The following is a 144,179-nucleotide window of genomic DNA, read 5'->3' on the forward strand; positions in this document are numbered from 1 at the left end:
AGCGTTCCGACTTTGGATTCTCTGTTTATACCTTCTGTTTATGCATCGAATAACTTTTCAAGAACATAAATGACATTCTGTATTATAAATGTTGAGGATTACCCTCTATATGACAAATAGCTGCAAATAAATACACTACATGATTTATTTATTGCTATTGAACGAGTTTCTTAACTTGCATTTACATCCTCATATATAATACCGACCTACTGTGAAAATTATCTCAGATGTTATATTTAAAACATAATAATTACTATGTTCTGCAATGATTATGTTATATATACACAACTTATGTATTCTAATGTAATTATTTTATATAATTTTTCATGCATTGCGGAAAATATAATTTAAAAAAAAGGATTAGCCTAGACGGGATTCGAACCCTCAACCTTATGATTTGAAATCCGACAGCTTACCAATGAGCTAACACAACCTTCTAGCGAGGCATAACGGATCTCAAGATAATTATGACATTCATATCCATTACAAACGCTTTTTCTGTTCTACTTTGACTTTTATTTTAGTACTCAGGCGATAATTATGTTCTATTTCTTAACTTTGAGCATTCTTTTACATATGGAAAGATTCCTTAACGTATTTAAATGTTCCATTACGTATGGAGAGCTAAATGACAAACAAGCATGTGCTAACATTAAAAAAAAAAAGGTTTCGAAATATTGTATCATTAAGTATTTCAATCAATGTTGCTTTTTTAAACACTTGGTAACAAGTCTTATTATATTTAAAAGAAGAAAAACACATCTGCAAACTTTTTCCAGATTGCAAAGGCTGGCTTGGAGGTTCGAACCTGGCTTACTTTTTCACGAAGATACCCGAAGCTGGACTTAGAAAATTATTGCCTCAAAACACCAGTAAAGAATGCGCTCAACCTTTTTGAGACAAGGTGTACATTGACTCTTAACATTTTTCTTGTTTGATGTATACTTCGCGAGATATTGGCTTGTAACACGTATTTTGATTCACCCTATATATATAAGAAAGTGAAGGTAAAAACAAAACTAGCATGTATACTCGCAAGTTTCGTACCTTTTATAATGTTCGAGTATATACGCCCATTGGTAATGATGTTTTATTTATAAAATAATAATGTGTAAACAATAAAATTTATCGTGTTATTTCCAAAATGAATTTTAATTATTTTCTTAATTACACGAAGTGCATGTTGGTTTCACAATTTTGGGGGAATTGCAAATATAAATAGTGTGGTTGGTTAGTTCCGAAATACTATTAAGTAATGTGTTTGCAATCAATTATAGATTTAGGTTTTTGAATTCATCAAATGCCAATAATAAATAATGTCGAGAAAACTGTATAGTTTAATTGATAATACATAGTTTGGTCATAAGTCTTGTAGTATTTACATAATGGAAAGAGCAGGCGCGTGTGTATACCGTGATCGAGAGTAAGTTCAAATTGGTTAAAGATGTAGTGTTTAAAACGGACCATTTGAAACGGAGGTCATCACTTCGTCAGTATCTTCAGTCAGCTTTTATGCCAGCAACGATGAGTGCTCTACAACGTCTGATACGGAAGCTTTTACTGTATCAGTTCGAACTCTTGCATAACGCAGCAGCAGCAACCCAAAACATTTGTCACTCGATAGAGGAAGGTGCAGTGAAACACAGCAAAACAACTTGTTGGTTCCAGAAATTTCGTGCAGGTTGTAATAACGTTGAAGATCAGCCAATGTTCGGCCGGCCCATGGGTAACAGATTCCGAGGTTATATGACACGCCATTGAGCAAAATCCATCCAACAGCAAACGACGATTCACAAACGAATTCTGCATGTCCCAATCTACTGTATTTCATCACCTTCATGAACTTGGGAAAACATTAGGAACTGCCGCATTGTGCCACATGAATTGGCTCCAGCTCAGACTCAAAGGAGTGTGCGTATATGCCGACAACTGCTGCCTAATCCACGTAATGTGTGTTTTCTGAATTGGATTGTCATAAGCGACGAAAAGCGCGTGCTTTTTTGAAATTCGAACATACAGAAACCGTGGTTGAGCAAGATCCAACTTTCAGGACCGGTCGTCAAACAGGGTCATCTGTGTGGTGGAACTACGAGGGTAATTCACCTGAAGTTCACTCCTAACAGTTGTACCATCAGTTGGCACCAAACACTTTGCTGAAACAGGACAACGGAAAATCATACTCGACTCGAGAAACTTCAGGAGCTTGATGGCATTTAACTGTTGCATCTCAGAGTATAGTCCTGATCTTACCTCTTCAGATGATTACCTGTTTCGATCCATGATGCACTTCTTACAACACGATGCTTCACAAACATCAGGTAATGGCAACAGCAATGAGTGTCTTCTTACCTTTAAGGAGAAGACGTAGAATCGAGGAACTGGCAGAAAAGTGGCTGCAGATAGTCCAGCACGAGGCGCTATACGTTCAATGTTAATCTGCTTCCATTATACTATGACATATGCAGGTGCGTTGTGTGACTACATATTGAAAGACTTATGACAAAACCCTGAGCATAAGAAAAGCGCTTCTCAATTAGAACGCATACTGCAGCTGCGTGCCGATTTCTTTCTCTAGATATACGGCGTTGAAAACTTTAGAATTGTTGTGTAAACCCATTGCAGTTTGTATTCATAGATCGCTAAACGAACAAATAATGTTTTATTATCACGAAGCCTCATTCAAATGAACTAAATCAACAAATTAGTACTGGTGCTGAAAGATGAATGTGACGCGTCGTATAGTATATAGTAGACATTTTTGTGTGCAAAAATATAGTAGAGATTTTTTGTGTCAGTCTTCCACACTTTAACCCTTTGGGGATTTTAGGGAATTTTAAAGTAATTTTTTGACTTTCAGTCAGGCAGTTACTGCATCATCACTATTTACCCTAGGATTTCGGTTCATACCTCTTTCTCTTCAGCATAACGCAGGATACAAAACGGTATCATTTGCATGTTTGTATCATGTACGTATCTGAAAAATGAATTTTGGGATTTTTTTCTAAAAAAAAAAAAAAACTTCTTTGAAAGTTTTGACTTCTGTGGACTGGTCCAGTGTTAAAGTATAGATCTCAAACCCACTTAAAAACTACTAACAAAGGGACTTACGGAAGTGTCACTCACCGATTTGAATGAAACTTTTCACACTTGTAGAACATAGAAAATAATCGATACGTATTTTTTTATTTCGGCAATGGCGAGGGTTTAAGGGTAGAAACCACCCTTTGAACGGTAGGGGTGGTCTCCAAGCATAGACATAAAACAGTCATTTAATGTAGAAGAAACCATACTGCCAATGGAGTTTTAGAACAGCTGATGCAGAATCTGACGTCAAAATTACAAAATTCAAAATGGCGGATCCAATATGGCGGATTCAAAAGTATCTGGTTTCAAATGCTCTGCAGTTAGGCAAGAACAATCATAGTTAACAGGGATTAGTGTGAGAGGGTTGCTGACCGATTTGAAATCCCTTTCTATACGTATTTTAACTTGATGTTTGATGAAATTGCGTCTCTGCCCCTCTCACTATTAGGGATGCTTAGTTAAAGTCAGTCATGTCGCCTCCCATTATCCGGGGAGTTTACTGAAAGTAAGTCCTCTCGCTTCTCACTATAGTCCAAAACAACCTCTTTAAATCTGAAAATGTCCTTGTGAAAGCATCAAATTAGGGAAAAGTAACAAGTCTTGTGAGATCATCGTGAGGGTTTTCGCTCAGCGTCTAATGCAAAATCCATTTTGTTATTTGATTCGTAGACTGATCACAATTCATCAACTTTTGAACATACAGGGAGTCCATAAAGTCCTGCAGGAAAGTAAAACTCTATAACTTGGAAACCGTTAGGTTTAAGTGTATTAATTTTTGGGTTGGAAGAAGGGAAGTTTAAAGTTTTATTCTGGACACAATGCTCGATGACGTTTGCGCTGGTAATCACGTGACTTAAGATGGTGTCTATTAAAGAAAAGGCACAATGTGTTTTGTGATTTGCGGAATTAAAATCTTGCGTTTCAGTGCGGAGAAAGTTCCAAACAATCAATGGGAAAACACCCCAGCAGAAACAAGTATTAAGAGGTGGTACGAGAAGTTCAAAGAAACGGGAAGTGTGTCAGATTTACCACGCAGTGGAAGGCCAGGAACGAGTGACGATGTGATTCACACGTTGCAGGACAGCGTAGCCAGGAGTCCAATGAAGTCGCTTGAACGTAGGTCATTGGAACTGAGAATACCGAAGCAACGTTACACAAGATCGTACGCAAGAATTTGAAGGTCCGGCCCTATAAGTTAAAATTTGTGCACGAGCTAATAGATTAAGACTGTTACATGAGAATGGAATTCTGTGAGGCAATGCTTACCCGCTTACAAGGAGTTGATGACCTTCTGTCTCGATTTCTGTTTGCAGACGAAGCCACATTTCATGTGTCGGGAAAGTGAACAGGCACAACTGCCGAATTTGGAGGGTGGAAAACCTACGTGAATTTGAGGAGCACAAGCGGGGTAGTCCCGAAGTCAATGTGTGGTGTGCTGTTTCAATGGACCATATTATCGGCCAATTTTTCTTCGAGGAAGAGACGGTAAATGGTAACAATTATCTGAACATGCTACAGACATTGTTTTTACAGAACCTACTAGGTTAGGCATCCTTAATGAGGTCCACATGCAACAGGATGGGGCACCGCCTAGTGATGGGTAAATTCCCGGGAAGATATTATTCGGGAATATTCCCGGGAAGATTCCCAAAAATGGGAATTTTCCGGGAATTTATGCACAATCACAAACAAAATTGCATTCTATTACTATATTATAATTTCAAAATTAAATTCATTTTTATATCACAGTATATTATTGCTGTTGTCCCAATTGGAGCCTTTAAAATGTATATTCTGAACGATGTTATGTTATTTTATTAATATTTTATTATATTTAGAGAGTACGCATAAATGGATATTTATTTACAATATGTTCTATGAAAGTAAATATGTTTCAAAAATGGTATAGTAAGTCCACATACTTTTAAACTGCTAAACAGTTTAAATTTACATGTAAGTGGATTTTCTAAACTTGACTCCACTACTGATATTATAAATATATTAAATTTTTAAATGTTAAAAACAAATCAGGTTGGGTAACTGCCAGAAGACACATGTCCCACCATTTTGTCAACATTTGCGCATAAATATCTATGTTCACACTATGTACAAAATACTGTGTGTTCTTTATAATTTTGCATGTAACATTGCCACACACGACCTTTCTTCCTGCCCATTTCTCGAAATTTCATGCGTTAATTCACATGTAAAAGAAGTCCGAGTACCTCTTCAGAAATTCGAGTCAAAGAGAAGAGATAGACCGACGTCTATTACTAACGGTGGCTAAAGGGTTATTAACAGTAGTTCATCTCTGTTTCTACATAATTTTACATTACTTTACACAATGGATCCTTTCCATCATTTTAAATTAGTACTTTGCTACTTTTGGCTATTGTTTAGCTTTGGGGGTTCCAGATTTTGCACCTACTTTTTTGCGATATTCTATTTCGATGCGGTTGTTTTATGGTTTCATACTGTACGTTAAATTACGTTACCATCATTAAATTCAGACAGCATTGCCGAGCAAGCGTAAGCGAGTGAAGGCGGGTTAGAGCCCCGCAGGGCACGTTGTTTTAAACCTTTGTTACCAACAATTCACTTTCTTTTCTCACATAAATCACTTCCACTTACCTTTACGGTTTGTACAAATTCCCTACTGCCCTAAAACAAATTGTTTTCGATATTTTCTTGACTACTTGAGCACCACTATCAACTCATTTCTTCCGTAAATCATCCTACTTTTTACCAGTTTTGGCCCCCCAATACTAAACAATTACATTACTTTTTAGTGCAAATGGAAATGGAACTTAAATATCATATTATTAGTTATATAAAGTACAGTCAAAAGATTTTAAATTTTTTAACCTCCAAATTCTTTAAAAACTACAAGTAAATCATAATATGTTAAAATAAAGTAATTAGTCATATGGTTCTTATAATTTGGAAGATAAAGTAAAGAAATGGAAATAAATTTCTTCCCAGAAATATATAGGCCAGGGAAAAACCCATTTCCATTCCCATTTTTAAAATTCCTTTCCACCGGTAGTATTCCCACTGCCCATCACTATCACCGCCGCACTAAGCCTTTCAAGTTCGACAATTTCTTAACGAGGAATTTAAGGAGAAATGGATTGCCCAAAGAGGGCCCACACCTTGGCCTGCAAATCACCAGAGTTGTTGCCTTGTGATTACTGGCTGTGGGGACACGTGAAGACCAAGGTGTATTTGCAGAAACCAGTTAATCTGCATGATCTCAAGAACAAAATAACTGATGTGATTTTGAACATTCCAGACGAGCACCGCCAACACGCAATTCTTGGTTTCCCAAAAAGACTGCAAGAGTATTTGGACGTGAATGGTGCACAATTGGAGGTTTGGCGATGAACCTTAACTAGCTGAAACAAAACTTTCAACCTTTCTGCAAGTACACCAAAAAGTATTTGTTAATACATTACGTAGTTTCCAAGTTATAGAGTTTTACTTTCCTGCAGGACTTTGTGGACTCCCTGTATTTTAAGAACAAAAGAGTACCTCAAAATAGAAACCCTTCCTGCAGAAACAACTCGTAGGATTCAACTTCTTGATTTGTTCTTCTTTGGGCTGTGGAAAAACTTCTTGAGACATTTTCCTGACATTATTCTTCTCTACAACTGTAACAGAAATTTACATCTCGTAATAGTATAATAAAGATTCAAGCCCTGATTCATGATCAGTTTTTTTCTCCAAGATTTGCAAATCATATTAGGTATGAGTGGTACAAAAGCGGTTATTAGGAAGAAAAACCACCTGCGTTTGAAAATCCCGTAACATTTTGTTTCAAGGATTCTGCAGCATTTTGCGATTTGTTTACAGCTATTTCCTTAATAAATGTACGTGGTGTAAACGATATTTATACATCACACACTTTTTGCGGGATATCATTATTGTAGAACGTTTCATCGATAAATTCATAATTATAATAATTGAGAATATATGAAATCCTGACGTAGTGAGAGACGAGGGGCTCACTTTAATAAACACACCGACTAGTGATACGAGAAAGGACTCACTTTCAATAAGCACCCCGAATAGTCAGAGACGAGGGATTCACTATAAATAAGGACCTCTAATAGTGAGAGGTGGAGAGACACACTTTAATCAAGCATCCCGTTAAAATAAGGATTTGAAGGAGTTTCAAATCGGTCAGCAATCTTCTCGCAGTAACCCCTGCCAACTATGATTGTTCTTCAATGACTACAGAGCATTTCAAACCAGAGGACATTTTGTAATTGTAATCACTATACTGGATCCACCATTTTGAATTTTGTAATTTTGAGGTCAGATTTTGCATCAGCTTTTCTAAAACTCCAGTGGCAGTATGGTTTCTTCTACATTAAATGACTGTTTTCTGTCTATGCTTGGAGACCAACCCTACCGTTCATAGGGTGGTTTCTACCCTTAAACCCGCGCCATTACAGAAACAAAAAATGCATGTCGATTATTTTTCTATGTTCTACAAGCGTGAAAAGTTTAATTCAAATCAGTGAGTGCACTTCCCTAAGTCTCCTTGTACAGATGGTGATTAGAAAAATGGAAACACCTGAACGAAATTGCAACGTACCAGATTAATATGGTGTCGGGCCACCTTTCTCCTTCTCAACAGCCTTGATGCGACGTGGTATGGAGGCATAGAGGTCAAGAATGGTAGCAAGTGGAGTTTTACACCATTCCTCGTGCAGGGCATCGGCCAGTTCTGTGAGAGAGGATGGAGGTGGAAATCGTCGCCGGAGTCGTGTTTTCAAGACGGACCGCAGATGTTCAATTATGTTGAGATCTGGGAATTGGGCGGGCCAGGGGAGGTGTTGAATTTCATCCCGATGTTCCTCAAACCACGCTGCAACAACGCAGCTGTGTGAATGGGTGCATTATCATCCTGGAAGATGGCTTCATTGTCCGGGAACAACATCCGGACCATAGGATGCAAGCGGTCTCCTAAAATTGCGACATAATCGTTGGCAGGGATTCGTCCGCTAAGTGTGACCACAGGACCCAATGAAAACCATGATATGGCAGCCCACAGCATCACCGATCCGCCGCCATGTTTCACAGTTGGGCGGAGACAATGCAGATCATAAGCTTCTTTGGGCGTTCTCCACACATAAACACGGCCCGTGGTTGGGAATAGGGTGAAGGATGACTCATCCGACCATATCACACGATTCCGGTCCTCAACGGTCCAAGTTGCATGGTTGCGGCACCATTTGCGGCGTGCGAAAGCGTTATGGTCCCTGATGAGCGGTTTGGCCCGTGCAACACGACCCCGTAAGTTCATGTCATGTAATTCGCGGCGGACTGTAATTGTCGAAACAGGGTAGGGGAGGTGCTGATTGAGTTGCTCCGTCACTTGCTCCGCAGTGGCACGACGGTTCTGCGTGACAATGCGCTTTAATACCCGGCGTGACCTGTCACTCATGATTTTCTTCCGCCCGATGTGGTTTCCCCGTGTGTTGTGTAGGCCGTCATCACCTTCGACACTGTCCTACGCGACACACCTAACACAGTAGCCACTGCCGTCACACTCACTCCACATAACCGCGCACCAACAATTTGACCTCTTTGAAAATCTGAGAGGTCTCCCATTTTACACTACCTCCGTCTGCTGCAGCCACTGCTGTTGCACTGCGCCTGACGTAGTATGGAGACCGATTTAACACACCACCACCAGCGGTCCGGAGCTGCGGGCGCCACGACACCACTGCCAACCCATACATCTGGCGTGTTGCCAACTACAGGTGTTTCCATTTTTCTGATCACCATCTGTAAGTTGTGCACGCAACGCATGTGCAAAATATTAGTTTGATATGTTGAAAGCTAAGGACGGGTAAATACTTCCGTTAGACATAACAAAAAGAACATTAGATAATGCAGAAAAGTAATGAGGGAAAATATTTCGTTTTTAAATAGAACATTAGATACAGCAGAAACTTACTTTAATATGATATTGTGTGCAGCTCCTGCCACAAGACCCGGTCATGTGACAATCATGCAGAGGCTCGGCATTCGTTGCACATGTATTTTGTATCAAAATATCCTTTTGATACTTCTGTTCTGTTCGCATTCCGAGCAACATCAGGGATATGATCACCTCCCTTGGATCTCTCCGATCGCCAACCTAGATCCGTCCCTGATACAATTGTGACAGAACAGCACTACCAGCCTTCCTAAATTTCAAAAGCTGTTGCACTAGAAGTTCCTGAAACTTATCATGGATAGCGTCTTCGTCTTCATCACATTGCTCATTAGGAAGCAGTTGACGATCACCACGTCGAGCAACTGAAAGAGAAATTTGGTTGTCCATTTGACTGTTCTCCTCTTCATACCAAATGTTGCCACCATTTGATCAGTTTTGTCAATATATCCAATACATCTATTATAGTCAAATATTATCTTGGGTTTGGGACATTTTCCGTGCTGATCACGAAAATCCCTATAAGCTGGTAGAGCATGAAGACAGCATGTAAACTTTTCCCTTACTCTTCCAGCACATGGTGGTCAGGATTTGAGGATTTAGATTTTTGAGCTTTCGGCATCCATGACCATGTTAGCATGTCACGTTTGAGGGATGACGTTTCTCTGTAGACACACTATCAGGGGAAAGGGAAGGAAAATAGGAGTGGGGATGGAAGAACGCTGCTTGGGACCTACATGCCAGATGCTAATCTGGCATTTGCCTGGTGTGAATGAGAAAAACACAGGAAAACCTCAATCAGTATGGGTGGCCTGAAAAAACTGTTTACACTTTTACGACCGAGTGCCTCCACCGGGAATAGAACTCGGTACCGCTCGCACCGAAGGCGAGAGCCACATGGTGGTCAGTTAACCTCTCTGGAACGATAGAATGTCACCTCTCTTTAGTCGCAATTTCTTGCGACTAAAGTTAGGTAGATTCAATTCTCTCTCGTAATCACTGTGCTATAGCTGGGATTCCAAAGGACGCAAGGTCCAAGAGATTTCAGTTTAGGAAGCAGATTCAAGTTATAGATGCGAAGTCGAGCGAATAAGATATATTTGGCAACAGCTAAAATCTGCATTAAGTCTCTTGTATCACTACTATCTGTGGTGCGTCTACCTATGCCTCGTTGAGGTATCAGTGTACTGTCTATTCTTTTCCCTTGTGAGGACGTTTCTCAGTTGTATTTTTGATTCCTAGTATTAAGGCGGGACAAATAACCTCAAACCTTCAATCAATCCGTTTCGTAGAAGAACTCATTAATAGGTCTGCATTTTTAAACGGAAGTTTTTGGTTACGACTCATTTCCTGTATCAGATCATTAAAGAGATGATATTTGTTTAAATATCTTGTGGACGGAGAACCGTTGAGTTTCCATTTTCTAAGCTTTAATCCGGGACCGAATTGGTGAATCCAGGTCTCACCCCCCGATTAACAAACTCTTGATGATTCGCTGGACATAGAGCTAAAAATATCCTCCCATTTCGTCTAGTGTCATCATTTAAGATATCTGGATTCCATGGAGTTTGTTCATCTGCAGGAAATTAGTCTAAGCGCAGAGAACGAAACAGCGATAAAGTTCATCGTTTCTCCAGTGTATTTGGTGTTCAGGTATCTCTCTTCCAATGGTTTTCACTTGATGGTCAACGCTATGCGTCGTTGTTAATGAGAGGAGTCATTACTAAATATGTTGATCATGTCTTCTTATTTCTTTGCGAGTTATGACTTTTTCTGTACGTAGCTTATTATTACGCCATTTTTTTATTTCTGTTCCCTTTCTGAGGTCACTCAGACCATCATATGTGAAGATATGAACACAAATTTTCCAGTACAAGATTTTATACTATATAAACATAACACAACGTGATAGTCATAGCGTTCGTTTGCAGGTAAGGCCTATGGGGTTCTAAATTTTATTCTCATTTATTGTAGTACTTAATAATAACTCATATTTATTGTGACGATTAACTGTTAATATTTGTGTGTCTGTTTCTTTCAGTCGAAATTCCAACCGGCTCCTTTCAGCGACGAGCCCGCAGCAGTGGCTGAGCGAGAACGATGTGACTATTCTACGCGTATCACTTACCAGATGGCTAAATCTGGAAAAGGTACAGTACGTTTACGTTCATATTTATCTCATGAATTTATAACAAAGCATTCCATTTCGTTCATATTTATTATAACGATTGTTGGTTTACGTCCCTAGGGATCAACTAATTAGCCTAAAATTATCATAACATGCTTGCATCTACGCAAGTGGCCCTTGTTTGATCATTACTGAAGTCATTTATGCATTCATGCCACATTAAACGTAAGTGGGACACCGTGGCTCAGTGGTAGAGTACTTACATCTGGTGTGTGGGGTCCCTGGTTCAGTTCCAGTCAAGTAGGTTTGTGGTGGACAACATCGTGTCCGTGGGTATTCTCGTTATACCCCCGTTTCCTCCCACATTGTCATTTCATCGATTATTCCCTCATAATTTACTTGCCTTAATCATCGTCTTCTTTTGCCTAAATGAAATATTCGTCGTACCTTAAACTGAAAGATTTCATTTCATTCTATTATATATATGGTGTATATGAAAACTGTATATTATATATATGAAAACTCTGACAGAAATAAAATTATAGTTCAACTTTCTGTATAGTTTTTCTTTCTAATTTAGAACAGTTTATCGCGTATTGGGTTCAGTAAGATTTTAGAAAGTAAAAGTTTCTTCCCCGGGGAAAGAGACTTCTTTAAGTACTATTTTAGCAATGCAATGCGTCCACGGTTCGAATTGTTAAAATATTGTAGCACAATCCAAATAAAAATAATTGCAACTTGCTACTAACATTATTAATAGGATCGCACACTTATTTTAACTAGTGTGTGAAATACACTATAATTCGGATTATTGCAAATTACTTTACAATTGTAAGACATTCATCTGTATTACAGGACGTCTTGATTAGTTATATATTGGTAACTAACTATGGATATATACATGAAAACATAACTGTTTCCCTAGTAACCGGATCAATATCAACCCATTGCCAAAACAACGAATAAATAAACACTTCCACATGGCAACGGAAAAATAACCATTACAAAATTATCATTTTTTACGGCATTAATTATTACATTTTATTCTCTTTCTTCTAGTGCTTGTGCGTGTCAATGTAGCACTTTTGTCGTAAATAATAAATAAAATGAACAGAACCAATACGGGTTATACACATTATCGCTGTGTATGACTCCCGAACTAAGGGACTTCTTAAATCGTTTAAACAAAAGAAAAAAATCTTTGGCCCGTCATGCAGTTTACATATCATATAAATGGTCACCTTGTTTTTTCAAATTTCCCTCATATATTAAAATTACAATTTATGAATGAAATACATTATATATTTTTAAATCTTATTTCAATATCATATTTCTAGGTTTCACTTTCTAATAATCAATAACATCTTCATTAACCTTTAAAAAAAAAAAAAAGAAAAGAAAGAAAGAAAGAAAAGAAAAGAAAAAAAGAATTCAAAATTTGACGATTCAATTATTTAATTATACCCATAAGTTGGTTCTTTTCATAATAATAAATTATATTTTTTATGGTTAGGTCAATATAAATCAAAAATACAACGTAACAGTGTTCCTCTGTTCGAGCGCAGCTAACATAAAATTGTAAAATGTGATTCGCATTGTCATGATACAGAATAAAGAGCACAATACATTTTAACAATAATTAAACGAAAACGAAACAAACAACGATTAATATCACATTAAAATTATAAGACGAAAAAATACTATGCTAAGAATTAACCTGAAGAATCAGCGTAACAGATTGAAGTATTATCTCTAATTTTTGAGCTCGTAATTTTGTAACTGTGAATTTCAGTTGCTGACATGGTTTCAATCCCTTCTCCGCCCACAGGGGTCAGTTTAATATATTACCGCACGCCGCATCAATTAGATCACATTGAATCTCACACACATGTATAGAATTATGAGGAAACCTAAATTCCTTTATTGTTTTTTTTTTTCTATTGAAAAAATTCCTGCCAACAATCCGATTCAAGATATCTACAAACGTTGACTGTTAGGCTGGAGTGTATCTATTAGGCTGTAAAGACTCTATTACCTTTAGAATTAGGTTCGGCTACATTACTAATAAATGTAGAATTGCTGATCTAATTACAGCTATTCTGTATTGTATTTATGTTATGTACAGGTACTTGACTATATTCTTTACTACTAACACTATTCCGTATATTCAGGTTTGCACTAGGTGCAAGAGTAAAAATTAGAAAGTAAACGGAACGGAAAAGTAAACATTAAAAGTCAAAATTTTTGACGACATTAGTTATTACATTTTGTTCTTTTTCTTCTAGCGTGTAGCTTGTGAGTGTTAATATAGCACTTTTGCACTAAATAATAAATAAAATTAACATAATAAATACGGGTTACAGTTTTACTATCACTCCAGATCTCTTTGCTAAGGCAGAAGAAAAAATCTAGAATCGATGCTAACATCTGACAAGTCTTCTTCAGAAGTGCACAGGGATACGCACTATATTGCTATGTATTAGTATGGTAATATTTATTTTGGTAATATATTGTACTATTAGAACGTGTGCTTTCTATTGAGAACACTGTTTTTATTTGTTTCAGCACACCGTCCAATCCGAGTATATGCTGATGGAATTTATGACCTTTTCCATCAGGGTCATGCTCGGCAGCTCATGCAGGCCAAGAATTTGTTTCCCAATGTTTATTTGATTGTCGGTGGTAAGTACTAAGATTTATATTTTACACGATGCTTTCAATTTCATGTTTCGCAGCCGACAAATTCCACGACAGTACTTTTAATGCATAGCCCTGGTTGTTTTGCTTCCGAAGCATATTTGTCTCTTCTTGCTTTCGTTGTTAATATTGCAATATAAAATGGCCTTTTGTTTATATCTAAAACGTTGCTAATGTGCAACTAATTATTAAAGCGTACAATCATTAATACGAGTAAAATAAAGTAGTATTGATTTCGTGCTAAGGTTAAGACTCTTCTTGACATGATATATGAATAGCATTGTCCGTAACGCCGTCCGACTGCAAAAATTAAATATTTCGTGAGAAATTGACCTAAATTAATTAGCATGCTCTGTTCTGAATATTATCTTCGCTGATGATATCGTCTATATGCGCACTACATAGAGCAGCATCAATGTAATAGGCTTGCATTTTGTGTCAGATAAACACCTTAGTCAAGTTTTCAGACATACACGAAATTTCTTTTCTTAAAAAGAAAGTACTTTTAGTATAAAGAAACTTTGTAGTCCAGGGTTTTTCAACCTGGGGATCGCAAACGGAGGTGAAATGAGAAATATAATTAGGACCTGGTAGCGGAAGATATTTTTAAAAGTATATCGGGTGTTGCAAAATAAGTGTTACAACTCTTGGGAGGTGAATCCTACCACTCAGACAAGAAAAAAAGTTCTCTTGAACTTTCGGCTATCGGGCATAGTTTCAGATCTACAAGGTGCCGAAAGCGTGGGAAAATGACTTTCGGACGCCAATAGTTCGGAAACTATCCAACGTAAAGAGGGCGGGTAAAAAAATCACTGAAGAAGTCATACCTGCTGTATTGAATTTTGCATGTTTCACAATCCTACCATGCACGCGCAAGGGATTCCCCAAAGGAACGTAGGGAGTCCCGGATAATGTTCTAAATGAAAGTTGGTCTAAATGGATATGAATTGATGGGGTTTCTACCAGGTAACAATAATTCGTTTGTATTAAGTCGATATCTGGAACAAATACAAAATGGCGGACACTTTCATGCTCGTTGTGTGTGGTTGCATAATCGCCAGGTACGGATGCTGGCCAACAGTGAAGTTCTGGGTATTAAGTGTTGCGAACTTGTACTCAAATGCTCTAGAAAGACATCTGGAGTGTCGGTAGAGCACAAAAGATGGAGCAGGGTGATTCACATGTGTGGAACACGTAACGAAAAATACCCAGAAATGCACTCATACTCAGTAAACGTGAGTTCAAAGCGTCGGAAATGTAAGGATTAGCGTCAAGAACATGAAAACCAATTCACCAATAATATTCCCTCAAACCGACGCAATATGATGTGCACGGTTGCATACCAATAAGGATGCAACAACTGAGGCCAAGTTGAAATTGTGCAAGGGGATTTACTAAGAAAGTGGGTAAACAAAATGAATGTCTCTAGTGAGATTACATAATCGATATTGAAATGCGGACAATTTGTGTGTTGATATCGATATGTAGCTAGTGGAGAAATGTTAACATGTGTCATTATTGATGGGACACCGTCCCACGTGGGGAAAATAGGAAAATAACTACTCGGGTCTTGAATCTGAGGCCGTGGGCTCTCAGTAGGATTGGAAACTGCGACCACACGAGCGAAAGCAAGCGCTGTAGCCCTGAGGCTCGAGAAGCCTCACTTTCTCTGTATACATTTCTTTGAGGAGTACCCACTTTGTTTGGCAAGCGCTCTTGTACAGTCTCCTGACATGCTTGTGTGTTACATTTTGTTACTCCTACTGCACAGTTGTAAACAATCAGAGCTTTAAGACGTTTCTTCCTATTTCTCATGTCGTTTTATTTTCCATATGCATGGTGTTCCAGCTGTAGTGTTACATGTGCCAAATTGGTTCATTTTCGTCTTTCTCTTGGCATGTGTACTGTGTGTAAGATACATATTTCTGGAGGTATTTTGATATCGAGTACGTCATATATCCCAGAAGACGTGAGACATGATACAAGTTTGTTATTTTCACGCTCTATCACAATTTGAACCATGGATTAAGATATTTATTTCCATATGTGTCGACTGTGGGACAATGTCCCAAAGAAAGTGGGACATTGATACAATCTTGTTCTAGTTACGTTCTACCAAAAAGTGCACCAGTTGTAATAGCAGAATGTACAACGTTATTTTCCTAGTTTTCGCATGTGAGACGGTGTCCCAGCGGTAGTGGCACATGTTGACATTTGTCCATTAGCTATATGTCGATATCAACACACACATTGGCCACATTTCGATATCAATCATGCGATCCCACTAGAGACATTCATTTAGTTTACCCACTTTCTTAGTAAATCCCCTTGCACAATTTCAACTTGGCCTCAGTTGTTGCATCCTTATTGGTATGCAACCGTGCACATCATATTGCGTCGGTTTGAGGGAATATTATTGGTGAATTGGTTTTCATGTTCTTGACGCTAATCCTTACATTTCCGACGCTTTGAACTCACGTTTACTGGGTATGAGTGCATTTCTGGGTATTTTTCGTTACGTGTTCCACACATGTGAATCACCCTGCTCCATCTTTTGTGCTCTACCGACACTCCAGATGTCTTTCTAGAGCATTTGAGTACAAATTCGCAACACTTAATACCCAGAACTTCACTGTTGGCCAGCATCCGTACCTGGCGATTATGCAACCACACACAACGAGCATGAAAGTGTCCGCCATTTTGTATTTGTTCCAGATATCGACTTAATACAAACGAATTATTGTTATCTGGTAGAATCCCTATCAATTCATATCCATTAGACCAACTTTCATTTAGCACATTATCCGGGACTCCCTACGTTCCTTTGGGGAATCCCTTGCGCGTGCATGGTAGGGTTGTGAAACATGCAAAATTCAACACAGCAGGCATGACTTCTTCAGTAAATTTTTTACCCGCCCTCTTTACGTTGGATAGTTTCCGAACTATTGGCGTCCGAAAGTCATTTTCCCACGCTTTCGGCACCTTGTAGATCTGAAACTATGCCCGATAGCCGAAAGTTCAAGAGAACTTTTTTTCTTGTCTGAGTGGTAGGATTCACCTCCCAAGAGTTGTAACACTTATTTTGCAACACCCGATATAACTTGTAATTTCTTATTGTTCATACATGTCAAATACAGCCAAACATAAAATCCACGAGTGGGCGCACTTGCGCATAAAGTGCATAAAAGAAAGTTATGTTCAGTATATTCTTTGTTGTTATTTCTCAGTTTCAGTTGTTATCAATGTGTTGCAAACAGAGTTTGAGAAAAGGTTATATACTACAGTATTTAGCTGCTGAGTGACTTACTAGTATATGGCATTGAGGGCACTATCAACTGTAAATTTTCTATAGAATATAGACTTTTTACTTTTATCATCCCTAAATATACAACCTATTGCCTGTATATTTCCCGCAAATTGTTTTCTGCTGCAAAATTGTTTTCTGAAGGATGAACAAGCATATTCGATGTAGATCGGCCTGGTGGCCGTCTCTCGTCAGTAATGTAACATTGGTTGATAAAGTGAACTCACTGGTGTGTCCACCCGGAGAATCAAGGTTCGCGAAGAAGTTATTTTAATATTTCCGTCCGGACTGCATACAGAATCATCCACGAAACAATGTAATACGCGAAGGTTGGATCCCACAAAACTCACGGAACAACATCGCACCACACGTATAGCTTGTTGCTTGGATTCTCTGACCTGTAGCGTAAGGAAGAGACCAAATTTGTCCGCCGTGTTGTGACTCGGGATGAGATCTTCGTTCATTACTATACTCCAGAATTCAAGTGAAGTTCGATGGAAGAGAAACATCCCACGCTCCCTTTGAGGATAATTTCAAGGTTCAACTATATGCAGCTAAAGTTCTTGTGGCTGTCTCTTGGGATTCCAAAGGAAGAGTATTCACAGAGTTCTTGAATAAAAAGGAAACAGTCACTGCTGCATATTATTACCAAACAATGGAGAAAGTAAAAGATTCATTTCTGTAAAGTGCGATAAAAGTTCAATGGATTTCTATGGTTTTAGCCTGTTGAAAACCGTCTGCAATATCGGCGTCCACGCAACCGTGCTGGTTTCTGAAAACCTTACAGGGAGGAGTGGTACCGAATTCCTTTTGTCGTGCTGAGTTTGCATCAATGAACATTTCGGTGTTGGGTGATATTCCAGCAAAACACCATCGGTAGTGGTGGCGAGGCTTGTCGTAAGGTGAATATCCTTCAAAACTGACCCGATAGAAACCGAACGCCATTATGTATTTATATGGTATGCTGAATGTCTGGTTCGATGTTCGAATGTGCAACTAATTCTTGATTATATTTCACAAAAGTTCATGGTGTTAACAATGGTCATCATCAGTTTACTGTTGAAATAATTACTGTGAAGTGTTACCGCTCATACTGTAAATTTCTGAATTCTGCTCTATTGAATAACTTCTTGCAGATTGATGAACTCATGATACCGTACCGTTAGTTGTTAGAGAAGAAAGGTCTTTATGTCAGCGTTCTTTCAGAACTACAAAAATAGAAGTATCATCATCATCATCATCATCATCATCATAGGTATTCTGACTTTATTGGAAGGTCACTTGCCGCAGCTGAGAAGCTTGCATGCTCCACGGTCCTCCGCTAACCTCTTCGTCTTCGCGTATGATCTTTCTGTTTTTATATCATCCATTAATTGTAGTCTCCTTCGCCCCCTTCCTCTCTTTTCCGCCACCATACCCTCTAGGACGTCTTTCATGATACAATCTCTTCTTAGGCAATGTCCCAACCAGTTTCTCTTCCTAATAATATCTAAAAGTGTTCTTTTCTCACACGCCATTTCTAACACTCTCTCATTCGCTTTCCGCTCGACCCAAATAATTTTTTCCATTCTTCTTCACACCCACATTTCAAAGGCTTCCAGCCGATTTTCATCACCTTTACGTAATGTCCAAGTTTCCGCCTCATACAGTAAAACACTCCACACGAAGCATTTTATGAGTCTTTTTCTCAACTCTTTATTCAAGGTCCCACAAAACAGACTTTTCTTCCTCCTAAAGGCTTCTTTCGCCATTCCTATCCTTGCTTTTATTTCACGTTCGCACTTCATGTTATTACTAAGAATACCACCCAGATATCGAAAGCTATTCACTTGTTCAATTTTCTCACCTCCTACTTTTATATTTGACACAGACCCCTTCGTTCCAATCACCATGGCTTTTGTCTTTCTAACATTTATTTTCATCCCATATTCTTCAAACCCCTTTCTCATTTTTTCTAACATTTTATTGATTTTCTTTTCAGATTCTGCAATAAGCGCCATATCATATGCAAATCTTATGCATCTAATCATTCTGCCTCCTACCGAAATGTCATCATCATGTAAACTCTTTTTCCCTACCTCTTCTAGGTAGACATTAAATAGTGTTGGCGAGAGGCAGCATCCTTGTCGAACTCCCCTTCCAATTGCACTCTCTTCTGTCAGTTCTTCCCCTATCCTAACACTTACTTCTTGGTTCATGTATAAGTTTCTTAAAAGTCTTATATCTTTCAATTCCAATCCTATCTTCGTTGGAACTCCCAACAACAATTCTTAATTCACGCGGTCAAAAGCCTTTTCTAGATCAATAAATATAACATACACCTCTTTCCCTTTTTCTATAAATCTTTCACCGATCGCCCTTAATAATCCAATTGCATCTCTTGTACCCTTGCCTCTTCTGAACCCGAACTGCTCCTCCACAACTTCTTTATTTGTTCTTTCATATAACCTTCTGTTTAGTATTCGGAGCAGAATATTAGCTGCATGAGATATGAGACTAATAGTTCTATAATCCTCCCATATCTTTGGGGCGAGATAGTCCCAAAAAAGTAATTCATGGACAAAAATATATGATAATTCCTCGGATCAGGGTCTGGTCGGTAGTCTCGATGTGTCGTTAACTTCTTCAAACTTAAGCGTGCTCTGCATGCAATATTATCGATAAGGAGGACAATGGGTACCATGTTAGTCAAAATTGATGATCCTATCAATTCCTTCGTGACCTGAAATCAATTTTCTCAAGAAATCCAAATTTTGACGACAAGAGTAATTGACTCTAAGGCTGAGTACGTAATAAATTTTGCAGAACAACTTGGCAGCTTTTCTCTAAGTATTTTTGAACCGACGGAAGTTTGTAGGTTCGTTGGATGTTGATGTTCCAAATACCAAAACCAATCTTTCAGTGCTGCTTAGATTGTCCAATCCAATCCATTGTCTGCTTAGGACTTCTGCATTTGTGTTCAGAGGCCGCGGTGGCTCAGTGGTAGAGCATTCACCTCTAGTGCATGGGATCCCGGGTTGAATCCTAGCTCCCGCCAAGTAAACGTTGTGGTGGACAAACATCGTATTCGTGGGTTTCCTCGGGCTTCTTCCGTTTCCTCCCACTTTCTTCACTCCACCACTTTATTTATTTCTCATCATCACCTCCTTTAGCCTAGCCGGCATAACCGTGGGACGTAAAACTCAAAGATTTTGTTTCATTACATTTGTGTTCGTTGATATTCTGGGTGTATTTCGTTTTCATCTTCTAGTTCATCAGCTTTGAATGTAGCCAACAATGTCCAACTTCACGCTGCACTTCAAGGATGAAGATGTCATAAATGTTTAGGATCGGGAGGCCAGCTTTCGGGTTCAATTTGTTTTGAGGTCAATAATTGAACAAAATTATAAGTGGTTTACGACTGAAGTTACAAGATTTTTTAGGGCAAAAGAAAAGGAAGTATACAGATGGTGATCAGAAAAATGGAAACACCTGAACGAAATTGCAACTTACCAGATCAACATGGTGTCGGGCCACCTTTCGCCTTCAGAACAGCCTTGATGCGATGCGGGATGGAGGCATAGAGGTCGTGAATGAAAGCAAGTGGAATTTTACACCATTCCTCGTGCAGGGCATCGGCCAGTTCTGTGAGAGAGGATGGAGGTGGAAATCGTCGCCGGAATCGTGTTTCCAAGACGGACCACAGATGTAGAATTATGTTGAGATCTGGGGATTGGGCGGGCCAGGGGAGGTGTTGAATTTCATCCCGATGTTCCTCAAACCACGCTGCAACAACACCAGCTGCGTGAATGGGTGCATTATCATCCTGGAATATGGCGTCATTGTCCGGGAACAACATCCGGACCATAGGATGAAAGTGGTCTCCTAAAATTGCGACATAATCGTTGTCAGTGATTCGTCCGCTAAGTGTGACTACAGGACCAAATGAAAACCATGATATGGCGGCCCACAGCATCACCGAGCCGCCGCCATGTTTCACAGTTGGGCGGAGACACTGCAGATCATAAGCTTCTTTGGGCGTTCTCCACACAGAAATACGGCTCGTGGTTGGGAATAGGGTGAAGGATGACTCATCCGACCATATCACACGTTTCCAGTCCTCAACGGTCCAAGTTGCATGGACGCGGCACCATTTGCGGCGTACGAAAGCGTTATGGTCCCTGATGAGCGGTTTGGCCCGTGCAACACGACCCCGTAAATTCATGTTATTTAATTCAGGGCGGACTGTGATTGTCGAAACAGGGTGGGGGAGGTGCTGATTGAGTTCCTCCGCCACTTGCTCCGCAGCGGTACGACGGTTCTGCGTGACAATGCGCTTTAATAACCGGCGTGACCTGTCACTCATGATTTTCTTCCGCTCACTGTTCCGCTTCCCCGATGTGGTTTTCCCGTGTGTTGTGTAGGCCGTCATCACCTTCGACACTGTCCCACGCGACACACCTAACACAGTAGCCACTGTCGTCGCACTCACTCCACATAACCGCGCACCAACAATTTGCCCTCTTTGAAAATCTGAGAGGTCTCCCATTTTACACTACCTCCGTCTGCTGCAGCCACTGGACACTGCTGTTCCACTGCGCCTGACGTAGTATGGAGACCGACTTAACACACCACCACCAGCGGTCCGGCGCTGCGGGCGCCACGACACCACTGCCAACCCATACATTTGACGTGTTGCCAACTACAGGTGTTTTCATTTTCCTGATCACCATCTGTATATATATATATAGCGTCAATGGATTATACCGACAAACTGTAAGAGATGATTTCTCACTTGAAAATAAGAAAAAAAAGTTCATATGAGCATTTGGAAAAAAGTGCATAGTTTCAGATCTACGGTTATACAAAATAATCAAAAAGCTAAATTACAAAACTGTACCATTTTGTATTCGAGAAACCGTTCAGCCACTCATGTCCAACCAATGAAGTATATTACAAAATTGTTACATTTCAACTGTGTTAATGAAGACTTTGCTTCTCTTACAGTATCCTACAAACCTCTTTCTGCATTTTAAAAAGATCCATACATAACATATTAAATTTCACAACCAATTGGTGTACTGTTTCTTATTAGTTCACAATATTTTTGTTCTGTAAGTTTGTATACCACGATCGATCGAAAGTGCGATATGACTGAGACAGTGTTGACAGATGAAGGCTAAGATGCTAAGACCAAATTATTCTTTAACATGAGATTGTTTTGCCAGTTTGATATTAGATAGTGGGTCTAAGTCTGAGTGAGACAGTTAGCTTGAGATAAAGTTAGTCTCGTAGAGAAAAATCTGAAATAAATTTAGCCACATTGAAAAACTGCAATTAAATTTTTGAGTTTTACGTCCAACGTTATGCCGGCTAGGCTAAAGGAGGCCGCGGTGGTCCGTATGCAGGCTAGGCCACGGTGATGATGAGAAACGAATGAAATAGTGGAATGAAGAAAGTGGGAGGAAACGCGAGAACCCGAGTAACTCACGCACACGGTGTTTGTCTACCACAAAGTCCATTTGGCGGGAACAGAGTTTGAACGCGTGACCCCATGCACCAGAGGTGAACGCTGTACCACTCAGACACCGTTGTCCCTTTTTAATGACATTGATAATAGTAAGTCAGTGGTAGTGTGAGTCTCATGGAGAATAGTTAGCCTCAAATAATGTTATCCTTATTCAGAAGAGCCTGAAATAAATTTAGCCTCACGGAGAATAGCAAGTCTAAGATAATGTGAATCTCTCTGAGAATAGTTAGCGTGAGATAAAGTTAGCCTCAGTGAGAATAGTAGGTTTGAGATAGCGTGAGCCTTATTGAGGATAGTTAGCCTCAGATGTAGTTAACCTCAGATAAATTTAGTCTCATTTAACATATTGAGTTTCCGGTGTGCGAGCCTCGATGAGAATAGTTAGCCTCAGATAAAGTTATCGTCATTGAAAATAGTGAGTTTGAGATAGCGCGTCTCATTTAGAATAGTTAGCCGGAGATAAAGCTAGTCTCAGTGAGAATAGTGAGTCTGAGATAGCGTTGGCTCATTAAAAGATACTGAGCCCCGATTACAAAATAGCCTTCCTTGGAGATTGCTTCGACTGTATTACAACACTACCGAAACGCGAAAAAAAAAAGAGTTGTATATTCAATTCAGTAAGTTCCTCGAAATAAAATACTTAATGACGCCAGAACATTTTATTACTACGTTAGTTTTCTTCATACAAGAAGCTGCTGTAAAAAATCGTAGCCCGACTCGTTATGAGTGCAGGAAAAATTTATGAAATTGCACACTTTTAAGTAATATCTCTGAATCTACAAATACAAAATTTCATACTGATAACAAAATACATATTGTACTTTCCAGGTCTCTTAAATGATCATGTGTACTCAAGCAGCAAATTGCAGAGCACGGACATCAGGGTTGTCATCAAACTTTTGTTTGATGTTTGGAAGTCACTGATGCAAATTCACGATGAAATCATTGAAACAATACGGGACTCTTCTCCGTCATTTGCATTGGTCAAGAAGCGTGTGACGCATATTAAACGTGGCGATTTCTTAACAGATGATGCTCCATGTGCAAGGAAACTAGAGATAATCACTGTCGTAAATGAAATTCGTGACATTATTCTGGGGAATCACAGAATCTTAGCAAAACGTGTGACAGAGGTTATAGGCATTTCAGGGGAATGCGTCGGTAGTTTAATTCATAATGATTTCAGCTCTCGGTAAAATTGGTTCCCAAAGATTGTTAATATATCAAAAGAGTGAAAGAGTGAGGACATCGATTGAAATTATCTCCCGATTTGAGCACAATGGCGACCAATTTCTCTTACAAATAGTAAACATGGATGAAACACGGTTTAATAACTACGATCCTGAAACGAAACGACAGTCAGGAGAGTGGCGGCACTCGAGTTCCTTCGTCCCAGGAGACTCAAGACACAGAAGCCGGCTGGGAGAAAGTTTGCAACATTCTTCTGAGGTAACTATGTAGTCTTATTCAGGGACAACCTGCTCAGGATCAAACATTTAATGCAGAATGTTATTTTGTATCACTCACAAAACTGAAAGACAAATCAAAAATGCAACATCGCCGAAAATTAAAGAAAAATATGTTCCTTGAAGACAATGCCTCTGTCCATAGAGAACTGGAAACACAACTGATATTACATGATCAAGGGTTTCAGTATCTAAATCACCCACTGATTCTTGAATTATAGCTTCATCAAACTATTGCGTATTCCCGAAACTAAAAAAAGAGGAAAAAAGAAAAAAAGAAAACCTTGAAAGGAAGTCATTTTGGAACTAATAAGGAGGTGAATAGTACAAAGGAAGAGTGATACAAGGAACATTCTTCAGAATTTTCTTTTAGAACTGGTCTGCAAAAGTTGGAGTACCGCAGAAGAAAGTGTAATGGATTTCTAGGAGTGTATGTAGAACAATTGTAAAATTTCATCATTCCGCATGTACTCCTTCTGAGGTGCGCCACGAACTTTTCAGCAGCTCATCGTACATCTCTTTCTGCACCGCGGGATACGTCGTTAAGGCTCTTGAACGTCCTAGGAAAGTCATCTACTGGAATGCTGTTCAGCCCGCCGTAGCAGTATTCGTTGTTCTTCTTTATTCGTAGACACTGTTGAGAGAATGCAGTAATGTTCCGCAATCAAATTGTGTTAAATACTGTAAAACTGCAACTAAAAAGTACAGAATGATGCAGAACGAGTTCTGCCATAAGTGTCTTAGGCGAAGTAAAATTCGCCGGCCCACACCAGATTTTTTTTGTGCTCAGATTTTGTCAAAAAGAAGAATCAGAGTCCTTGAACAATCTCATACTCACATAATTTAGCACCAATCGATTTATGCTCTTTCATAAGCTCAAATCTACTCTTAAGAACAATGTTGCATTGTTTCAAGAGAATGTGATGTGGTGGTGAACAGTATTCCAATGAATGTTTTTTTTCTAGGTCGTTTCATAGATTCTACGACTGTTTCCGGGAGTATGTAGCGCAGGAATGAATGTATGTAGAAAGTTAACGAGGTACCACATTTTTCTGGCTATGTTGTTTGTGCTTTAGTGACACACATATATACACTAAGATCTTGAAATTATCAATAAGATCTTGTATAAAGAGGATGATTCGGTAATATTAAGCTAAAATCACTGTGCACGTATGCACAACCCAAAGCCATGAGGTTGTCATGATGGAAGCAACAGTATCTCGTTAGTGACGTAGTAGAATAGAGTGGTCGGTCATAGCCTAATGCCGCCGAAATTGAACAGATTCTGGGAGGGGGGTCATTGTGGGTCTTTCCGACGCTAAGTTCACGGCGCAGCGTCGCGCATCGTATAAATATATCAAGTGCGTAATTTTCGTGTACGGTGTGCCACTGTCAGTCGTATTATATGCAAATATCTCACACAGATTCCTGGGTCCACAACACCAACGTGAGCACCTAGAAACCAGCTTTCCATGTGGAATACCCGCCGCCATTACATCCCCCACACATAGTGCGATAGCCAGCAGACGCATCGCATCGTAGGCGACAATCAACAACGTCATTCACAGAAATTCTCCTTACGATTGTTTGCAGGAGCTATGTGGTCGCCCTGAAATCGTGTGGCATGGCTCAGTGTAAAATGAATTGCAGGAATTCTATCACCGAACAGAACAGGAAACTGGAATTTGGTCAGTATCCTTCTCTGACATCCCTGTCAAGGATCCAGGTGCCAACTCAATTTGTTATTGTGTTTCCGGCTCCTCAACTGGCACCTGTCTCATCGTCGAGTTCGGACATTCTCTGTGATTCAATACCCGTGGTCAACTGCAAGGTAGCTTTCTACAATGGGAACTTCAAAGTCGTGCAATAGTCAATAGTGGTAGCCTACAGATCGAACATAAACAGTGGTGGAAACATATTATTTCCTAGGTAAATGGCACTTTGAAATTGAGCCCAATATAAATAAATCAATTCCTATAGCAGTAACTAAATATACAATCAGATATCGGTTTTCAATTAAAAGTTCTGAAGAGGTGTAAAAACCACCAATTTTAGGAACCTATGTGTGTAAATATCGAACAACATATTTTTATAATTTCAAATATTATTTTGGTGTGAAAGAGATAAAGTTATTATTTCCCAATTTCAGTTTGCGGTGATGAAATAACTCACAAGAACAAAGGTCGGACTGTGATGAACGACAACGAAAGATATGAAGCAGTGCGCCACTGTCGTTACGTTGACGAAATAGTTCGTGATGCTCCATGGGCATTGGATGAAGAGTTCCTCTGTTATCATAAGGTAAGAGAACTTTCTTAGTAGCCAACGTCAACACAAGTAGTCGAGTACCAACATTTAATTTATTTTGTTATATATATATATACTGTATGTACAGGGTAGTAGGTAACTCCACCGACAAACTTTGGGAGGTGATTCCTTATATGAAATGAAAGAAAAAAAGTTCTGATAAACGTAGGTCGAAAAACGTCTCCTTTCAGAGTTATGAACCGCCGAAAATAAGAAAAATCATGTTTCGAAACGCTTTGCCTTACAAACTATAGGACCTATTCCAAGAGGCTTAAGGAATTACACAGGAACTAGTATGCGATCTATCTAAATATCCATGTTTTAACAGCCTCCGTTATCGGTGAAACGAATGCGCCATTAATACTTAAAGGAGTATCCTTATACATCAACTTGCTTTTACAGCTCGTTTCGCCGATAACGGACCACGGTAGAACATGGATATTTAGATAGAGAGCATACTAGTTCCTTTGTAATTCCTTAAACCACTTGGGATCGGTCCTCCCAGCGCGCATTTTCGGTCCGTAAAATGATGTCGTAAATTTCGGTCCGTAAGTTGGCCCATACACCTAGCGTAAAAATAGGCGCGTAAAAGAAGAAGAAAAAGAAGCGGTCATTTTTCGCTCTTCCTCTTGCCTGTTGTTTGAGCACGTGGTCGTTTTCCAGTTTACTCAAGTTGCTTGAACAAGATGGATCTATCTGAGGCCATGGTTTTAAGTGCAGGTGCTATAAACATTGTGTTGTTAAGTATAAAAAAAAAGCATAGAAGAAACAGACCGGGAGCCACGTCGAAGAGGATTAAAAATTCACATTTATCTATTACGTCCAAGCAGCTCAATCCATTTTTGGTACAATCTTAGATCATGGTACTTACTGATCTGAGATCACTAAATATTTATATAAATCGTACCTCGAAGGAGGAGGACACGGGACGGGAAAAAGTTATATTCAATTTTTTACGTTGTAGATTGCAAACATTTAAATTTCTAAACAGACACAATGATGATTTAATACAATCTGAACGAGCTTGTTGTGTGGTTTCCCCTTACCTTCCGAAATAAGCCTATTGTTTGGAACTGCAGTTTACAAAGAATAAGGGAGTAAAGGAGTGTTCCGATAGTTGAATAATTGATTGATTTTTTTGTTATACAATGTTTTAGACTGTTGACTTTGGTCGTTAAAAAGTGGGCCACTGAATGATAAAATCAATTTAAAGAAAATATGATTTATTAATGGTTGCAGCTTTCGTTTTTTTTTCTTTCTTACAAAATTAACGAAGAATATAGTAGTAACAAATATAATAAATTATCCCCTCACGGGATACCAATTTTTACTACCTTATCCACAGCTCAAAAATAGGCTAGAAAGGAAAAACAAGACTTATACAACTACCTCCAGCCCCATTCTTTAGAAATAGTTTGATCCTTGTTACCTCGACTGTTGTAAGTTGAAGGGATCCTCTCCGCTGCTTCCCTACCTTTTTTATTTCAAAGTTTATCTTGCCATTTAGTTTTTATCTAACTAACTAACTAACTAACTCTATGGCCTATGGAACCCGGAGGTTCAATGCCGCGTTCACAAAAGCTCTCCACTGACTTCTATCCTTAGCTAACTGCATCCAGTTTCTACTATGTATTCCAATCTCTGCGAGATCCATCTTAATATTGTCCTCCCATCTGCGCCTAGGTCTTCCTAATGGTCGTTTTCCGATTGGTCTTCCTGTCAAGACTTTGAAAGCGTTTCTACTTTCTTCCATTCTAGCTAAATGACCCGCCCACCTAAGCCTCCTAGGCTTGACGACCCTAACAATGTTGGGTAAACCATATAAATTATGTAGTTCCTCGTTATGAAGTTTCCGCCATTCCCCATTCCCGTTCCTCTTGGGTCCGAATATTCGTCTCAGGATCTTGTTCTCAAATACTTTCAGTCTATGTTCTTCCCTCAGAGTAAGTGACCATGTTTCGCAGCCATACAGAACAACAGGCATTATTATCGTTTTGTATATTTTAAGCTTCAAATTCCTCGACAGAATTCGCGACGACAAGAGATTTTGAACCGAATAGTAACACGAATTCCCTGCTTTTAGTCGACACTTAATTTCTTCGTGAATATGATTTTGCTCTGTTAATATTGATCCTAGATATTTGAAACTATCCACTTTATGAAAAGTATCATTTAATATTTTAACGCATCCATAATTTGCTGTATTCCGGTCCCGACGCACTTCCATGTATTTAGTTTTCTCTGCATTTACTTCTAAACCCATGTCCCTGGAAGCGGTTAATAAGATCTCTGCATTTCTTTCTATTGTTCTCCTATCATCCCCTATTAAATTTACATCATCAGCATATGCCATAACCTGGTGAATACCGTTCAACTGTAGGCCCTGGTTGCTATCTTTGATTTTCCTTATAGCGTATTCCAGAACGAAGTTAAATAATAATGGCGACAACGCATCTCCTTGTTTCAGGCCATTTTCGACGTGAAAGCTCGTGGACAAAAATTTTCCTACCCGGACTTTACTTTGGGATTCATTTAAACATATCTTAATTAATCTAATTAGCTTTCTCGGTATTCCAAATTCTGTAAGAACGTTGTATAATGTTTCTCTCCTAACCGAGTCGTACGCCTTTCTAAAATCAATAAATAGTTGATGTATTTAGTTTTTATCTAGTTGTTAAAAATCATTTAAATATTTATTTATTGAAAGGTTGGGTGTTAGCACAGGCAAAATGGATTTATATATCACTATTTACAAATATTAAGTTTTGACAATATTAAAATTTCAGAACAGAAAATTAGCAAACAAAATATAACTTGTATTAATGTAATAAATGGTTTACATGTTCATTTTCTACTATTCATAACATTATAGGAAACAACAAGCAAATTTTTTTTCAAACATTTAGTTCCAGTGTTATACGTTAAGCACAAAGACTAGAGCCGTTTCTGAAAAATCTGAAACACTCTTCTAGTTTTCTGTTTGGGTGGTTGCCCCACAGCATCTTGATGAAGCACAGCTGAAACCGTTGCTTCAACTTGTTGAATTTCATGAATAAGCTTCCAAATAGTTGCGTGGGACATTCCTACTAGATGATGAAACTTCCAGTTCCACAATTCACAAATATTATTTATCCTAGAATTGCTGTTAAAGGTAGCTTGGTAGTAGTAGTGGTCCGCGTATGGCGAACTGAGTCAGCAAAAATTCCTCGATTCTGATTGGCTGAGAGAGGTCACGTGACGTTAGGCCCCGCCCACGCGGGAAATTCAAATTTTCCAGGTCACGTGGTATGACGTCATGAGTCACCCTGCGGGGAAATCCCTCATTCTCTTTTATGACCGGGATTTTTGAAATTTGTTCCCTTTTACGGGTAAGATGTGTGATTCTGATTGGTTGACAGCTGTCACGTGATCTTAGACCCTGCGATATTTGAAATTCGTTCAATTTTACGGGTAAGATGAGTGTTTATGATTGGCTGATAGAGGTCACGTGATCTTAGGCTCAGGGATTTTTTAAAATTCGTTCCCTTTTATGGGTAAGATGAGTGGTTTGGTACCTTGAATTTGATTGGTTGATAGCGGTCACATGATCTTAGACCCTGGGTTTTGAAATTTGGGTATCCTCTTTGATGAGTACTTTGGTACTACGATACTGATTGGCTGATAGAGGTTACATGATCTTAGACCCGCTACACGCTGAACAGGTCACATGGTATGACGTCATGTTTTACCCTTGCGGGGAAATCCATTACTAATTCGTTTCCTTTTACGGGTAAGATGAGTGCTTTGGTACCTTGATTCTGATTGGATGATAGAGATCCCGTGATTTTAGGTCCTAGGATTTTTGAAATTAGGGTGTCCTTTCTGATGTATACTTTGGTATCTCGATTCTGATTGGTTGATAGAGGTCACATGATTTTAGACCCATCACACGGTGAACAGATTACATGGGAAAACCCCTCACTCATTTGTTTCATTTTATGGATAAGATGAATGTTTTGGTACCTCAATTTTGATTGGAGGATAGAAGTCACATAATCTTACACTCACCCCAATGCTAGACATTCAGAGTGGTATGACAGTGATCACCCTCGACCTGGATTTTTTTTAATGGTTATCCTTTTTGGTACCTTAAAGTTCCCGTGGAGGATTCAACCCATCCTTAAATAACCCTTTTATGGTATGATATTGTACTGAAGTTTACATTAAATATTATCGTTCTCTCTTTGACAGATAAGATGATTCTTACCTTGATGGAGATCCTGTCCTTGAATTAGTAGCCTATGTCTCTGGAAGTAACAATGGTGAAAGAGGGGTGTTGCTTGTAGATTTCTTATAACACATTGTTGTGAGTTTAAGCGATTTATTGCTCAGTAAGCGCTTCATTAATGGAAACAGTGTTGCCAGATTTTTTTTTACCTAAACTGCTCCGATTCTTTTCGAAACGGTTCCGCAGAGTGCAAGAAATTTTAAACTAAAAATTTTTCGAACTAAAAAAAATTTGTAACTAAAAATTTTAAACAAAAATTTTCAAACAAAAAATTTTCGAACTAAAAATTTTGAAACAAAAATTTCAAAAAAATTCGAACTAAAAAATTTAAACTAAAAACTTTCGAACTAAATTTTCAAATCAAAAAATTTTCGAACTAAAAGGAATTTAAAAAATTTTCGAACCCAAAAAAAATTCGAACTAAAAAAATTAAAAAATTTTCGAAAAAATATTTTAAACTAAAAACTTTCGAACTAAATTTTCAAATCAAAATTTTTCGAACTAAAAATTTTAAAAAAATTTCGAACCAATTTTTTAAAATAAGTTTCGTACTAAAGATGTAAACCACATTTGAAAATTTTCAAATCCAAATTTTTCGAACTAAATTAAAAATCAAATTTTGGACACTAAAAAAATTCTTTAATTATTTTTTCGAACAAAATCATGTAAACCAAATCTTGAATATATTTCCCACCTTAAATTTTCAAGATTACCATGATTTGAAAACAAGTGTTCAGGGTTTCAAGAAATAATAAAACATATTTTTTTTTTCAACTTGTTGTATTTAACGAAAAGTATGTGCTCTTCCTATACATGTTTATTAACATAATAAATACAGGATCTAGTTTAATGAATATATTGGACGTATCATCATCTTCGAATGTTGTAGACGTATCCTGTAAAGAAAAAGAAGAAACGACGGATTACTTTAAGAATTTCTTTTTTCTGAAACAATAAAAATGAGTCAATATTGATAAGAGAGAAATAAAACTTACTCGTAAATGATGGATGTGCTTAGGCTCATCTTCCCCCTCCTCGGGTACATTTCATCCACTGATGGTGGTTTACGAACTTTTTCTGGGTACTGCATTTTTCTAGGTGTTGCTCCTTTATGGTCAAGGTTCCCCTTGGGTACGAGATGACTGCATTTTCTTCCACTGATGGTGTTGTTGATGGTTTATGAACTCTTGTGGGTACTTCATTTTCTTCTTGGTGTTGCTGCTTTGTGGTTAAGGAGTGGAAAAAGGAAAAGGAAAAAAAGAAATGTCGGCCTTATTGGGTATTTACAGTTTTTTCTTCTTCATCTTCTTTTTCCAGTTCCATCTTCTGTTTTTTAACGTACCCGTACGGAACCGTATCATAAGAATTGAATTCTTTAAATCGACGTTTTGTGTACTGGATACTGTACATTTTTTCTTCTTTGCGTGTGACGATGGTATGGTCTTTGGTCCTGCATATTTTATGTGGGATAGTGATGGTGACTTGTCCACGGCATTGATTTGTAATCATTTCTTTTAGCGTATTGAAATTTAATTGTTCTCCTGCATTGTAATTTAATGTAAATCCTATAATTTTGCATATGTAACTGGTGACGTTGGTATCCGGATTGTATATTTCTAGGCTGTAATTTTTTGGTCCTCCACTGACAAATGTCTTGATGTATGCTCGTGGTCCGTAAGATTCCATCTCATTCGATAAGCATCCCAAGTACGTTGAAGGTTCAATGGTTGGCTCTCCAGGCTTCTCCGTAAATATCACAGAATCCGTGTCGAAATATAAAACACGTTCCTGCAACATTTCCAGGTACTTGTACAGTTCCAGGCGTGCCTGACATGTTGTAAATGCACCTAACACGACATTGGTGTTTCGGTTTTGAACAGGCACATGTTCATTGTACTCCCAGAACGCATACAACATCGTATCATTGATGGGTACAATTTGATGGAGTTTAATGTCGGGGGAAGTGAGTTTTTCATAAAATTCTTCCGGCCGGTCAATAATTGTGGTCTGGCTAAAGTTTGTACGCTGGCAAAGCTTTCCCCATAGAGAGTTCCCACAAAGCTTAGATAAACTTCTTCGTGCAGGATTATTTTCAATTTTGGACGGATCCAATGCAATACCTTCACGCTCCAGGACGGTTTGTATGAATTTTGATTTGTCTTCTTCGGTCACACAGGAACTGGGCCAGCCAGACGCTTCCATTTTTGATTTCAAAAATGTATTGATATATTCCGTGAACAAGCCACCTGTTTTCGTGATGGGATCATATTGTTCAATGTCATAATCCCAAATTTCAAAAATTTCCACTGGTTGATATCCTAATTCTACTGCTTTCTGGATTTCATATGATACCCATGTTCCAGTGAGGCATCGCTCCTGATCGTTGTGTGTACACGTTGCTGTAGGGTCTGGGTTCATTTCTTCGGCACACGCAGCACACAGTGGAAAGAGTAGTTTCTTGTTACATCGGTAAGGCAGGAGACCATGATAAAGATGGCGACTTGGTAATATCGACATTTTGATTAGACCATTGACTTTATTTATTGGTGGTATATTTTCATCACCCTGTAGATAAATTCGTGGATGGCCTACAGGGTATTTAGCACACTTATTGATGTAAGGATAAAGCGAGACAATATCGAAATATTTTATTACTTCTCCTGCTTTTTCATCGACTTGGTGGTACAATTTCACGCAATTGGTCCTTCCTCCAAAAAAGCTATCTCTTGGATTTAATGGTTTGCGGTTCATGTACGGGTGATTCTTCAGATACGTTGCCATTGCAGGATTTTGTTTTAAGAATTGATTAAATTCGCACTCCCACATTTCATGTACAATGTACCCCAATTCACGCAGTCTTGCATTTTTGCGTTGCGTTCGTTCATAACGGAATTCCATGGTGTCTTCTGGATTGCTGTAGATGGGCTGATTACGGCCTGTAGTAAAACATACTTTACACCCGTGATAAAAGCAGCCGGCATGCTCGTAGACGTGCTCCTCTAACGTCTCAGGATCTTGGTAGTAACCATCAACATGGAATCCCGCAATAAACACTTCTTTTTGTCGGGCCGCATGTAAGATTTGTTTTTCTTCGGTTTTTTCAATGTAGGCCAGCCATTGCATTGCAGCGATCGATTGGGTACTTCTCCATCGATAGCCATGTGCCGGTAGAATTCCAATGGTATTGGGTTTAAGGAAATTCCGGCGAAATACTAGATTGGAAGCACTGGCAATCGTGATCGTCTCCAAGAAGGGATTCACTTTGGTTTCTGTTTCAAATGACGTCATAAACGAAACGCATGCTTGTCGCAGTACATTGACATCTTGAATACAATATTTGATAATTTCTTTCTGGAAATCAAACGTGTCATTACGATGATCGTTGTACCACTGCATGAACTTGTTTCTGTCTTCGACGGCCATTTCATCTGCACCATAATACTTTGTTTCTGGAAGTGGTCCAATATACGATTGATTCTCCTTGGTGTTGAAGAAATGCGGGAAGTAGCCTTTGGTTGCGGGTAAATTGAACGCTTTTGACAATTTACTTAATGCCATAGGTAGGAAGTTCAACGAGTCAATGAACGTCAGATTATTCAAGGTTAAACTCAGTATCTTGGTCCCATTTAATATGACGTCAGGTCTCCATTGGCATTGTTCGACCATGGTCTTTAGGATGAAATGTCCATCGTATCCCTTAGCGTTGTGCGCGACACAGAAAATCCTATTTATATTGGGACGACGTTCCCGCAAGTACTGGAGAAAATCATAAACTGGATCGTCTCCTTGGAAAATATGCTGGCGCTGACCACACGTACTGCAAGACTGCTGGATATTATTGTTTTCAACACATGCATAACATACTTGTTGTGCAACCAATAAATTTGGAATGTGTACATACGTATTATCGCCAATATTCGTGTCCTGCATAGATTCTATATCATAGAATATCAACAAGGCTTTCTTTGCGTGCATGAGTGAAGGAACACCAGGTTTCAAGCATTGTCGATCGGGAAGCATAAAACATTGATGTGATCCTGGAACAATCTTCTTACAAACATTGCAAAAGATCTCATTGCAATCATGAAGGCGTTGTCCTGTATGCACAAAAGAATAAACTCTGTAGCATTTAGTACATTGCTTCACCATTCTGCATACAGGTTCCCCACGATGATATACAATATTACGATGATTGTTAAAACATTCTTCGCCGTAAAATTGACGATTGCAGTCGTTGCACTGCACTAGCGTTTGGTTCTTGTCGCATAGAGGTCTCTGTAAACATTTGGAGCATGTTACAGGACAATTTTTCACATGTCTGTTACGTTCACTGTATTTTTTATGGCACGCTTCACAGTAGAACTTGGTTGCAAAACAAGCAGTTAAAGATTGGATGATGTCAAAGTGACCAGCCAAACAAATCAAATTTATGGGAGTGCGATTTTCATCGTTCGGTCCCTCGTACATGATATCATGGCCTGTGAAACTGGTGTACACTGTAATTTTATATTCTTTGAGGTATGCCTGGAATTGTCGAATTTCATTTACACTGGCACCATGATCCAAATTGACTCCTGCATTTGCACATAGCGCATCGACTTCTTGGTCCACAACACATTTTGATTGATCTTTATATTGCTTATGTCGTTTTACATCTACATTCTTGTATTTTTTCAGGCCAATAGCAATAACAAGGGCGTACGCCAGGCACCTTGAATCTTGATTTTTTACACGTACAATCCCACGCTTGCAACGTAATAATTCTTCATTTTGAAGTACTCCTTGCCGCAAACCACCGCCGTAGCCACGTGGAATATCCACACGATGAAAATGCACGGTGAATGGTTCGTGCAGGAGAAATGCATTGTTACTTTGTAACACTCTTTCGAACGAGGCCCACATCGTTTCCAGTGTCAAGTTTCGTGCTTGGCGAAAACTCACCCAAAATGGTTTATTCGTGTTACGTGGCGATATTACCGATAAACCAACCATCGCCTCATCGTCGACATTGGCTAACAAATGGTCTAGCATTGCTTGGAAACTATTATGTACATACTGTATGATATCGGTTCCTACGGGCGGTGCGTTGAATTGAACTTCGAGCATTCTGCCTTCAATGTTAAATCGTCTATAATGACGAGTGATTTCATTGCGAACAGTAAAACCCGATTCGGCCATGGTTAATAAAAGGAGAAAACAAACAAACAGGTACAATTACGGTAAAACAAATATGTAATGGGAAAAAAGGAATTGAGCAGCGTGAATTTACTACAAAAGAAAAGAAGAAAGAAAAATCTTAATCACCTGATAAACAGGAAATCATAACATTCATGATAAATTCTTAACTAAGCAATTCATGTAAAGGTCCTGAGTTTGATTCCTGGCGGTGACGTTCAGAATCTCATTATGAAAGCATATGTACTAGAAATCAAAGTTTTTTAAAAAATAATTATGTTACTGAAATGAGTGTTTTATTGCTGTCAAACTCGAGAGCATTACATCAGCATGTAACTGACCTACCATTCTATAGTGATAAAAAGAATGCATGAAATGAATGAATGTTTCATCAGTGCTGAGATGTGACAAAGTACGCGTAAGCATTTTTTCTACTCACAACGACCTTTAAATGATGCGTTTGCAAGTTGAAGAGACTCATCGAACATTAACGATACACATACGTAATTGTCGAAACAAAATCTGTATAGCGTATTTTTTTTATTATTATTGTGACTAAGCGGTTAGCGTACATGGTTCGGACGTGGAAGGTCCTGGTTCAAGCCTCGGTGGGTTTGCTTTCCACGTCGGGGCATGTCAAGCCTTTTCTGTAATTTAATATTCTCACACGTTATCATACATTCTTTTCAAAACTAAGCTAAATGGTTGACGTGCACACCTCATAATACATAAACGTACATAAATCGTCTATAATGACGAGTGATTTCATTGCGAACAGTAAAACCCGATTGGACCATGATTAAAAATGAAAACAAACAAACAGGTACGGTAAAACAAATATGTAATGGGAAAAAAGGAATTGAGCAGCGTGAATTTGAGTTGATTTTTTGATTTTTTAGTTTAGCGTCCCTTTCAGCAGCGAGGCTATATGAGACGTGGACCTACTGATTAACGTGGAATCCGAACCACATGAGCTCCCCGCCGGGAATCGAACCCTGGTCTCCCACGCCAAAGGTACGTATGCTAACCGCTTAGTTCGGGAAATCATAACATTCATGATAAATTCTTAACTAAGCAATTCATGTAAAGGTCCTGAGTTTGATTCCTGGCGGTGACGTTCAGAATCTCATTATGAAAGCACATGTACTAGAAATCAAAGTTTTTTAAAAAATAATTATGTTACTGAAATGTGTGTTTTATTGCTGTCAAACTCGAGAGCATTACATCAGCATGTAACTGACCTACCATTCTATAGTGATAAAAAAAAGAATGCATGAATGAATGTTTCAACAGTACTGAGATGTGATAAAGTACGCGTAAGCATTTTTTCTACTCACAACGACCTTTAAATGATGCGTTTGCAAGTTGAAGAGATTCACCAACCATTAACGTTATACATACGTAATTGTCAAAACAAAATCTGTATAGCGTAAATCTTTTAACCAAATATTCATGCACTCTTTTTTATTTAAGCGGTTAGCGTACATGCTTCTAACGTGGAAGGTCCTGGTTCAATCCTCGGTGGGTTTGCTTTCCCACATCGGATCGCTGTCAAGTCTTTTCTGAAATTTAATATTCTCATGCGTTATCATACATTCTTTTCAAAACTAAGCTAAATGGTTGACGTACACGCCTCTGGCCTTGGTTCAATCCCAGGTGATTGCTCGAATATCACGTTAAGCTGAAGGGGCCGCTAATGCTTTCAAAGGGAATCGAACCATATTATTCTCAGGCATAGTTTCTGAAATTTTGTAATGCATTCTTTTCAAAACTAAGCGCACACATTTTTCTGGCCATGGTTCAATTCCCGACGGGAGTTCACATTCAACATTAAGCTGAAGGGACGCTAAACCATATCGTTTATCGTGCTTACTTTTAATGTGTGGAGGTTCCTGATTCGTACTCCCACTTTCCCATTCCACTAATTTCTTCATAGTCTAAATATTTCGTACTAAAAGTAAAACAGTGTATTCGTGATCCGCCCACAAATATAAAATAAAAATGATTTTCGAATCTTGTGTGAAAAATAAAATCTCACTGAACTTACCTCAAATTCAATGAACAAAAAGTCGGTGTAGTAAAGCTTCTTAAATAAAGACACTTTTAAAAAACAAACCTTCTCACACGATAGTTGAGAGCGGTGTAGGATTTGAAAAAATGAAATTTAGATTTTTATTTAGGTCGCTGCGAAAACGATGTCACCGTCAGCCAATCAGAAACGAGGAAATTTATAAAATGACATCACAACGAACCAATCAAAACGCTCGCTGCTTTTGTCATGAATCACGAACCAAAACGATGTGTAACAATCGATCGTGACGTCATTCACGTTTCTCAATAGTTACAACATCTAGTATCGCAATTCCGATGCCAATTCCCTTCTGCCAGGATCATGTCACTACTTGTCGTAACTGTGACGACATTTTATTTTCCTCATATTCCATACGAGAATGTCAATGTTTGCTTTTTTTCCATGAATCATGCTGACACGTTCGTAGTAAAACAAAAAGTAATGCGATCCGCTGACGTTTGCATTTTTTCAATCATATGTGCTTCTATGTCGTCACACAAAGAAGTCTATCAGCATTTTATTTTAATCCACGAACGAAAGCGTTACACTGTCAGATTTATTTTCTTAAAGTGTATGTGTATCCTTTTCAAGGACCATGGTTCGAAACCCACCAAGCATAATTAAATCCGAATTCATTCATAGCTAAGCGGTTAGGATACACATCTTTGGTTTGAAAGACCTGAGTTCGATTCCTGGAGAAACATTTCTTAGGATTTTTCTAAACTTGGTTTAAATTTCTAGTTCGAAAATTTTAAAAGTTTAGTTCGATAAAAAGTTTGATTTGAGAAGCGTTACACTGTCAGATTTATTTTCTTAAAGTATATGTGTATCCTTTTCAAGGACCATGGTTCGAAACCCACCAAGATCGATTAAAACCGAATTCATTTAAGCGGTTAGCATACAGATCTTTGGTTTGAAAGACCTGAGTTCGATTCCTGAAAAAACATTTCTTAGGATTTTTTCTTAAACTTGGTTTAAATTTCTAGTTCGAAAATTTTAAAAGTTTAGTTCGATAAAAAGTTTGATTTGAAAATTTTTAGATGTGATTTACATCTTTAGTTCGAAACTTTTGTTTTTAAAAATGTTTTAGTTCGACAAAATTTTCTTTCAATTTTTTTAGTTCGAAATTTTTTTTGGGTTCGAAAATTTTTTGTTTGAAACTTTTTTTTGTTTCAAAATTTTTAGTTCGAAAATTTTTTTGTTTGAAAATTTTTTTAGTTTTGAAATTTTTTAGTTCGAAAAATTTTTAGTTTAAAATTTCTTGCACTCTGCGGAACCGTTTCGAAAAGAATCGGAGCAGTTTAGGTAAGAAAAAATCTGGCAACACTGTTTCCATTAATGAAGCGCTTACTGAGCGTTTAAAAATCGCTTAAACTCACAACAATGTGTTATAAGAAATCTACAAGCAACACCCCTCTTTCACCATTGTTACTTCCAGAGACATAGGCTACTAATTCAAGGACAGGATCTCCATCAAGGTAAAAAAGCTGGTAATCATCTTATCTGTCAAAGAGAATGATAATATTTAATGTAAACTTCAGTACAATATCATGATACCAAAAAAGGGTTATTTAAGGATGGGTTGAACCCTCCACGGGAACTTTAAGGTACCAAAAAGGATAACCATTAAAAAAAATCCAGGTCGAGGGTGATCACTGTCATACCACTCTGAATGTCTAGCATTGGGGTGAGGGTAAGATTATGTGACTTCTATCCTCCAATCAAAATTGAGGTACCAAAACATTCATCTTATCCATAAAATGAAACAAATGAGTGAGGGGTTTTCCCACGTATTCTGTTCACCGTGTGATGGGTCTAAAATCATGTGACTTCTATCTTCCAATCAGTATCGTAATACCAAAGTATACATCAGAAAGGACACCCTAATTTCAAAAATCCTAGGACCTAAAATCACGGGATCTCTATCATCCAATCAGAATCAAGGTACTAAAGCACTTATCTTACCCGTAAAAGGAAATGAATTAGTGATGGATTTCCCCGCAAGGGTAAAACATGACGTCATACCATGTGACCTGTTCACCGTGTAGCGGGTCTAAGATCATGTAACCTCTATCAGCCAATCAGTATCATAGTACCAAAGTACTCATCAAAGAGGATACCCAAATTTCAAAATCCCAGGGTCTAAGATCATGTGACCGCTATCAACCAATCAAATTCAAGGTACCAAACCACTCATCTTACCCATAAAAGGCAACGAATTTTAAAAAATCCCTGAGCCTAAGATCACGTGACCTCTATCAGCCAATCATAAACACTCATCTTACCCGTAAAAGGGAACGAATTTCAAATATCGCAGGGTCTAAAATCACGTGACAGCTGTCAACCAATCAGAAACACACATCTTACCCGTAAAAGGGAACAAATTTCAAAAATCCCGGTCATAAAAGAGAATGAGGGATTTCCCCGCAGGGTGACTCATGACGTCATACCACGTGACCTGGAAAATTTGAATTTCCCGCGTGGGCGGGGCCTAACGTCACGTGACCTCTCTCAGCCAATCAGAATCGAGGAATTTTTGCTGACTCAGTTCGCCATACGCGGACCACTACTACTTTGGTGAACATTCCAATTGTCTGGGGGATATAGACTAGGGATGGCCGGATCCGGATCTGGCCGGATCCGAAGATCCAGATCTGATTGGGTCCGGATCCTTTGGATCTGGATCCGGAACTCAGATTTCGGATCTGGATCCGGAACTCGGATTTCGGATCTGGATCCGGATCTCGAATCTGGGTCCGGATCTCGGATTTCGGATCTGGATCCGGATCTCGGATCTGGGTTCGAAACTCATATCTGGATCCGAAATCCGGATCTCAGATCTTGATTCTTATCCAAACCCACATCCCACCCAAATTGTGATAAACTTGAATATCTGAAATTCGCCGAAAGTAATTTCACGAAGTCCTGACAGTGAAGAAGAAAACAGAAAATTAAGACGAATATTGACAAGTCTATTTGTCTATTTCTACACTGAAGATCATATGTTTGCCTTAGTTTAAAAAAAAATCTGATTTGATCCGGATGAGAGTTCGAATGTCGAATCTAGGTCCACCTGGTTGCAGATGAAACACACACACATTTATATTTGAAACCGGAATACAAAACTCGAATATTTAAAATTTTTCAATACACCTATTTCATTGACAGTTAAGAAAACATAAACAGTTATGACAAGTATTGACTAGTTTTTACGTATATTTATCTTGCTCAGTCTGCTCAAAATATCAAATGTATACCTTACAATTAGATTTAATAATTATTTAGTAAATCACAATATGAGCACCGAGAATAAACTACAACCTTGACTATCACTATCAGCAGCTATTAGAGAAACAGAACTTATTTCTGTATTAGATAATGTGGGTAACTATAGCTTTTCGTCTATAGAAGACGGAGAGTGTATGGTATTATCACAGGAAATATTTGATACATAAGACTTAGATTGTCAGTATTTAGGAGCAACTTTTAAAATAATCAGTTACCTTAAATGTTTTACGGATTAGCCGAGTCGAGGAGTCTGCGGCATTAGGCTGTGGATCGTTTGCTGTGAATGTCTTGGATTCAAATCCCGCTTCGGGCATAGGTGTTTTTAACTGTCCTCGTTTACTTCTATGTCTGTGTGGTGTCATAATGGTTACAGTGTAATCCTTGCAAATCGTTCAACAGGTTAAATAATCTGATAAAAAGCTGTTAGCTTTTTATATATATAAAAAAACAGAGGTTAGCGCGTGCCTTCGGTGCCCGTAGTCATGGGTTCAATTTCCGGAGAGACACTCAACAATTTCGATGTTGACCCAGCATCGTGAGGACAATTGGGGAGTTATCTTAAGTAAGAGGTAGCGGACTCCAATCTAGAGAGTCTGCATTAGGGACTTCGGGTGTCGATGCGTTGACTACACATCTCCACTTTGAACGTAAGCCCGCTGGTAGGAACCAAAGCACTGTCGTGCCAAGAATTTAGTTTCCTTTATCATAAATGCCTTCTTTATTATTAAATTTTATCCAGTATTTTCTTTTCAACTAGTTTGCGAAGCTCAGAGCTAGCTACTTGTTTTCTTTATAATTCATGTTCATAGTTAGCACAACTAATCACTAATGAAAAACAATCTTTTCAATAAAATTCGCCTCGCGTCTTTCGTAGCTCTAAGTTTAGTTATTTTTAGCCTTTTTTTTTAAAGTTGAAGGGCGGTTTATCATTTTCCCCTCAATTTCCCTATTTTTTTTTTCTAGTTTTACCTATGTTTCTTTGCACGGACATAGCGCCTATACGCACGTGCTTAGTGTGTTCATTTACAAAAGCGGGCCATTTTTCTGCCACTATAGAAAGTAAGAGTGCCCTGTATCAGAGAAATATTAATTGACGTATGTAAGTGAATATATCTGTGATAAAGTCATAATTACTCAGTTTTTGCATCGTACATAGTTTCCTCATCCTCATTAATCTCTTCACCCCCGCTTCCTGAATTCCAGTTTTAGTATTCTTTCTTGATGGGGGACTGATGTCTCATGTAGGCTTATTAACTATAACATCAGCAATAAAGAGAGTAGGGTTTAATTTGCACTAATTTTAAAACATTACGTTAATTAAATAATAATAATAATAATACGGAGCGAGTTCAGGCTACTTGTTAGGATTCTTGCTTCGCAATTGGTTAATACCGGGTTCGAATTCGGAGACCAGCCATCCTGACTGAGAATTTTCCAGGGTTGTTCCTCAGTTATACTGGGCAAATGTACCTTGATCTAAGGCTCTGGAGACCTTCCATTCCTTTTCCAATGTTGTTTGCATCTGTTGATTACTACAGTATAAAGTGGTCTCTTTGGATGTATCTAGTAGCTTATAGTAAATAAACAATAACGACGTAATATATCTTCACGAAACGTGTGGGTTAATTTAACTACAGCCTAAAAGTCCCAATAGATAGCTAAAGTTTTAATATCAATTTCCTGAATTTTAAATACTATTTTCATGTTTCAGCTTTCAAATTTTCTTGTATGTTCGCACCGAGAACTGAACCTGAGATCACATGAACAAATGCGAATATGTTAAATATTTTTGAACACTTTAATACACAAAACACAAAACGCTTCAATGATACGATGCATGGATATGTTTTGGTTACGTCCTGCAATATATGATTAAGGAAACCTGGAGGGTGAAGAAAAAAATAAAAGAAATCTCTTTTATATTTACTCCGACAAACTCCCGACCTCAGAAAGGCAAACATGAGTTAGGTATTAAAGTCATACAACGAACACAACCATATCACTCTCCTGAATTTCTCGTGTGTATGTTTAAAAGTCTACTGTTGTTCCACGCCAACCAGTCTATATTTTTTGTTGTATATACCTTCGAAGTGATATTCATTATTACATTTGTTGATGGTTGGACTCTAGTAAGTCAGAAAGTACTATTAATAAAGAGTTGGTTTTGTCTAGTATTCCTGCGATTAGAAGGGCCTTATCTAAAAGATATTTCATTTGTATATGAGAAAATAAGAAAGTTTATTTTCTAAAGAATAAAATAAATATTTTTAATGTGAAGCTAACATTAAGTTTTGAAGAGGAACTAAACAGAAGAATTTGTTACCATTTACATCAGTTTTCAGACAGTTCAATATACTCTGAAATGGGCAGAAGTCAAACTTGGAAACATTTTACTAAAGCGACTTCGACAGAAAGTGCAACATGTAAATATTGCAAGGTTAAAATAAAATAAAGAACAAAGGTAGCACAAACGTGTTAAGGAAACATTTAAAAGCACAGCAACCTACTATATTAGTGAATCCGAAAAAAGTTTTGACGAATTTTATATTCAATTTTATCATCACAATTTCAGATGTAGGTTTGGATACGAATCAAGATCTGAGATTCGAATTTCGGATCCAGATCCGAGATCCAGATCCAGGTCCGAGATCCGAATTTCGGATCCAGATCCGAGATCCGGACCCAGATCCGAGAATCGAATTTCGGATCCAAATCCGAGATCCGATTTTCGGATCCGGATCTGAGATTCGGATCAGAGATCCTTATCTAGGTCCGCATCCGGCAAGATCCGGATCCGAAAATTTTTGGCCATCGCTAATATAGACGGGCACATTACGCAAACAAATATTCCCAGACCGAGCTTTAACACGGCGGTTCGTATTTGACACGTAGGTGCTATCAAAATAGTCCAGAAGTTCCAGCTCTTCCTCCGAAGTCACTTGTATTAATTGATGCACATCTGCTATTGGAAGAAATGCAAATCTGTTTATTTTCTCGCAAAATAGACGAAAATTTTCATTGCTCTTGTACCGTTCTAAGAGTCCAAGCTCTTGGACCTTCCTCCATGTTGACTGAGTCAGATGAAAAAAGTAACTCTATAAACGAGTTGAATCTCCAAAAATTGCATTTACAGCCAGCATTTACGCTATATCAAAATCCATTACCATAGTTACAGGTCCAGATATTCACTAAGTTCACTGCACTGATGCACCACCGCACGAAACAGTTCTTCATATGAATTTTGTGTCTTGGTCTACATTAGGGCGTATACCTAGTAAAGGAAGTCTCTCCTCAAATAACATATACTTTTTTTTTTTTGAGCCATTGAAAAGTTGGCGTTCACCATCCATGTTTCACTTTTTAATAGCTTCATAAGGCTATATTTAAAGGAAACATCCAGAAATATTTATACGTTTTTCTTCCTTTATAGAAATTTGTTCTCTTCACATATATCCAACAACAATTTGCCAATGTTTACTCAGATTTGAAATATAATATAATTCTTTTAATAGCTCCTAAAAACAAGGCCACTCTTTTCAAATGACTCTGTTAACTTGGAAGGTCCAAGAGTTTGGGCTCAGAGAATGGTACTAGAACGTTTTCGTTTTTGTAAATAGCGTGGCATCATTTATTTATTTATTTATTTATTTATTTATAACAGGTTTCAGATACAGCACTAGGCCATTTTACTCTGAAACATTTTAACAATTTGAGGTCAAGATGGTACAAGACAACAGCGACATTACAAAAATAGCTTATTTATAGATGATCTGAAAGTATACTCACTTGAAAAAACGTCTACAGTTTCTGGTAACTGATTATAGGTACTGATAATTTTGTTTAGAAGGGACCTTTGGACAATATTAACTCTCACCGCTCGAGTGTAAAAGAAATCACTAGACCGTGTTGTTCTCGCGGGTACGCGAAAATTGATCTGACTTAACAATTGTTCATATGATATGCGGCCATTTACAATTTTTTGCAAAAATATTAGGTCAGAAATTTTGTTTCTCACTAGGGGAGGTTTGATATTGAGGGATTTTAAAACGTTATATTTTGGAAGTGTTCGGAGGTGAGGTACTCAGTAGGATACAATGGCTAAAAAGAAATTAATTACGGAATTTAATTTTTTAAATGAGTAGGGCAGGCCATAGACCAGATAGGAGAAAAGTACTCAATAGTGGGAGCAACATATGATTTATAGATAATTTTCAATTCGGCAAGAATTAGTCAAATGCTATTGGCAGTCATACTTTTTTTTTTTAATATCACAACAGAGGGCCAGAGCGACTAAGTGCTAAAGCACTTATCTCTGGTGCGTGGGGTCCCTGGTTCAATCCCCGTGCAAATAAGTTTGTGTGGGCAACATCATGTCCGTGGGTTTTCTCAGGGTACTCTCGTTTCCTCCCACATTTCATTCCACCAATTCTCTCATCATCATTCACTTGCCTTAATTATTGTATTCTTTAGTCTAAATGGCATAATCGTGGGAAGTTAAACTCAAAGATTTCAGTTTAGTATCACAACGTGGATAACTCTGAAGGTGTGACTTCATCTTTATATGCGCCTTTACCTGTGTGAAAAAAAAACTAATGTCCAAATATTAAATTAAATCTTAAATTCCTAGTCGAAAGGCATCAGGTTCGATAAATTTAACGAGCCTATATGAGAAGTAGAACCCGAACCGCATGAGAAAAAAATGAAATGAAATCTTTAAGTTTAACGTCCCACGGTTATGCCGGTTAGGCTAAAGGAGACGGTGATAATGAGAAATGAGTGAAATGGTGGAATGAAGAAAGTGGGAAGAAATGGGAGAACCCCGAGAAAACCCACGAGCACGGTGTTTGTCCACCACAAAGTCCACACGGCGCGAACTGGGATCGAACCAGGGACCCCAAGCACCGGAGGTGAACGCTCTACCACTGAGCCACCGCGCCCCCACCGAACCACATGAGCTCCCGCCTAGAATCGAACAGGGCGCCCCGCACCGAGGACGCGTACGCTGACAATATAGCCACGGAGGAGCTCTCATAATTTGCGAATTCAGATTAGGAAGTATTGGATTTAAATACCTTTTTCTCTGTGCACTCAAAATTAATTATGAATTTTAATTAGGAAATAATGTCTCGTTTTGTGCAATAGGAAATATTAGTTTAGCCAAAATCGTATATTCTATGGAAAGACTGAAACTAGATTGGAATGATGATTTCTGGTGAGTCTACCAGCAAACCTCAGCAACGATTCGCGAGGACAACACAAGAACAGGTTTTCTCTTCTGAAAACAATAAGACCAGACCCGGGAGAAGGCCGTGGAAAGGCCAAGAGACCACCTGCTGCTCGAAAACCCTTTCATCTGAGCCGTTTTTACGCGCCGTATTTACGCTCGAAGTTAAAAGCAGCCAGACTTTTCCAGCGTATAAAAATTCGGTCCGTAAACGTACGCCAGGTCTCATACACTAACGTATTGACAGCTGCTAACAAGACTAGCGTGTAACACCAGCCATACACTGACGTATTTTTCAGTCGTAGCCATAAAATTTCATGCGCTAGTCTTGTTAGCAGCTGTCAATACGTTAGTGTATGGGACCTGGCGTACGTTTACGTACCGAATTTTTATACGCTTGAAAAGTCTGGCTGCTTTTAACTTCGAGCGTAAATACGGCGCGTAAAAACGGCTCAGATGAAAGGGTTTTCGAGCAGCAGGAGGTCTCTTGCCCTTTCCACGGCCTTCTCCCTGGTCTGGTCTTATTGTTTTCAGAAGAGAAAACCTGTTCTTGAGTTGTCCTCGCGAATCGTTGCTGAGGTTTGCTGGTAGACTCACCAGAAATCTTCATTCCAATCTAGTTTCAGTCTTTCTATACAATACATGATTTCGGCTAAATTAATATTTTCTATTGCACAAAACGAGACATTATTTCCTAATTAAAATTCATAATTAATTTTCAGTACATCAAGGAAAAGGTATTTAAATCCAATACTTTCTAATTGGAATTCGCAAATGATGAGAGCTCCTCCATGGCTATATGGTCAGCGTAAGCTTCTCCGGCGCAGGACATCTTGTTCGATTCTCGGCAGCTCACGCAGTTTGGATCTCACTTCTTATATAGCCTCGCTGTCTGAGAGGTCGCTAAATTCAAACCCAATCCAATCAAACATGATGTCTTTCGACTACGAATTTAACATTAAATTAATATTTGACAGTTAGTCTTCCCCCCCCCACACACACACAGAGAGAGGTCAAGATGGTTATAAAAATGAAGTCACACCTTTAGAGTTGCTCATATTCTGATATTAAAAAAAAGAAGTATAACATGACTTTTAATAGCATGTGACCAATTCCCGCCAAACTAAAAATGTCATGCTATTTAGAAAAGAGAGAGAAAGCAAGAGAAGGGAAAGAAGGTTAGGGCAACCAACAGTAGAGTACGCAGCAATTTATTTCGGGAGCGGTCCAAACTCAATTTGAGGGTATTTTATATTAAAATTCCTAAAATTGTCCCTAAAATTAGGCTAAATTTACACAAAAGTAAAAATTTGGGGGTGGGGGTCCGGACCCCCAGGACCCACCCCTTGCGTACGTCCCTGGCAACCAACATAAAATGTTACTTCCAGACATACTTTCTCGTTCACTTGGTTCTCTCCGGTCGAATATGAATAAAAATGTCCCCAGTAGCAAAGATAAATTACATTTCACTCTTATGAAGAACACTCCTTCACCAAACAATGTTCAAATTCAGCTTTCTGATATTTTGTTTTGTCCCACGCTACCCGTACAATATTTTTGAAAGAAATCACTACCAGCATAGAGGCTACAGGTACCTACTAGGTATATTTAAGAATAAAAAGTAATAATCCTGACCTTCAACAAGATATTATCTTGATATCTGCCTGATAAAACAGCAAAATATTGCGTTTGACTATCGAAATTCGGTGAAAATTTTTTGCTATTTCGACCACCTGCTGCTTGTTATTTTAAGTACCTTCTCAATTTTACAAGAACTTGTAACAAAATAGGTTCAGAAAGTCACTATTTTTTCCCGTGATCTTAACATTACTCGTGAAAAAGAAAATGTGAGAAACCGCAATACATGGCCTAATGTTTCTTTCTTTGTGAATTATTTCAAACCTCAGATTGTACATATATTTAAATTTAATAGACCTAATAATCCTATTCCACCATTAATGCTCACATACTAAGTCTAAATAGCACAATCATTGTACTGCTCGCTTTAGTGTGCTTGCTTTTCAGCCTAAAAGTTCTAGTTCAATCCAGGGTACCAGCTATGTTGAATATTTTTCAACATTTTATTATATCTCGTCATGATGGGGACTGTACCAACACTTATTTGAAAAGCTTAAGTAGACTCAAAACAGAACATACCTAACACCAAAATTGAAATGACACCCATTTGCAGGAAACAGGATTACACTCATAATGGTTCATGTTAACTTGTAGTATGCCATTAAAGCATTTCTCAACTTTTGTGGTGTGGTTACTATCAATTCTTCCCAGATAAACGTTAACTTAAGGTCTATTACCACAAAATATTAAATAACAATGAATATCTGACACTTAAATAATTTCTTTCACGAACAACTCAATCATTTTACTGAGCTTCCTGTGGCTAAACGGTTAGCGTGCGTGTCTTTGGCGTGGGAGATCCAGGTTCGCTTCCCGGTGGGAGCTCATGTGGTTCGGATTCCGTGTTAATCAGTAGGTCTCGTCTCATATAGCCTCGCTGCTGAAAGGGATGTTAAATTCAAAATCAACTCAATCGTTTTATTATAAGTAGCATGTCCATCAGTGTCAGGAGAATTTATATAATAATTGACACAACTTCTTACTTAATAGTGTTATTTTAGTGTCATTTTTACTACTAGAGCTTCGAAATTAATTGATATTTAATTGTTTTCAGTTTCGTATAACATACAAGTTTGTTTACATTTTTCTTTTTACTTTCTGCTTAATTCCTTATAACTACTTTTTCTTAGAGTGAAATATGTCTTATTCAATGAATACAAGAACTATGAGTATTGAAAACATACAATTCGACGGATCCTTACACTGAGAAAAATGAAAATTTAAAATAAAACAAATCTGTTTATTTTCTGAACCATTAAATGGAAACTCTTCCGACATAGATTGCTTCAAATCATTGGTTCATAAGTTGTGAAACAAATGTAATAATAATAATAATAATAATAATAATAATAATAATAATAATAATAATAATAATAATAATAATAATAATAATAATAATAATAATAATAAAAAATTTAAACGAACGAATGGATTTGGTTCAAAGTGTCTTTAATGAGTTAACAGTTTAAACTTCATTTGAAAAAGAAATCTGAACTAAGATTGGGTAGCTGAGTTAATTTTAATAAGCAGTTGGATGTTTGTACCAACATGTAGTGAAATTTAAACAAACCAGTTGAATTGAATTAGAGAATAAAGTGTTGTGAATAGCTAATGTTTGGACCGAATTTGACTAAGTTCGAAATTCAATAAATTAAGGTCTTTATTGTGGTAATGCTTCGTGATAATATGACAAATATCATAGTTACGCCAAATTCATGAAACAGCTATAATCATTTGTAACAACTCCACATTTTATTATTTGCAGTTTCTTATGTTCCCATATAACATACACGTGCAAACCTTTTTTTTAAAAGACAAATTTAATATTTAGTATACTAAATAACTATAATAATTTTAATCAAGCATTAAAATTATCTTACTTTCCATAATCAATTGTAGTTGCGCAAAAACACAGATCTATTCGCTTGAAATGGAAAGTACCAGTGACGGCAATTGGGTATGAACACTAAAAAGGGGGACAAAACACTACTAATAGTAAGGGGCATGTAATTTGGTTATAGTGTAAAGCCAAAAAAGTGGGGGCAGCAATTACCTTCACTCCCCTAATCGCCGATGGACAGCACATTTGTTAATAATATTCCTAATTTAAGTGAATTTTAAGACTTTGTTGAGGAATGTTGAGGAATAATTTTAGTAGTATTTAATTAGATCTATACGCTTTTATTTGAATCACTTCACTTCAGATTTACAATTAGTTTCATTATATTTTCATTAACTGTTAATCATCCAACGATGCGTTCAAACGTAGAATATTCACTAATAGTCATTACATTGGCCAACAACTTAAATTAATTTGTTTACAATTAACTAAATTATTTTTTAAAAAGCACCAAATTTGTTATATTTAATTTGAACATGTGGTTTGGTCCAGTCATTAGAATCAATCACTTTTTAATTTAAAAGTTCGTTTACATCGATCAAAAGTGTCTGCTTACTGTGTCAAAAGCTTTTCAGTAGACCTTACATTGAATGCTGTAAATTTCTTATATCTTATACACTAACATGAGAGGCGGACATAGGGCGTATTGTGAAATTATATACTCAGAAAAAATGTATGTGGCGTACTTAAAAACGTAGGTTACATGTGTAAATCATGTAGTTTTAGGACTTAACGTACAGCAAATGTATAACTGAAGAAAGTACATTTTATACATACTTTCCGCATACATGTTTCGAATAAACGTACTTTCTGTACGAACGAAAGAACTGTATATAGGTGGTCAGGATCTCACATACAGATATACGCATGTAACATACAACTGGCGTATGTAACATACGTATACGTATGTGATATATGGAAGACTGTTAGATGTCATACATCCTGCAACGGCATGATGTAACATCTAAGCGGGGAAAGTCTGTAGCATATGGGTAACGTATGCTCCGTGCAGGTTTCTGTAGTAAACATAATGATTCCGTATAATTGTACAATATACCGCTGTCCGGATAAAGGATTTTTCTCAGTGTATTAATTAATAAGAATTTGCGTCCGGTGAATGAGAATATTAAAAGTTCGAAAAATTATATATATATATATATATATATATATATATATATATATATATTACAATAATGAGGAATATCACAGTCGAATCGATAATAGTTAGTAAACAATACAAATGTTTAGAAGGTGGATGAAAAACAGAGCCGTAGCTAGAGATTTCGGCGCCAGGGGCGAAGTAGAATTCGGCGCCCCTACACTCACCTTATCAAGCTTTCTTCCTTCCTTTATTTATTTATTTATTTACAAATAAGAGAAACAGCTGTTCTTGTTATGCTACGTTGAATTTTTATCATGCTGCTTGCACAGACTATTGCAACAACTGAAAGTGATCATTCTCTATTCTTTTACAAATAAAAGCTGTTTTCAAGAGGCTTATTTTGGACTTTTTGTTAAACTTACAAAACTGCCTTTGCTGTACACAAATCCACTTTGAGAAAAGTTATAAAAATTTACAACTTTTTACGTTTCATACTATATATAAGAAATGAAATTTTAATACGTTAGAGACTATGTGATTTAAAAATGTTCGAAATGGGTAATAGCATCAATTTCCAGTAATAATTGTAAACTTTTGTAATTTTATTCTGTATGTGACCACATAAAGAAGATTTTAATTTTGATTGTTTTACGGTCAAAAATATTTTGTGAAATGTAACGGAAACTCTGAAGAGACAGTATTTGCGAATTTCTTAATATTGATCGATGGAGGTAAAGAATATGTTTAATGTTCGTACTTGAAATCCAAAATGTAGTTTGGCTACTACATACACTACGTGATCAAAAGTATCCGGACACCCAAAAAACATACGTTTTTCATATTAGGTACATTGTGCTGCCACATACTGCCAGGTACTCATTATCAGCGACCTCAGTAGTCATTAGACATCGTGAGAAAGAAGAATGGAGCGCTCCGCGGAACTCACGGACTTCGAACGTGGTCAGGTGATTGGGTGTCACTTGTGTCAGAAGTCTGTACGCGAGATTTCCACACTCCTAAACATCCCTAGGTCCACTGTGTCAGATGTGATAGTGAAGTAGAAACGTGAAGGGACACGCACAGCACAAAAGCGTACAGGCCGACCTCGTCTGTTGACTGACAGAGACCGTCGACTGTTGAAGAGAGCCGTAAAGTGTTATAGACAGACATCTATCCAGACCATCACACAGGAATTCCAAACTGCATCAGGATCCACTCCAAGTACTATGACAGTTAGGCGTGAGGTGAGAAAACTTGGATTTCATGGTCGAGTGGCTGCTCATAAGCCACACATCACGCAGGTAAATACCTCGCTTGGTGTAAGGAGCGTAAACATTGGACGATTGAACAGTTTAAAAACGTTGTGTGGAGTGACGAATCACGGTACACAATGTGGCCATCCGATGGCAGGGTGTGGGTATGGCAAATGCCCAGTAAACGTCATCTGTCAGCACGTATAGTGCCAACATTAAAATTCGGAGGTGATGATGTTATTGTGTGGTCGTGTTTTTCTTGGAGGGGGCTTGGACCCCTTGTTGTTTTGCGTGGCACTCTCACAGCGCAGACCTACATTGATGTTTTAAGCACCTTCTTGCTTCCCACTGTTGAAGAGCAATTCGGGGATGGCGATTGCATCTTTCAACACGATCGAGCACCTGTTCATACTGCATGGCCTGTGGCGGAGTGGTTACACAACCACAACATCCCTGTGATGGACTGGCCTGCATAGAGTCCTGCTTGATTCCTATAGAACACCTTTGGGAGTTTTGGAACGCCGACTGTGCCAGGCCTCACCAACCTACATCGATACCTCTCCTTAGTTCAGTACTCCGTGAAGAATGGGCTGCCATTCCCCAAGAAACCTTCCAGCACTGATTGAAAGTATGCCTGCAAGGGTGGAAGCTGTTATCAAGGCTAAGGGTGGGCCAACACCATATTGAATTCCAGCAGTACCGATGGAGGACGCCACGAACTTCTAAGTCATTTTCAACCGGGTGTCCGGATACTTTTGATCACATAGTGTATGTTTAAAATTATAGTACTTAATTTCTTAATGACTGAAAATTCTGAATTTAAGGTTACTTTTATTAATAAAAATATTAAAATACACACACACACACACACACACACACACACACACATATACATATATATATATATATATATATATATATATATATATATATATATATATATTGTGTGTGTGTGTGTGTGTTTTGTATTTATTTAGATAAATAAAAAAATATCACACAACTAGATACGTAAGCACAAAAAAGAATCCTGGCGATACAAGTAGTTAATGGAGAAATGATCCCAATAAATTTCTTTAAATTGGAAGCATTTCATATGTCAATGAAATAATAATAATATTAAAAAAAAACACTGGTAGCGATCAGTCTTTGAAAAAGACGAAATTCGTGGAGTAAAGTTCTGACCCATTAAGCCCCTATTCTACAACTGTTTCAAATTCAAGAACGTTATTATTCTCCTTGTTTACCTTCATTTTTAATATTCCCGCGCCAACAACAACTTGTGTGTCTCTTCACTCCTTTCATTTTTCATACCTTTATTCTCACCGTCATGATTAAAACGATTGGTTAGAAAAACGTGATTAACTAACCAAACTCATCATCATCAAAATGCCGAATACGTACGTATTTAAGACTGACCGTTTCTGATTTTGAAAACGCTCTTGTTTACACTGTAAGTCATTACTTGGCAGCATGTATGTCACATCGTCATTAAGAAATCATATATAATAGCTTTTTTTTTTAAGTAATAATAAAAACTTGTTCTAACTATTATTGAAACATTTGGATTGCGGGCGTAGCGAACAAGAAAATTTTTAACAAATCTATTTTCATTTCCAATACTTTCCTTTCTTCTTGCTTCTTCGGCACCCTCTTGCTATCAGCGCTCGGGGCAACCGCCCCGCTGGCCCCCCAACTTAGTTAAGACTCTGATTAGAACTATTCTAAATATAAAGCAATCTATTCTACATTTGCTAAATGGATAACACAAGCACTTATATATTTAAAAATTAGTTGTATTTAAGGTAAAATATTTTTTATCTTAAAAAGATATTTTAACTTCCAAAAACTTCTTATTATGAGGAAATGTACTATCCAATGTAATGTAGCATGGTGCATTAATATCGTCATTGTTAGAACAAATGCTATGCTTCAAAGATTGTGAAAGAAAACAGGAGAGTGAATTAGTTGCCGCATTTCATATTAGTAAAGTACAACAGCACAATTGATATTGTTTTCATTTGGTTATGTTATATTCCAGATTAAGTGATAATTCGTTTTCTAAATATAAAATTTTAATTATTCTAGATATTCTTTGTAACTTTTAAATAGCTTGTCAAGTCACACTTCGAAATTAAAACTTGGTTTGTTTGTACTTGGAGACGGTTGACTTTCCTTCTTTTTGTTGACCCTTTCATTAAGGACTAGATTCTACAAGAGCAGCAGATGTGCTGAGCATATATTACCCAATAGCAGTGCGCGAATTAGATTGTGTATATTTGAAGGGGGATAAAATAGTTCCTAACAGGAGATAGTTGATTGCTTTGTGAGGGACCAATGTTTCAATTTGTTGCTTTTGGAAGAGATTAAAACAAAATAGAAGGAAATTCCGCCCCGGGATTCGCACCCTGCCCGAAAGGCATGAGTGGCACAAGCTGGATGGTAGGCCCTGGTTCCATGAGATATGTTACGCCACAGAGGGTAGATTTATTTATTTATTTATTCGAGAAATCTAACAAATTTAGTGAGAAAATTTATTAAATTGAACTACTGCTTTCGCAAAATCATGGATTTAGCTTTTGTTTTTGTTTCTTTCTTTCTTTCTTTTTTTTAAATCTGTCTGATTTAACTTTGTTAAAACATTCTATGGGAATTTTCACATTCCGATACTATGAAAAGAAATAAAAAGTACTCCTACATTGAATATCACTTGCTAGTCCAAATGTTTCTATTGTTTTGTTCTTTCTTTTTATTCGTTTCCTTAATAGCATAATGTTTATAGGACCTGCATTTAAAACATAGATCTGTCCTGTTCAAACAACTTGAGCAAACTGGAAAACGACCGCGTGCTGAAACAACAGGCAAAAGGAAGAGCGAAAACTGACCGCTTCTTTTTCTTCTTCTTTTACGCGCCTATTTTTACGCTAGGTGTATGGGCCAACTTACGGACCGAAATTTACGACATCATTTTACGGACCGAAAATGCGCGCTGAAAATACGCTAGTGTATGTTGGCCTTTAGGCAGAGCGTTTCGAAACTTGAATTTTCGAATTTTCGCGGCTCATAACTTTGAAAGGAGACGTTTTTGTCCCATGTTTATTAGAATTTTTTTCTTTCATTTCATATAAGGAATCGCCTCCCAAAGTTTGTCGGTGGAGTTACCTACCACTCTATATATATATATATATATATATATATATATATATATGAAGTTCTAAAAATGGCGCCCTTGGACTACAGAGCACTCAGGTCAAAATAAAGCGAAAGAGTTATATGATGGAATGCCCTCCACGGCGTCCTTCAACAGCTATGGAGAATCAAAATTTCACCATGTGGCAACGTCGCAGATTAACTTGGAGCCATTAACATTGTTCTACGAATACAACAAACACTTGAATCGATTGCTACACTAATAAGTGATGCTAGTGTCGATCAATATCGATTTTAGCTGCTATCCAGAAAGAATCGATATAACTATTTCATTGATTGGTAGATTTGGTAGGTCTAATTTATGGTTATTTGTTTGCAACGTTGCCACATAGTGCAATTTGTGTCTCCAAACGAGGAATCGATATATATATATATATATATATATATATATATATATATATATATATATATATATATATATATATATATATATATATATATATATATATATACAGGGTGTTTCAGATAAAACGTCCAGTGCTTATAAATCCGAAACGGCCGAGAATAAAAAGATGAAACAAAAACTGAGATAGGAAAATGTCATAGGGTACATCACATGGTGATGTCGTGGTGACCCACAGGGCCCTCCTTCAAGGGGGCCCAGGGGCCAACTTCAAATTTTCAAATGGGAACGTGTATTTAATCATACCTCATTCAATAGTCCTTGAAAAACGAAACAACTTTTGTAGGAAACAATTTTCGATTTGGGCCACCGTTTTTAAATGGCCGCAAAAAGTGGGTCCTATATCAGATAAAACGTCCAGTGCTTATAAATCCGAAATGACTGAGAATAAAAAGATGAAACAGAAACTGAGATAGGAAAATGTCATAGGGTGCATCACATGGTGATGTCGTGGTGACCCACAGGGCCCTCCTTCAAGGGGGCCCAGGGGCCAACTTCAAATTTTCAAATGGGAACGTGTATTGAGTCATACCTCATTCAATAGTCCTTGAAATACGAAACAACTTTTGTAGGAAACAATTTTCGATTTGGAGCACCGTTTTCAAAATGGCCGCAAAAAGTCCTGTATCAGTTTGAAGTTGGCACATGGGTCCCCTTCACGGAGTTTCCTGAGGGTCACCACAACACCACTTGATATGCTTTATCATCGTTTCCATTTCAGTTTTTGTTTCATCTCTCTATTCTCAGCCGTTTCTGATTTAGGCCTATAAGCACTGGACGTTTTATCTGATACAGGACCAACTTTATGCGGCCATTTTGAAAACGGTGGCCCAAATCGAAAATTGTTTCCTACAAAAGTTGCTTCGTTTTTCAAGTGCTGTTGAATGAGGTATGGTTCAATGCGTGTTCCCATTTGAAAATTTGAAGTTGGCCCCTGGGCCCCCTTGAATTAGGGCCCTGGGGGTCTCCACGACAACACCATGTGATGCGCCTTATGACATTTTCCTATCTCAGTTTTTTTTCATCTTTTTATTCTCAGCCATTTCGGATTTATAAGCACTGGACGTTTTATCTGATATAGGACCCACTTTTTGCGGCCATTTAAAAACGGTGGCCCAAATCGAAAATTGTTTCCTACAAAAGTTGTTTCGTTTTTCAAGTACTATTGAATGAGGTATGATTCAATACATGTTCCTATTTGAAAATTTGAAGTTGGCCCCTGGGCCCCTTTGAAAGAGGACCCTGGGGGTCACCACAACAACACCATGTGATGCGTCCTATGACATTTTCCTATCTCAGTTTTTGTTTCATCTTTTCATTCTCAGCCGTTTCGGATTTATAAGCACTGGACGTTTTATCTGAAACACCCAGTGTATATATATATATATATATATATATATATATATATATATATATATATATATATATATATATATATGTGTGTGTGTGTGTGTGTGTGTATGTATGTATGTATGTATGTATGTATGTATGTATGTATAGGGTTTTATAGGGTGTTAATGAACTATACCGACAAACTTTAATATGTGATTCCTCACATCAAAATAAGAGAAAAAGTTCATATAGGCATTTGACGAAAAGTGCATAGTTTCAGAGCTAGGGCTGTCCAAAATCGCAAGAAAACCAAATTGCAAGAGCCCCTATTTCGAATTCGAGAGACTCTGGATGGTGGTCCTTAACAGCGTAAATGAAGTCACGCATACACAATCCGAAAATGCATATTACATTAATGTTCAATGGGTGTACATATTATTCCCTCCAAGGTGAAATTGCCAGATATTCCGTCAACCGAATTTTGAGATAGACTCTGACTATGATTGGCCCAAAGTAGGCGAACGATAAGCCTTGATAGCACTGAACACGGATACCTTTGGCGCGATGTCGGAAATATTGAGGATCGTCAGCAGCACGGTCTCTCGTACTCGGAAGAACGCAAGCTGGGATGTTTTGTTTCACGCTTATAAGTGAAGAAAATGTGAAATATACCGTGACGAAATGCATATCATCACGTGTTATTCCGAACACAAAGAAACATGGAGCTGCCGGTTTCTAAGACTTCTGGCTTCCCTCCAAAGCATTGGATGTGCGTTGCTGTCAAGGTTTACCCCCTACCTACTTTGGACCCTTGTTAAAATCAGGTTATATCTGAAAACTCTATTGGAAACATATCTCAGAATTACACTTTCTAGGAAATATTTTCTGCACATATTGACAATTGAAAAATGAAACGAAATCTTTAAGTTTTACGTCCCACGATTATGCCGGTTAGGGTAAAGGAGACGGTGCTGATGAGTAATGAATGAAATGGTGGAATGAAGAAAGTGGGAGGAAACGGAAGAACCCCGAGAAAACCCACGAGCACGGTGTTTGTCCACCACAAAGTCCACACGGCGCGAGCTGGGATCGAACCAGGGACCCCAAACACCGGAGGTGAACGCTCTACTACTGAGCCACCGCGCCCCCATATTGACAATTGATGAAATATGCACTTTTGAATTATGCACTATGCGGCGTAGTTCAACGCAGACCCCGCGGCGTTGGCATTTAACACAAGGGTCTGCGTCTTCAACACATAACCGGTGTTCAGCGGTGTTAAATTGGATCTGTGTTAGTATTTTCGGTGTTGATACGACACCATGTCAGGATCGGTAGAGTGGAGAAAAGTGTTGAGTGTTACTTGTGGCGGTGTTGCACCAACACGAAGAAAATAACACGGTGTGTAGTGTGTTGAATATTTTTGTTAATATTACACCATGTCAAGCATCAATGTAACACAGTCTCTGTATTACTTCAACATCATTTTCTTATTATTTTAACACAATCTGTGTCATAATTCAAGATCAAAGCCGTAAAAGGAACACCGTTTTGGTGTTAATTCAACACTCCCTGCCATAAAATTAAAGGTCAGTCCACCAGATTAACAACGTTTTTGGTGTTAGTTCGACTCCACTTCTGTGTTACTGAGACACCTATTTTGGTGTTGAAATAACTCCATGTGTGGTGTTAATGTAACCACTTTTCTGTGTTGGAAAACCATGTGGTGTGCATGCTTACGCTTACCAAAGATTCAAATTTTAAAATAAGAATAGTAAACTACAGAACACTTCATATAGAAAATCTCCATAAAAAATTTTTTCGTCCTCCCAACATTTATTGTGAAGCATTTCTTGATGGTGCAAAACACAACCTTCACCAACATCTTGTTCAAGAATGATAAGACACTCTTACCTATATTATTATAGTACGTTTGCCTCTTTATCGTAATTCTATTTGTTTTCCTCCATGTTTGAAGCACAGTCCCCGGTGTTGACTGGTGAACTCTAGTGCAGTGTAGAAGTGACACAGTAATACGATGTTGTTTCTCGCTGTTGACATATTTCTTCAGAAACATTATGCAAAAAATTGAAAACTCGCGCAGTTTGCATGTTGAAATTTTTCATATGCCTGGTTTGTTTAAGTATTTCTTTCTACAGAGTTTGTCGGTAGCTTCAATTCATAAGCCTTTATAATTAGATGCCCAACATATTTGGCAATCACGCAGAAAACGACACCAAAGATTCTACACTTGTGTTAATTTAACACACAGGCTGTGTGTCATTTCTACTACCGGCATTTCACACATAACTTCCAATGAAGAGTGAGTTGTTCTATACACCGATTTGTGTTATGTTTTAACACAATCGTGTTAACACATAGGCATGTCGTTGAAATAACACAACGATTTTTACAGTGTATCATGTTGAGGTCAGAAAAGACCCCCAAGCAAACTTCTAGTGTTAAAGAAAAACATTCAAAATTGATGTATGGACTCACATTTTGAGATCTCACTAGATTATGGTGAGGTATTATAAAAAATCTAAGCAATGATGCTAGGATTTGTTATCGGAATTTAATTAGTCATTTGATCTGAATCATTATCTTTTTTTAAACAATTGTTTATTTGTGATTCTTTACAAAACAATAAAATTACACTGATATAACTGGAATATGGATAGTTTTGTAGAAAGTATTTGGTTTAACTTGGTAAGTATTTACTCTTTTGTTAGCAAGTTTATTGTTTTTATTTTTGTACCGACGACAACAGATCAACGTCTATCGGCTTTAACCGCCATCTGCAAAGAGTCGATGTAAATATTTGATGGAATGGTAGATTAACTGTGTGGTCTCATATACCTGTAATGCGATGTTCCCACATAGTGGAAATCACGTCTTCGGATGACCATCATAAAGGTATAAATTATATATATATATATATATATATATATATATATATATATATATATATATATATATATATATATATATATATATATATATATATATATAAAATTAAAAGTGACTATGTTTGTCACTTTATCTATTGAACCACCCGACTGATCTACATCAAAATTTTCAATGTAGATGAGGTTCGGGACTGGGATGACTTTTATCATTTTACTTTAACGGAGCAATGTAGGGAAGGGTTGGAGGGGAAGATATACAAAAATCAATAAATACAAAAATAAAAGTGACTATGTTCGTGAATTAATTACTTTTGAACCACTCAATCGATCTCAATCAAATTTTCAACATTTTCAACAAGTTCAAACCTGGAAAGTTTTTTATCATTTCATTTTGACAGTAGATCTTAGGGGAGGGGGAGGGGAGGAGAGGAAATATATGAAAATAAATAAAACTTAATAACTTTTGAATCACCCGACCAATCTCGATTAAACTTTCAACATAGATAAGGTTCGGATCTGGAATGTTTTCCTCGTTTCACTTTTTCAGTGAAACGAAGGGGAGGGGTGGAGGAGATATATGATTAAAAAAATAAAAATCGAAGTGGCTCTCTTTGTAACTTCATCACGCTTAAACCACCCGACCGATGTTAAAACAATTTTCAACATACATGAGGTTCGGATCTGAGGTGGTTTTTATCATATCACTTTAACTGTAGAACTTAGGGGAGGTAGAGGGGAGTCATTTATAAAAATAAATCAAACTTAATAACTCTTGAGCCACCAGACCTATCTTGATCTAACTTTCAACATAGATAAGGTTCGGACCTGGGATGTTTTCGTTATTTCACTTTTACGGTGGAACCTAGGGGAGGGGGAAGAGGGTTAATATATGTAGAAAGAATAAAAATAAGTGACCATCTTTGTGATTTCATCACGCTTTAACCACAGGACCAATCTTAATGAAATTTTCAATATGGATGAAGTTCGGACCATGGGTGGTTTTTATCATATCACTTTGACGGTAGACCTTAGGAGAGGGGGAGGGGGGCAAACATGTAAAAATAAATGAAACTTAATAACTCTTCAACCACCCAACCAATCTCGATCAGATTTTCAACATAGATGACGTTCGGGCTTGGGATATTTTTTATCATATACCTTTGACGGTGCAACATAAGGGAGGGAGAGGGGAAGGAGGAGATTTGTACATATAAAATAAAAATGAAAGTGACTGTCTATGTGACTTCACTCTTGAACCGCTTGACCGATCTCGATCAAATTTTCAACATAGATGAGATTCGGGCCTGGGATGGTACTTAATATATTCACTTTGACGATAAAACTTAAGGGATTAGGAAGGAGGTGGAGATATATAGATAAAACTTAATAACTTTTGAACCACCGGACCGATCTCGATCAATTTTTTAACTTAGATTATGTTCGAACATTAGATGATTTTTGTTATACCACTTTGACGATGTAACTTAAAGTAGGGGAAAGACGTGTACAAATGATCGAAAATGACCGATATTAGTGTCGAATCTATAGTTTTTGAGGTCGTTGGAATGAACAGTGACACTTCTGATACCATTTAAATCCAAATTGAGCCCCGCAAAATGGTGTGATGGGAGAAATATATATATATATAGTAATAGTAAAAAGTCGCTGACTAACGAAACATATTACTACTTTTTCTTAATTTAACCCAGCGAAGCAGGTAATTGATGCTAGTATATGTATATATATATACACACACACACACACACACACATATATATATATATATATATATATATATATATATATATATGTGTGTGTGTGTGTGTGTGTGTGTGTGTGCTTTACTTTGACCTGTACAATAGCCCTCTGTGGTCAGTGTGCACCATTTTTAGAACACCTTTTGGCTTGTGTACTAACAATTTCCGATATATATATAAAATTGTCTACCTTTCTGGCCCTTGTTTACTTACGCGAATTGAGCTATGAGGCAGCTTCGCAGATGAAGAACCATAGAGTAAACCTACCAATCCATCATGTAGTTACATAGATTCTTTCAAGATGGCATTTAATGTCGATAGATGTTGACACTAGCACCATCTATTAGCGTAACAATCGATATAATTGCTTAGTGGATTCTTACAAGGAAAGAGAGGGAGATTATATCGAAGTGGAAGATGGTTCATACACCAATCGAAAGTACCAATGACACCTTTTACGAAACTATAATAAAAATTTTCCGAATGCATATATAGTACGAATTATATGCATATGCAGGGTCCAGAAAGTTCGTTGCAATCCCTAGAAATCGCAAACGGTGAGACAGATACCAAAAGAGGAAAACACGTTTGTCATCATTTCAAAAGTACAACACATCAAAGTAAAAAGTGTTGTCCCAGCGTCACCCACATGGTACTAGTTGGGGTCGAACTCAAAAATTACAAATGGTAAGGGATCAAGTAGCACATCGTTGGAAAGCTGTTGGGATATGAAAGAAGACGGAAGAAGTCTCGAATCTCTAACATTACCCTGTGCAAAATGGCGGCCGGTCAAAATGTCTGCAAAAACGTCATTGTAAAATCTATGGCCATCCCAAAAATACCTGAAATGTTGAGACAGAGGTCAAAACAGCAAACCACGTTTGTCATCATTTCAAAAGTTCAATGATTTAAATTAAAAATATTTGTCCTAGGGTCCTCCCCGTTGTCCCAGATGGGGTCCTCCTCAAACTTTTCAAATGGAAAAGGGGAGCCAAGTGGCATATTGTTGGAAATCTGTTGGAAAATGAAAGAAGACAAAACAAGTCTTGACTCTCTAGAGTAACCCTGTGCAAAATATACATCCACATTTCGGTTCTCCAAGTTCATTCGCTTTCCATTATGCAATCAGCACTTGTCACTATGAGACACTTGCACGTATTCGCTGTTTCCGGTGCAAGAAGATTTTTGAATCGTTTCATACTTGATAATTCAGACAACGAGCATAAATACCACTACAGTACATTATATGTTAACTAGTCAGTTCCAAACTTAAAGATGTCAAAGTCATTTCTTTTATTTTCTTTATTTCTCAATTTGCTTTTGTTTTATTATATTATTATTTTTTATTTATTTAGACATTACTAGGCTCAAAGAGTAGAATCTCACATTGAGGGTATTTCCTTTCTTTCTGTTCAGAACAAGAATTCAAGTGAAAACAAACTAAAATCAACTACAGAAAGAAGAAAAATATAAGATGTTTGCACAGTGTTATCGTAGGGTGTCCAGAGGTTTTCTATCTGCTTTCATTTAACAACAGCTTTCAAATGATATGCTACTTTGACTCCCCTTTCCATTTGAAAATTTTGAGTACGACCCCATCTGGAACCCTTCAGAGGACACTGGGACAAAGATTTTTACTTTCAATCATTCTTGAAATGATGACAGATGTGTTTTCCTGTTTTGACATCTGTCTCGCCGTTTCAGGTTTCTTTTCGTGGTCATACACTTTACAATGACGTGTTTTGCAGACATTTTGACCGGCCGTCTTTTTGCACAGGGTAATTTTAGAGTCGGGACATGTTCCGTCTTCTTTCATTTCCCAACAGCTTTTCAATTCCCTGTTATATCTGATATGTTACTTGATCCCCTTACCATTTGTAATTTTTGAGTTGTACCCCGCCTGAGACCCTATGGGTGGTCCTGGAACAACACTTTTTGCTTTGATACGTTGTACTTTCAAAATGATCAAACACGTGTTTTCCTCTTTTGGCATCTGTCTCACCGTTTGCGATTTCTAGGGGCTGCAACAGATTTTCTGGACACCCTTTATATTCATATAACTCGCACAGCATACTTCGGTTTCGAGATACAGGATTGCCAACTTGGAATTCAAAATCGACATCAAAAACGGGTATGCTGTAATAATTGACAGCAATGTCTAGCTTTGGTACAGATTTCATGCTCAGTGGACCCAAAGCGTTGATGTTTGAAATCTCCTTTGGTATCTGTATGTACTGCAGATTAGCGCCTGGAGCTAAGTAGGTGTAGAAATGATGACGTATGGACAACATCCTCATGCGATAGTGAAGTCGGTAGTTTTTCTTTTTTTTTTATTCGGTTCTCCCTGGAGTAGACGCTATTATCTTAATGAAAGCAGAAGGAGCGAACTTGTTTTCCAATTTAGCAGCAATGCCTCGGATATATCGGTCGTTTCAGTTTGTTTCTTCGCTCCGTGTCCGGATTGCACACCACATTTAATATGTACTGCATTACGTTGTAATTGGTACCACCCTAACGTAAGACCCACCAGTACACAAACACAAAGGGACAATATGTAGGGATGGAAGCCGTGGGTGAAACCAGATACAAACGATAAATATGGGTTCGGAAATTTGTTGACTTCGATAATAGCTATTTATTGATGCGTGTGTGAAACAGGGATCGTACTACTTGTACATGTGGATGTTGGTCAACTCTGTCGCATACGACTACATGTTAGGAATGAATGTGTGTTGGAAACTCTAGATAATGAGCCAGATACGAGTACGAGGGAACTTAGACGTGAAATGCATATTATTAGTCACATGACTTTGTGGCTTGAAGTATATGAAAATGTATTTTACCCACACTACCTGCGTAAGTACAAGGCTGACAGTAGCGGATTTCCAATCACGTAAAGCATTCTGCCAGTGGTTCATTCAAGAGACCACTATCATCATGTTGTTTCAGACATGAGTACTGTTAACTGACGAGGTCACGTTTGAAAGGGATGGTATCAACTTGCATAACAGAAACAGGTGAACAGATGCACAACCGCATGGTACGGTTGCCCCTCATCATCAACACCGTTTGGACTCAGTGTATATGATGTGGTATTGTCCAACTGATCGGTACATACATGCTACCTCGAAGACTGAATGGAGATCTATATTTGACCTTTCTGCAGGATACGCTACCCAAAGGACTGGAAAATGTTCCCCTAGCGATTCACCACGACGTGAGGTACATGCATGATGGGGATTCCGCGCACATTAGTATGAATGTTCGCCTGTGGTATAACAAAGATTCCTAAGACGTTAAATCAGGCATGGCAGTCCAGCATATTGTGTTTTCCGGTCTACAGGTGTGAATCCTCTGGATTTTTTTTTCTGTAGGTGTGGTGTATGCTCCTCCTATCAATATTATCAACGACTTGGAACAGTGTATTCATAACTCCTGTGCAATTGTTCACCATGACCCACATATTATCGAACCCCTTGATCTGATGTCATGCATGCATTGATTCCATGGCGAACAGTTCGAACATCTCATGTGATGTGCCTGACGAAAATACGTCTCTCTCTCTCTCTGCACCTCGATAACTAAATCTTCGAAGTTACTGTTTCAATTGCGTTCGGCCCTCGCTAGCCCTTCCAATATGCTCAATATGATCTATGTTCATAGGATTTTTTTTTTTTTTTTGCTTTTCTCGGTGTCAGGAATCATCTCACAACAATTTATAAAGCACTTTCACTTTATAATAAAGGAGACTTTTTTTTGGACACTTGTACAAATTTAATGCACTTCAATAAGCGTTGAAGGCACTCCATACACAGAAGTTAATTATTTTAGTGAAGTTTACAGACAATGAAATAAGACATAAAGTTAGTAATAAGTAACAAGGATCAGAACTTCGTTCCTGAGATGAATCTATATTTTTCCCATTGGTAAACAGACACATACATAGGATTTGAGGATGTGAAAATCCACGCGATGAGGAAACTTGAAGTGACTTACTGAAAATAAACATATCGTGTCAACTAATTTTTACAACCTGATAATCACGTCTTTATATCTTGATTATTAAGAGACACCCACAGCTGAAACCTACTTGGATGTGTTTCAGAAGTTTAATGTACCGTGTATACTAAATGGTGCTATTTACAAATAATATGAACCACCCACACTGCAAGATATGTATGAGTTTCTGAACATGGGATACGATGTATGCATCATACCAACATGACCTTTGATATCACCTAATACTTGTGTTTTTTTTTCTTTTAGGAACATATTATACGTTTCAAAATTTAAACAGTTCTTCGGATAAAAAAATAGCCACTATATGCTAGGCAACTGCAAAGGTGCTGCGGAATATTAGCTAAGAGATGGAATCCTATTTTAGTATACCTTGTTAGATATATGAAGGGCTGGCGGGATAAAAGGGATAAGTCCATCAATTCACAGAAGGGATGCTTTTATGTCCAATTATACATTGAACCAATGCCTTTCGAATGGTGTTGTTGATTGTGAAATAAATCGGACCACTCCTTCTAAAATCACTAAGAAAAATTACAAATAAATTATCAAAGACAAAATTTATTTGGTTCCAGAGCATTGTTTTTGCTCTCCTGAAAAATTTTTAAAAGTGGACTTATCCCTTTTATCCCGCCAGCCCTTCATATGTTAGAATTATACTAGACATATGAGATACAATAAGTGCAGCTGCTTTATAATTGATGTAATAGTGTACAGGCAGTGTGTATTTTATACAGTTCAGAGAAGATGTTTCCAACCAATATTGTGCTCAAGTCTCTTTACAAGACAATAACAATAGACATATAAAACGTTTAACATGCTTTCGATTATTAAGTTATACCTGTACCAAAGTCGGTTCGAGTTTCTATAGAACGAGCTAGACCAAACATTTACGCGTGCTGTTGATGACTATGGTCCTAATCCTTTCAGAACTTACTTCAGAACTCTGTAAAAATCCTGCCCTAGGCTGCTCAAACCTTAAATCAAATCACCTTTCCCTACCTCATATTAAAAAAAATACATCGTATAATATTTCTATACAATACTAATTATATCTTTTTTATGATAAACAATAATAATTAAATAATTCCAAACTATAATTTACTCTACCTAGCTCGACCTACCCCCTGCACACACACACACACACACACACACACACACATATATATATATATATATATATATATATATATATATATATATAAACTTTACAATATCAATGATTTCCTAAGATTGGTTGGGAATATTGTATTCCGAGAAATAAAGTTTGGTTTCGATTTCTATTAAACATTTTGATTGCCAATGTCATTTAGCATTATATATAAGAATTTAATTTGTTCTATATTTCAGAAACTAAAATAGTATAACTCTGTAAATTTACATATTGTTTAATTTTCTATAACCAGATTGACTTCGTAGCTCATGATGAAGAACCGTATGCCACAGGCGCTTGCAGTGATATATATGCTCCTTTGAGAGCTAAAGGAATGTTTGTAGCTACCCAAAGAACAGAAGGTGTTTCTACGTCAGATATTGTGGCAAGGATTGTTCGAGACTATGATACGTATGTCAGACGGAACCTGGCAAGGGGATACAGTGCGAAAGAACTTAATGTGTCTTTCCTAAATGTAAGTACATAGCACTATTTTACATTTTAAAAAGAAGTATTCAAAGAATCGATCTATTATCTCCAATATAGGGTTCAAACAAAGCCTTATTTATGAGCAGACAGTTGAGAGATTTATGAGGATAACACATTTTAAAAGGGGATGAAATTATATTTGTACGTTTTGGTTTATAATGATTTTAAACGAAGTTTACTTCTTAATGTTTCTCCCGCCAATTGTACATGTGAGACTTGAGAATCATAACTTATTCCCTCCCGTTCTTTTATTTACACAAAATAAAGGTTCTTCCTTATTATTTATATGTTGCTAGTGACGATACCTATCGATGGGAAGCGAATAGAATTGAAAAAAATTTGATCATTCAATTAGAGGGTCAATCCATGCCAAGTGATCGAGAAAATGAAAAATTGCCGTCAGACCTTTTTCAAAAAATCTAATTTTTCATGAATGTTTACACTATATCAGAGTATTTCAAAACCACAAATAATTATTTTTTAAAACATCTCGTAGCGACGCAGCTTCTTCTGTCATTTTGCGTTTTCTCGATTTCAGGGATTTATTTTGTTTTGAAGATTTCAGCATGTATTTGTCCTTGCAAATTGAAAATTGCTGAAGATGTCCAACTTGTGTAGAGCTAAAACTTTGTCCTTTTAATATTTCCCCTAAGACCACTTGAAAGGGGTGAAATCAGGGCCTACAGTAGCAACATTTTTGGACATTGAAGACATGTTTCGGAAGATGAAGCAACTAACGTAGAGATCTGAATTTGTGTGTGCGTGTAGTTGGGGGTCATACGTTTAACTCAGAAATTTGCAGACTTGCAGCTGCTATCAAGGCCTGAAAAATATCCTAGATATGAGGAATTATGCCATTTTGCCATATTTCACTGTCCAATATCTCCAATGGGACTGGATAAAAAAATCTGAAATTTTGGGAATACTTAGTCCTTTAGTATACCGTAACACACAACAAAGCGCGTTTTGCGTTTTTGAGCAGAAGAGGGTCAAAGTATTAATGAATGATGTCATACTCTACGTTTGTTGTGTGCTAAAGGACTAACTATTCCAAAAATTTCAGATCTTTTTATCCAGGGTCATTGGAGATATTGTACAGTGAAATATGGCAAATTAACAAAATTCCTCAAGTGTACGATATTTTTTCAGGCCTTTGGAAGCAGCTATAGGTCTGCAAATTTCTGAGTATAAGCTTATGACCTCCTACTACATGCACACATAAATCCAGACCGGCACGTCAGTTGCTTCCTCTTCCCAAATATGTCTTCAATCTCCAAAAATGTTGCTGCTGTAGGCCCTAATTTCACCACTTTCAAGTGGTTTTAGGCGAAATGTTAAGAGGACAGAATTTTAGCTCTGCAAAAGTTGGGCAACCCCAGCAATTTCCAATTTGCTAGGACAAATACATGCTGATATATTCAAAACAACGTAAACGCCTGAAATCGAGAAAACGAAAAATGGCGGCAGAAGCAGCGTCGCTGCGATATGTTTAAAAATAATTATGATTTTGAAGTATCCTGATAGAGGTTAAACATTCATGAAAAAAATTAGATTTGTTGTAGATGGTCTAGCGGCACATGCTTGATTACTTCGAATGGTTTTACTCTAGAGCGTGACAATTTTCACTATTATTAGGGATTAATTTATGTATTTATAGAATTTGCATCCAATTTTTTGTGGCTACTTTCACAAGCGATAGTAGCACGACCTAACTCAAAGTGAATGGCCTCAACAGTTGTGTTGGTAAATTTATCTCAGTTTATCCGTGACGAGTGTAATGAATGTTTGTGTTGAAGAATGCCATCAAATATCGGCTAGTAATGTGTGGGCTACATAACATGGTTTTCCCACTCCAAATACTGTTACAGTGTCACAATCAAGATGTGCAGGAAACGTGCATTCACCACGTCGAAGAACAGTATAATACATGTATTAAAAAGGACAGGAAAAGCCGATTCTTGTAAGACAGAACAAGTCAACACTATTCTGGTATCAGAAGTACATCAGCTACTACCTGGAAAGTACAAGCTTTTGTCACAAAAAGGAACTCAGCTAAACACAGAGGTATTGCAAAACATCTCCCGAGACAATTCGCCATAATTCATCATGATTTTGAGTTAGAGAAGCGTCGAAAGAGTCATGTTCAGAAACGCTTACCAAAATACATTGCAGGACGTCGCATCAGCGTATCTGCAAGTTATCTATAGAGCAACAAGTACAAATAACTTGGCAAGCTGGATATGGAACATGTATTCATCAAATGTTTGAAACAAACTACGTTCAATTTTCTACGTAAAACGTAGCGTTAGAAGCTTCCAAAGATGGAACCGCGAATATAGGAAAACGTTTGGCAATGAATTCGTAATCATTGCTGATTTATATTATAAGATTGGAAATTAAAGATATACAATGTAAATGCCGGAAATGCCGGAATGAATTCTAATTATTATCAGACCAACGTTTTGACACCAGTTGATTGCTATTATATTCCTCGCATGTGTAGGAAGGAGACAAATCAGATATGAGTTTACCAGGACAAACTATCCGACTGTATCTTTCTTTTGATGAACCTTTTCCTTCAACAGGCAGAAGATATTGGTATCCGTGATATTCTCTTCACTCGCATTCCAGTTAAATTTCCGGATACTTCAGCCATGGACTATCGCACCTTCGGTCTCTGGAAAGATCTTCGCACAGCACAGCCTCTCACTGTTGGCAACCAATGGGAATCTCTGGTAGGAAGTAGTTGCTACTAGAGGCTATACACTTTAGACCAGCTTTCTACCATGAAAAATTTGCTGCCGAGCGATAGCCTGAATGCAAGTTCTCCGAATAGATTACCATCGCTATTGGAGTCATGGGATTTTCTGAACAAGTACACTAGTCGAATTAGGTACCTCTCGTGGACAAAATTGGTAATGATTTCTTTCTCTTTACAGAATTGTAGTAGTAGTTGTCCTATTCAACATACTAAAAGTCCTGAATAATATTACTTGTGCTAACTACGCCATCTTGGAAAATGGCGAACGATCACAAATCTTCATTCGATGTTTCGCTAATTTCTTAAAGAATGTTAAATTTAGAAAGTAAATGAACTACACCAATTTGAAAGAGCAGAGAATTTCCTATTATATAGAACTTTCACATTTCTCTCAAACGGTAAGCATTCTGTCATCATCCACACGGCATTTTTGGTGAAGTGATATGTGGTGAGCACATCGACAGCCCGCGAGATATATTTGTGATTTTCTTCCTTCTCTTCACAAGATTGTTATAATTGTGGTCCTCATCAATATACAACAAGTCCTGAATGATGCGATTTGTGCTGATGCCCTATCTTGGAAAACTGGCGGACGATCAGACACCTTCATTCGGTTTTTGGCTAGTTTCTCGAAAATGACTATCTTCAGAAAGAAAATTAACTGGACCATTTCGAAAGAGTAAAAATATTCTATGAAATACAACTTTCACATTTTTCTTCAATACTCAATTCTCTCCAAAAATTGTGGTCAGTTTTCCTGTCTTGAAATTATAAATCAATCGAAAATTGTGTTGCCAGAATACTGTAATTTTATAGGATAATTGACAATTACTCATCTCTAATTGATTTTTTGTTATAAACGATAAATTGTAAAGTATTTCTTGAGCATTTGAGCGCAGAGAAATGTTTCCTTCCTTATGTAGTCAACTCACCTTTGCTAATAAAGATATGTTTTCCGCTTCGTGATTTATAAATCCCAAAAGCAGAAAATACTTATGATGATTGTAAGGCTCATTTCCACACCAGCTTTACCATATTGAGAATAGGCCAATTTTGTCTTTTTTTACGTGGTCTCCGTGTAGGCCTAATCAACGAATGTAATAATTATTCTCATTTTCATCTTCATTCTCATCATCTACCATTTATATTGTAGGCTGATTACTACATCCCATGCTGCTTCAGTAAGCGCTAAGATTAATGCATATCATGTGTGCTTTTTGCAAAACAAAACTCTTCACATTTTGTTTCAATGCAGGGCATAAAATTAGTGTCATTAAGTCGTCAGATGCCGGTGCTTGTGTCATTGGGTTAGGTAGAAGAATGTTTCCATGAGCTTTCCATCCCCATTCTTCTGCATCAAGTTGTTTCCTTCTCCTTAACTACACTTGGTGGAAAATCCTGCACATGTGTATCGAGGCTGCATGTGAAGTGGAAGGAAGACTTTCCAACTTTACTTCGATTTTACTTTTTTCTTTGTTAACACATTTATACTTGTAATCACCAAGACATATGATTTGTCAGCTACATATAATCCAAGGACGAAAATTTCGCCTGTTCTCAAATCTCATTTTTGGGAGCATGAGGATTATTGAAGAGACCTAGGGCATCCGAATGTCTTCTCACTTGTTAAGTAGTACAGTTGCTTTGGTCTATTCTTTGTGAAAGAAGGCTGAATTCGTGTCAGAATCAGAACAACTTACAGCATGAGCGAACAGAAAATGTTCTTTGAGGTTAGAGTGCTTCTCTTTCGGTTGCGTGGCAAAGTACGTTTTAGTGGGTACCTTACCTCTTCCTGGCTTTACGAAGGTTATCATTGCTGAAAGTACCATCTGCACTGACACCTGTCCATAAGGACAATAATTCCTTGCAAATTGACATTATATTTCAAGGCCCTTACAAATATCTTCGTACCTTGATCGTAGTTTTCTCATTCTTGTTTTTCCGAGATCAACATGTTGGCTCACTGTGACCCTACATTGCAGAATTCCCCGAAGCTTTCAGCCGTCTGAGAGAGTGGATACTGGAGCACCTTGTGTCCACTTTGGCAGAACACTTTCTAACACTTCACTTCCTCGACTGAGACCTCCAACAGTTTTCATGGTTTTCATAAGTGTCTGTTCAATAATCACATTCGTCCATAGCCCAGCCTATAATTTGTCTGTTCTTCTGTTTGCAAAACTTCAAGTGAATGCTTCCATCTCCATTTCGGTTAACTTCGTATGAAGAATGCTCATATGTTGAAAGTATATTTAACAAAATTTGACATATGCTAAGTGGCCAGCAGCACTTAAGAGCGGCATCATTTGTTTCACACATATGAAACCAATCGTTTATGAAGTTCCTTAGAATAGTCACCATATGGAAGTATTGCATCCAAAGTTTTGCAGTTGGTTTCTTTTCAGTTGTCGATGTAAGGAAATCTTGAAATTTGTTTAGAAGATCCTTAATTACTGCAGAGACTTTTAATGGATTCGCCAGTATCTAATCCATTGATACCTTCTTTGACAGTGTTTGATATTTCTACTTTTATTTTGTCGGGAATGTCTATGTTATTCAGCAAAATATGTGCCAATGCTATTTCTGTTTACAAGTGAGCTCGAATAGCCTTTGCGAAGTGGTGACCAGACATCATTTATCAATCGAATTTGTAGTATAAACCGCGGTCCATAATCAAACCGCTGCCTGATATGATGTGTTCGATTGCACTCTGTTGTTCAGAAATATCTAGAGTAAGCTATGATATTGCATACTTTTATGTATAGTGGCTGATCGAACGTCACAAAATAATGTTTTTGTTTTGCTTCTTGGAAGACTTTGGAAGCGTAGTGAAGAGCAGTGTTTATGGTGTCGTAATTTGTTGCTGGCATATGCACATATGGTAGAAATTTGACTTCAGTAACTTCATAAGCTATATGCTCCGTTATCTAAAGATGGTTGCCAGAGAGTATTTACGCATTTACCACATTCAAAGCAAGTCACTACAATCAGTCATCGGGTTACCTAATTCAGTTTAATGTATTGCGCGACCATTGCTGGTAAGCACTCGTCTATATTCCCGTAAAATTTCATTATTGGTATGCTTTGAGTAGATTCAAGGGTTTCTAATAAAAATGTATCTTTTGACTTCATCATGGTCTGCGTTTATCCTTCGGGTCTCCGAAAATATGAAATTAAGTTTCAGAGTTGAATAATGATCAATTAATCCCCCAAATCATTTAAAAAATCCTGAGAAGTGACAATTTCGTTTAGCAAATTTAGAATTTGATCCGAAAACTGGCCATATTTTTAATAGAATTCTTACCTTTTGTAATAAATGTAAAAGCTCTATCTAATAGAAAATTTTCTGCTCTTGCAAATTGATCTAGTTCATTTTATTTCTAAAATTAACTGTTTTGAGAAATTAGCAGAGAACCGAATGAAGATGTATAATCGTCTGCCATTTTCCAAAATTTCGGAGTTAGCACAAGGTGGATCATTGAGGACTTTTAGCATGTTGATTAGGAGCACTACAACAACAATTCTCTAAAGAGAAAAAAATCATTACTAATTATGCCCACGAGTACCATATACGAGAATTCTAATTGGACTGGCCTAGACTGCATCTTGATACCGTTACTTTAGATCGGAAATAACCTCTGCATTTCTTATAATACACCTTCTGAAAATATTGATTTTATTTGAAGTTTGATGTTGATATATTCAATATTATTTGGTTGAAACAGAGGTTCACTTGATTATGTCGTATTCAGGCAGTAAGGTTGTATAAGAATAGAGTATTGCAATTGTTGCTTAGAATTACAAAGGCCATTATGATCAAAAACTAGGAGAAGAAATTGAAAAGTTATGTGCACTATTATTTTTCCTGTCGAAAGTTATACTGCTAATGAAACTGAAACACCTACACAACAAAACAACACGTATTACCTATTTTTCAATAAAAGAAAAGAAAAGAAATGAAATGAAATCTTTGAGTTTTACGTCCCACGGTTATGCCGGTTAGGCTAAAGGAGACGGTGATGATGAGTGAAATGGTGGAATGAAGAAAGTGGGAGGAAACGGGAGAACCCAGAGAAACACACGCACACGATGTTTGTCCACCACAAAGTTCACTTGGTAGGGGCTGGGATCGAACCTGGGACCTCTAACACCAGAGGTGAACGCTCTACCACTGAGCCACCGCGGCCCCGTCAATAAAAGAAATATATGTTCACGAATTTATTCCAGAGTGACACTAATTTTACTATATTTGCATTTACAAATATGAGATTTCTGTACATAAACACTTGCGGGCAATGGATTCGACATTCAACCGAATAAATTGACCGTAGTAGTTGACAAAAATCTGAAGAACCCAGCTTCCTTCCAGCCAAACTGAGCAATTCTAGCAGGAACATATTTAGCAACACAGGAGTAAACGTTGTCATGAAACACTCTGGCATTTGAAATATGTATTTGTTAATGTATTAGCACACATAGTTACAGTCACAGCGGTCCCAAATGGTCGAGTACTAAGATAACTTTTCGCATGTCCAAAACTGCTGTCAGTAGGACATCTTGACCAAAATGAATGACTGAGTTTCTTGGGAGTCGAAACGTTTCTTTACCAGATTGGACTCATTTGTTTCGGAAGTGAGTGTAGGAAAATACCCCAGACTTATCGCCAGTCACTGTCTTTTCATACAATCATGTCTTTCCTGCGTGTAAAGTATCAAATGGTTCAGGAATAGCATCCAAATTCGTGAACACCCTACACCAATCATACCGTGCTCGTAGGTTTTCTCTGGTTTCTCCCGTTTCCTACCACTTTCTTAATTTCACCATTTTATTCATTTTTCACCATCACCGTGTCCTTTAGCCTAACCGACATAATCGTGGGACATAAAACTTAAAGATTTCAGTTTTTTCCTACACCAACCATAGAACTATTTTTCTTCACGTTTGATACATCGGAGGTTCCGGTACGATTCGTGGAGCTGCCTTCGGTACACTTTAAAAAGAGGCAAACATCAGAAATGCACCGACACTTTTTCCAAACTTTGAAGATATGGCAAACGAGAGGCAAGAAAACAGGAGTACTTTAACATAAATTAAATTAAATTACTTAAATTACTTTAACATAAATGGTAACAATTGTTCGAATTAAACAGTTACAATAATGGCGGCAAAATATAGAACAATAAGAACAGTAACAACAAAACGAAACTTGTGTTAATCCAACAGCACTGTACCGAGAGATGCAGAAAGCTTTTCTTTTTAAAGACACGGAGGGCATTTTCAGTAATACAGGATATTCGGGAAAAAATGACATTTCACTTTTATGACTTTTTATGACTTTCTTCTTCAAGTTTCCCATTTGTTACCCTGTAGAGGATTCTACAGTTAAGCAACTGCATTTACAACATCCAGTACTTGTGAGACATATGTTAAACCCGAAATTCGCTATCTTGATTACTTTACGAACTTGATTACTTTACACAAGGTAACCAAAAAATCTTGCTGATTTTCACCTCCCGTTAATCATACACTCACAGGGAGAAAACGAAATGACATGCGTGTCTGCCAAGCGATCAGAGGTAAGTCTGAATTTCAATAATACAGGCAAGTTGCCCATATGCAGCAGTCATAGCTCATCCAATATCAAAGAGCAATGGAGGTATCGAAGCAGTTTGTTGGAGCGTGTTTGTTGTATGAGTTTAAAATGAGCCTTTCAGCTACCACATGAAATCACCACATCTGCCAGGCATTTGAGGGGAATGCCGTGAACGAACGTACCGCTAGGCATTTGTTCCAGAAGTTCTTTTCGAGAAATGCAGGCCTTTCGGATGCAACACGCAATAGACGAACACAAGTGTTGGATGACGAGACACTCAAAGCAGCCATCGAGAAGGACCGTGATCCAACGTATGATGAACTTGCAGAAAGGTTCCATGTTTCCGCTGGAACAGTCAGACTGCACCTGTATAGAGTAGAGAAGTCATGCAAGTTAAGTAAGTAGGTACCCCACAGTTTTGGGCAGCCAAAAAGTAACAACGAGTCCTTGCTCAGTCGGCACCTGAACACAACCATCTTTGATCGCTTGCTTACTGGTAAAGGAAAATAGGTCCTTTATGACAATCCTAAGCGTACCAGATATTGGCTATCTCCACGTAATCATATTCATCATACAAAAGGATCACATCTGCACGAAAACTTATGCTTTTTGTTTGGGTAAATGGTGCACTACAAGCTCCTTTCTTCTGGTTAGGCCATCACTACTATTACTGCTTACATTTACTCTCAGCAATTGCAAAGGGTGGACCGTGCGGGGCGGCAAAGTAGTCGTCATTGGTTACTCGCAAGGGTGTGTTGTTCCTGGACGACAATCCGAATCATATATGGCAAACAGAGCCCGAGAGACCCTTCAGAAACTTGACTGTGAGACACTGTGTCATGCACCATTTCATCGGAACTTGCGGCAACAAATTACCACCTCTTTCATTCCCTCAACATCCACCTTAGTGGGAGATCCTTCACAAATGATGCAGACTGGCGTAACGCAGTCACGGACTTTGTGACCACGACTGCCGAATTTTGTTATCAGGTTATTGTGTAGGTACAGGAATGTTGGAAAAAGTGTTGGATGTTGAGGAAAATTTCTTCGAAACCTGAAGGTACGTACCGTCCACTGTATTATTCTTTGTTTATCATTGCTCTAGAACGGCAATAGCTTTTTTGGTTACCTTGTAGTCTTTACAAGCAAGTGTACATTACGCAACCACTATATCCCAAAAGCAAGTGTACATTACGCAACCACTATATCCCAAATGCAGTTTTGTTTCCTAACTATCTTATCAAGTATCTAGCCTATGTGTTTTAGTAATTACCTAATGCACTCTAGTAGGCAAGAAAAAGTACTGTAAGCTAAGAAACAGGTATAAAACTCTTTTGGTATAAATTTTTGCTATATTTGGTTCTTTTCCGGGAAATGTTTTGCCCTCAGCTTCAGAGAGTTCCGTTTACAAAATTAAAACTGTAAACGTCTATTTTGGGTATGGCGTTAGTTTAACATCATTATTTACAGAGTTCCTTCCTTCTTTACTTTTATACCGTGTCATCTTTTATATAATAGTTTGTTGAGTTAGAGCGTTTTAAACGTTCTCACTCTCGAATTGAAGCGACCTCAATAAATGTTTACATATAATTATAATAAACCTTTAGTTTATTCATAAATTTTAAATCATAATTTTATTCCATGAAATCAACTACATATTCAGAAAGTTATTAAAATTTGTAGTTGAAACTTGTTCCACCGTTGAACAAAATCTAATAGCACTACAAAGAGTCATTCCAAATGGCATCGTTGATGTTTCTGCTAGTGACTAGTGTTTCATGGTTTACAGGTAGGGCTAGATCATGAATAAGCATATTAGACAGCCTCTATGTGGAGCGGCGTGACCGGTGTTTTTTGCGTGTTGCGTTTGTAACACTAATAGGATGAACAATTATAACATCAACGTCTGATAAACATTAAAGCAATCGACCATATGTGTTTTATGTTATTTTACTGTGTGTATATGTTTATTATTATCATTAAAACGTCATTCTAAATGGCACAGCAGTAAAAAAATGCGTTCAAAATCCAAACATTAGGTTGTACTGGGGCAATTATGGCAAGAACCTACAATTTCTAAATATTTTAGTTTCATAGCTCAATTTAATTCGAAAAAAGTGGGAATATTACACCCCGGTACATCAACTGTTTATTGATTGTAGAAAGGCTTATGACTCAGTTAGAAGAAAAGCATTGTAGATAAAACTAAATGCATGCAAGTCTGTCGAGATCGTAGTACTGCAAGTTATGGATGCGTCAAAATATCAAACAATACTTTCGATAGAGTGGATACTTTCAAATATCTAGGATGAATATTTACAGACCAAAACCATATTAAGGAACAAATTGAATGCCGACTAAACGCAGGGAATTCATGAAATTATTCAGTTCAAAACATTTTGTCGCCGCGAATTCTGTCGAGGAATTTGAAACTTAAAATTTATAAAACGACAATCATGACTTGTTCTGCGAAACGTGGTCGCTTACTCTGAGGAAGAACGCAGACTGAAAGTTTTCGAGAACAAGATCCTAAGACGAATATTTGGAACAAGAGAATCGGGAATGGTAAAAGGCGGAAACTACATAACTACATAACATGATTTATATCGTTTACTAAAGATTGTTAGAGTAGTCCAATCTAGGAGGTTCAGGTGGGCAGGGCCGGTAGCCAGAATGTAGGAAAGTGGGAACGCCTTGAAATTTTACATTGGAACCCCAATTCGGAAACGACCATTAGGAAGACCTAGGCGCAGATGGGAGGAAAATATTAAGATGGATCTCGCAGAAATAGAAATACAAAGTATAAACTGGATCCAGTTGGCTAGGGGTAGAAGTCAATGGAAAGCTTTTATGAACGTGGGTTCCATAGGCCATAGAGTTAGTAAGTTAGTTTTTCTTAGTTCAAATCAATATAATGTATATTATTTAGGATAGTACCTACACATCGCGAACTTAATTGATTTCACAAACTGCTTTTAGTAGCTTTTTTAAGCAATAAAAACTGCTTTCATGCCTTGCACAAAAATTTTATAACACTTTAACTCCTGTTAACTTTTAAGCTATTTTTTTTCAAATATGTTTTTAGTTGTATATGTGATTTTACCATGTTCCAAAGCACTATTAAAAATAATTAATGTAGTTACTACAATAACTGAAATGATTTAGCAGGGGTATTACAATTGTCCCTTTTTATGCTATAGGGCAATTATGACAAAAACTGGGAGAATTTTGACAGCATTCGCATTAGAAAGAATGTGCAATTTAAAGAAGAAAATGTGCTGTGGGTTTCTAAGTAAAAAAGATGATTTTTTCCCAGTAGATTCGAACTCAGATATTGACTGGAAAGTCTCTAGTTATGTTCCGCTCTCAGTAAATCATTCAATGTAGCTCAAAATAGAGGCTACCTACATTTTCCAAACTAGGAAGGGATTGTATATGTTTTAAATAAATTAAAGTCTATAAAAATATTTAGCGAAATTTCCTATTTAAATGGTTGTTATTTGTTTCTGTAGAGTAAAAATAACAACCCCTTGTCGGTTTTGCTCAACTTTCTTTTAAACAAAAAGAGAAGACCTTTCAAAATCCTATTTTAAATGGTTTAAACAGACCTATGACTTAATTGTCCAAATTTCAATGCAATGTACATACAACACAAGCTACAAAACTTTACCATGACTTCTCCAGTGTTGGGACAATTCCGGCAGTTGGGAATTCAAAACACAAATCTCAAATTTCTCTTTCAAGAGTTTGAGATCTTTCTTCTTAATTCGTGCAAATAATATAAAAACAACATATAATTGTGATATTTGTCAAAATTAAAACAATATATATATATATACATATATATATATATATATATATATATATATATATATATATATATATATATATATAATTTTGGGATATAAGCAAGTGAAGTTAAGATCTACGTTTGGTGTCCCGACAAAACGTACTAGCGACAAAACGTACCACTTGAATTTTCGCGACAAAACGTACGACTTTTGACGACCTGTCATAAATGACAACCTAATATGGATTAATTAAAGCATTTCTGATATTTATTCCACGACAAAACGTACCACTTATATAAATTACAACCTGTCATGGACTAATTAAAACATTTCGGATATTTAACTCGCGACAAAACGTACTACTTCGTGTTAAGGAACTACTTCCTCATGAACAGGTAAAACAACGGCAGTATAAGGTTGAGAAGAACAAACAGGTAATGTATCGAGTTGTCAAAGTGCAGAAACTCACTGGTAAAAGAGGGCTCATTTACAGAGGAAATGTAGCAGCCTATAAACTGAAAGACACAGCTATAGACCATAGAAACTTTTTGGATATTATTCCTTTCTTAAGCAAATTTGATCTTCCGCTTAAAAGTAATTTAGATAAGGTAACCGAGAAGAGTCATATACGGGGAAGTAAGCAGGATAGTGGTCGTATAACTTTGCTAAACTCGGTGAATTATGTTTTGAATGCTATCAGCACACTTATCAGAAAAGATCTTTCGAAAGAAGTCTCTGAAGCATTAATATTTTCTGTTTTATTAGACACTACTCAAGATATAGTAGTTTCAGGCCAGTGCTCTGTTGTTTTACGGTATGTTGTTAAAATGGTTGTTAAACAAAGTATTGTTGTCATTGTAAAATGCATATCTACCACAGGCCAGTGTCTTTGTGGTACTGCTGCAGAAGTTGAACCTTGACATTAAGAAGTGTATTTGAAATTCAACCGATGGCTCAAGTAACATGCAAGGACAATATTCGGATTTTTTTCAATTCGCCTATGATCAGTTACACGTGTGATTCAGTTGATTTTGAGTTTAACGGCCCTTTTAGCAGCGAGGCTATATGAGACGGGACATACTGATTTACGGGAAATCCGAAGCACATGAGCTCCTACCGGAAATCGAACCCAGGTCTCCCACGATAAAGGCGCATACGCTAACCGCTTAACTACTAAGAAACTCAGTTACATGTGTGGTGTTAGGCTCATATACTCAATCATGTCATCTGCGATCTGACAAAAAATTGCATTGATTCTGTGTCATTGTTCTGCTGAATGACTGCGATATTTATGCGTGAGTCTTATCAATGAATGTACATTTGGAAGATCAAATGTTAACAAAGGCGTCTTACAGTTATTGCGGAAACAAGATGGTAGAAAACACACTGTTTTTTAGAAAAAGTTTGGTCATTTTTCGAACCCAAAAGTGCTTTGTATATAGGCCTATATAGTTGACCATAACAATTTAAAAAAATTGCTTCTACAGAAAATATCAAACCAAAAGCTAGCTGTAAAGTGAAAGGATATATAAAAGATCTTCTCAAGTTCAAAACAATTCGCACATCAGAAATGTTCCTTAAGATATTTCATGTGACGACCTCTCTGTCAAACTATCTCCAAATAGAGGGTGCTGCTAGTGTAGTCCTATCGGATGGTACAGACTACTCTGTTCCAACTGAAAGAGTAGAGAGATGATTTTGAATCCGTTAAGAATGCAGCATTAAGCTTATAGAATGGGCCAATAACAAATTTGAAGACAGAACGTGATTTCTTTTTTTCTATTGACCTGTCGACAATTCGCCTTCAGAGATGGACAAAGATTTTTCCTGTGAATATGAAGATGAAGCTGCTTCTATCCAATGACCAAGTACTGCTTCGAAGCATTCAATACAATATTGGACATGGTAGTTTTGAGTATTTCTTCAAGATTCAAGAAGCAATGTACTTAATGGATTATTTGGACTCAGCCACTTCAACCAAGTAACAGAAATTTCAGAAGTGCCTTTTTTATTGACTTTGTCCGTAACTCAGGTAACATGTGAAAGAAAGTTTTCAAAATTGAAATAAACTGAAATACATTAAAAATAGGCTAACGAGTACCATGTCTCAGGAACATTTGAAAACATTTTGTTGATGTCTATTGAAAAAGATTTATTAAAAAAAATATTTCGAATGCAAAAGTGATAGATACAGTAGCATCAAAAACTAGTACACTAAAACATCTGCTAAGTTTGTAATATAGTATACGTTCTCCTTGAACTTCATATAATATTTTGAACAATTCAGAATAATATACTGATGAAAGAATATCAGGTTTCAATTGTCAATTGTTAATACTATTGACTTCCTGTAGAAAGAAAACTGTGCGATTGATTTGTGACATTGAGATGCCGGTGGCCCTTGTGGGAGAAAGCGCCCGCGCCTCTCTAATAATACCTATCCGTCTCTGGTCCAAAGCCTGGATAAAGTGTGATGGAAATCAACAAATATTCAAATATCGCATATACAAGATTTTTCCTGGTCTTGATGTGGCGAGAATCTTGCAGGTATTGTCTTGGTCTTGCATCCCTTATTCTTAGTCTTGGTCTTGCATCGCTACTTTTCTCACCACCAATCTGTTCAACTTTTAACCTTATTTTGGCCGCTATATATATACTTATATACCGTCCTATCAAGTGGTACGTTTTGTTGCCTGACATTATTTGATGGCTGATTGCAAGACTCTTCGCAAGTAGCCCTCCAGGCAAGTGGTACGTTTTGTCGCTTGTCATTATTTATAGTATTTTTAGAAAATCCATCACAAGCAGCCCTCAGGGTAAGTGATACGTTTTGTCGGTGGTACGTTTTGTCGCTAGTACGTTTTGTCGCGTATTCCTACGTTTACCTGTTATAATTGTCGGACGTCACTCTAATTGGTTTATTAATTAATTATCAATACCATAATGAAAGTCGTTGCGTAAAAGTTTCCTTTTACGCTTAAAGAAATAACAGTGCAATGATGGTGTAAAAATGTTAGAGGTGGCAGAGGGCGCCGAAATATTTCTCACGAAAAATACCAAGTGCCGACCCTTGGTACAAGTTGACCAGAACAAGATAGACTCTTTCCAAGGAAGGTATACATTTCGTAATGTTGCTGCGACTCATTCATTTAACAATGTACAGTTTCTTCATATCTTTTTCAATTTCACATGTATATTTTGTTTGCCCTCAGAAACCTTTTGACTATCTATCTGTTTCTCCTTTGTATATCACACTACAATAAGCACCATTTTTCTTATGTTGATCACATTTCTACTAAGAAGGTGATATACTATCGATCTGTACTGTTAAGTTTTAAACAAAACGCATAACAGTGACACCTTATTAATAGCAAATTTTACCATAAATCCAACGGTATAACCATTTTTGCTTTATCATTAACCAGCACAAAATTAAATGGGAATAGAGTAATACAATAGATGACTTCGGGCTAGAAGTTAATCAGAAATACAATGGTGGCTTACAATGTTAGTTGTTTGATGCTGTACTTGCACGCCATTTCGTTGATTTCTTGTATCCTGTTCACATCTATTTCTCGCTCGCTATTTAAAACTTCTGTCTGATTCAAAATGGAGGATTTGAACATGGCCGCCATCAAGGCAACTCTTACCATAGACCTAATATTTATCCACCTGCTTTTTATTTAAGTATTATCATTAACACAAAATTTACAAGGTGGGGTAAAGGACTAATACATATGCTGAAACAATATTTAATTTCCCTTTAAATTTTTACCAATTGCGCGTAAATAAAAATTGTCACCATTGTTCTTCTGATTAAATTTGCGCCTTAAATCATGTATCACATGACTTTATTCCTATTTTAAAAACTTAACCTTAATTCAAAATGGCGGATTTCAAGATGGCCGCCGTCAGGTATACCCTTACTATATGACTTCCCCCTAGTCCTGATATGTACCCATATATTTGTTATTCACCTTTTGTCGTTACAAGAGGTCTTACAGAGCTTTTACCTCCAACTGTATGAAGACTATTCTGTACTTCCATGTGATGTTCTGGTAGCCGTATCTCCTAAACCTCTGGAGCTTGGCACCTACAACTTCACTGAAATACTAACCACATTTAGTACTACTTTCTCATATGTGTCTCAGCCAGCAAATCGATGCACCCAAACGTAAGGTTTACTTGTCAGTGCACACATATTACACATTTTACTAATACTTTAGTTGTTACTAGCAAAAGTAGTAGTACAATGTAATTATAATGGAAACAAATGAGATTACTATGTTACAAGATTAAGTACTGTAGTGTTAGTTACACTACTGTGCATTTAGCTTAAAAATTTCAACAGTAATTAGTACAAAACATGCTATGGTAGTAATTTGTATGTATTTATCATGTATTTGTATTTATATTCTGTACTTATCATGTTAGAATGTTATTGTAGCAAGATAGTAAGCTAAAATATACCTATCATGTATATATCCTCCTTCACAGTTTAGTTTCCGGAATCGCCAACCTACTGTCCAGATTCACCATTCCAAATCTGCAAAACAAAGATTTTGTCAACTTTCAGAAAATTATTTTTTATTTCTTAACATGCCATTCCAGAAAAACTATTTCAGTTGTACATGCATACCAACATATCATTAAATAATATGACGATGTATTGGATATTTTTGTTTAGCGGAGTAGCAGTAAACGAAAGAAACATCACATCTGTCCGGATTCACCCAAACTTACCCTATTTGTTTTTTTTCTTTCTACACCCATAAATATGGTATTCAGCATCATGTCATTATGAGCTCACTAGTCCTCCAACATTACGCTATTGGTTTCAGTGATAACAATTTGTACCACTCCTTGTTTCATTTTATTTTCTCAAGGCATTAATCGTGTATACACATATACAGTCTGTCGAAAGTCTGACCACACTCTTACTTTTTAAGATTTTTTTAAAAATAAAAGAGAACGTGTCCATACAAAAATTGAACTCGTTTTGAACATAAACAGCGTTCATATAAGGAAGCAAAAACTCTTGATCTTGTTAACATCGAGACAAACTTGTTGACTAAAGCTGCTTGGCAATAAACAGATAACTAATGAACAGAGAACTACATGCTTTGATAATGTATCATTTCAGCGACACTTAGTGATATTTGTATGAACCTTTGCCAATACTTGGCTCTGTACTTCAACAAACTGTTGTGTATGCGCTATTCAATCTTGTTGTAATGTGGACAAACGGGATGCTGATCTCTGATATGCGATATTACTGTTTCCGTTGGCATGAACCAGTCGAATAGTGTGAAGAAAATGTCAATACTGTAAAATACGTAAAAGATACTGTTAACTAAGAGTCGAAGCACATGTTCAAGTAGTTACTTTGAGGGGAGAGTCAAAGTAGTCACTTTCAACGACAAATCGCTCAGGGATCGGGAGGGGCAGCGCGTCGGACACTTCAAAGATAGTCAAAAGTTGTGTAAATATTACATGGAAACACACAAATCGTCAAAAAATAGCAACGTCTTTTACTAACCGGTTCACTGGAAAAACAAGTAAACAGAATAAAAACAAACCGCTCCTGGCGAACCATTTCCAATCGGTATTACAAATAGGTAGGTGTCCGAGATCTTTCAAATATGTTGTCTTGGAGGTAGGATTGCCGTAAAGAAATAATCCTGGGACAAGAAAATAAAATATAATAAATATTCGAACCATGAAAAATGATAGAGGGTACTCTGAACCGAAGAATCTAAGTTCCAACTTTCTTGCTTACTAATATTAGAAATTTATATGTCGTCGTCCCGAAGAGCGCTTTAATCCTGAGCGGGCAATACCCCACTCTTTGCAGATGTTTTAGAGACTAAGTAGATAACTTGATTCGAAGTAATAGAATAATGGACAGAAACCTGTTTCGCAATGTTCAAGAGGGACATGGAATTCCATCAGGAACGTGGACTTCAGCAGTGATTTCGTACTACAACAGGATTATGATCCCAAATATTCTTCCAAGCTTTGTAGTAATTATTTTCAATGCAGAGGATACTTACATTACCAAAAAATGTAATAGTCGCCGCAGACACCGGATTTGTTACCCATAGAGCTCTTGTAAGATAAACTAGACAGGACAGTCCATGCATACTAAAGGTCCTTAGAGCTACTGGAGCCACATAGCTTCTCAAAAGTTGGATAGATTTAATGAACCATAAACATGGAATTCGTCAAGGTCTTATCAAGGCTAAGCTTGCCACACTCGTTTGTCCCAGTGCAAACAGAACGGTATATTTGAATTTCTTTACATGAGCAATTATGTTTGTTTTACTGAACAACGTCAACAAACTCAGTTTTGTAGGGAAGCACGCATCTCTTACCTTGCAACTCTTGTAGCCTTAAACAGAATTAACAAACAACATCAAGACATCTTCATCCTCTTTGTTGACGTATCCTCTTCCACTAAGTTAATAATTAAAACAGGGTCAGGGATGTTATTATCTAACACTGTTTCGTGTTCACACTGACCTCGAAAGTCAGGGAAATTTCGGAAATGCTTCAAAATATGACGACAGTTCAGGAAATCTTATATATTTTACAAACGAATTAGGGAATTAAAAAACATGTATCTGCAACTATCAGTATTTATAATAAAAAGCAAATATGGAGCATTAAGTTTGCTTGTATTTTTGGTATTACTACTATTATCTTTAGTAGTTGTGATTTCATTTTATGTTCACAGTTTCAGTATAAATACGATACTTAAGTAACTTGTTGTTCGTTATTCTCAAAAGTTTTGGTTAGACTAGAGATAGACCTTCTGTGTGACTACTTAGTGTTTTTTCAAAGAACATGAAGAAAATGTAAAAAACACGCTCAAGAATTATACCATTCTACTTGCAGATTTCCACAATTAATACGAAATTTTAGACTCTTCGCTGGTTTTGATCACGGAGAACATTTATCTTCTTCCAGTCTTTCTCCTCCGTGACCATGATTCCAGGAAGGGGTCGAATGTTTGGAAGTACAAATAATATTAAGGAATTACAGAAATATGTAATATTAATGATACTTGTAAAACATTTACATGAATATGGTCTATTTGGTCAAAGGAAAGTGGAAAAGCATACTTCATGAATGTACTTAGAAAATTACTATTAGGCAAGCAATGTTAAACAAACATTAGAGCTACCTACGGAAGATAGGAAGAGTACCTCAATGAATCAAGGCAGCTTGAGAAAGAAGATACGAAGAAAAAAACGAAAAACTACCATGAATTGAGACACTTGAAGAGCACAGAAGGGTATTATATATTAAAGAATACATTTAAATGCTACAGAAGAAAAACTATGATATGTTCATTCGTTGCAGGCTTGTATTTGTTAATGTATTCAGAATGCCGAGATATTAACGGTGTCGTTAGTGTATAATCATTATTTGGTACAGTATTTATCATATTACAAACATATCAAGTTCAATTTACAGTAAGTGCTTAGAGTAATAATGTAAGCTTATATTTAGAAGATAATATTCTGTCGGGATGGTGGAAATCGTATATATTTCTTTTAAATCGAACCATAAATGATAATATTCACAGTGTCGCGGAAGAAGGAAAGCTTACTTACTTGGTCAAGGAAACAGAGGGTAAGTCACGGAAAAGAACATTCAGAATTTCAGTGTAAATCATGTTGTTAGTGACTATTACATTCTTCAGTTAGACAGTTTAGAATTTACCGCACTTCGGAAGAAAACATTTCCGTAACACCAAGATACCTCACTGCCTTGTAACGACGTTCCATGTGATGCATTTTCTTCATATTTAATCAACGTATTTCGATTTGTAGATTAGACTTAATTATTTTCTCTTTGCAAAGGTTTTCACGAAGGGGCAGAAACTATCACCGTGTTTTAGTCATCAGCGTAGCGGAAGTAGATAGATTTATAAAAGGGACTTGAACGACCTTAAAACTGTTTTGATATTCTTTTCCAAGGTGCAAGGTAAGAAAAGATTTTCCACCTCTAAATATGCATTGAATAGTTAGTTAAAGGAGGTAAGGAATACCTACATATATGACTGATTTTATCAAGTATAACACATAATAATTCACAAATATCTGTCAGGAGGAATCATGGAAGTGAGTTTTGAAAATGTATATGTACTCTAATACACTCTTGCGACAGTAAATATATAAATTTGCTTCGATTTTCCCGCAGGAGACGAAATTCCTGTTACAGAACAAAATGGATGAGCTAAAGGACAAAGGAAAGCGGGTGATTGAGAATATTGAGGAGATCAAGACGGATATGATTCAAAAATGTGAAGCGAAATCTCGGAACTTTAAAGATGCCTTTTTATTGTTATTTGGCCGGGAGGGACAATTGGTGAGTAACCTATGTTTTGTTCATTTTCTAGTTCAATCTGTATGTTAGTCGAGATAGAAAAGAGCACAATTGCTCCTATTATTTTCCTTTCCCTCTTCTATATTTTTGTTTGTCTTACTGTGTTCTTCAAAAATACTGTAAAACAAAGAATAATATGCTTACAAATAATACATTAACTAACAGTCTGCTATTATTTGTTCCGGGAATCCTAATCGGGTTATTTCATAATAATAGTTTAATTTTCGTAACTAATATGTTGCGTTCGATAGCTTAACATTAGGGAAGAGTTTCGGCTTTACAAACAATTTTACATGTTATATAATTTATTTTTTTCCCAAAGAAACGCTAAAATCTACAATAAGTTATTGAAATATTGTTCATCGTTACATACAATAACTCAACTTAGCGGTACCAAATAAAAACGATTTATGTTACTAGCGATCATCAACATTTTATTACCTACTAGCTGAACCTGCGCTGTATACACAGAGCATCATTCTACGCGTAGTATGAGCATGAATCTCCTTCCTATTTTCTCACTGTCTCTGTACGTTTGCCTTTACAAAGTGAGGAAAGGACGTCAGGACTCATTGCCTACAAACTCCCAGCGTTCGCTTCAGTTTCAAGAAAAATAATTCCTAAACTAAGAAAGATATCGGTAATTTGTTTTCGCTGTAAGAAAGTTCAGTATTGAGATTAAGTGACTCCGGAAGTGTTCCAGGAAAGTATCGATTTTTATATTGTATTACAGATAAATTCGCATGTTTTGAAACCAGAAGTAGAAATAATCATACCTAAATTAAGAATGGCAAATATCGATTCTTTTACGCAAACACGATTGTTTGATAAACATAATTTTCCGTTTCTGTGTTTGTTTACCTTAGTAACGCGCTAGTGATGGTGTTAATATTATGTGTTAGAATCAACCCCTAGAACGCAGGATATGAATATAACAGCATCATTTTAATAAACGTGGATTGGCAAATCTACCCAAAATTTGGACTCGATCGAAATGTCATTTTTCTAGAGTTTATGGTTTTCGAGATTTTATAGTCGAAACGAATTGGTCACAAACATATAAATGTGTAATTTTAATATGATATATAGATTGTGATTTTAGTGTTTCTGTGACAAAAGGATTAAGTTGGACATAATGTAAACCACTTGTGAAAAGAAAGTTCTCCTTAGTGTCTAGTTGTCGAAGGCAACATTATTGCTTACAGAAATTGTACTAATAATACAACAACGCAATTGGGATTTCAGGTCACATAGATGAGCGTTAGAGTGTTAGATAATCTTAAAAGTGTGTCAGATATTATGTGTTAAAATATTGGCTTAATTCAATTTGAAACTTATTAACAGTTATTTTGTGTGTTTAGCGATTCTATGTATATCTGCATGTTTTCTGAATTTTACTGTAAAAGAGAGTTTTAATTCATTGTTTCGAATCAAATATCCAGCGCAAAGAGCTTCCGGCATGACTAGAGTTACATCATTTTGATGGCGAGTTCAAATGAACAGAATAAAAAGATGAAGACAATGTTTCTTGACTGAGTTCTAGAACAAAAGCATATTCAATTTAAATTACCTCTTGGGCACATTGACGTCGTGACTTTTGTCCATTTTACTGTTGGCACATTTACTGGGATCTCGGTTGTTGACTGCTATGTTAATATGTTACAAACAGCGTCAGTCAACTTCGTGCTTTACAATCGTCTGTGTCCACTTCGCAGGGTTACCAACAATTGATATTATCAAAATCTTGACGAAATATTTAACTGTGATATCATACTTCATCTACATAGTGAGGGGTGGATGCAAGGTCATTGGTTCTTTGTCATCTGTGACAAAAGAGCGAAAACAATATTCTGTATTGATTCAGGAAAAAAGTCAAGATCTTTCTACAATGACAAAGATCGTTATTGATTTCTGTGATTCATAGAGATATTCCATAGAAAGAGAACAGGGTAACGCATCCCTATGTTTAATACCATTTTCAATAATTGTGACACACCATCACAAAGTTACAATCTCGACTGCGATGTTTCCGTGTGCTGTTCTGTAAAATAATATTTCAAAACCTGCATATGTATAGAGATGTGGTCATGGTTGGAGACACGTTTGAATTTCGTGATTCCTTTCAGCTTACAAAGTAATATCTATAGATGATTCACCAATATCTCAGCCTTAAAGATTGATTTACATTGAATAATGTTCTTTCTAATAGGCAGATGCTCATTAAAAATACTTTTTCATATAATTGTTTAGAAATGAATAATACATACCATACAGAATGGCTGGGTATCTTTATTGCAGTTTTGAGGTAAAATATTTTTTATGTTCAAATTCGGGTATCTTCGGAAAACAGTAAACCAAAGCTGCTAATTCGAACCTTCAAACCAACCTTAGTAATCGGAAAAACTTCTGGAGATGTGTTTTTTCTTCTTTTAAATATAATAAGACATGTTGGAATGTTATTGTGTAGAAAAAGTAACATTGATTGAACTATTTAATGATACAATATTTCGAAAGTATGTATCCACACAGTGTTGATTTCCATACGTAAAACAACATTTCCTCATGTAAAAGAACATTTCCATATGTAAAAGAATAATGAAAGCAAATATATTGAACATGATTCTTGCCTGGGTAGGAAAAATACAGAGTAGAATAAAAAGAGCGTTTGCAAGGGATTTGATGGGGGATGGGATGGGATTTAGATTTCTGGGCTTTCGACATCTAAGGCCATTTAGCCCTTTACGTTTTGAGGGACGATGTCCCTCGGCGAGCACACAATCCGGGGAAAGGGAAGGAAGAAAGAATTGGGAAAGGAAGGAAGAGGCCTGGGACCTATAAGTTAGGTACCACCCCGGCATTTGCCTGGTGGGAATGAGGAAAACCCAGGAAAACCTCATTCAAGGTGGCTGGCCTGAAAAAGCGTTTTACACTTCTTCGACCGAGTGCCCCCACCGGGAATCGAACTCGAGACTGCAAGGGATTTGAATCTCATTGGCTTGAATAGCAAGTTTATTTTGTTAGAAGAAGCTAGCGTAGAGTGGATATGTTAGGTCAGTGGTAAACCGTTGGAGTTCGAAATGTAAGGTCGTTAGTTCGATTCCAATTTGGATCAATTATTTTCTTATATGAAATACTATTTTCCGCAATGCATGAAAAAATATGTAAAATATTATTATTAAAAAATAATATTTTAGTCATTGTATATGTTACTCCCTTCGACCCTCCTTTGTAGATATGCTACAAGATTTTACCCCTACTAGAGGCTGGGCTGCCTCCATATACTTGGGGACCCCGGAAACTATGGAGTCGACAATAACATTGGTCATTTTCTATTATGTTTACATGTTACTGTATCACACACACATTCAGGATGCTAATGGAGGCTTCTCTTATATGACATATGGTGTGCCACTCATTATTTAAAAAAAAGAAAAAGAAAAAGAAAAAGAATTCGACACTAATATCGGTCTTTTCTATGATTTTGAAGCCAGCTCCTCCCATTCCTTCTAGGAAGTCTAAGAAAGTATTGGCACCGCTGAGGCTGAATTTAGTCTTAAATGAGATTACGACTGCTACCAATTAACCTAACGACGCTACAAGCTTACGATTCGACACTAATGTCTGTCAATTTCGATATTTTTACTTCCCTACGTAACCACCCTGGATGCTAATGGGAGATTAATGGGAGTTAAGCGGAATTGAAATTGACACTATTCACTTAAGAGATTCCACAGCTATGGATTCGACACTAATATCGATCGTTTTGTAGCATTTTTCTTATATGTATCCCACTTCTCATAGCTAACCCGACAGTACTCTTTTCCAGAGTGTAAGAAATATAGTTAAAATTGCTCTAGAATATCAGAATTATAGTGGAACACATACACACACGCACGCACACACACACACACACACACACACACACACACACATATATATATATATATATACATACATACATACATCCACTACCCGCAAAATGTATTATATGTGGCCGTAAACACGTATTAGTGAAACATCAGCTCCTATGAGAACGTTAATCCGGGCCTACTTGACAACAAAGTTATAAAAAGACTTTCAGATTATAATATAATTTAGAATGTCTAACCATGATAACGGAGAATCCAAAAGAGACAGAGAAACGAAACGTTGCACGAAACAACTAGAGAAAGGAAAATCTTTGAGTTTTACGTCCCACGGTTATGCCGGTTATGCTAAAGGAGACGGTGATGATGAGAAATGAGTGAAATGGTGGAATGAAGAAAGTGGGAGGAAACGGGAGAACCCCGAGAAAACCCACGAGCACGGTGTTTGTCCACCACAAAGTTCACTTGGCGGGGGCTGGGATCGAACCCGGGACCCCAGGCACCAGAGGTGAACGCTCTACCACAGAGCCACCGCGCCCCCCGAACTAGAGAAAGGAATACATCTGACAGTGTATTGACAAACATCACCGGATTAACAGTATTGCCAACCGAGGAGAAAGTCATGTTTCTTGTAAATCGAATGACCTAAATTAGATATTATCATTGAAAGCAAGAATGTAAATAAGGACAAAAGAGATGCTAAACGCAGATCAGTCTTACATTTTTTTGAAAAAATAAAGTGAAACATGTGTTAAATGCAAATGCCTTTGGCGTACGCAGCGTTGCCAAGTTTTACAAACCACAATTCTCAGCTTTAACAAGACGCCGAATATCTCAGTCAGTACGTGATTTGTCGATCTTACATATCTACAGTACTGCCTCTAGTGCTCTACAGACTTATATTATGCAGAATGGTTAATTTAAAATTTACCACCCCCTATATCTTCAAAACGACTGCGAATATGAGAAAACGTAAAAGCACGTCTATCATTATTTTAAGAAGCTTAAATTTCGAGCTATAAAAAGTCCACCCTAGACACCCCCATATAGGGGTACGTGGGGTCAACTTAAAAATTTTAAATGGCAAAGGAGACCGAATGATATATCGCTGGAAAGATCTCGACAGGAGAAATATTTTGCCGGAAGTTTCAAGTTACTATCTTTCCCCACTTAAAATGCCGGGGGTCCACATTTTGTGGCTATGAAGTACGTTGCCACCCCGTGTATCTGCGAGACGACTGGGAATATGAGAAAACGAGTAAAAACACATTCGTCGTCATTTTAAGGGATTGAAATTATGTGCTGTGAAATAGAGATTCAATTCATTAAAGTTTCTAGTAGTCGCAAGACAGTTTTGCCCACATTCTCCGAAAAGAAAAATAAGTTCAAACATATGTTCAGCAGAACGTGCTCCTTTGATACGATTCATTATGAATGTCGTAAGAAAATCTTCAGCATATCTCGAAAACTTACACACAATCTCAATCAAGTATCCTCGATAAAATGTCTTAGAGCAACACAGCGTTCACTAATTCATTTGGAAGATTGAAAGACTGTACCCAATTACATTCGTTTGTACAAAAATTGGATTCGACACGGAGACAGGCAGAACTACAACTATATTAAAATTTATGAGCACTGTAACCCATGACTAACTACTGTATGTGAAAAGTGTAGAAGTTGCTAAGCAAACTAAGATCCAAACGTCCAGATAGAATAGGCAGTTCTACTTTTCATTGCTTGCGTGAGCCTAATTTTTCTTGGTCTTAAGGTGGATCGCGAAGTACTCTCGGTGCTGTGCTAAACGCTGCTTGAATAGTGTGGCGTTGACAGATAGTGTCGAGTGTTTACAGATGCCAGATAATAAAGGCAGTGATAATGGAATTCTGGTTAGATGCTTACTAGATAAATTAGTTTTCGACCCTTACAGCAATTCCGCCTCTTGAACTGCAACGCTAGAATCTAGTAATTTTCTTATTGTGACTACTACAGTAAAACGTACAAATTTGGCAACAACGCATTATGGCGTTCTGCGCAAGTTTTGTCTCAAAATCTATTTCCTTAAATGTAAATTAATATTTAAATAAAATGAATTTAATAATGAAACATAACAAGAAAGAAGGCCAAACAATATCTATTTCGTGAGAAGATGGTTACTTTAAAATACTTCATACATACAAATAAACATTTCATAAAACGGAGCACTTCTAGTAAGATATAACAGCAAGTACCATCTTGTGTGCTCATTGTAAAACGAATTAAATATTTTCTTTTATTTGTTACATTTCTGATATTAGTACAGACAACGAAATGAATCAGTGTCTTGTGCTGTAGCTGAAACATTACTCTATCTTATAGTATAATATTTATAATATCTAACGTTTCATTGCGCAGTAGTTAAGGCAATGAGCTTAAATATGTACTGACTTCTGAGTGGTGATCCACTTTAAGGATATCTCTGTCAAATGGGTACACACCTTTTTTGCGTGGGAGACCCGGGTTCGATTTCTGGAGGGATCTCAAGTGGTTAGGATTCCACTTTTATCAGTAGGTCCCGTCTCATGTAGCCTCGCTACTAAAAAGGACGCTAACCTCAAAATCAACTTAGTTCTGTCAATTGGATAACTACCTGGCCGGACACTCAGCCGGTGTAGTCAACTCTGCTTCGACTGATGCTCCTTGAGGCAAATCTCAGAACGAACAAGTGACACATTAAGATGTTTATGCAAAGGTTGATTTACGCCAATGTAACTAATTTAAAGGTAATTTGGGACTGTGTACGCGGGTTGTTTAATTTTAAATCTTCGAAAAGTAGTCCTACGTGTCTAAAACCTGTAGTGATTACCACTTCTCTACGCTCTGCTAGTACTGATTGCTCTTTCTGATGTCAATATTTTTGCAAATATTTATTCCTACTTTTGAAATAACCATTTCTTAAAACCTTACTCTAATGGCAATACACACCAACATGTGCCTCTGTTTACAAAACCTTGGGCAAGATGCACTGAAACTAAGTCTCAACGCAATAAATTATCATTTTCTCGTTTTACAAAAATTTTTACTGTACTTAAACCATGCATGAAAATAAATTAAAAGATAAAAACAAAAACGTAGAAGCACCACATTCACAAGCCATTGATATCTGAAAGTCATCAAAGGCCTTCAATCCGAAATTTGGTTTCATCGACATTTTAGATTTCGACAAACTAGCAAATTCAGAACTTAGACCAAAAAGTTTATTTGTCGACACAGTTCAAGCTACTCAACCCCCTTTGCCATTTGAGATAATCAAGTTTACTTCCGTACCCCTATTTTGGAGTTCTGGGGTGGACCTTTTATAGCACATAATTTCAATGCCTTAAAATAATGACGAATGTTTTTTTTTTCGTTTTCTCATATTTGCAGTTGTTTTGCAGACACGTAATAGCAACGGACTTTATGGACACGAAATGCGAACCTCCACCATTTTAGATGACATCAACATAGCGACTTGAAACTTGCGGCAAAATTTTTATCTCATCGAAATCGGCTCGACCCTCTTTGCCGTTTAAAATTTTCAAGTTGACCCTACGTATCCCTATATGGGGGTGTCTGGGGTGGACCTTTTATAGCTCAAAATTTAAGCCCTTAAAATAATGATGGACGTGTTTTTGCGTTTCCTCATATTCGCAGTCATTTCAAAGATACAGGGGGTGGCATATTTTAAATGAACCATCCTGTATGTTTTAAACTATACTGCACTAGTAATCTTTCCCGAGTTATTGTACTTTTTCCAAACTCAAATTTTTTCTCCTGTTGATTTCAACACTGTTCAATGGACACTTGTAGGTTAGCGTAAACAGCTCTTGTCAATATTTAATTTAAGGTGTACAAACCGTTAGTACCTCACTTCCTGCACCAACAGCGTTTGCACTTAACGCATTTTTTCACGTTATTTCTCGACAAGTTTCCTACACTGATCTGAGTTAACCATTTTCCTTTATTTCCATTGTTGCTTTCAATGACGATATCCAATTTAGGCCATTCTATTTGCTAAAACTTAACTTTCTCTTGGGTTCTCAACACTGCTCGTCCGTGATGTTCGTCAGTACACAGTCAGGTGCCCTCCTTTCTCTAGTTGCTTTGTGCAAAGTTTCGTTTCTTTGACTCTTTTGGTTTATCCGTTATCACGGTTGGACATTCTAAATTACAATACGAAAACGTAATTTCATGGCTTTGTCGTCAAGTCGGCACGGGTTTAGGTTCTCGTAAGAGCTGATATTTCACTAATGCGTGTTTACGGTCTCATATAATACATTTCGCGGGTGTGCGTATCGTAACACAGAATTACCTTATATAAGGGACACTCTCATATGAACATAGGAATGATGTATGTATTTTGAGGAGGATTCTGCACACCAAAGAAAAAAAAAAAACATATACATATAAGTTCTCAGTCGCGTCGTTTCTAACTGAGGAGATTTCAAAAATGGGAGAAAAATAATTTTAAAGCTGTGTTACTTAGGGATGTCATATCTCCTACTTATAATGGACATATGCCACACATACCTAACAATTTTTGAAATTGTACCATGGCGCATAAATGATCTATATTTTCGAAATTCGTCTGCGGTTGAGTCAGTTATCTGTCCCCTACGGTTATGTAACTACGCGTGATAAAAAAAAAACACTACCGCTAAGTTAAACCCGATTGTAATATCCACTTGCCGACAGTGAATCCTGTTCGAGACTTTTGGGCAATCCCTTATGTAATTATTGAGTGTGTTTGCTTTTCTCCATTTTCTTCAGAGTTTGCTTGGAAATTGAATGTGGCTCACGACTTTTTTTTTTTCATATTTTGTTTTGCAAAATTCTTACCAAATTTAAGTTTATGACAGAGTTCACTAATATATACAGTGTATGTGGCAGTCTTCCTCTGATTCATTCCATAATAGATACACTGTTGAACTTTTTACTATATATAATTATAATTATTACTTTTCTTCAAATATTTGTTGCAGTCCACCGTTGAAAGCCGGGAGGTTTGAGTTGTCACGTTGATCGTCAAACCCAAAGCTCAGTATGATACTCAATGACTACTCGGACGACGCTGACGACGATGAAGATGTTCAATCTAAGTGAACGAATATTGATCGATTGAGGTTGTCTGGGTGAGCGTGGAATATAGTGTAAAGTGCCTAGTACTTCGACTCAGTCGTAATTTCAGTTGTGCCTCAGCTATAAGACTGATATATATAAATACTTTATTTTTTAAAAAAAAAGAGAGAAGGAAACAGAAGAGAAAAAAGTTTTTTTTTATTTTCCCAGATATTGCACACAAGCAGTGCCAAATTCTTTTTGCATTTCAAGAGATAGGAGAATATAGCTAAAATTTTTACAATTTGCTCGTCATACCATTTTTTTTTTTCATTTTTACTCTGACTAATTAGAAAACAATATGTATAAAAGATATCTTTACCTCAGTTTATTTATTTCTTTTAGTTCTCGTTTATTTAGGTAGTTGGAAGAAAGCGAATTCTCTATCAATCGGTCATCTTTATATGTTTCTAAAATGTTTATGTATTTTGGTGTTTGTTATTTACAGAGGTCATACCATTTATTTGACCATTGAGTTGAAGGACTAGACAAGTACATTCCTTTGTAATTATGTTTGTGGCCAAGGTATAAAGTATGTATGTTTGTTATATTGTTGCTTATGAAGTTAATAAATTGTGAAATACTAATAAGTCTTGTTCTATTTTCTTTAATATGTTAACATTTTGTGACTTCCTAGAAATTTTCTATGAGCATGTTAAAACAAAATCAGAAACGATGCCTTGTTGAACTTCGAGTATTTATAGTTTTATTTATTTATTTGTTTGTTCAATGTTGTCTATTGAATTCAATAGATTTAGGCCATTTTCTGCCCATTTTAGGAAACTGAATGCAGACTATCTCTTGTAATATTCTTTTAAAATGCCTTCAGCACTATTACTGCAACAATATCTGAAAAAAGTGCCAAGTGTGGATTGCAGACGGAGTATTCAAGAGTACTGGCGACCTTGGAAACGTGGCAAATTTAAGGAATTCGCCTTACTTGTAAACAGCCCTGAAAGTTTCAGGAAATTTCAAGTACAGATTTTTGCTTCTTAGAACATTTTTCAATTAATAATCTCTCACTATTTCATAGGGAATATTTTTAAAAAATATATGGATCATTTAATAAAAAATGCACACTATGGTAACACTGTGGAGTGGATAATGAGATCGAACTAAATATTTCGTTATTTGGGGCTGATGTTTTGATACAACAGGATATATTTGTGCATCCTCTATTGAACACAGTTTGGCTGTGACAAGTGTTGGAAATGGGGGCGGCAGGTATCTCAGGTAACGTCCTTATTATATATCAGAGTTTGTTCGTAAAGACGGAAACTTTACGTGGCAGGAACCATAAGATATTCCAGTGTCTTACATGAAGTTTGTGATGAGACAACACAAGTCCGTAGTATAATTTCTCATTGGACTATTCGTTTCTATAGTGGTGCTGACATCACAGGGATTCAATCTACGTCAATATGTTGCATTCTGACAAGCGATTAACAGAAGAAAAAAATTCTACCCGACGGGTTCCCCACTTCTTGTATGCTTAATAGAAGCAGACAACTCCAGAAAATGCAACAGTGCTGAAACAAAGATTCAAATTTGAAGGTAAGTAAATTCGGCGTCACATTATTGCCATTGATGAAATGTGAATCAGAGACTTTGATCTGGAGTTGAAATTGCAATTCAACGAGTGAAGAGGTCTATCTTCTCGAAGGCCAAAAACGTGTCGCTGATCTCGATCAAAAGTCAAATGATAATTTTTCCTTACGATCACGAAGTCATTATCATAAGGGACAAAGTTAAATTTGGAAGAAGTTTTAGAGCAACGTATTATTGTGAACTCCTTCTGAAACTGCTTGAAACTCCTACCAAAGTTGCTTAGGAAGAGTCTACTAATTATCCACGACAACACTCACCCGCACACGGCTAATGCAGTGCGTTAAATGCTTCCTAAATACGGTTGAAAAGTGTTACATCATGCTACCTACAGTCCGGACATGAGTCCACGACTTGTTCCCAAATTTCAAACAGTATATGCTCGGACGTCGGTTTCCATGTCAAGAATGGTTTTCTGAAGCTGTTACCTAAACCATTCGACAGCTTCACAAAGATGGCGTTTTTGGTGGAATACAAAATCTACCCGGACGTCAGGATTTCGTCATTACCAAGCATCTGAATTATATTGAAAGACTGTAAAGAGATTGTCTTCAAACAATAAAAGTGTAAGTCACAAAAAAAAGTGTACATTATTTATGAAATGATCCTCGTAAATTTCTTTGTTTTGTAATTTTGCTACTTACACATTATATAAATATGCATAGTAGAGTCGAAACCACCTGTCGGGCAAATACAGATGTTTTATTTTTTACATTATATAATGAGCTGGGTGCAAATCGTGATCTGGAAAACCTAGAAACGTAAAGGAGTTAGTGTCCATCAAACAAGTGGGCAAGTGGGAACCTTTTTAAGGCACTAATTTAATGTTCTTATTTGATACATATTTAGCCACAGTATTGAAGGCATGTGTTATCGTGACATAACTATCATTCATTAGATCAAGATTTAGACACTTACGACTGGTATGGTTGCATAACTGTTAAAGGATTAATAGCGATGTTGTATTGTGGCACATGATGGTTGAAGTAATCGCGAAAAGTAATAACTTTTTTTTTCACCCAACATAACACTTTTCTCTTTTGAAATTCTGAGAAAGAGGATGACGTTGAGACAAAAGATACCGCCCCAGTTTGGAGATAGTTTAGCTAACAGTGACAACCACTGACAATAAACCAGCAGTAATTTTCATAGAATGCATATTTACCAACATAAATATAAGTCTTAACCTTGACCCGCCTCCTTTTTTTCTTTCTTTTTTTTTTTGAAATATGATGATGTCTCTTATGGTATTTCTTTTTGATGAGCATCTTTGACACATTTTGACATTTCTATGAAGGTCAGTTTTCAATATGCGGATAAAAATGGTGTGACACATATGTTACATTGGGCAGTTACCGGGTTTATTCGCAAATGTGGTAACTTTTAGCTTATTTTGCAAAATTAATTACCTATTTATATATACCTTGTATGTAAATTTTAAAAATAAATTGTACACTCAACAACAGTATCATATGTTGCTAAAATGCATGCAGTGGAGGCTCTTGAGAATGTCATACAAGTAAAAACTCTTATCACTTCAAACCAAGGGAAACTTAGCTAATGTTATAATCATTATACACAAAAGTTTGTATATCAAATAAGTTTTCTACCCTTACTTTGGAGCAAGAAGAGTCTACTTTTCACCTGGGTTACTTCCATCAAAATCTGCCTTTCAATACATGATATATAAAGGCATGTTTTCTATATAAATGAAGAATAAGTTTTCTGAACTATCTGAAACAAGCATATATATATATATATATATATATATATATATATATATATATATATTGTGGCAGAGCCAGTATTTTCATATAGCAGAGCTCATAATTTAATGATCAATTTTATGTATATTTGGAAATATTAGATTTATTCAAGATTTTAAATTTTTGTTTGGTGAAGGGAAAACAATGAAAATAGTTTATGTCAAGTTCAAGATTCTTAATAATGCAATTCTCATGAAATTTATTCAATTCTTCTGTCAGCTTTTAAAAACCAGTAAAGCACATTATTTGTAGTCTGCGAATTCAGGAACTGAATTCAGAAAATGTGTTTGTAAGAACAATTCATAGAATCCATTAAGTTGCAATTGTATAATGATTGTGAACATGAAACACATTCACGGGTATGTAGAAATTGTCTAGGAACATGAGACCAGGGCTTTCCAAGTATTGCAGTCGTTGTTCGCGACAGAAGGAAGCGATCTTGTTTTCCAAAGAAAGGAGGCCACACGTGCGTGACGTCAGTCGACACCATCAAATTCCTGGAGAAGAGTTTTGAACAAAACCAGAGGACGACAGGTCTCGAGGAGGGAAAAGCTCGTATACTACAGACAAAGAAGTTCCGATACGACAGAGAAGTTCGTATATGATTTAGAAGTACAGATCATTCTAAGACGTTGAGACTGGAGTCTCACATTGTTTACATTCATCAAACTAACTTTGGGAGTTAGTTACAGAGGACATTGGTCAAAACTTTATCTAATCATCGTGACCAATGATTGCCGTATCTTAACCTGAGGGACACAAACAAGGAAAGATATCAACTTGGCGATATCGACATCCCAGAGACCAGACCAGGAGAGGACCACCGAGGACCACCAACGGAAGTCAACATTCAAGGTATGTGTGACCTCAAAATCAGTGATCAAATGCTCAATGCTTGGTATGCGTTGCTCTTCTGGCAAACTTTCTAGATATCCGTATTAGAACATCACATTTACACTGCAACACCAAAATTATGAGAAATATAACTGTCGAATATCTATTCAATATTTGAGTTGTCATTTTAAGTTATTTCCTATAAAAACATGGTACGATTATTTACCTCTCGCGTAGTAATCAGAAACGTACCCACTCATTCTAGATGGTGAGTGGAAGGTGATCTTCTCGGTTCAACGATTTCATCCCCATTTCATAGACGCGAACTGAGGAGGTTGTCAATATATATATATATATATATATATATATATATATATATATATATATATATATATATATATATATATATATATATCGGGTGTTTCAGATAAAACGTCCAGTTCTTATAAATCAGAAACGGCTGAGAATAAAAAGATGAAACAAAAACTGAGATAGGGAACGATGATAAAGCACATCAATTGGTGTTGTTGTGGTGACCCTCAGGGCCCTCCGTGAAGAGGTCCAACTTCAAATTGATGCAGGGCCCACATTTCCGGCCATTTTGAAAACGGTGGCTCTAATCGAAAATTGTTTCCTACAAAACTTTTTTCGTTTTTCAAACACTACCGAATAAGGTATGATTCAATACATGTTCCCTTTTGAAAATTTGAAGTTGGCCCCTGAGGCCACTTCAAGGAGGGCCCTGGGACTCACCACAACAACACTATGTGGTGTGCCCTATGACATTTTCCTATCTCAGTTTCGGTTTCATCTTTTTATTCTCAGCCGTTTCCGATTTATAAGCACTGGACGTTGTATCTGTTACAGGACCCACGTTTTGCGGCCATTTTGAAAACTGTGGCCTAAATCTAAAATTGTTTCCTACCAAAGTTGTTTCGTTTTTCAAGGACTACCGAATGAGGTATGATTCAATACATGTTTCATTTTGAAAATTTGAAGTTGGCCCCTGGGCTCTTTTCGAGGAGGGCCCTGAGGGTCACCAAAACATCACCATGTGATGTGTCCTATGACATTTTCTTATTTGAGTTTTTGTTTCTTCTTTTTATTCTCAGCCGTTTGTTGTACTTGACGAAAATAACATGGTAAGTTTATCTCGATTCACACATATCCATTGCAATTTTCGGAAGTAAGGGATCATGCCCCCCCAGCAAATTATCATAGTTACGCCAATGATGGTTACAAGTACGTTTCAATTTATATATTACCTTTTATTAAGCTTTGCAACTAAGAAATATAATAACAAGGAAGTATAAAGTAATGGAAAATTAAATTGTATAAACATGAGATCTTGGGGGGAAGTCTGTCTCCTAACCCCCCATTGTACTTTTATGCATAGAACAGTTGCTATTTTGGGAGAACGGTTGTACGAACTTAGTGTAATAATCCTGAAAATAACATACGCATTTGTCTGTAAAATCAAGAATATAAACAAACGCAGGATGAGAGTTGGTTTAGCATCATAAAACTGAAATGACAGAGTAAGCGCCCAATGTACATGTAACATACAGCGTTTCATTCGCACATGCTTTTTTGGGGAGAACTGCGCCCCGGAGCCCTGAAAGTGGCACCCGGAGGAGACCAAAATAATATGTCTATAATATAATAATAAGAAGAATAGTACCAGCAGCAAGGTTAAAAAACATGTTTTTTTAAAAGAAAACAAAAAGAACGTTTTTTTATGTTTAAAACATGTTTAAAAAAAACAAAAAGAATGTTTTTTACGTTTAAAACGTGTTTTTTTGTTTAAATTGTTTTTAACGTTTCAAACAAAGTACTTTGTTTAAAAAAATGTTTAAAATGTTTATTTTGTTTAAAAGAATAATCTAAATAGACATATATATTACATTTTTACACTCTTAGGTATTGCTTGCCATCTATATTCAACCGCTAGATCAAACTTCGGAAAGGGCCCCGGTAGCTCAGTGGTAGAGCGTTCAGCTCTGGTGCTAGGGGTCTCGGGTTCAAACTCTGCTCCCGCCAAGTAAACTTTGTGGTGGAGAAACACCGTGTGCGTGGGTTTTCTCGGGGTTCTCCCGTTTCCTCCCACTTTCTTCATTTCACCATTTCATTCATTACTCTTCATCACCGTCTCCTTTAGCCTAACCGGCATAACCGTCGGACGTAAAACTCAAACATTTCATTTCATTTCATTTTTATTTTTTTTAAATTTCGGGAACTTCCCTAATCTCGATCCGCCCAAATGTTCAATTCCGGAGAAAGAAATCGGGATTTTCCCAATCTCCGTTTACAGAATATGTAATTTAGTTTCTTTGTGTTACGTTCTACTGGTCGTCTGCATTCTTAATCTTAAAACGCCCATTGAAGCAACTGCTGTGTCAGGGCTTTAAACCTCAATGGCTCAGTCTTAAACCTCAAATTAAAGCTGAAAGATGGTTTTGGTACCAATTTATTCCTGAAAGATGCAGCTTTGCTGGTGTGCATTTTATCTATGTGGGAGGAGAGTAAGTATCGTGTTTTTTAAACAGTTTTTTTTTGGGTGTTCATTCCCCTCTTGGGGGATAGATTCATGAAAAGTGTTACGTGAAGCAATGAAGTAGGCCACTACATGGTAATATCGTGTATTAGTACTTCTTGCTTATATGAGGGAGCAGGGAGGGGGCAAAGTTAGCCAATTTTTGGAGTTTAAGTTTTTTTGACGTAAATTACATTTACTTTTGCAACAAACATCAATAACTCAGTCCTTAATTAAGCTAGAAAGATGATTTGGTACAAAGTATTTTTGAGGGATAAAGCTTTCCGTCAGTTTCATTTTATGTATATAGGGGGTACGTATGTACGGACGAGAGAGGGAAGATGAAGTTGCTTTTTTAAATTTTTCATCAATTTCTCCGCATCATGGTGAAAATTTTCATCATTTTCAATCATATATTTCACTGTAGGGGTCTAGAAACATAATTCTTGTTCGTATACATAATGTGTGCAGCAAAAATGATTTGCATATGGAGGTGGGTACTATAGTGGGGGAGGAGAGAGAATGTCTAATTCAATGAATGTTTTTCTGCGCATATTTTTTAAAAAAATATTTTCTACATAAAACGAATTCATTACGCAATGACAGCAATGGCTACCAGTTCTTATATTATTGTCACAAGTATGTGGCCTACACATTAGCATCATTTTGTCAGCGTAGGGTGAATGCAAGGGTTACCAGTGCCCCGCAAAGTCAATATTTTGATATTTTTAATAATTTTTTTATGTCTGTTCTTTTTCTACGAATACGGCGGTAATTTCACGAATGTTATCTCGTTGGAAATTGTGTTCTATAAGCTTTCCAATGGTGTATAACTCATGACGCTGTGATAATTAGGAGGGTCACAAGAGCCCCGAACGTGAGAGTCTACCATTTTGTTAAAATCCCTGGCGGATGTCTAGAGTTAATTGTGTTGTTATGCCGTAGACACTAATCATTATTAGCTACCCATGTTGCACTGTATCTTGAAAACTGTTTAGTTAAAATATCATTTGCTCCTTGTAGGCTAGTCACTGCTCTTTTCTATGAGTTATATTGTATTTGTCAGAGCATTTCTTCTTGCTTATGATGTGAGAACTGTTGATTATTATAAAAATGATACTAATAAAAAAAATACCCAAGTTTTGAATTTGTGAATTTGGATCTTAGAATAGTGTATAGTATGTTTAACCTCCGTTATGCTTGGAAATTAAGAAACGTTCAAATACTTCACTTGAATTTCTGTTGGTTTGGTTATGCGCACACTGATGTGCAGAATTTCGTTCAGTGATTGCTGCTATAATAAGAATATAACTCTGATTGTAATTTACTCCATGCACAAATCCTGCGGAGGATGGGTTGTTTGTTAGAAAATTAAATTAGCTTCTTCAATCTGATATTTTAGTTGTTTTAAACATGTCCAATCAGCATCGAAAAAAAAACACGTTTAAAACAATTTTTTAAAAGTTTAAAACAAACTGAATAAAACAACAGCCCTCGTTTTAAACATGTTTTAAACACTTGCTTTAAACATTTTGTTTTAAACATATCAACCCTGACCAGCAGTGCCACCCTGAATACTAATTCTGGTTCACCCCGGAGCTTAGTTTCTGAAAGAAACACTGGTAACATATATGTAACTGCACGATTTAGAAATACACAAAATTAAACCATGCAAATAAAAAGTGATCTCAGAAAATAGACTATTCTCTAGACCTTTCTGTGAAATGGAACATAGATATTTATTATTATATAGCCATCCAAGAAATAAAGAATAAGTTATTACCTAAGACGTATATGCTCAGCACTCATATCAAGAAGCTCAGATAACTTCAAATCACATGAGATAACTACGACAATCTTCTGTTCCTGCTGATAGCCAAATAATGCCATATTTGTTCCTTAGGTGATATTAGCAAGAACAACTGGTTCCATGTTCCCCCTCCCTCGCAGCTTTCATTTATGGAGCTCAATCTGCTAAAGAAAAAAAAAACATACACTTTGTAATAGATTAATTTATGTACATTGGATAATTAAAATAAAATATCATATTAACACGAATAGGAAACTAAGTTCAAAGATTTCATATTAATAAAGGGAGAACCAAGTTCAAATCTGTTATTTTCTTCTGCTAAATAACAAACCAATAAACAAAAATTGACTTACCTTACCTTGAGTTATGATATTCCCCATCCCCATACTTAAGCAAGTTGTACTCCATACTCAACAGAAATATCATTTCGTCTTAATTTAGAGAATGTTTCTTGAAGAAAATACAGAAATGTTTGGGCACTTTTGGCAGTCTCACAATTTACGCTAACTATAAATAACGTCAATTTTTTACGAAATCTTGCAACTTTTCAATTTGATTATACTGCATATACACTATTTTCCACACTATAATTTACACTATTTACACCACTCTATTCACACTACACATTTCTTCTTGGTCGTTTTAACTACTCCTCATATGCTCTATTTAATACAAGCTCCAGTAAATCTTTCTCGTCCTGAGTTCCTTCCCTTACATCCGGGATATTTGATCCTTCAATTGAGAATTTCATGAGAGCATCAACGTATGGGGCAGACAACCTACAGTTTCGGAAGTCAATATGCGATTCATTGTGGAAAATGATCGCTCTACACTAGCAGTTCCTACAGGTAGAAGCAGTACATGTTTTACCAGTGCTGACAAAATGGGAAACCTACACTGTTTGGCAGCGTCTGTAGCAAGGTGGAGAAGGAACTTTTTCGAAGAAAGATCACCAGGAAGTTGTCGAATAAGTCCATATTCAAACATGAGGTCGTCTTCACAAATACTGTACATTGTATATACATCCTCATTTCGATTCTCCGAGAGTATTCGCTTTCCGTTTTGCAATCGGCACTTGTCATTGTGAGACACTTGCACGTATTCGCTGTTCTTGGTGCAAGCATTTTTTTATTTGAATCATTTAGACTTGATAATCCAGACAATGAGCGTAAGTACGTATAATTATTTAGATTATATGTTAATTAGTCAGTTCTATACTAAAAATGTCAAATGTTACTCCTTTTCTTTTCTTTATTTCTTAATTCAATTTTGTTTTATTATATTTCTTTATTCCTTTATTTACTTAAACATTACTATACCTAAAGAGCAGAATCTCACAGTAGAGGCATTTCCTTTCTTTCCCTTCAGTACAAGAATTAAAGTGAAAGTAAACTAGAACTCGACTACAGAAAGACGAACTAAAACGCAAGATGTTTGCACAGTGATATCGTAGAGCATCCAAACTTGTTCCCTTTGTTTTCATTTAACAACAGCTTTCAAAATATATGCTACTTGACCTTCCTTGCCATATGAAAATTTTGAGTAGCACTCATCTGGTACCCTGCGGAGGACACTGGGACAAATATTTTTACTTTCAATCATTGTACTTTTGAAATGATGACACATGTGTTTTCCTGTTTTGACATCTGTCTCACCGCTTCAGGTTCTCTGAGGTGGCCATAGATTTTACAATGACGTTTTTACTGATACTTTGACCGACCGCTATTTTGCACAGCGTAATTTTCGAGAGTATAGACTTGTTCTGCTTTCTTTCATTTCCTAGCAGACTTCCAACGATATGCTAATTTACCCTTCTTGTTATTTGAAAATTTTGAGTGTACGAAGCCTGGGACCTTGCAAGTGGCCCTGGGGTAACACTTTTTGCTTTGATACGATGTATTTTTTTAAAATGATCAAACACATGATTTCCTGTTTTGGCATCAGCCTTAACGTTTGCGATTTCTAGAGGTAGCAACGGACTTTTTGGACACCCTATATATTCATTTAAATCGCAGAGTATATGCATTCGGAATTTTTATTACAGTTTTTAAATAACTGTCATTAGTGCTTTCGTTTTGTGTATATACCATCTTCAACCATAAAAACAAACTAAATATTTTAATGGTAATGCTATCAATGGTTGCCAATTAAAGGATTAACATAAATCATGTACATTTAAATAGTGACGTATTTGTTGTGGGCATCTTGAGCCCAAACCTATTTATGCACTGAAAACCAACACACATGGTTACGGGTTACTTGAGCCCATGGGCTCAAGTAACACGCGTTTGCAGATAATGTGTACCAGTTGCACTTAACCACAAATTGTTCAGTTACTGAATTAGTTAGGACGTGAACAGTTATCAATTGGCTTTAATACTAAACTAAATATAAAACTTATGCACTTACCTAGAGTTTTAGGCTATTCCTAATATCTGTCCAGACGAAAGTATGCAGCGTGAAATTCACAACAATCTTTAGTGAAGATAGCATAACCCGTTCTGGCACTGCCAAAACTCTTACGCGGGTCTGCCTAGTGCTGCTGCCTACTAGCCAAGCACAGAAATACCTAGTTCTACTGCTGTTGACAGTCCACAGAGACGCAAACAACATTTTTCCGTTTTGGGCTCAAGTTAACCTACAGGGCTCAAGTAGCCCGCGTTTACGGTATGTTCTAAATCGAATAAAATAATAAAATCTCCGGTTCGCACTTGTCAAATTCATTGTTTTATGAAACCTGTTAATTTTCTAATGATGTTCTTCCCTTTGCGAATAAATTCTCCATGATATTCAAGAAAATATTCGTTAGCTATTTTGATTGTGTCTAAAAGTTCCTTTCATGAAAATGTTAGTCCTCCTTTTGAGATGAATTTTGTGCAGTTGCACTGCAGTCCCTGAACAGATTCCTTGACATACAGCTAGAGATATTTGATTTTAAATTAGAAAGCTAGCTTCTCAGCTGTAAATTCAAGACTTTGTTCTTCAAAATCATGTGTATTAAATGAAATACTGTTGTAAATAATTCATCATGCAATGTGGAATCTTTCAAGTATATATTTTCAATTAATGCAGATGTTACTGTTTCTTGATTCGTAAATGATTCTTCAATGGCTTCAACATTTTTACTGTAGAATGCTTTTCCATTACATAACATCTAGTCTGTACTTAAATCCTAGAGAATCCGGATGGTCATTGTTTGAACCTATTAATTTTCTGAACAATCGCAACTTAATTCCCTTGTCAAAAAATTTTTTTTTGCCTGCATAATTCTGTACTTTGATTCTTCGTCAAAACGAAGAGAACAAATAACAGCTGAAATACCAACAAAAAACGAACAAACTTTGCTTCTTTATTTTCCTTGCTTGATCTACATAAATAATTTTAGAAATAATAGGATTATTAAAAAGGATGAAACATGTGACATATTAAAGGAGGGTGTTTAAGACTGAAACTATTGCATAACAAAAGCCTCAGCTGTGAAAATATTCTAATAAATTATCTTCTATCTTCCTGATAAAGGAAATAAAGTTGATTTAAATGACGAGAAAAACAAACGAATTTAAATATAGCATTTAATTCCAAAATACCCTCTTATGAACCATTACTGAATTTTAGAAAATAAGCACATGAAAATTGAAGTTATGTGATTAACTTGGAGCTTCGAAAACCAACCTAAAGAAACCGCCGTGCAAAAGCTAGCTGATGCAGATTTTTTAATTGCATAACTAACTTTCTGCTGGGTGGGAATCTCGCCCCCAGACCCTCGCATTTGCTCTTTCTACGGCTGCTTAATTCTCATATTCCTAAGGTATCTAATCGTAAGAGGTTTCGGGATATGGCTATATTATTATAACAATTTCAACTTTTTTCTTCGCGATGTTTTTCTTCTAAGCGTAGTATAAAACAAAAACGCTGAAATACACCTTTAATCAAGATGTTGCTACTCTTAAGCGACTTCGGAATATGATCATTCTATTCTACCAATTACAACTTCAACCTTCTTTCTAAGGAAACTTTAAAAAACGCACAAACACGTCTTTAATTGTTTTACATGAAAAACCAAAACACCAATTTCCATTCCCGGCAGGAGCTCATGTGGTTCATATTATACTTTAATCAGTAGGTCTATGTCTCATATAGCGTGGCTGCTGAACGGGGCGTTAACCTCAAAATCAACTAAACTCAACTAATTTTCTTGTCAATAACCTAAACGATTTTCGAGATATGACCATCCAATTATAACAATTGTAACTTCACCCTATTTTCTTCCCTTTTAGGCCAAATATAATAAAAAAACTCTAACATGCATATCTAGTTACTTAAATGAGAAGTCTGTATCCAAATTTCATGTCTCTAACATTCAATGAAAACTTGACCCAAGACCCATTATGACCCACTGACACACGTCCCACCATGACCCACTCTGATCTGCAACCCACCGTGACCCGAACTGACCCACAGTCCAACATGACCCTCTCTAATCTACCACCCACCGTGACCCACTCTGACCCACCGTCATCCATGACCCAGTCTGACCCACGACCCAGCAAGACCCACTCCGACCCACCACCCACCATGAACCACTCTCGCCCGCTGTCACCCACTCTGACCTGCCAAAACCCATCGTCATCAACTCTGGTAAATGATCTACGGTGTCTTCTCTACTGACTAAAGAGTTTTCACTTGTCGTAAAACCACTTGTCGTAAGGCTGAGAAATTCTAACTAATCGGAGTTCGATTTTCTACGATAAATCGCTCAAGCACCGCTCTGTTACAATAATGGTGGATCTGACCTTTACGATATAAAATGGTAAAGTGTTTTTCATGCTCCAAATTACGATGAATTATAATTAAATTATCATGGCATAATTCTTTCTATGTTATATTACCGATATTTTTAGTGGAAAAAAGAATGAAATTTGAAAGCCCCAAATCAAGGTAAGTAGATTAATGTAATGGAAAAAAGTGTAAAATTTGCCATATAATTATGCGTATAGTCTAAACTTAAAATTTCCTTGTAATTAAGCTTACTGTACAAATTTTGTCTATTTTTTTAGAACTTTATGGGTATTGTCCTGTGCTCTTCACCCTGAAATTCGGAGCAAAAAGAATCAGAAATCGAAAATTAAGGATTATATAAGCAATATGCAGTAGACAACAAACAGTTCTTTCTAAGTTCGTTCTGGCAATGCTCTTGGAGCATTTTCAACTGTATTTTTGTCCTTTCTCTCTGTCTGGGATTGGACTGCTTAGTAGGAGAGGACTCACCTCTGATACCTGGGTCCCATTCTTCGGTTTCAGCTTGCACCAAGGACAAACACCGGGTACGTGAGTCTTCTCGAGGTTTTCTCATTTTCTTCATTCCGCCATTATCGTCAATTTACTGATCAACGTTTCCCTTAGTCTCGGTGGATAAGTTTAGGATTAAAGAAATGTATTTCCTGTCATGGTATAAGGTTCAGTAAAATGCTAAAACCAAACTAAATTCAAATACAACCATTGCGTTGTAGCGAAATAAAAGTAAGAATAAATTATTGACATAACTGCTTTGTAGATGCCTACACATGTAGCTGTGATATGAAAAAAACAATCTATCAGAATCAAAGCATCAAGCTACAACTGGAAGAAAAATATCGTTTCACATCAGTCGATTGTCTGTGTGTAGTAAAAGAAGACGTGGAACATTTTATGATCACTAAATAATTGCTGAGTCAGTGGCAGATGAACTCAAGAATTTGTAAATATCAAAGTAAAAGTCTGAATTGATGCCAAGTTCTATGGAAATTCTAGAGGCAGAAAATTAAATTTGCAACTTAATACTGATGTTGTCCGAAAGACGTTTGTCAGGAAAGTTCTTCTGAGCGCTAAAGTTCATTATTTCACATTCCGATTTCGAATTTCAATAGAACTTTTTATCGTTTCAGATCTCTATCCTTTTTGAGGCCCAGAAGAATGGTAAATGTTTTTGTTAGAATATTTTTTGGAAAGCATTTACAATGTCTTACCTAGTATCTAAAGCGGCAGATGGATTATTAGTGTATTAAATGGGGATACGGATGAATATTGAATCCTTGTTTTTCCTCCCAATTTTCAGGTTTTCTCGTTAATAGGAACTAAATTACAAGTGCTATTCGTTTCCAGTGACAGAAAGTCAGCATCCCAATACGCAATTTTAAAATTTTCGTGTCCTTATTATTCTCCATCAACTGGTAAAGTTGAAATTTATAGAAGTCTTATACCAAATACTTAAATTTGTATATAATTTCAGATACTTTGTTTAGAAGAAAGATTCTACTGGATGTGTTTGAACTAATATTTCTGAGTGACTCAAACTGGAAAGTTTTCAGGTTTACAAGAAGGATGCTATAAGTCTTCATAAGCTACGTTTATGTATGATTTTGTCCTTGTCTCTTAATGTCCCATCTTGTAGTTTATTATTATTATTATTATTATTATGATTATTATTATGATTATTATTATTATTATTATTATTATTATTATTATTATTATTATTATTATTATTATTATTCACTTGCAGGTTGCATCTGCCATTTGTGCTAAATTTAGAATTTACATGTCTCCAGATAGCAATAGACTAACCGTTGTCTTAAATGTTCTGACAATAGGTAGGTTTTATATTTCCCCTAAGTAGGGATGGTATCTAGGCCGAGACCGAGACCGACTTTTACATACCGAGACGAGACCGAGACCGAGATAGACCTCTATACATTGAGACGAGACCGATACGAGGCTGAGGTCAGTCTTGAAAGTCACGTTCTCGTCTCGGGTATAAAGATGGTAGCTATTAAAACTGCCTTCACTCAAAATTTATTTCGTTGCTGTGTTAGATAATGTGGGAACGGTTGACTGATGTACAGAGGCTATCGGGCTCAAACTCTTCCATTTTCATAACTGATGTAACGATAAGTTATTTTGAACGTGCTCTCTAATTTTCCTCTCCAGAGAAGGAAATTTTGAATTCTTGGACTTTTTCCTTTTTTTAAACTCCAAATCCTACATTTATGCCAATTTTCAGGCTTCCATGTCTATACAAAATAGTCTATACGTTTTTAATGAAATAACGTAACTGTAATGTAATTTTTCCCTTGTTCGCTAATATGCTTCGCTTGGAGAGAAGAAATTTCATGTTTTCAAATTTCTTTCCTCTGTGAATGTCATAAATCTTACATATCTGCCAAATTTCAAGTTTCCATGGCTAGTGGAAATACCCTATGGGTTTTGAATTTAGTAATATAAATATATATAATTTTCTCCTGACTCCCTATAGACAGTATTCTATAGGGTTCAATCAAATGATGCAACTATATAAAGTTTGGGCCATGGCCCCTAATTATCCTCTTTAGGGGGAGGAACTTGTATTTTTGTAGTTTTTCATATACCTATATCACAAACGCTACATTAGTGCCAAACTTCAAGTTTCCATGGGTTTTGAATGAAGGGACGTAATTTTGGCCCTCCTTCCTAATTTCCCCTTCTTGAGGGGAAAGTTCCATGTTTTGCAAATTTGTCCTTTGCGAATTTGACTCCTTTTTGGAATATCATGACCCTCTATCTCGTAAATGGTTTGAGATAAGAAAAACTGAAATTTTGTAAATAACCATAGCCTGGTGACACAGTCAATTTTAGTTGCACTATCTTCATGGGAAGCAGTGTTGGGCAAATTTTAATTGAACTAACAATTAACAATTAATCTGTAAATTTAATTGTTAATTGCAATTAACAATTGAAAAAAGTAATGGTTAATTGTTAATTGCAGTTGGCCATTAATAAAGGAGAATCAATTGCAATTGATCAATCGATTGAAAGTAATTGCAGTGGAAAGTAATTGCAATTGAATTTTGTAATTCAATTGCAATTGAAATTAATTGGCAATTGATTCAATTGCAATTGATTTCCACAGCAATTACTTTCAATTGATTGATCAATTGTAATTGATTTTCACTGATTAACTTTCAACACTGTAGTTCAGAGAGGGCGTGGGGCCATGAAAACTTTAGCCACGACCAATTGACTCACCACTCGTCGTGACCCACGACCCACCGTGACCCACTGTGACACACCACCCACCATAAACCACTAATACCCACTGTGACCCACAGACCCACCAAAACCTATTGTCATCAACTCTGACCCATGATTCACGCCCTCTTCTCTACTGACTAAAGAGTTTAAACTTGTAATAAAACAAGCCTATAAAATTATCACTCATCGGAGTTTGAATTTCTACGACCAATCGCTCAAGCACCGCACTAATACAATAACGGCGGATCTGACCTTTCTAATATAAATAAAATAGAGTTTGTTCGTGTGTCTGTCTGTCTATCTTTGTGCGGCCTGTGGGCGAGACGAGTGGACCTAAACTTTTCAAAATTTGTTCACGGGTAGCTTGGTCTAGGCCCCAGACCAAGACGAAGATTTTTTTTTAATTTCTTACTAGGGGGTCTCCAGGGGACGTTTACCGGGACCGGCCTGGGGACAAGAAAAGTCGACCGAGAGTTACCAAATTTTGGTCAAAGATACCTTGGTCCAGGTCCCACACCAAGGCAAAGAGTTTTCAACAAAATTCGAACCAGGGGGTCTCAGGGGGGCGTTTACCGGGACATGTAAAAGTAGAATGATATCAGTGTCGATTTCATAGTTTTCGCGGTCGCTGAGATCAATGGTGAAACTCCGATCGCATTAACTTCCAAATTCACCGTATTCGGCTGCGGGCCGTGGGTCAACGTGGGGGGAGGGAGGGATACCGAAACGTAAGAGTAATTCAAAATGACCGATATTAGTGTCAAATCCATAGTTTTCGCGGTTGCTGATATCAATGGCGACACTACCATTAGCGATGACTTTCAAATTCATCCACCGTTGTATGCGGGCCTTCGGTCACCAAAGGGAGGAATTCCGACACATGTAAAAATAATCGAAAATGACCGATATTAATGTCAAATCCATAGTTTTCGGGATAGCTGAGCTCAATGGTGAAACTCAAGACCGCGTTTACTTTCATATTTAGCCCCCATCAGCTAAGAAAGGGGGGCATTATAAAGGGGGGCATCACGAGACATGTAAAAATAATCCACAATGACCGATGTCAAATCCGTAGTTTTCGCGGTGGCTGAGATCAACGGTGACACATTCATTAGCGATGATTTTCAAGTTTAGCCACCACTGTATGCGGGTCGGGAGTCACAGGGGGTGGGGAATTGCGAGACATGTAAAAATAATGGAAAGTGACCGATATTAGTGTCAAATCCATAGTTTTCGCTGTCGCTGGGATGAATGGTGATACTTCCACAGGCGTTGACTTCCAAATACAGCCCCCATCGGCTGTGGGCCAGAGGCATTGTTTTTTCAAAATTGGAACCAGAGGATTATAGGGACTTTTACCGGCATATGTAAAAAGTAGTAGAAAATGGCAGATGTTAGTTTCACATTCATAGTTTTCGCGGTATTGGTTGGGGGTTGGTGGGGGCCAGAGGAGATTTTTTCACAATACGAACCAAGGGGGTCTGAAGGGGTTCACCGGGACATGTAAAGGTAGTAGAATTTGTGTCGAATCCATATTTATTGGGGTTGCTCAGACGTATAGTGACACCCCCGATAGTGTTTACGTTCGAATTCAGCCCCCATCGGCCTTCCCAATGAAAACACATGTACGTTGTTGGATATATATTCACACAAAATATATCCAATTTTAGAAATGGTTCTTAATTGTTCTCCCGTTGTTCAGTTTGTTTACATTGATATTTTATCTGATCCGTGCGAAGAACGGGCATAACAGCTAGTACGAAATGGTAAAGTGTTTGTTATGGAACAAATTACAATGAATTCAATTATATAGATAATAATTATAATTATAATTAATAATTATTTTCTTGTTGAATTATATATACTTTTCAGTGGAAAACTGAATAAAATTTAAAAGTCCCAAATCAACGTAAAGTAGACCAACGTAAAGGAAAAATGTATAAAATTTTCCATATAATTAAGCTTACAAACTTAAATGGAAATTTAGCTTAATTACATGGAAATTTTTTGTGTTGTTTTATGCGCCTATTTCCTCGTTTTCTGCGTCACCGGAAATGGGTTAATGTTATCCTACAAATATGGCGGAACAAGTTAGTACTGTTCCGTCAGGAACGATTTCGAGGTCGTTTCCTTCACATCATCTTGTGCGTGTTTTCTACCGTTTTGTAAGCCTATTTCCACGTTTTGTGAATCAATGGTAGGGGGTCAAAATGGGCATTCAATGTGGGAGAAAAATGATCCACTCTCCCACCATTATCGAATTTCAAGGTCGCTTTTTCGCATTTTTTAGTGCATGTTTTTACCGTTTCTGTGCATATTTTCACGTTTTGTAGGCCAACGAAAGTGGGTCAAAGACGACCTACAAATATGGCAGAAAAAGACATATTCATTCCACTTTCAAGGTCCATTTTGACCCTCTCCCACTGATGCACAAAGCGACACAAATCATGCATTAAAAATGTGAAGGAAATGACCTCGACATTCGATGGTGACGGAACAGCATTAAGTTATTCCGCTATACTTGTAGGCCATTTTGACCCATTTTCGTTGTCGCACTAAAGTGGAAATAGGAGCACAAAACAGTACAAAGCAGGCACTATACGATGCGAAAGAAACGACCTCCAAATTCGATAGTGGCGGAACAATGGCTCTATTTCCTCACACATTGATAGACCATTTTGACGCATTTCTGGTGATGCTCAAAACGTGGAAGTAGGCGAACAGAACGGTACAAAATACACACTAAACGATGCGAAAGAACCAACCCCGAAATTTGATAGTGGCGGAACAGTTAGCCATTTAACTCCCACTTTAAAGCCCCGTTTAACTCACCTCGGGTGATGCACAAGACGAGAAATAGGTGCAGAAAACTTTAAAAAAAAAAGACACTAAACGATGCGAAAGTAACGATCTAGAAATTCGATAGTGTCGGAACAGTGGGTCATTTTCATCACACCTTGGAGGCTCATCTTGACACACCTCTGGTGACGAACAAAACGTAGAAATATGGGCACAAAACGTAACAAAACAGGAACTAGTCAATGCGAAAGGAAGGACCTCGAAATTCGGTAGTGGCGGAGGAGTGTCATTTTCGTCACACTTTGGAAGCCCATTTTGACACACTTCTGGTGACGCACAAAACGTACAAAACAGGCACTAAACGATGCGAAAGAACCAACCCTGAAATTCGATAGTGGCGGAACAGTGAGCCATTTAACTCCCACTTTAAAGGCCTGTTTAACTCACTTCTGGTGGCGCACAAGACGAGGGAGTAGGTACAGAAAACTTTTTTTTAAAAAATAGACACTAAACGATGCGAAAGAAACGACCTAGAAATTCGATAGTGTCGGAACAATGGGTCATTTTGGTCACACTTTGGAGGCCCATTTTGACACACTTCTGGTGATGCGCAAAACGTGGAAATAAGAGTACGAAACGGCACGAAACATTCACTAGTCGATGCGAAAGGAAGGACTACGAAATTCGGTAGTGGCGGAGCAGTGGGTCATTTTCGTCCCACATTCGAGGCCCATTTTGATCGTCTTCCAGTGACGCACAAAACGTCGAAATACACACACAAAGGGGTACGCGATGTGAAATTAACGACCTCGAATTCGATAGTGGCGGAACAGTGGGTCATTTTCGTCCCATCTTGGAAGCCCATTTTGACCCACTTCTGCTGACGCACAAAACGTGGAAATGGGGGCACGAAACAGCACGAAAATTCAGTAATCGATGCAAAAGGAAGGACCTTGAAATTCGGTAGTGGCGAGCAGTGGGTCATTTTCGTCCCACCTTCGAGGCCCATTTTGAACGTCTTCCAGTGACGCACAAAACGTCGAAATAGGCGCACAAAAGGGTACGCGATGTGAAATTAACGACCTCGAAATTCGATAGTAGAGGAACTCTTGGTCATTTTCGTCCCATCTTGGAAGCCCATTTTGACCCACTTCCCATGACGCACAAAACGGCACAAAACGATGTGAAAGAAACGACCTCGAAATTCATTGGTGGCGGAAGAGCAATAATTTGTTCCGCCATATTTATAGGCCCATTTTGACCCACTTCCGGTGATGCACAAAATGTGGGAATAGGCGCACAAAGCGACACAAAACACACACAAAAGATGCAAAACAAAGTACCTCGAAGTTCGTTGGTCGTGGAACAAGTTAATGGCGCCGTGAGCACCAATATAATTATATACTGTAGTTCTTACCAGGGGGCGCGGTGGGTCAGTGGTAGAGCGTTCACCTCCGGTGCTTGAGGTCCCTGGTTCGATCCCAGCTCGCGCAGTTTGGACTTTGTGGTGGACAAACACCGTGCTCGTGGATTTTCTCGGGGTTCTCACGTTTCCTCCCACTTTCTTCATTTCATTCATTTCCCATCATCACCGTCTCCTTTAGCCTAACCGGCATAATCGTGGGACGTAAAACTAATGATTTCATAACATTTTTTGTAGTTCTTACCATCAAGGCTGAGAACTGCACGGTCCAATTTTTTTAGCCAAAGTAGAAGCCCAACCGGAATAGTGATGTCAACCGGCCCGGCTCGGTTCAACTGAGCGTACAGCTTGAGCTGGCTTGGTTGGGATTACTCACCGACTGGGCTCAATTGAGCCAATGGCTTGAACCGGCTCGGTAAAGACGACTTATCGACTCGGTTTGATTGAAGCCAATGGCTCGAACCAGCTCCGTTGAAACGAGTCCATAGGCTGGGTTCGAGTCATAGCTTAACTGAGCCAATGGCTCGAACCGGCTCGGTTGGGGTAAGCAATCACCTCGGTTCGGTTCGGCTCGTGTGAGCCATTGGCTCGAACTGGCTCGGTTGGATGAGCTGTTGGCTCGGCTCACTTCTCGGTTCGGCTCGATAAGTGAATGAGCTGTGAGCGAGCCGCTTGAGTCGTTCATAACCCTAAACCCGGGTCGAGCAGTTTTAAGCATGTTTGGCTGGAATCCCATAACTTCTAACAATTTTTGGCTCGAGCCCGAATACTTGCTCCTCCTGAACTCAAACCAAGAACCTCGTGAGCGATGTCCTTGCCTCCTGAAGATTTCTTGACTACCGAGATCGACAGTCAACTAATTTTTAGTATTCCGATACAAACCGCCTATGTTCCATGTTTATACAGGTACACGGTGTTATAATAATAATTAGTTATAGTAGTAGTAGTAGTATCATTGATAATTATATTGTCTATGTAGGATACTTGAAGATAGTAGTACTTGGAATTACACAAAGGGTTTAGCTCGAATTGGCTCGACTCGACTGGAAACTCGATCCGAATTCGAGTCGAGTTGGGGGAAATTTTTCGAGCCGAGATCTCGAGTCGAACTCAAATATGTCTGCTTCGAGTCGAGTCGAGTTTTAAAGAAAACTCGCTCGAACTCTCTCGTGCTCATTCCTATTGTATGCATGACGGGCATATAGAGTTCTTTCGAAGGGGATAGAACCATAAACATAATCCGCCTTATGCAGAATCGTTTTGGCGTACGATTAGCACCATACTAAAAACCTAACTACTGCAGGAAATATACGTTAGTTGAACTCTTTAATATGGCACTAATCACTCATCAAAACTACTCTGCATAAGGCCCAATATATTTAAACAATACTTAGTTTCACGACTTTCTTCCCGGGGGGGGAGGGATGGTAGGTATCCAGCATTTCTTATAAGTACCTTATTTGAAATATGTAAAACAATAACAAGTGGACAATACAATATACACACATCTTCTTATCTTCAGTTTTAATTGCTGATTTCAATTGCAATTAACAATTACAATTAACAATTACAAGTTTCAATTGTCAATTGCAATTAACAATTGAATGTTTCAATTGCACCCTTTGCAATTGACAATTGACAATTAAAAGTTTCAATTGCCTGGTGACCAATTAACAATTAACAATTGACGAAAATTTAATTGCAAATTTTATGATTGAATTCAATTGCAATTGAAATTAATTGTCAATTACAAATTGAAATCAATTGCAATTGAAATCAATTGCAATTGATTTTCAGAGCAATTACTTTCAATTGATTGATCAATTGCAATTGATTTCAGTTGATTTTGCCCAACACTGATGGGAAGCAACTTTATGGATGGCAGGCTCACTGCTATGTGCCTTGATATGAGGTGAAAACTCACTAAAATTATGTGACGGAGATAAATTGTTTCTATTATTTGTGAATCGATTACTAATAAAAGTATTACATCTACATAAGGACTATTACATTATGGTTTGGAGAAAAAGATCAGAATATTCGGAATTTTGAACAATTTATGACTAGATTATGTAAATCCAGTTTAGCGTTCCGTCTAAACTGTACGTATGGGCACCCTAATTTAGCATCATCTTTTGAAATAAGCTTCTTTCAGAAACCACTTCTAGACTGAAGTAATCGGCTGTAACCCACTCAGAATCTTGCATATTACTAATCAGAAAAGGGAAATATGATTACTTTTTTTTTGCTAAAAGAGAAGAAGTTTGATTAGGTCTTTTTTTCTTTTTGAAGAGAAATGGAAAGAGCGAATGAAAGTATGTAAAATGTACTCATCCTACAACATTCCAATCCCATTTATTTTTATGTTGCTGTTAGATAAGGGCAGCAGCCTATGAACATAGATTAGCGAGTGGAACATCTGTTTATCGTAAATTGAAATTCCGCTTAGAGCATGAATGTTTATCATTCACCAGTGACTTCATTATGAGCATTCACTTCTCATCAGCTTCTTCGGTTTATGAGATTTGATTGCGGGACATAAAACTGTATTTAATTTAACAATAATAAGAAATTTTAATAACAATAACTTCTTTATTTTTAAATATTTTATATTGACGTTTTAAGTATTAAAACGCGCATAGCAACTCTAATTTTTACTTTTCTGCGTGGTTTCTTATCTGAAGTAAAAATTAGGAATTATTCTAAAAAAAAAGGAAGATAAATAAAATATACCGGCAAAATTGATTTCTCTATTACCGAACTTTGGCATCAGTGATGTTCAGAACGTTCTCATGTTGTTTGCTTCATTTACCGCTCTTTTGTTATTCCACAAATACTGATGTACAGTAATATCTAAAACTCTCAGACATTCGCTTTTGAAAGCACTATACCCCAATTCTTTCGAGCGATTGTAGTAAAAAAAAAAAAACAAAAAAAGCATACTGTTCGTTCGTTTGGAGTTTTTATGTTTATAGTGTAGGGAAAAGAACCAAATTTCACAAACCAAGTTGAATGTTCAATTTTCTTTCGATAAATGGCTATAAACAAATGTGCCAACACGTTTTGCAAAGTCCTTTAGTACGTAATCGTTGTCTGTTTTTCTCTAGATGACAAAGCGAATGACGAATTGAAGAAGGATACTTCACACCATTTTTCCTATGCAATTGTTTGTTTTTCAGCTATCCATCCTTATGCAGCTTCGCTGCAGAAGACTGTGCTTGGCCGCTTAGACTGATCTGAAACATTAAAGTATGGAACACAGTCGTTGGCCTGTGGAATATGCAAATGAAACAAACCTGTTATACAACGTTTCCAGCTAGTTCACTTTGTTCTGTTAATATTAGTACACATGCTAGATATATTCTTCACTCTGCATTTGCAACTATTTTATGTGACAGATCATTATCAATGTATATGTTTTAACACTTAAAGAAATAAGTAATGATCTTAGGACGTACACAATTTTCCGTAATTCAAAGTCAAAAGGACAAACTCGCCATTTTACTGGAACCGTTATATAAGGATTAATTCACATGCAATTGTGTAAGTCGTTACACTGTAATTTTTCTGCAAAACGTTTATTTTTGATAAAACAAAGTTCTATTACGTACAGGTTTTACTTAGTAAGATTTAGTAATACCAAATTAGTCAAAATATTATTTTATGGACTATCAAGTTTTATTTAACAAATTTTGGATTTTGTTTGAGTTTTTGCACCATACGGAAAATATACAGAAACTTATTTGAAAATAAATCCTCCTCAAGTAAGTTAGTATTAGTTTTCTCGTGAAGAGTCATGACCGAAAAGTGGGAAATAGTTGAGTTTTCACATATGAAAATGGTCTAATCTCATTAGTCTTTACTTGCATTCTATGATCAAAGTGAGTTTTTCTTTCCTTAAAATATTATTATTTATCGATTATCTCTATAAAACAGTATCTTATATGGACCACTTGTCGAGGCCTAGTTCAATCTAGTGTTAACCGATGAAAGAATTCAAACTATAGTTCCCAGCGAGAGGAGTGACAAAACAAACTTATATAATGAAATAGAGACAGCTTTGAAGAATCACTATTTGAGCGAGAGTTTATAGAAACAAGATCCAAACTTCCAAGACAACAGTTACTTGCACTAATTATAAAAACAAATGGCACTAAACTCCAGTTAAAATTAAAAGCAGTAACTATGAGAGAGTAAATGACAATTGTCCAGACTGTTTGTAAGGGAGAGGTATATTATACGAATCAAAAAGAAAAATCAAAATCCAAATAATTATCGTGGATTCACTCATACTTAGTATTGGTCCAGACAAGTGGAAGTGTGGACACTCCACACAATTAAATAAAATAAACGTGTCCCAAAGCTATTGGTTATTTTGCGCATCGATTCCGTTGTAGACTTAAGGACCACATCGGTGTCACAATTATGAGTCCGGCGTGTACAAATTCTGCTGGGGTGTGTACTCACAATAACTCTCAGACATAACCTAAATGAACAGAACCGCTATAGAAATGGGTAACTCCCATTAGAGGAGAGAATTGGGCAACTCTTGTTCAACACTTACCTGACCATCGTACTCTGAGACTTGACAAAATTTTTACAATCTTTCTTCGCAATACAGCTGCGTAAAATGCTTACTCTTTTCCTTTTTTATTTAATATACACAGTAGATCGGAAAAGTAACGGAACTTTTTTTCTTTACAGATATGTTCTATTGCAGCAACATATCCTGGAAAACTGGATATGTGCTTAACAAAACGAGTCCACAATCATGAGAACCAATTAACTTAATGTCAAGTAATAGCAAGAAAAGTGTCATCTCATACCAAAGACACAATGGAGCTAAGAGTCAATATTAAATTTTGTTTGAAGCTAGGTAAAACATTTACGCAAATATTGGGAATGGTGAAACAAGTGTATGGTGATGAATGCTTATCTCGTACACATGTGGTCGAGTGGAATACGCGATTCCTGGAGGGCTGTGAGTCCTAATATGGCGACATGAAGCCAGGCAGACTGAAAAACAAAAATCGCGATGAATTGGTGGAACAAGTGCGTAAAATGATCCCCCACGATACGAATTCGACGGTGAGATGGATGGTGGAGGAATTAAACACAACGAAAGACATAATTAGCAAAATTTTGACAAAGGATTTAAGGAAACATAGAGCCTGTGTTCAATTTGTTCCGCACACCTTATCTGATGACCAGAAACCTGCTCACGTTGAACATTGCAAGGATCTGGTTAAAACAGACAGATGGAATAAAACATTCCTGGAATCGATTGTAACTGGTGATGAGACTTGGTGCTTCAAACATGACCCGCAAACAGAACGCCATGTGTAAGTCCTCACGCTCTCAGAAAACGAAAAAAAAATGCGTTTAGAAAAGTCACGTGAGAAGACAATGTTGATTTGATTTTACGATTCCAAAACTATTTTACTTCGAGAATTTGTGTATTATGGAGCGTTTGCGAAAGCAAATCGTTGGCGTAAAAGTCCGAGTATTGAGCGCCAAGTAATTGATCTTTATTGCACGACAATGCATCATGGCACAGAACAGTCGCAGTTCGTGACTTTTTGGCTAAAGAAAAAGAAACAAATCTGTATGATTCCGCATCCTCAGTATTCAGCTGATTTATCGCCGTGCGAATATTTCCTATTCTAAAAATTACATTTGGCCATGAAAGGAACATTTTATGACAATGTTACACACATTGAGTCTACCGTGACGAAGGTCATTGAGGCAATTCCGAAAAAGGACATTAAAAACTCTATGCTAATATTGGTTGAACGTGCCCAGCGGTGTATTAATGCGGAAGGGATGTATTTTGAATAAAAAGAATTGCAGTTGGTAAAATGCCTAAATCGTTTTCCCTCATTTTTAGAAACAATCTAACATTATTACAACAAATCTGGCAATAAAACGGATGTATGTTCCTATAGGCGCATTTCTTTTCTTTCTCCGTTGTCAATTCCTTGCGAGAAAATCATAAATGACAGACTTTACAAGCTCGCATACCCTTATTTGAAGCCCACACAACATGGCTTCCTGCAATAGAAATCATGCCTTAGCAACCTATCGAAACTTCTTATTCATGCCATAAACTGTGTTTCAGAAACTTCTAAACTGGATGTAATATACTTAAAATTCCCAAAGCTTTCGATTTTCACGAAGTATCCAACAGACTTTATCTTCATGACAATTTCCTGTCTGTATTAATAGTCCAGTCAGAAACTTGAGACCCATGAATAGGTAATGCGGGACCTTTTTTTAAATTTTTGAAACTTAATCTGTATGTCATTTAGAGGAAATTTAGAAGGAGAGTCCTTTTTTTTTTTTTTTAAATGGTGGCTTTAGGACGCAATTGTGGAAAATGGCGGCCATATTAAAGTAAGAGATATAAGGTGAAAACGAACAGGAACAGAGAAAGATTTTCAAAGAAAAAAAAAACGTTTGTTAAAGTACACGAATTTAAAATTGTTGTTTCTGTCCTAACTGACATTTTATCCACCTTCGTATGAATCAGTGTTGCCAACATCTCACTTTTCTAAAAAATTGTGGCCATATTAAAGTTATAGTTAGAACTTATAAACGAAAAGAGGTATGAAAATATGTTCAAAGAAAAAATGTTTAAATGAAGAAAATAAAATTGTTTCTGTCCCTATTGCTATTTTATCCACCTCCAAACGAATCAGTGTTGCCAACAACTTTTTTCTTCATCTGGAGATTTTACCATATTACAACTCTCGACTAATAATTGTTTAATTTTTATATTTTTTGTATAATCTTATTGACTTGTTTACTAATTTTAGGGTTTCTGGTTTTAAAGGACAAATAAAAGTGAACGTCAAGTAGTAGTTGACTTATAGAAATGCATCCACAGACCTTCTCTCATAGAACCAGACGAAAAACGTTTGTAAGGGGCTAAAAGCCTGAAAAGAAAAAGCTGAGACATGATGAAGCTTGCGTCGTTTGTGCGAGTTCATCTACATCTAAACTAAATCCTCTGCAACAACCGAATGAAGAAAAATGGAGAAAAACTGAACGAAACAGCGGCAGAGTGGGAAAACATTGAATTGTCACATGTAAAGGTTCACGAACGTTTTGAAAATGAAAGTTTCTCTCATAGAATTCATAAGATATGCATATTAAAAATCACAGGCAAAAGACTAGAAACTGAGAAGAAACAAAAGTCTACAATTTCGAAAGCAGAGTCCTCTATAATCCAATAACCTTAACGTATCATCAACAAAACAAATAGTTGCGATCATTGTTCTACTGAAAATACGTGTATACTTTGTTTGAAGCCACTGATAGGTAAGAAGGCTAGAAATAAGGATAAGAGTGGAGAAAAAGACCATAAGGCCATGAAACAAATCACTGAAGGAGGAGAATCAATCTTGCTGGAGGAGAAACACCACATATGACTCTAGAAATAATTTTGGATTATAGGGTCACACCAGTAGCTCTATCTTTGTTTACAAATGAGGGCGAATTTCACAAGCCAATAAGTCAAAATTCCTTTCAATATTAAATCTTGAGGCAGAGCCTTGTCCTCCAACTTACGAAGTTCTTGTTGATGTGGGTATGATTTGGAACAAAGTGCCTTCTGCTAATACTTGGTCGGAGCATGCAATCAAAATTTTCGATTACATTAAGCCTCGCCACCCAGAAGCCAAAGCGTTTCATCTCATAAACGATGTTTATGCTCATAAAGCCATGACAGTAACTCCAAAGCAATATGAACAAAGAAGACTTGCTCGTCATCATGGTTTTGCTCCAAACATACATCCTTAAAATGAAAACCACTCTATGACCTCAGGAGTTCAGTGGCGACAGTTTCTTACCAAAGCTGAAAATAAAGAAAAACTTCAAGTTTTCCTCCTCAATGAATGGCGTGATTATGATTTCCATGTGACGTAGTACTTTACAAAGAACAGAAGTTGGATTAACATTAAAACTGGTGTCCCAGCAACATTTCGAGGCAGGTTCTCTTACGGAAGCTGACACTAGAGCCTTCTATCACGCTGCACAAATAGAAGCTGATGAAAATCTTTTTTTTTCGACTTCGAAGATACAGATGCATGGGGTTTTGAGTTCATACGTAAGTTTCTTAACAGACCAAACGATGTATATGCATAAAAGGAATCCAGGGGAGCCATCAAGCTTTTTCGAATGCCACAAGTTCTTTTCAAGTAAAGAAATTGCATCTGCAGCCGTTGGTCTGTATACATTTATGGGGGTAGTTACCGTGGAAGGATTTTTTGGATGTGTTAAAGTGAAGCCAATGAAAATTATTCTCAAGGTGTAGAACAAACCTTTTTTAGAAAACAATGGCAGAGTTAGGACAACATAAAGAAAACGTTATGAGTGACAAACTATATGAAAAACTCAAGCTTTTTACAATTAGGGAAATCTATAATGATCCAGTAAGCAACGAGCTGTGTGATGCTCGTTATAGGAAATGGCGACTGTCGAATTGCTGTGATACTGCGAGATTACCACTAGAAGATGAATAATTCAAACAACATTGCTAAAGAGCTTACTTACTAACATTTGAGTTCAAAAATGCAAGAACAGAGAGAAGATTAAGAGCAACTGATCATGGTTGGAAAATTGAAGAAAGCATTCTTGTCCCAATTACTCACACGAGAGAATAATTACCCAATATACCGTTTCAGGTTTCCGAAGACAAGGAAGATGAGCCAGAAGAGGTAGAAGTTGATGGCAACTCAGAAAAAGGAGATGAAACCGATGAAGAAGAGACAGACGATGAATTTTCAGTGTAATTTTCCTACAAGCTGTATATGGTAGAATTATTGTTTTTATCTCGTATTTACGTCCTAAAGTATGTTAGACGTTTATATTATTTTATTGCATTAACTTCTAATAAAACTTAAGAACAAAATTAAGGACGACAAAAAAGGTTATCCACCGAAGTGAGTATCCTGATAAACAGAAATCGCAAAAAAGATTGTTTAGAAAATGAAATAAATTGTTTGAAACAAGTTAATTATTCAAGTTATATGCTAGATGAAAATTATATAGTAATAGAAGTGCATGTAGTGTTAGATTCAAAATTCACTGATATCATTTCTTAGAAAATGTCAACAATAAAGGTAAATTTAAAGAAAAACTGCCGGTAGACAAGAAAATATGTACGTGATATATTAATTAAAGGGAAAAAAAGTGGTATCCATTTTTTCAAGATGGCGGATAAAATTCAGGAAACAAAGTTTCTAGGTTTTTACCACCAAGGAATGTAGTTTCTAATTTTAGTAATAAACTGAAGAAAGCTTTCTCCTAATTAAAGACAGGTCCACAGTTTGTGAATGGACTAATAGTAGAATTTCCAAGTAGCCACCATTTTCCAAGATGGCGGCGAAAATTCAACAATAAAAAATGACTCTCGAGTTGAATATTCTAATAAGTTCCTAAACATTCAATTTCAGTACCAAAGAACGGTCTCCTTTACTTATGCACGGCTCTCTAGTTTCTAACAGGACTATAATAATATCGTTTCTAAGTAGCCGCCATTTTTCCAAGATGGCATCCAAAAGCCACCAAAAATAAAAGGACACCCAGGCTAAATTTTCTAATAAGGACCTAAACTTCCAATTTCAGCAATAAAGAAAGGTCCCATTTAATTGTGCACGGGCCTCCAGTTTCTGACCGGACTATAAAGCATTATCTTACTGATCGTATGCCACGTTCTGTTCTGCCAAATACATAATCCGAATTTGTTCCAGTACCTTCTACGATTCCCAGGGTAGTGTTATGAGACTATTGTTATTTCTTCTTTACATGGATGATTTCCCTTATTTCATTTTCTACCATCTATGAGCATTCTTTTCTTTGATGGTGATTGCAAAATTTTCCATAAAAGCTCTTCTATAGACGATCCCCTACGACTTCAACAAATTATAGCTAATGTTTCTGACTACTGTATGACTTAGAATTTAAAACTGAACCCTCGAAAATGATTCACTTTTAGTATTTCTTTGAATAAAATAAAATAAGAAAAAACAAAAAGATAAATAAATAAATAAGTAAATAAAATGCAAAATAATATTAAACGCCGTTTGTAGCTCTAAGTTGATAGAAAATAAACAATAATGGCATAATTCATCTTTATGAAACGTGTGGGTTAATTTAACAACAGCCTTACAGTCCCAACAGATAGCTTAAGTTTTAATATAAATTTCCTGACTTTTAAATACGATTTTCATATTGTTGTAGCTTCCAATTGTCCCATGTATGTTCCCACCGAGAATTGAACCTGAGATCACATGAACACATGCGAATATGTTAAATATTTTTGAACACTTTAATATACAAAATACAGAACACTTCACTGACACCATGCATGAATATGTTTTGGGTATGTCCTGCAATGTATGATAAAAGAAACCTGGAGGTTGAATAAAAATAAAAGAAATCTTTCTTTTTTATATTTACTTCTTCAACAAACCTCCGACCTCAGAAGGGCAAGCAGTAAGTTAGGTGATAAAATCATACAACGAATACTTTTATTAAGTAACTAGCAGAATATACCCATTATTCTCATGGCCAGATAAAGTATGTATGTAAACAAACTGAACAACAAAAAATATCGGTCATTTTCTTCTACTTCTACATATCCCGTTAAATGCCCCCTGAGACCTCCTGGTTTGAATTTTAAAAAAGAACGCCTCTGGCCTCCAGCCGATGGGGAATGTATTTGGAAGTCAACGCAAATGGGAGTGTCACCATTCATCTCAGCGACAGCGAAAACTATAGATTTGACAGTAATATCGGCCACTTTGATCTATTTTCACATGTCTCGATGACCCCTCTATTGTGGCCCCTGTTTGTTAGCTGATAGGGGCTATATTTCGAAGTAAACGCTATCTTGAGTTTCAACATTGAGCACAGCAACTCCGAAAACAATGAATTTGACACAAATATCGGTCATTTTCTACTTCTTTTACATGTCCCGGTAAACACCCCCTAAGACCTCTGATTCGAATTTTGAGAAAAAGGTTTCGCCTTGGTCTGGGGCCTGTAGCAAGGTGTCCGTGACCAAAATTTCGTAGCTCTCGGTCAACCTGTCTGGTCCCCAGGCCGATCCCGGTAAACGCCCCCCTGAGACCCTCTGCTTAGAAATTTTAAAAAAGCGCTTAGTTTTGATCTAGCGCCTGGAACAAGGTACCCCTGTCCAAAATTTGGTAACTCTCGGTCCACTCGTCTGGTCCTCAGGCCACACACAGACAGACAGACAAACAAACACACAAACAAACTCTTTATTTTATTTATTAACTAATAATGTACGTACATACACTGCACAACCATATCGCTCTCCCGAAACTCGTGTGTATGTTTAAAAATCCACTGTTGCGCCATGCCAACAGTCTATATATTTTGTTGTAGCTTCGAAGTAAAATGTATTCATTATTAAATTTGTTGATAGCTGGACTCTAGTAAGTCAGAGACTACAATTAATAAAGAGTTTGTTTTTTCTAGTATTCCTGCGATTAGGAGGACCTTATCTAAAAGATCTTTCATTTGTATATGAGAAAATAGTAAAGTTTATTTTTTACAAAAAAAATATAATTATTTTTAAGCTAATATTAAGTTTTGGATAGGAGCTAAATAGAAGAATGTGTTACTATTTACACCAGTTCTTTCAGACAGATAACTATGTTCCGAAATATGAAGTTTTGACCAATTTTAAATATTCAAATTTATCACCACAACTTCGGATGTAGGTTTGGATACGAATCAAGATCTGAGATCCGGATTTCGGATCCAGATCCGAGATTCCGACCCATAACCGAGATTCGAATTTCGGACCCAGATCCGTGATCCGAGTTTCGAGTCCAAATCCGAAATCCGGATCTAGGTCCGGATCCGGCAAGATCCGGAACCTGATCTCATTGGGTCCGGGATATCCAGAAAATTTGTGGCCACCCCTAGTTCCAACCAGCTCCTCTTCCTTATCTTAATTGCATCTAAAATTCTTCTTTTCTCCCCTACTGCTACTATTTCTAATACCTTCTCATTCGTTTTCCGTTCAACCCAGCTTATTATGTTCTTTTTTCTCCATTACCACGTTTTGAAAGCTTCCATGTTTCATCGCTTTTGCGTAGTGTCCATGTTTCTGCTCCATAGAGTATATATCGTAATCAGTAAAACAAAATCTCAATATTTAATTGAAAGTTAGTTCGATATAAAAATTAGCTAATCGTGATTGTAAAGAAAACAATCGGACGCCCTTAGAGGGTAAAAATAATTTTGCAGTTCATGGTATCTCAGCAATCTGTGCCGTCTTGATTTTCTTTCATGCGCCTCAGGGGTAGAATCCCCAGTTTGGGAACCAGTGGAGTATTGGATCCGTTAAAATATATAACAAGAATAAGAAATGTTGTGATTTATCTTATAAGTAGTGAGCGTGGGCCCGCATTGAAAAAAATAAAGGTCACTGCCTATGTTTTACACTATCATCACACTTATACGGAAAAAAAACTATATTACATTTAGAAACATATATTGTATTTCCTTTACTATTGACGCATTGTAGAATTTATTATCTCTTATATCCAGAGTACAATTTACCAACGAAAAGCATAAGATTTCTTGAAAGCAAGACTTGCAAGACTGTTGCAAGCAAGACCAAGATCATGAGTGGCTGTGCAAAGCCTAGGTGTGGAAGACCAAGACTGGGTGTAGAAGACCAAGACCAAGACCAAGACCCAGGTGATCTTGGTCTTGGTCTTGCATGTGCTCATTACTAAAGATATTCTTTCCACACCATCTTGATAGTTATTGTGAAACAGTGTCCTTTTTGCTGACTACAAATGGAAAACAAATAACGTAGTCTTTTTTATTGTTATTAAGAATATTAATAGAAGAAAACTCAGGAATTACTGGATGAATCATGATCAATTTTAGCTAGGATGTAAAGGATCAAACATTAGAAATCGTGTTCGTTGATAGAGGAGATCCATCCAATTGTTTCGTAGGCATGACCCCACGTGTATTCCAATATGGGTTAAAATAGATCCATTACCCCTTGGAAGTATGCAACGAAATTGCACATAAAGGCCATGTTGGTTACATATCATTGGATTACTTTCAATATTGAGCTCCTCCGTGACAAAGCTGTTAGCGTGCCCTCTTTTGGCGTGAGAGATCCGGGTTCGATTCCCGACGGGGGCTCGTGTGGTTCGGATTCAACGTTAATCAGTGGGTCCACTTCTCATATAGCCTCGCTACTGAACGGGATGTTAAACTCAAAATCAACTCAACTCAACTTTCAATATTCTTACCAAGTTTTTTTCCCATAGTGTACGCGTTACATTCTTACTTATTTTTGGGAACGGTTTCATGTTTTCATTTTTTCCTCTTCTGACTATAAACATTACAGACTTAAAAACTAGTCTAAAACGAACGTTGTGCAAATATGTGTATTCGTGTGCGTATGTGTCATAACAACAAAACTGCCATATTCACGTATAGACTAGCTAACAGGTGGGTACGTTTCTCAAGTGTTAAAATAAGGTTTATTCAATATGATATAAACAATCTGAATGTTTTAGAGCTTGCAGTATTTTGCCTTTTACAAAATGAATTTTTGCAAACATAATGAAGAGTTGACATATCGAATGTGATACCTATAATTTAAGCGAATTCTCATATTGGGCATTTTTCTGACAAAATTATGGAAATACAAGTCTATACTACTATATTAAAGAATAGATGTGAGTGACTCCTCATCGCCCGGGCCGTATTACTGTAGGAAGAAGCATTACATTCTGATCGTTCTTTTTTTTCACAAAGGTAAGGAATAATAATGGAATCTTCGAAATACCGATTCTAAGGTGAGTAAAAGGGAGTTCAAAATTTCTTCTATGAATAGTAAATGTAACTAACTCCTAGCGGTCAAGGAACGAAAGTTACAAGTTAGAATACAAACTCATCAACAAAAATAACGAAACACCTATTCCAGCGGTTAGACAGAGACTTTTACAAAATACTCAAACTTCCCTTTATTTAATCAGAAAGATCCGAAATTAACGATTTTTTAAGTTTTAGATCTGGAATTCGGTATGCAGACTTTAAATTAAAAATAAGAGAATATGTATTTCAGTGTTTCCGATAATTTTGCTCCGAAGGCGAAAAACAAGGGAATAGGGATGCGCACGAGACAAGATTTTTGGCTGTCTCGTCTCGAAAATGTGCTTTAAAGATGATGTCCAGACTCGAAAAATGTATATTTCACTATTGGAAGAGCCATGTCTCGACGCGAATTTTGTAAGGAAAATCCTGTCTCAATTCGTCTCGTGCGCATCCCTACAAGGCAATTTCAATAATATCGAAATTTGTATTTATTTGTTCACAAAGTTCCGAATGTCAGGATTTGTTTAAGTTGGAGATGTAGATAAATAAATAAATAATACATGTTTCCAACCTCTCACTATAATACATCTCGCTATCTACATAAATCAATAATAATAATAATAATAATAATAATAATAATAATAATAATAATAATAATAATAATAATAATAATAATAATAATAATAATAATAATAATAATTTCTCTTTCAGTTTCACTAACGTCTGTGGACCCATCACAACAAATATTAAAATATTTAACATTTGCCAAGCTACTTTTTAGGTTATTCATCATGTCTTCTGCGATACAGGAAGTAAATTCTTCGCATTTATTCACGTTATGGTAAGTGTTACCTAAATCAACACCATGGCGTTCCTCAAGTTCTATCAGCTTAGAAAATTTATTAAATGCAATCTCTTCTTCTGCCAAGAGGTACACAATTTCAACTGGTGTCATAGTGTTGTGGTGATTTTTACAAAATTACTAGCTCTAATCACCAGTCTTTGGGAGACTTAATTCATAACTTAGTTACAAACTGAGGAAAAAGAATGTCCTTAGAGGCGTTCTCCACAACCATTTCATTGTCCTGATTGGATCTGCTGTTAGATCTAGTGAACATCTATCTCTGTAGATAGTTTGGAAACCCCAAGTCAGATAATCTCTATGAGAAAAGCTAACGACAGTCAGACACAAAGAAACGCATATTACTTTTTTATTATTAAAGCATAGCCGTAATCACCTGTTGTTACACAGAACGTAAAAAAGTAAGTACCTTTCGTCTTACTTCAGAATCTAGCAAAAATATAGGAAGTCCATTGCCTGGTTATTTATTCTGTGCTAATAAAGAAGCCCATATAGCCAAGACTCATTGTGAGTTGCATTCAGGTAAGGCGTTTTTAGAATCGAGCATAGATTTGAAATAGGATTTAGCTTTCTGGGCTTTCGGAATCTATGGCCATGTTAGCCCGTCACGTAGGAGGGATTACGTCCCTCGGAGATCACACTATCCCACAAAAGGGAAGGAAGAACGATTGGGAAAGGAAGGAAGCGGCCTGGGACCTATAAGTTAGGTACCACCCCGCCACTTGGCTGATGTGAATGAGAGAAACAAAGGAGAAAAACAAAGGAAAGCGTTTTACACTTCTTCGACTGAGTGCCCTCACGGGGAATCGAGTCCGAAACCCATCGCATCGAAGGTGAGAGCGTTACCGGGGCTACTACATAGATTTGGCATACATTGTAGGTCTCCTTCCAATCCTAACCTCCGAGCCGGAAATCGAAACAAAAGCCTTCGTACGAAATCAGAGCTGGTGAATAAGTGTCTATATACAATACTTGATGGTTCTTGGTGTCTCATTTCTACGCAAAAACCTAATGACAGACACATATTATTTTACCACTATAAAATATTTACGTTGTGGTAAAAATCACAGAATTTTGAGAAATGGTATTCTTCCTTGAGTGGAAACTTTAGAATATCTACCTAGAATCACTGTTTAGTATACAGCATAAACGGTAATAAATAGCTGGAAATTGTTTCCTATAGTCAATTAGACATTCTAAGAATATATTTTATCCCACCCCTAACTCTATACTAAAACCAGACGTGAATAAACCCACTACAAGTAGTTTTAATATTGATCTAGATACGACAAAAACGATCATTAATTACGAGAAACTTTTATCTTTAGTAATCGACTTGGCGTTTCAAGAAAAAGTGTCATTTTAACTTAAGCTTCAATTTAAACCAGAAGTGACAAAAATCAACAACTCCCGGTTTAAACGTTTATTGTTATGGAGCAGAGGTTGTCAAACTTTCCGATAATGCTGATCCCTGTCCATTCGGAAAGTGATCTGCGGACCTCCTTGAAATGCTATCTGAAATTTCACATTGTATTTACATGGGCTGACCTCGATCTAGGCAATTTTCTGCCAAAGCAGTAACACGACTTACTGCCCCTGCTTTCTTCAGAGTTGTTTTGACGTATGATTAGCGCCATACTAGAGACCTTACTATTGCAGGAAACATTTGTTAGTCGAACTCTTTAGTATTGCTCTAATCGCGCGTCAGACGAGTTTAAATATCTTAACCTACTACAATTATAGTAGTGTTAGAGTCAGGGGCGGATCCAGAACCACTTCTGGGGGAGGCGGTGGGTTGTCATACAGCTACTTTTAAGGGTTCCAAACTTTGGGATGGGTTTTATTTATATACATATAAAATAAGAAAGCTTTCCCTTCTGGGGGTGGCGATCGCCCCAATCGCCCCCCTCTGGATCCGCCCCTGGTTAGAGTTATATAGAATTCACTTAATACTCTACTACTACTACTGTTAATAATAATAATAATAATAATAATAATAATAATAATAATAATAATAATAATAATAATAATAATAATATAAACTATTACCTAATATAGAGTGTTGCAGTGTCAGTCAGAACCTGTACATTTACGATAAGCTTGTTAAAAATCAAGTTTGAACTACAGGTATTTATTTTAAGTAACGTACTTTTAACATATGACATTCATTTTAAGCCAACTTTATGGCACATTCTAAAATTTGTCTACCCGTGCAAATGCACGTGTAGTATACTCGTGTCCAAAATTATTGTCGCATGCCTATAAATATGTTGTTGTAGGAATATAATTTGATAACGAATTCGCCTGGTATTTCTTATAATGTTAGTATGTGTATAATCGGCAAAGACATGAATGTGGCGAATTTCATGTCAAAAGAGCAGTAAATAAGAACAATAAAACGAAAATAAAAGTTTATTGTCCATTTAGCAGTATTTTGTTTTACTCATTCTAATTTTCGTATTTGTAATTATTTTTCTAGGAAATTTACCACAAATATACATTTCCCTATAATACACATATTATCGGTATAAAAAGTATCCTACAAAATCATTATCAAATTATATTCTTACAAGAAGACAGTTATAGATATGCGACAATCATTTTGGACATGAGTGTACATACCGTAGAGTCGGCATGGTGAACACATATATGTATTGTAGACAGGAGGCTGGAGGCGGCATGTATTTTAATTTGTACTGTTACTTCTAGTCTTTTTTTCAGGTACATTCTAGATTTTGAGTGGGAACTGATGGGCAGGGCGAAACGCGGAAAATTATTAACTGAAGACAATGGCATATAAACTTCCATTGTTGAGCGGTTAAAGAATTAGAGAAGATAAAAAAATGAAGAAGGTAAAGAGGATCACGCGATTTTATGTGTGGAATATTCTGAGGGATATTTTGCTACAAGAAGAATGACATATCCTTTTATTATATTCAACGAACACTTGTTTACTGTTTTGCAGGTTGCATAGGAGCTAGGAAATGTTATAGATTTGAAGCAGAGTATGAATAGTCAACGTTACCCGTGAGGATGTTAACGCATTGAGTCAATTAACGAACTCGGCCAAAGTAATCGCCCCAGCTGCCTTCTGCGAAAAATACAATTCAAAACTTTGCTTTCGTTGAAGAGTTATTGTGTGAAATAACAGACGGGAGGACACTTGTACTATTACTACAATCTTCTAAGATCGACTGCTGTGACACTAATTTTAAAATTTCACAGTATTTAACAAGGTAAATCGAATCTCGAACGAGAAAGACTATGCCGTATATATCTGTGGTTCTACTATAGGCGAGCCTAACCACTAAGTTACGTGTCGTTCGCGCAGTGCTTTTCGTATAAAGTTTTACTTCGCAGCTTTATAGCAGAGCAGAAAATATAGTAATCGTAATAAAAGTGGAATTTTGATATTGCAATGGATGTGCACTTCCATACGGTCAAAAGGTTTTATTTTATTTTTTATTTTTTTTTATGTCTGTTTCTGTATCCGTTCATCTCGCAGTGTGTATGTAGGGTAGAGGCCATAACGATCAACGTATCTTCACCAAAATTTAAAGCTTCTATAAAATATTGTACATTTTTTTCTTGAATTTTCTTCTTACCCTCAAAACTAACAATAGTTTACTGAGCAGAAAAACCAAATATTAATATTTTCTCAAAAGCAGATTTAAAGTTTATTTATTTTTTTTTAAATAAATGAACACTTGTTTCACAACCCTATAATATAGTATAATTATTTTTTTTCTTTTAAAAAAATCCAGAATGGATAGTTTATTCTTAGAGAATTATCTTGTTCACAACTCAGACAATTTAATTTGTATTTCACACGCATATGCTTTATTACCAACGCTAGCTACTATAGTCAAATAATCATGAAAAAATACGTAAGCGGTATGTTTATACTTTCGGGCAGGCACCTTGCCCCGCCCCCCGAAGTTAAGTAGAAATCAGCGCCACTGGTCATACCTCATGACGAAATCCAGTTGACTTAATCTTGTAGTCAAGTTTTCTTTCCAAGATGTTTTCCGGAAACTAGTTTCACAATTTTGTTTTATTTCTTAAATACATGTTTCCGTAATAACTGCCAAATGTCATAATTCAGTGTAAGAAATAAGTGCGACAAACTGTAATGTGTTGCTCCATGATCTTTACTAAAAAATGATTAGGTTATAAATGCGTATTTTTCGAGCTATTTTTTAAAAAATTACTTATATATCATTAAAATGCTAGCACAAAGTTGCAGACAAAATGTTTCAACCCAATGTCTCAGTATCTACGAACAGAATATCTATGAACTGCTCCGGAAATATAGTAATATGTCACGTTTTATAACCTTCGAATCAATTGAAAAAAAAGACTCAATATTCACATATAATGTAATGCAATGACACATGGCAAACAAGTTTTCCCTGCCATCTGCAGGTACATTTCTGAAATTAAAGTCGTTACATACTGCTGTGTGGTTTAATTTCAACCCATTCCACCTAAGCGGCCCTTATTATTATGTTCGCTTGACCCAGGGGGTTCTTATGTTGACATAACCAGAGCTACAGCACATGGCGTCACTTAATGACGTCACTGACCTGGAGCGCTTCATGCGCAGTGTATCCATAAGCAAGGCAGCTCTGTTGACAGCATTACGGCTGAGATAATATGCCAAGGTGGATTATAATTTAAGACATACCTGGAATTTGTTCGTGTACTGGTGGACAATAAAAAAGTCATTCTATTGTTACAGCCGTTGAGTGATTTGCGTTTTACATTCAGCAAACGAACAAGATTATACGCAAACAATGCACTGAATAATGCGTAAATAATTGCAGCTTGTCCAGTCAAAGACGGGAAGAGCGCTGGGATTTTCTATCTTAATCTCATTTCGTGCTGCGCTCTAATACATATATCAAGATTGAAATTTCAGGTTTTCTCAGTTATATTCTATTTTGTAAGTGTACTGACATTCATGATATATCAATTTCTTTTAGCACCAAATAAACTATTATAGGTTTAGTAAGTGTTTTGGAGTGGCAGAAACGGGATTAAGAATATGTGGACATTTTTTAAATTACAATTTACAGGTAAAAGGTTTTAATTCAGAACAAAAGACAAATGTTTAAGGAATTAAGGCGCAAACATATAAGCCATCTATGAACAAGCAATAAGATGTTGCTTTCATTTCTATGAAACTCTCCATAAGGGGCATTATCGCAGGGCTGCAAACTAATTCACAAGGGCTTGACATATGAATATTTCGCTGCCTAAACCTACCGTAACCTAACCAGAACTACTGTTACTCTTCTACTACTACTAGTATATTATTATTACTACTACTACTCAACTACTACCACTACTGCCTTACTATACTACTACTACTGCTACTAGCCTATTACTATAATATTATAGCCCGAAATCAGCTACAAAGGTTTAGGGGGCCGTGAACATGATAGGGGGCCAAGTCATTAAAAATTATCTTATAAATATCTAAATTGTGTTCTTTGTATTAATAATAAAATTTTGTATTGAAGTCTAGAGGGACAACAAAAAGTTTAGCGGGGCCTGGCTCCCCTAGTCCCTCTGGTTTGGGCCTGGCTACTACTAAACAACTGCCTTAGTACTACTATACTATCATTACTACTATTACTACTACTAAGTGTGCACCCATAAATGTATTTTTTATGTATTTTTTGAACAATTACGAGTATCTCTTGTAGCGCTCCTGAATTTTACCTACCTGTTCCTAGTGGATTAATTGGCCATGTCAACACATGTAGTCTAGAAGGCGTGATGCCACTATTTTCATCAAGATATGTGAGTTTCAAAGTAATATGAAATTGTCCACGTATTCTTGATCTGAACTGCGGAAACTACACTATCCCAATTTAAGGATGCACATTAACACTGATGTAATAAAGTAATTATGCAACCTGTACCTAAACTACACGAGGGGTACGTTTACGCAGGCACTGGTTCAACTTTTGAAGTATTTCTTTTTATTAGCTTATCGACGTCGACCACACCCTAGACGCCGCATGGACAACGTCACACATAGTACCAACTATACTCAAAATCAAAGTAGTCGAATCACTTATCGACAATTTTCGCATTTACTACTGCCTTAAAATGGGAAGGTCATTAAGTGACGAATTCCCACCTATATCTGTGTTCTGTTGTGGGATTACATGCACAATATTTAATGGATTTATCAAGAAATACTGAACCCACAGGTTCAGCACCCACATAATTGCATTCTTATGAACTGCACACTGAGAAAAATCCGTTCTCCGGACAGCGCTGTATTGTACAAATATATGAAACCCTCTTGCTTACTACAGAAATCAGTATGGAGCATACGTTATCCAAATGCTACATACGCATTGTCCTTAGATGTTACATCATGCCATTGCAGGATGTCTGACACGTAACAGTTTTCTGTATATCACATGCATATACATTTGTTACATTCTTCAGCTATATGTTACATACGTCCATTTGTATGTGAGATCCTGACCGCCTATATTGTTTCATACAGAAACTATGTATAGATGGAACACTTATACAGAAAGTATTATAAAACATGCGTTTTCAGTTATACCTCTGCTGTACGTTAAGTCTAAACACTACAGGAATTGCGCATGTAACCTACCATTTTAAGTACGCTACCTACAATTTTTTTCTCACTGTGTGCTTTGAAAACTAGCCATATGTCGGATTACGGGGAGAAAGCATTTTTTGTTGAAAATCATTACTGTTTTCTGAAATATTTGTAAGGTTAATCTACCTTAAGCTAAACATACCACTAACTAAAGAGATTCAGACAGTATTGATGAGCTTGAATAGTCGCTAATACTTTCTTCTTTGGTCCTGGGCTCGTTTTCCGGCAGGGCCAGTCGGTCGAAAAGGTGCAATAGCTTTTTCAGGCCAGCTATCCTAAATGAGGTTTCTCCTGGGATTTCCTCATTCACACCAGGTAAATGCCGGGATGGTATCTAATTTACAGGCCCCAGGCCGCTAATTTCCTTATCCTTTCCCTATATCCCTCCCTGTACCGTGATTGTGTGCTCGCCGAAGGTGTCATCCCTCCAACGTGACGTGCTTAAGGGCATAGATGCCGGTAATGGCCATGACTTATATAAATAAATAAATAAATAAATCAGTATTGACTAGCGAGCACTAGCAAGCGAAGTCGGGTTAGAGCACCTCAACACACGTTGTATTCGTCCATTATAAATAATAGCAAATAGTAATTGCCAAATTTTCCATTCCGCACACGGCATTTCCAGTCTACTCAATCCACAAATTACTCACATATTAATATCAATTATCTTTCCGCAACTTGAACTCATTCCACCTGTAAACATTCTGTTTCTTACTAAGTTATGGTCCCCCGTAATCCTAGAGAGCCCGAGAAATATATTACATATTTATTTCGTAAATTTTGCAAATTCAAACTCATAAAATAGTTTGCACCATCGTTTTCTACATACACTAAACGTTATATAATTTTTAAACATTAGTAGTACAGTCTTTTTTCACAAAGAATCATTCATTTTAATCATAAAATTACATTTTAATCGTCATATTACCCGCCCCTATGGATACGGGACTGTCACATACTAACATGATATAGGCCTATCATTTATTTTTATGTCAATTATATATTGTGGATCTCCAAATTTTTGGTGGCCACAAATCTTTCGCGGAGTACATCAAATTTCGCATGTGGAGATACTATGGTTTCATACAAGAATACAAATATCTCTTTAAATATATTATTTCATTAATAGATAATCATTTTTTAACATAGTTCCTTTACCTGTCTGTTATTCTAGTATAAAATTAATAAGTTGACACCAAATCAGTTGCAAACACTGCTCAACTTACTATCACATTTAGTGACGTCATATTTTGTGGTGCTCTGGTTTTGTCAACCTAAGGTCTCCCGCTTGACCCATTCGTATACGTACATGGTTAAGGAAACGTGTTTTCTGTTTAAGTAGAGGACGCCACCTTTTAGCATCAATCAATAACAACACGTACTTTTTATTAGTTGAGTAACAAACTACTAGATGGCAGGGAATTCAAGTTCTAGCAACGATAACAAGTGGAAAAAGGTGGAAATGAAACCCTTGATGCAACGGGAAGATTCTATTTTTTTTTACATTCTTTTAACATTGACATGTTAGTAACCACCTTCCTAAAAGTGTAATTATTTATAACGTTAGACAGTGCAGACACCTACTATATGCGAAGATTTTCTCTCATAGACATTCTACTGAAAAAGCTGTGAACGTTGAAAGCTCATGAGTCACCAGCACGTCTCACGTGGACGAGAAAAACAGTAGTGCTTCTCGGCTGGGAGTTGTGGCGTACTCCTGTAATCCAGTTATCATGGAGGCCGGAAATTGGGATTGTTAGCTATGAAGGGGTACTATCCCAGCTATTACACATAGCACAAAACATCCGCTGTGAGATTCCAGAGCGGCTGTTGGAAGGAAACTGGCATAATATTTACTCCATCTGATACTGACTCCTTCGGATGTGCTGTGCTTGTGAGGTAGCAAGACCGATTTCTTCAATCTTTCTGAAAAGAAACTGCATTTTTATACTTGAAGACTACTTGGATATTTATAGCAATAATAATAATTATGATAATAATTATTATTTATTATATATTTATTATATTTATTATTATTATTATTATTATTATTATTATTATTATTATTATTATTATTATTATTATTATTATTATTATTATTATTATTATTATATACTATTGCACATTTCGAAAAGGGAGCAAACCTACAGCAAAAGGGAGGATACCAGGCAGAAAATAACTCAAAAGTAAATTCTATTCACATAAACCATGTACCCAATTTCATATTTTATTTTGAAGAAAAGGAAGAATAGGCCATAATATATTTCGAGAACTTTTCTAGCATTTGGCCAGAAGGACTAGAGTTAACAGTGCTTATATATCCCTTATCAGGCCACTTGTACCTGGTACTGAGCGTACTAGAGCTCTAGAAACTGTTAAAACTTTTCAATTACCTTTGATCGTATTGCGTTTTTTGTCTAAATGTATAATAGATAATTTAAAAGTAAGATTTCTCTTCATTAGTTTAGACTGGTTTAGAGGGTAGCATGTGCACCTTGGTCTAAGGTCCCTGGATCCTAGTCTCGATAGGTGAGATTTGAAGTTTGAGCCATTATAGTGATAGGGATCCCACTTTAAACTATAGACCAACTATAGGATCCCACTTTAAACTATAGGCCATGCACCCAATAGATTTTGTTGGAAGGGGCCTAAGGTATGAGGGGTTGAATAATACAAGACTCTATGCTTATGTAGAATGGAATGGGTATTATTCTACAGCCGAAAGTAAAACGATAATTAATTTTTAAATGCTGACATATATTATCACGAAAAATGATGAAATTCGATTGTGTTTTATTAGAAAAGAAATAGTACAGACGATGAGTAAGGTCAAATCTTTAGTTTCTTCCTTAAGCAAGTATAGTTGCCTTAAGAAAGTGTACAAATATATATATGTCGCGTTACAAAGTATTTTGCGTATCACCCGGTGGATCACCCTGGGTGTGCCCCTAAGTGTACGTCTCATGTAACTTCGCTGTGGAATGAGCTAAATTCAAACAAACAAATAAGTAAACACAAGATATGACAGATGCTAGTTAGAAATACAACGTATGACAAGATAGTCCCCCCACTTTAGAAAATTGAAACAATGACTAGATCATGTACTTGTACCATGTTCGTACCGTTTGTACCGAAAATATTTTCGTTTGCACCATTTTCCTTATTGGGTTACTTGAGAGGTCAACTGGGGGAGAGCTATCTTGGCGCCAAGATAGCCCTCCAAACGTCATCCCCTCTTTCTCAAAAACTATCAGGGTACAAACAAAACTTTTTTCGGTACAAACGATACAAACAATTTGCTTTCGAGTGGTGTATTTCAATTTTTTGTGCTGAGATACGGGGGCTATCTTGGCGACAAGATAGCCCCCCAGTTTACCTCTCAAGTAACCCTATAAGGGAAATGGTACAAACAAAAATATTTTCGTTAAAACGCTCAAACGTAGTACAAACGAATGAACTAGTCATTGTTTCAATTTTCTAAATTGGGGAGTTATCTTGCCATACGTGAAATAAAGCTTCGTCATTCTTGATATTTGTAGAAATGTTTATAAAAAATCGGCAGTGACTATTCCTTATTTGTTCTTTTGCATGCTATTCATTTGGATGCCAGGAACTTGAGCTTGAAAGATACAGTGAAACCTGTCTATGTTGGCCACCATCGGTTTCATCGAAAAGTGGCCAACTTAGACAGGTGGCCAACTTACAGAAAATAAGTGTGATTTGTGTAGGATTTCTAGTATTGCTTGATTGTAAAGTTTTAATAAGTAGTGGCACGACAGCTACTTATAAATAATGTATATAGAGTAATCATAAAAATATACAGTACTAGAAAATATTACTATAGTATGCAAGAGCGCCGATTTCTCTGTAAATTTGGGGGGCCCATTCAGATGCAGAAGGTATATATATGAAGATTTTAAGACAAATTGCACTCAAATTATACCAAATATTGTATACTCATAAATAAAATAGGGGCCACATGAGCTTTCGGGGGCCCGGGCCCCCTCGGTCCCCCCAGGATCGACGCTCTTGATAGTATGTTTAATATATATACATACCTTTCTCTTCCTGAAATCTAGTCTAGTGCATTGGATTATTCGGATTGAAAACACAATTACACAAACAACCATGAAATAGAAGTGTATGTACGCAGTTTATTGAACTTGATATTATAGCACACTGAGTGATTGAGATTGAAAACAAGAAAAGCTAAGTTATAAATTGAGAAATTCATATGCAATTTATGACTTCTTTTCAGTTGTTACTGAATGGTGGTTCATTCTAGACATATTTGCTTTATTCTTTTTGGCAGATATGCACATTCTAATATTGTAGTTAACTACCTCTTGTTTCCCTTGGAGCAAAAGATGTTTTAAGAAAATCTTGAGGGAATTCATATCTCAAAACCTCCGCTACCTTTTGACATGCAGTCAGGTGCCAATAAATGACAATTGAGTTTAACCTTGAGAATTTTCCGGAATTACTAAAGCTTCCCACTGATGAAAGGAGCCGATATAGCTAATGGTTTTACCAAAACAGACGGAGTAAACAAATACGTACGACCATTTCCTGAATTCCTGTACGTGCTTTTTCTTATTCACATCTTCCTTCACCACCCTTTTATGAGGGTAGTGTTCTGGCCATTGACCTCCAAGAACAAATCGTGCGAATCTATGCTTCTCTGTGTCCAGTCACAAATACAGAACATCTGCCTCTCATATGGGAATTCGAAAGAGTTAAGAAAAATAACAAAACTGTATTTTTCGTGGCCAAGATACGCAAGTAAAGTTATCATTATCATCA

At 36.9% G+C, this 144,179-nt stretch overlaps 1 protein-coding gene across 1 annotated transcript; it reads left to right on the top strand.

The window, feature by feature from the left end:
* Positions 1 to 9,742: 9,742 nt before the first annotated feature.
* Positions 9,743 to 97,350, top strand: LOC145674113 (putative choline-phosphate cytidylyltransferase). Its single transcript, XM_081743937.1, has 7 exons — positions 9,743 to 9,832; positions 11,073 to 11,181; positions 13,725 to 13,841; positions 26,285 to 26,436; positions 67,392 to 67,613; positions 87,978 to 88,145; positions 97,030 to 97,350. The coding sequence occupies exons 1-7, from the start codon at positions 9,743 to 9,745 to the stop codon at positions 97,054 to 97,056; spliced, it is 885 nt and encodes a 294-aa protein (XP_081600063.1). The 3' UTR covers positions 97,057 to 97,350.
* The last annotated feature ends 46,829 nt before the right edge of the window (positions 97,351 to 144,179 follow it).

This window comes from Thermobia domestica, chromosome 17 (genome assembly GCF_964235325.1).
Source record: "Thermobia domestica chromosome 17, izTheDome1.hap1.1, whole genome shotgun sequence".
Classification (NCBI taxonomy): Eukaryota; Metazoa; Arthropoda; class Insecta; order Zygentoma; family Lepismatidae; genus Thermobia; species Thermobia domestica.

Excerpts from the sequence above, each read along its gene's own strand:
- LOC145674113 (XM_081743937.1), top strand. The coding sequence starts at position 9,743 with ATGGAAGAACGCTGCTTGGGACCTACATGCCAGATGCTAATCTGGCAT. Across the intron at positions 11,182-13,724 it reads GATGGCTAAATCTGGAAAAG|CACACCGTCCAATCCGAGTA; the intron begins GTACAGTACGTT and ends TATTTGTTTCAG. Across the intron at positions 88,146-97,029 it reads TTGGCCGGGAGGGACAATTG|TCCACCGTTGAAAGCCGGGA; the intron begins GTGAGTAACCTA and ends TATTTGTTGCAG.